At 45.4% G+C, this 108,548-nt stretch overlaps 1 protein-coding gene and 1 long non-coding RNA gene across 2 annotated transcripts; one reads left to right on the forward strand and one right to left on the reverse strand.

The window, feature by feature from the left end:
- Positions 1-1,501: 1,501 nt before the first annotated feature.
- PELI2 (pellino E3 ubiquitin protein ligase family member 2) lies at positions 1,502-78,726 on the forward strand. Its single transcript, XM_040558673.1, has 6 exons — positions 1,502-1,721; positions 26,214-26,343; positions 61,990-62,091; positions 68,273-68,470; positions 69,171-69,359; positions 72,492-78,726. The coding sequence occupies exons 1-6, from the start codon at positions 1,645-1,647 to the stop codon at positions 73,056-73,058; spliced, it is 1,263 nt and encodes a 420-aa protein (XP_040414607.1). The 5' UTR covers positions 1,502-1,644; the 3' UTR covers positions 73,059-78,726.
- On the reverse strand, positions 55,389-57,740 carry LOC121070888. Its single transcript, XR_005820277.1, has 3 exons — positions 57,516-57,740; positions 57,014-57,294; positions 55,389-56,018 (listed from the first exon to the last, which is right to left on the reverse strand). It is a non-coding gene; the product is annotated as an uncharacterized LOC121070888 (long non-coding RNA).
- Positions 78,727-108,548: the final 29,822 nt, after the last annotated feature.

A 108,548-nucleotide genomic window follows, 5' to 3' on the forward strand; every position in this document is an offset into this window, starting at 1 on the left:
CGGTGTATTTTCTTCATCCATCGTGTTGCGATAGCACTCACGAACATCTCTGTGCAAGGCTCTGTCCATTTTGGCCTCTTCTCCAAAGAGCGCACAACGTAAGAAAATGAGAAAGGAGGAAACAGGCAAAAACAAATCTTCAAGGTCCTTCCTCATCCTCTATCCCCATAGGGGATGGGGGGCAAAGGGGCAGCAGAAAATGCTGTAAATCCAGCCGGACAGTGGGACTTTGGGCTTACAGGAAGTCTGAAACTGTTTCGGAGCGCTCCTTGGAAGACAATTTCAGTTTGTTTATGCCGTGTGAAAGCAAAGCTAACACGAAGGTCTTGCGTTCGGGGGGAGAAAGGGAAGGACTTGAAGAGGATGCAGCCAGGAGGATTGTTTTTCACACTGTTTTCCAAGCTGTATTTGTTTTCTTTGACAGTGACTTACGGCCCGGCTTTCTTTTCTATTTTGTTAGGGCAATAAAGAAGATAAATCTGTAATAATTCAGCTCTCTGTCTTTAATAAAACCTTGTCTTCTTCGCACAGCCCCTGGGAAGATCTCCATCCTGCAGCCCTGCAAGATTGGCTGGATTTTTCCATTTCACCTCTTCACCAGAAATGGCAGAAAAATAGCATTACCAGGAAAATTAATAGCTAATTACAATTTCAGCCAGGGGAAAGCTCCCGGCAGGAGGAGCCGGGCTTGCTCCCCAGCCCATGGCTCTGGCCAGGGAAGATTTCCAACGAGGGCCACAAGCAGCATCGAGGCCGTTGAAATTACTTCTCGTTGTCCTCGAACGGGGTGCGGAGACCTCGATTTAGGGCCGGTGGGAATTCCCATCCTCCACAGGCATCGTTTTGGGGCTAATTTTGTGGGGTTTCTCCATGGCTGGGAACTGAAGGAAACTGAACGATGGCTGTGTGTGGGGACTGCTTGGTGAGCAGCGCAGGGTGGCGAGCCCTTGGGTGTCACTACAGAAAATTTAGGGTTTTTTTTTTTTTTTTTTTTTTTGCTCCCCGGTGCCTTTTTAGCCCAGTTTTGCGCTGCACAAGGCCTGGTGATGGCGCGACACGGGAGCACGGCCGGCCTGCTCGCCGAGGGACCTGAGGGCAGTGACGGGACGGCCTGAGGTGCCTGGGGCTGGGACCTATGGATCTGGTGATCTGGGGCTTTGGTTGTGAGGGATCCTGGCCCTGAGGGGATCAAGTCCCACGGGGGATCCTGGGATCACAGGGGATCTGCCCCCCCCCCCCCCAAGTGCGCGGCCCCTTTAAGAGCAGCCCCATCCCCTTTACTCTATGTTTACATAACACACAACGCCCGTACCACCACCACTCCCGGCTGGGGGGGGGGGAGGGACGGGACGGGACCAGCGTCTCCTTCAAACCCCGCCCCCTCAGCGGGCGGCGAACAGCCGGCAGCTTCGCCCCTCCCACTCACCCGCACTTGGTACGCCCCGCGGGCGCTCCTCCCGCTCCACCCCCCCTCACCCCCCCCCCCCCCTCCCCTCCCGGGGTGTAGTGGCCGTCGCCGGGCGGCCGCGGGCGCAGAGCGGGCTGGGACCGGCCCCGGCGGGAGGGGGAGCGCTGAGGAGGAGGAGGAGGAGGAGGAAGGGGAGGAAGGGGAGGAAGAAGGGGGCGAGACCTCGCGGCGCCCCCATGTTCTCCCCCAGCCAGGAGGAGCACTGCGCCCCCAACAAGGAGCCCGTCAAGTACGGGGAGCTGGTGGTGCTGGGGTGAGCTGCGGAGGGGGGGGGGCTGGGGGCTGGGGGCACCCCGTGCTTCTTCATCCCTCCCTCATCATCCTCGTCCTGCGGCCGCTTCACACCCCCCCCCCCCCCCCTTTCTCTTAATTATTTTTAAATTTTTTATTTATTTTGTCCCTTCTTCCCTTCGCCGGTCTCCGTGCGGGATGATTGGGGGGGGGGGGGGGGGTTGGTTTTGGGGTTGGGGGGGGGTGGGTTTTGGGTTCGGGGGGGGGGGGGTGTTTTTGGGGACGGGGGGAGATGTTTTTGGGGTCAGGGAAGATTGTTTTGGGGTCGGGGGAATGGAAACGCTAAGGTTTCCCGCCGGGCGCCCCGTGCGAAGCCTTGTTCAGCCTCCCCCAGGAGCCGTGCCGGAGCCGCTGGGAGGTCACGGAAAACCCTTATTTTTCGGTCGTTCGGGCTTTTTTTTTTGTTGTTGTTGTTGTGCTCGAGGGGTGCCCTCCCGAGCTGGGCTCGCCTCTGCAGGAGCGGCTGCTGGGATGGCAAGGAGCAGGCAGGAGCAGCAGCGGGGCTGGGAGGCGTGCGGCCAGCCCCGTGCCTTCGTCCCTTCGGGGATGCTGAACGCTCCTCGCGGGGATGTAGGTCAAGATACAGGTACCGGGGAACAACGTTCGGCTGCCGGCGAGAACATGGAACGCCTGGCACTCCAAAGGCTCGAATTTAAGTAACTTGATTGGGGAAGAACGTCTATATCAAACTAAATCCGATAAAGAAACGATCTCGCCGTTCTAATTGTGAAAATGGAGGGTACCCTCAGCTGGGCAACGCCGTCTCCAACAATAAAGTCACGGTATAACGTTGAATCTTTAATTGCATCGGAGCGCGTAGATTGGTGTTGTGCTGCAGAGGCTTTTTGTGCACAGCTGGAAGCGTTTTCCTTTCTGTTGCTTTACTATTTTTAGCCGCCGTTGAAAGTACAGAAGTATGAAATGTTTTGGCTCCCATCTCACCATAGCAAAGCGCGGCGTGCTTTTCTTCCTTTCATATGGAAGCGCATCGATCTCGGCTTATCGGTGCTGCCCAAGGTCTTGATCTTCGCTGCAGTGTGTTGAAACATGCCAATAAAATTTAAATAAGCTTCCTATCGCCGAGCGTAGTTGTTATTTGCCTATCAGCTGTTCCCTAAAGCTACCGAGGTTATATTGCCTGGGTATTACATGTACTAAAAAAAAAAAAAGAAAAAGCACACAAATCTTCTCATCCTTGTAGTAGGAAGCCTGCGAGCTGGCAGCTGAGTGCGCCTGTGGTCGGTCTGTCTGCGTAGCCTGCAATGGGACGCGGTAAGGCACCGGCTGGCATGGTGCACTGACGTGGTGCGCTTCGTGGAGGTGATGTAGGAAGAGGTGGACGTGATGGGGACAATCCAGGGAGTGCAGTAACTTCGGTAATTACACTTGGATTGGTGTGTTAAGGGCCGTTTCACACTTTCGGGGTTGATTGCCACGTTTCCAATCGGATGTTTTAAACGTGATCGGTAGCGCCGTAAATAAGACAAACTTGTTCTTTTTTTTTTTTTTTCTTTGGTGACTCAACATTTGTGGCTGGGAATTCTTGGAACAGCTTAAGCATCTGTTCTGTAGCATTTAAAAAAATATATATAAGTACCTGTTTTGTATTTCAAAATCTTTCAATCTGGAGTTCAGCGTAGATAAGACAGTATAAATCTGCTCTGCTCGTCAAAGTGAGACCGAGACCCATCAACTGCAAAAGCCTAGCATTGCAGCTCTTGTCGTAACTGCTTGATTTAAATTGATAGGATGACCTCACGGCTAATTTGACCCCCCCAAAAAGTTGTTTTGATACCTTGGAGTGTTTTTAAAAAAAAAAAAAAATGCATTGGTTGTGATGCTGATGAATTACTTCTGTCTTGAGCTGTAAGACCTTTACGCTGGGTGGGGGAAAATGACGATGAACAAAGAAATTGACCGACCTGGCAAACTGCTGAGAGCTCTGTTTTTAAGATGATAAAACTTCCCCTTCGTCTTCTGAACTTACTCTGCCTTTAATGTTAAAGTAGGATGCTTCGATGCTTGGCGTAAACATCAAGGGGAAGGTATCCCCTGGTGGGTCTCCCACCGCGACCACGTTGTCTCGTGGTGGTTGTGATCCTGTCTGTGTGTTGCAGAGGGTAAAGGCAAAGGTGTCTGCAGTTGGTCGCTGCAGCGAGTGTGCTTCTAATCATTTCTCCCAGGAGCCCGTTACGTGCTCTCTGTAAGTGCTGTGGCAGTTCGTGTTTGGTTAAGGTTTTGCTGAGGTTTACATAATCAATGCTGTCGCGGACAAACCCAGTTTATATAAATCAAGCCAGGCAGGTCAAGATGGCTGGTAAAGAAGAGATCATCTGGCTGTGTACATCTGCTCGTAGCATCATCTGTTCACAAAAGGCTGTGGATTTCTTGGTGAAGTAGAAACACTTGTAGTCTCTTTTCTTTTTTTCTTCTTTTTTTTTTTTTTTTAGAGCATTATTTGAAGTCCCTTTGAAGTAATATTCCATTACGTGTTTGTTGGGATGTGGGACTGGGGGATTTGGGAGGGAGACGCTGAGTGCGGGGTGTCGTGGTGTTAGGGGATTGTTTGGTGTGCCTGGTCAGGGACTCAGAACGGGTCAAGGTTCAGCTCTGGGCTGGACAAAACCAAGCAGCCCCCTCAAGGTGCCTGTCCTGAGGCCCATGGCAGTGGGGGCACGGCGTTCACCAGTGGGGTCTGTGGCTGCTGCTTGTAAGGTCTCTGCCTTTGGACTGTGTAAGCACATACCTTAGGCCGTGCGTGCACCTTTTGCAGGCTTCTCCGGTGTTTCATGGTGTTGGTGAGCAGCTGTGACCTCTCAGATGAGCGGTGTGGTTAGTGGTGTCAGCTGAATGAGGAGCACCAAACGCACGTCTTAGTGGCTGAGTTCTCTCTCAATGAAAGATTTGGGCCCTGACACTACATGAGCTGCGTTTGGTATCCTGCCACCGGTTCTAGGGGTTTCTGATAGGTATGTGCGTGTAGGTGTAATATTTCTTACTACCAAACACTCCTGTTGGCTATTCATTAGTGAGGAAGTGCAGCACGTTGAGGAAAACTTTCTTACAGACTTCGTGGATTTTGCAGTACCCAATCTTACTTTATCTTGCTAAACAAGAATAAGGGCTGCCGCTCAGTCTTGTTATGGTGGTCACTTTGAAATCCTTGTCAACATTTTACATATAACTTTTCCACAGGCAGCCATTACAGTAAATGAATGAGTGAACTTGTTAATTGTGTTGCCCAAAGAGCTGCTGTGAGTTGTTCTGCAGCTTTGTTTGGTGTGGACCATTGGATATCCTTGGACAAACAGACTGCAGCTCTGCTTCAGTTTAACCTTTTTCAAAAATGAAATTCTGATCTATGTTTACAGTGATAAATCGATCATAACCTTTGGGAAGTTGTTCTGATTGATGGACTGCTTCATACTTTGAGCAATTTAAACTTGAAACATGCCGTTGTGTTAATCTGAAGGGACCTTCATTTTTAGACTCCTCTTTCTCGCACAGCCTTTTTCTGACTGATCAGAGTTCCTCCTTAATCACTACCTTCTTGATGAGCTAAATAAAGTTCTTTTAAGTGTTTCCTACTTTCAAGTACATTTCCAGTTGTTAAATTATCTGTTTGGCTTTTCTTAGAACTCCTTTTGTTAATCTTCCCGACCTGCACAGCGAGAGAAGCTGCTGCAAGGTGCCAGCAATGCTGTCGGGTGCAGGAGCAGTGTGCTCTCTGCTCGTCCTTGGTGTCCGTTTCCTTCTGCTTACGGTGAAGGCAGAGGGAGGGCTGGTCCTGGCTGCGGTGCTGTGCTGGGGGCTTACGCTGCACTTGCAGCAAACTTGGGTTTGCTGCTGGATGCGAGCCCGAGGCTTTGTTTCGTGATTCTGCAATTTTCTTTGCAATGCTGTGTATATATATTAGTGGAACTGCTTAGGTACCCGGGGTTCTGCTTTTGAACCTTATTTTAACTTTTGAACCTTGTTTTTAAAATGTACTTCAGGCTTCATTTAAAGGACAGTATAGGAAAGACGGGTAGCCACCCGTTAAATGTGTTCAAGGTCATGATTCTCCCAGGGAATCATTTGCTTCAACAGTCATAGCTGGAAGGCTGCTGTTCTGGAGAAACTGATACATATATATATGTGTGTGTGTGTATTTGATATTGATGGTGGTTTCTTGGACACCTTTAAGCTTCTATTCTGTTAGATCTTAGGTGCTACATATTGAGAATGTGATCAGTGCCAGCTCAGAGCTTGTGGGTAGGTTAATCAAACACCAGAAATATTGTGTCTGAATAGAACATTAACTGCGGGGTAGGAAAAAATAGCAGGAGAGGTTATATCTGAGGAAAGATTGGTGGATTTTTTTCAATGAAAGCTTGTGTATGAAAGCTGGGTAGAGCAAAGGTTCTGCTTCATTTACACTAAGAAAGAAAACACATCCGAGTCGGTTCTCTGTGACTATCATATTCCTTGGAGTACTTCCGACTTTCTCAGACTTGTAGGAGTACAGATCTGTGTTCAGCTGTTGGCTGCATTCACAGCATCTTGATCCCGATGTAAAATTGGAGAGCAGGAATCTCAAACTCGGGAAGTTAAGATCTATGTAAGTTGAAGCAAATCAGAGCATCAAACATCTGTGAGTTTCATGCTTGTTGTGGAGGGAGGAAAAAAAAAAAAAGAGGAAACTGGGTGCATTTGGGAAGTTAAGCTGTAATCCCTCTGGCATGTACAGGCAGTAGGTCACATGCAGAAGACTATTTATTTTTTTTAAATACGGAAAACAGACTGTTTACTCCGAGTAAACAAGTATGATAAATGTAAGGCTTTGTTGCCTCTGACTGATGCACTTCCCGTGTAGAGCCAAATAACTGCTCCTTTCCCCCCTTGGCAGAACCAGGGGTTCATAGTTTCCATTTTCAACTGGAATTTATAAATGAGTAGATGCTATGAAAGTCCACTTGGCTCTACTTAAAAATGTGCCTATAAAACTAGGAATGACTTTCTAGGCTATTAAGATTTGTTTTTTGTTGCTGAAAGCAGCATCTTGTTGAAGCTATTTCATGCTCCATATTAACAGCAGGCTGTTCTTCAACTGTGATTACAAGGTTGCTTGAGAACAGATTTTTCCTAAGAAGTCAGGAACTTTTTATTATCCGGTTCAAACTAAATTATGGCTGTTTTATACTCATTTATTATCGAATTAATGCTGCCCTTTAACTTGCTTAATTCTTGTTCGTTAGTAGTGATAGCATACATCAGCTTGATGCTTTGGGAAGATGCAGCCTTCTTTCCCTGTACTCCAGGCTGCGTTAATGGAGCGTGGCACTGAGCCTGAGCGAACACGCCTTGCTGAAGGTAGGGTTTATCAGTGCAGAATGCCAGCAGAAAAAGTCTTACAGCTGTTTGCAAAACACCTGTAGGCAAAAAGATGTTAAGGTGGGCTGAACCAGCTCTTGCCTTGTGTCATTTTTTTTCTTTCTGGTGTTGCCACACATGTTTTTGGTTCTGAATTTGCCTCCTGTCTGTGACTAGTGTGGGTACAAAGCCTAGTCTTGTAAAGGAGACGCCTCTATCATGTTGTACAGTTGGCAGTACGGCCTCACATTTAGTAGGAGTGCTGCTGGTGTCACCTGGGGTTGTTTGGTTATTCTGCACTGTCCTACACGTGGCTCTCTTACTGGTCAGCAAGGCAAGGGAAATTGGGGGGGATTCAGTCTGAGTGCCCAGCTTCATGCAGAAGCTCTTGTTGGCTTCCAGGTGTACTTTGTGCTGTCCGATAACCCGAAATCTCATTTCCGTTGGGGATAATTTTTATTTTATCAAGAAATTTGCTTGGTGTTTGCTCTCGCTCCCTTCCGAGGTCAGCAGTGAAAAGCTCATGTGAGGTTTGTCCCAAGCCTAGACGTTGAGCAACAGGAAGAGGGATGCAAGTCTTTCCAGAAAGACTTGTAAGACAAAGCTACCCACTTTGGTTTTTTTAAACACTTAATTCAGTAAGTGGTGGTCTCATGCCGTTCACTTCTATCACCTGCATGTGCTAATGCTGCATTGGAGGGGTTCCTCTTTTTCTTTCAGCTGACTTATTTCCCTTTGGACAAGAAGCTGTTCAGAATTTTATACTTCCCTTTAAGTAGAGGCTAGGATATTCCATCAGTTCTTTCTCTCTAAAATCTCTACTAGTCCTGGGTTATTTCTGCTGAAGCTCCTTTTATTCTTTTAGCAGGGAAGAGTCTGGCCACTCTGAATTAGATGAAAGGTTGTTTCCATGCCTATGTAAATGTGGGCCGCTTGTACCAGGGCTCCTTTCTCCTGTTTACTGTTTAACAGGTCTTTGCTTTAGCGAGGTGTGAAACTCTTCTTTAGTTGGTAGCTACTTGTCAGTTCTTGCAGGGGAGCGACAATTCTCCTTTTATTAGTAAGATAAATATTATTTATTCTCATGTTTTAGACAGCTACTGGTAGAGCTTTACGCAGTTTATTACTGGGTCTGGAGATCATCATGTCCTTCAGATACTTTGTGGGGGACCAATTTGTAACTTCTCTGGCAAGCTGTAAGTAACTGGGATTAGACTTTTATAATCCTATTACTCAGTGGCCTGGGACAGGCCTCACTCCTCACACCAAGCAAGGGCAGGAGGGGCTTCCAGAGCCGCAGGTGAGGGTGCTGGGCAGGATGATAGCCGGAGCAGTGCTGTCCAGCTCTGGCACCCCGTCATATGTCCTCCCTGGGTGGTCAGATGTGCCCCGTGTGTGATATCCCGTATACGTTTAGCCTTGTAGTGTGGCCACAGGTGTGAGTACTCTCACTGGGTCTCTGTACTGTTGATGTCTGTATAATTGGCAAGTTTCTGGCTGTGTGATTTAGAAACAAAAAGACCAGCGGAGGGAAGGGTGGCAGGCACAAAGCTGTCTGTGGGGTTTTATTCATATCACAATGGGCACCATAGCTCAGGGGGTTCAGCAGGAAGAGTTGCCTATCTTTTGGGGGTTTGGCTAGCTCTTTCAAAATAAATGTCTTTCCTACAGCCCCTGCCACAAACAGCACTGGTTGACTAGAACTGATAACAGAGTGTAAGGTGCAAGGAAGTCTTTATAGGAAATCTTTGCATAGGAAAGCTTCAACAGCAGTAGTAGCAACATTCAGAGTCTTTGAACGCTTGATACCGAAGGGCTGGGTGGCCTGAGAATAAGGGGTTTTAGTACAGTTGGGTTATGAGTGGTGTGTCAACGAGGTGGCACTGGACTTGTATTGGCTGGGTGCAGCTTTTTTCTTTTTCTGATTAGTACAACTTCCGTGCCTAGTTATAGGGCCCTTCTGGGCAGGATGGGCAAGTATTGACTGTTTGCACATAAGGTTTGTTCAGTTCTTCCAGGGCTCGACTATAAAGTCCCGTGAGGTCAGCCAGAAGCGTGTGTGCTGCTGCTTTATAGGGTCAGTTATTAGGTCAGGATGAAGAAAGAACAATTCGCCTGAAAACTTTCCTGTTTCACAATAGAAGGGCTCTAAAGATGAAATAGATTATAAACAGTTGTGAAAGTGGGTACAGGCAACATCTACAATGCTTTATTTATTCATTTTTATTAAAAACAAAGTAGTTTTGAGCTGAGCTTGATTAGGCACGATGTGAAGATGCTGACTGTTGAGGACCTTTTGGGCATGCTTCTCTTGATAGCAGCTTGTTCCACTGGTAGGCAGGGAAACTGAGCAGGCCCTGTCTTGTGCTGCTGGAAGGGATTTATTTTTAGCTGATTTTTCCCTGTTTAATAATATCATCTTTAATATAGGGCTTAAGTACACTGTATATCCTGACCTAATACTCATCTGCTATATCTTATTGCTTATGTGAACTACAACATAGCTACATGTCTGACTGTAGCAGTTAATTGTGTTAAGTAGAGACAAAAGCAGTCATTTGCACAGTGAGACAAATCCCTAAAATGTCAGTTCATTGTGCTGCCTTCCCAAAGGAGTGGGGACAGGCAGGAAAACACAGATAGCTGACAGCGTGTTAAAAAGGAGAAGGCCTAAAAGCATTAGTCCTCTCCTTGAGTACTGTAATGCTAACTAATCCCTATTGCGAAATTCTCCTTTCCTCCTTGCATCTAATGAATTGAGGACAAAGGAGAAACATTGGCATCATCTTCCTCTGGTTGATAAACAACACTTTTTAGAAGGCAGTCATGTCCAAGTGTAATGATGTGGTTAGTAGGATTTCAGATTACTCCTCACCTTGAAATACATATGCTGTCTTCATTTTAGGATCTAGTAAGTTGATAAATTGTCATGAAAGAACTTTATTCTCCAAACTTGATGGCTTTAGTAATGCTTAAACAGGTAAGCTTCAAACTTACGAGGTATATCCTCGTAGGGCATATAAAATGTCGTGGACAAAGACAAAGTGATACTGACTGAAGACAATTAGTCACTGCATGAAAATAAACTAAAATTGAAGCATCTAAAAGCTTAAATCTCCTTTTGCATATTCCAAATTGGAGACCAAATGTGCAAACTCTCTAGCACGTGCCTTTAGGAAGAGTGAAAGAAATGTTTAGTCTAGACACAGAAGTTAATGGGCTGAAACTTTGATATAAGCACAGCTGTAGTTCTTCACATGGAGCAGCATGACTTTATTTTGATTGTTGCTGTCTGATCTAGTAACGGCGTGGTTGTAGTCTTTGGAACAGAAGTAGTGCGCGTGTGCTTCTTTCGTAGGAAAGACCGGACTGCTGAAAGATACCGAGAGTCATACAGTTCCCACACATCCTGTGGCAGGATTCTGCCCATCTCTATAGATCACCATGTATTTTAATGGAACATTAACTAATAAATCAAAATGTTCTTCCATTTGGCTGTTCTTCCAGCTCACCTTCCTCCTAGTCAGCACTTGACCTCTGAGAGCAGACAGCTGTGAAACCCAATACCTGGGTTCAAAAATCACTTTGGCTTTGGAGGGGAATATTTTGGAGCAGTTATGGTTCATTATCTTGTAGTAATTGTCCTCACCTTCCTGCTAACAGACATGTAAGACGTTGTTTGATTTACTTTCTGGATCTTAACGCTCGCTGGAATAGTTTCCTGGCGCATCAAGGAGTGAGTTGTGAATTTGCAAGTTTCGTGTGCGGCCTCTTGTCACGGCCTGTGGCCAGAGGAGGTTGCTGGGCCTTGCTGCGTGGCTGTCCCCGCTGGTAGAGCAGCGCTGGGGACAGGATTTGATCACGAGTGTTTGTTAATCCGATTCTGCCACAAGACTTCATTAAATGGGCTGTCAGTACCTCAGAGGCTTTTGGCAAAAAGTACCAGCAAATGAAACCAATTGATCTTAGGGCCAATCTATGAGGAGACAAGTGTTGGCTGATATGAGCAGCTGAGTGCATTCCTCCATCAGAGCTAAATCTGGAGACAGAAGTTTGGCAATAGCCAAACAGATTGGTTTTGCATGGCTTTCTTGCTCCTCTTTTGTCTTTAGCTGGTCTTCACCAGATTAACAAGAAGCCATTGACCAGGGTGAGACTTCCCTTAGGTAGGGTGTCTGGATGAAGCTGCTGGGGTACAGACTGCAAGCTGCTCTTTTGTGTGTGTGTTTTGTTTTTTTTTTTTTTTTTTAGGGATGTGTGCCGTGTTTGTCATCAACTCCAAAAGGATTTTTTTCAAGTAACTATTTTTGGTATTGAGCCCCTGCACCCATTAAAAGACTCTGACAGAGCTTTCCCAAAAGCACTCTAAATATGTTCCTTCTTTTCAGTCTGAGAGGTAATTAAGCCTTTCTTTGCTGTGTTTTCACAGTCTGCTTGCTGTCAGAGCAGAAGAGTCTTAACTTCTGATTTCTGTTTTATGCCTTACTTTCAATGTTTGAATACAAAATACTGTTGTTATATTGCTGGCTCAGCTTTGCCTTATCTCCTCGGTTGCACAATCACATTTCCAGCTGTAATGCAAGCATTAAAACTAGATATATAGCCTTGAAGTTGTGAGTTTACAGTGTGCAGAGGCGGGTGTAATATAGCAAATACCTTTCCATGTAAAGATTCAGGAAGACTACAAAATATAAAGTACAGTTCCTTCTGTAAGTAAAGCTAGGGTTCAAGCGATTAGCAGGGTCTATGTCAAGCCCAAGGTACCCTCCTAGTTTATTATGTGCGATGTGACTTTAAATTCAATGCAGGAATTGGCCACTGATCATATATTGTGACTTTGCACCTTAAACTTCTTGGAGAAAACTGGTTTATATTAAAGCTTTGCCTACTGGAAATCTCTCAGCATAGAGAGAACAACTGTAAAGCAATACTCTGTTAAAGAGTAAGCGGATCTTTCTATGGCAAAAATGATTTGTTCTTTCTCCTCTGGGCATTTTGTAGCCAGTGCAGGCAGGAAGGAAGGAACTGGATTTGGGGTTGGCTGGATTCCAGCTGCAGGCTCTATTCAGACCCCAGCCAGCGAGAATATGGGCTGATTTGTAAGTTTTGGGCAGGGATGGCAGTTTGAGAAGAAACAGCCGTCTCAGTTTTGTGAGCTGACGAAACTTGCTGTGAGTGTGTCAGGTGGTAAAAGCGTGATGCTTTGTGCTGCATGGAGTTAGCGAAATGCATTAAAGATCAGTTTGTCATGCGTAAGTCAAGGGAGCAAAGCAGTTGAGTGAAATGAATAAATGAGTGGTAGGCGCACATATGATGCTTTTTAATATCCAGAAAATAAGTGTATTCATTTGTAAAAGTAACAGCTTGTTCATTAGAACCAGATGTGCTAAGTGACTTTATGCTTTTCCCCCGAGCCCCTGTTGCCACCATTCTTACTTGTGCATGAAGTAGGAGGATTTGATGTAAGTGACTGGAAGTAGTCTCGTTTGCTTAAGTGAAGGTCATTTCCTACCTATATTCATGATTAACTTAATATAAAGAGTGGTATGGTTAGGGATAACATGAAAATCTAAACTTTCTTTTTTTTACTTCTCCTACTCCTAGGTGTTAAGTATGCTCTTGCCATTTTTTTGGAGAAAGGGGAGTTTTGGTTATGCACAGGCCTATTCACAGTGTGGCATCATAAAATACACTAGTCATAGCTGTTGTCAAAAAAAAAAAAAAGGTATAGCATGTTGCACTGTTGCACTTGACAGGATCGCTTTAGTTTTTAATTTTTCTGTTCTTTTTCTGTTTTTTGTTTGCTTTGGGGCTGGGGAGGGGGGAAAGTCCAGATGCTGACTTCAGATGTGCAGCTTGTTTTGGAATAAATTAAGCCTACATAAAGCGTAGAGAAATTCTGTGTAGGTGCCTATTTCAAACTGATCATCGTAACTGTTTGTAGCCTCTAGAACTGCTTAGGATTATTAAAGTGGTGTGAGACAGTGTTCAAGGCTCTGATGCCACAAAGGGCAGGCGTTGGGGTAGGGGCAGAACTGGGTAAGGAGCTTTAGGGTGATGACCCAAACAGATGGAGTCAGATGCGAGGGAGCTGCTGCTCCCCCTGCCTAGACAGCCCCGCTGCTAGAGGACTCCACACCGCAATCTGCCGGCACTGCTGGCTCCCTGTTACAGTCATTTTCCATCTGCCTCTGATGAACACTCAGTGTTCATCACTGGAAGAGGTAGTGGCAGGTGAGGCTGTAGTCTGTAACTGGAAATGAGGTATGTCATTGAACAGATATTATTCCAAAGCCTCCCAATGCTGTTTGGGCTCTAGTAAGGAGAGTCTGTAACGTAAATCAGCCCCCCACGTCCCCCTCCTTCGTTAGACATCAGGGATTCATGTGTCCATGTTTGCCTCGCTGCTCAGGAAGAAGTTCAATTGGAGCTGTCACCGTGGTAGACAAGGAATCCAACTGTAAGGCATGTTACCCAGAGGAAATCATGCTTTGCTGGCTCCTTGGCTTATGAAATTCCTTGTTTCTGACTGTTCTGTGTCACTGTCATTGCTTCACCTCTCCTCCTTGTAATATTTGTGGGATGTCAACCTTGAGTGAATGGGAACGAACGCAGGCATTTGTCGCTGCGGCTAACTGATGTGAAGAGGTCTGGGTGCCGAAGTGCTGTGATCCCTACAGGCAGCCTGGGCCACACCATGAGGTCTGTCCCAGGTGGCTCTGAAGGAAAAACTCAGCATAGAAGATATGTCTGTTGTGTTGTATATGAAAGTCAGCATAGTGCCTTCCGATGGAAAATGTCTGTGGTAGCAAGTGGGTTACTAGAAAAGCCTTAAATAAGTGTTCTCAATGAAATGCTCAGTGCAGAAGCAAGATCTTGTGGTGATACGTGCTTTTGTTTTGGATCAGCTCATCTCTGCTTTTTCAGTGGAAAATGATATACCTCAAGAAAAACTGAGTGTCTTTTTTTTCCTAGAAAATCAACCTTTTGGAGGCATTCTGAACACAGTCGGAAACTTTGGGAATTACAGATAATGTCCCGTGTAGCTCAGCAGCCTCATCCGTTTGCATCTTGTGTATGGGCTCAGTTCAGAGCCCAGGTTAGTATTCTGTTTCTCAGTTTAAACCTTAAATTTTCTGCAGGGCAAAAGTTGGACTTTCTAAGTGCTTGTAAAACCGGCCAAAAGTCCCAAAGGAGAAGTTTGTTTGGGATTTGTCCAAATACGAATGTTTCTCTATCAGACTTCAGGCTTGTTATGTTGTAATGGGTGGTTCCAGGAGATGGACTTGAAGTTTTACAGACTTAAGATACTAAAAGAGGCTGAGATGCATTTCTGTACATCTTCCCTGTCTTCTACTAACTCGCTTGGTGGTAAAGTGATGGCATCTCTCGCATAAGAGATTTCTACATAATGGAGGCAAACGCTGTAGCTCTTTCATATGTTTTTGATAGAGCTTTGGGAGGAAAGTAAAACAGTTGTGGGAGAACTTTACAGACAGTCTTAGAAGTATAATGTCAAAATTTTGACAGGGTAGTAAAGGAGTTTTTTTTTTTTTCTGTAATAAACATGCAATATGTTCAGGTGGGCAAGGCAAAAGAGGTAAAAACGTAGGTATCTGTCAAATGCTTACGTATGTACAAGTACATATAATCTATAGAGGTGTGTACATTTATTTATACATCCTCATGTGCTGGCAGGGCAGTGGGATGTGGCATCTCTTAACAACATATACTCCTCTGGTCAGTTGGAAACAGCAGCTCATGGCCCAGGTACCCTTATGGAGGTTGATTGCAGGTATAAAAATTGGTGAGGGCAAAAGGGAATCTCTTGAGCCAGCTGTAATCGGTTACTTGATTTCTGTATCCTTGCACTAGATCTCTTCAGAAATGCTTTGCTGGGGAGTCCACTTCCAACTGCAGTCTTGGGCTCATCAGCTTTGACTTCTCCAGCTGAATTTCCATTTGGCTTGCAAATGCTGCTTTAAGTCCTGTAATACTATTTGGGATTATAGCCTGTACTTTGGGAAACGCTGCTTTAAACAGATCCTTTGTGTTCTTGGTCTGGTTTGCTGTATAGTGCTCCCTTGCCTTTAAAATCAAAGAAATCTAGATAAAAAAAGAAAAACATATGGGGTGGCTTTTTTTAAAGCTGGTGAACAAAAATAGTAATAGTGTGCTGACTGTGTTTGTGGATGTTGGCTAAGGAAAAGATTTCCAAAGGAAGAAAAAGAGAGAACTATATGTGGTTTTAACTTGTTTTCTGTTCTACAAACCATTGTGCCACTTGTGTGCATTACTTCGTATCAGTTGGAATGTATAAATGCAGGTTTTCTGAAACTCCACTTTGTAGAGCCTAACCAGAAATAGGCAGGCTGGATTAGCGCTGCAAATAAACTTAGTGAAAATTGTGGTCCTCCAAGAAACTTAGCCGCTGCAGAGCCTACAGTGCGGCTTTAGGGTTTCGATGGTGGCATCTGGGTATAAACAGTTTAGCATAGTTGGCTTGTGACCGCCCCAGCACGTGTCTTGCTGCATCACTGACAGCAGCGTGCCTTCCCATCTGAAGACATGAGCACTACAAAGGCTCCTGTTTGAGCAGTCATTGACTGATCCGCAAGGAGCCGTGAGTGGGATTCTTCTGGAGATCAGAATCTGAGCTTCTAGAAATGAAAAACTTCAGGCGTACATCACTTATGTGACTTTGATTCATTCTCAGTAAGTGTATGCAAATACGTTGTGATTCCGAAATATTTATGGGGTTTGTCTTCTGAGATCAAGCGTCTGTAAAGGTTCGATGTTTATTTGATGTAACGTTTTGGGAAGTCCTCTTAAGGGAAGAAGAATCTCAAGAACTTTGCATTAAAGTGTAAGACTGAAAGACTTTGCAATTATAAAGCTATATGGAATCAGAATTGTTTTTTCTGATCAGCAGTAAGCATCTAACAGCCTTGCAAAGTCTTTTCCTGGCTAGAAGTGACTGATTAACTTTGTTATAGATTATGATAAAAAGCAAATGCCCAAGGATGCTGTGAATTAGTAAGCTGTCAGGGTATTTTAATTCTGAAGAAGATATATTGAAGTCTAGCTCTCTGCACTACTGCACTGTTAATTTCTGCTCTATTAAAACTTGGGGTGGAAAAAAAATAATCATAACTTCAGCTCTACAGCAATGTTTGCTTACCTCTGCTGAGGTTTTATCTTTATATCTACCTCATAAAATGCCTGTTCTTGGTTTGTATTGTTTGGAGAATACGAATTGGAAGTACAGACCTTTGGCAATAACACGGAATATTACATGCTGAACGTAACCATGGAACGAATCTCAGCTAAGTTGGCATGTCTGGTCCTACCGGGCGGTGGTGGAGAAGCCCTCTAAAACTTATCCCATTGGGAAACTTCCAGCCTGCGGATCTTGCTGGGTACTGGAAGGCAGAAAGGAAACCCCTTGTTTTTTCCCTTTACTTGCCTGCTCGGAGCAGGCCATGCAGTAGATTGCCTTGCCTTTGGCTGTGCCGCCCTGGCAGTCAGTGGTGATGCAGCACCGGCGATATTGAGGAAGCTGCTGTGTTATGAGAGGCTGTAACGTCTGCAGGTGCTACGCGGGAAGAAACCCAATTACTTATTTTCTAGTCCTGAGGCAAACATTTGGGGATCTGTTAAGCAGCTGGGATTGCACAGGGAGCCGTGCATGTGTAAGGCTGTCTTCCCTGGGAAAGTAAGAGGGATGTTGAAATGGATATGATTTGACATAAACGTTGCAGGTCAGGATACAGTAGCTGAGTGCTTCACTTTCTATTCAGTATGATGCCTCTGAGCTCACCTAGATTCACGAAATGGGTGTAAATTTTCCCTCTTCCTCTGTGCTAAATGATACTGGAATGAACCTGAAAAGATTCTTGTCATGCTTGAGTGTTTGAAAAAGCTGTAAGTAACAGACCCTGCAACTTCTTGTCTGCGGAATCACAAAAATATTACAGCTGCTTATGTTTGGGAGGATGAGCAAAAGTGATAGCTTTCTTATTTCAGTTATAAAATGTGAGCAGTCAAATAGTCCTTGATAGTGTTTTAAGGGGAGCATTTGGCAGTTTCGGAAATGAGTTGTCTGAGTTGTGCGTTTGGGTTAATGGCCCAAATGATGCTTTGCATCCCATGTAGCTTCTCCGTAGTGCTTAATGCAGTGAAGTTTCAGACATAACATGGTGTTATTCCTGTTCATTCCTCAGACTAAAATTTAGGCAGTTTGCTTTTGCACCTTCAAGTATGTATGAAGCACAGATGGGTTGGTGGGAACATGCTTGGTATGTCAGAGCAGGTATGTTTCGTCGTCTCTTGTCCCCCTGCATTACGTGAAGTCTTAATTTGTTTTAATTTTGCAACTTCCAGCCATTTTTGATCTGCTATTTAAGAAGAGACTGTAAATTGTTTCCAAGTAAAACTGTGTGTGGGTCCTAAGTCTGTGGTGTTTTGATTAAACAGACTTCCCCCTTCACTTCTTTTCATTTTCATCAAAACCCAGCTGTGCATTGTACTTTTCCTTTGAAAGGAATTTTCTGTTTATCTGATTTGTTTTGAATGTAGTGAAAGCTAGATCTCGCTTTATCATATCTATCTGTGTTTAGTTTAACAAAATGCTGTATCAAATAATTTCACTGGTATTTGGCTAGATTATAGATAACTCCCAGATGAATAGCGTTTTTTCTAGTATGAGAGGTTTGGGGTTGGAAAGAAGATTCGTTAAACATGGTGCTTTGCCCACCTTTTATACTCCTTTAGCTAGAAGAAAAAGCACGCTTTGAAATGAACTTGATTAGTTTATACCCTGTATTTTACCGTGCACTGGCATTGTTGGTTTTATGCAGTGGTGAATGGCTTTAGTTGACAGCTTTGGAGATGGGCTTAAAGCACTGAAGGAAATTGCCTCCTTGTTAAATGAGTGCTGGGGGGGAGCAGTAAAATGCTGGAAATAAGGATTGTTAAGGAAGTCATTATGTGAAAGAACTGATTCTCTTACCCTTTGCTTTCTAGAAAGAAAACCCCTTGCATTCTAATGCTCTTCTGGCATATTACTTATGTTGGAATTGGGATAATAGTGTCTTAAGTGGTTATAGAGTCTTGCTGTGGCTGTTTTTTTTCTTTTTTTCCTACTGAAGGTAGCTGCTCTTTTTCCCAGCCAGATGGCTGTGGATGACTGCTAAGAAATGTATGATGTAGGTGCAGCTATACTCGTTCCCGTCTCTGGCTGTAGTGTTTAACTGGGTTGCTTGGGTAGGTTTTCAGCTATTAAGTTGTTTGAAACAGTCAGGCTATTTGACTACTTTATTTGAAGCTCATCCTGAGGCTCTGGTAGTCTGCATCAGCATGTTCCTTCGGGCTTGTGAAGAGTATGAGCATTCATCAAACTCTTGTGCTGTTCGTATAGGTGTCTTGCAGAAGCCTATGCAGCATGTATCCTCCACCGCTGCTTCTTGAAATACGCATTTCCGTGTTGTCAATAATATGTGCAATTGAAGATCTTTTTTTTTAATAATCAAATTAATGTTACAATGCTAGTTGAAATTTCTACGGAAATATGTCTTTCAAAGCTGTGACAAAGGTCTGCTGTCGTTGGTTTCACAAGAGCGGGAAAAAAAACAAAATATTTTCCAGAAAAATTATCTGGGACAAGTAACAAACCACTTGTTAAGCAGAATTTGGTCAGAGTTTAAGAATTTTCTGAAGTAAGTTCCCCCTACTGCAGAAGAAATGTGAGATCACTTGCACAAATGTCAAAATTGTGGGTTTGATCAGATGTGGTCTTTATATGTTAAACGTAGCTGCTGTGATAAAACCTGACCCCTGTGCCCCTCATTTGGAGACTGGTTGCTTCTGCCACTTGGCTTCTGTGTTTGCCTGCTCTGTAGACTCCTTTCTGCATCAAGGAGGGGGAATATCAAAATGACAGGGGCTTGGGCAGTTTGAATGAAACTGAGTGTGTAGTGTGAATAAAGCAGATTAAAAGCAGCTCTTAAGAGATTAATATGGTATTTGTAAGCCAATAGTATCCTTTCTCTTTATATAGAGGTTGAAATTTTTATAGATCAGGTGTATATCTTCTCGGGTTGCCCATATTATGTAAGCTAAACAGGGAGAAGGGTTAGTCAGATGTATTTTCTCTAAATACTCTCCTCAAAAAGTAAAGACAACTTTTTGCTACAATGGCAGGGTTGTCCTGCTGCCTGTGGAGGGGATGTGTGGAGGAGTCGTGCTACAGCTGATCAACCAGCCTTATCTGAACCATAGTGTGCCAGCTCTTTTCATGACTTTGTGGGGTGGGGGAACTGGGAAGAGGCCACAGCAGCCAGGGATAGGTTCTTTCCCTCAGCCAGGAGCACAAACCAGAAGAACAACCAGTTCTGTTCCGGAATGCTAAAGGAGAAGCAAGGTCACCCTGGAGAACCCCTGCCACTTCCCACGTGGCTTCTTGTAGTGTTTTCGGTAGATAAGGTTCAGCTTAATCTGAATACCCTGGGAAGGAGGGAAGTAGGTTCTAGCATATCTGATGTGTTGCAGGTGGCTCTGAAAGCCTTTTTCACAGTGTGCATACCCGTTTAGCCATGTGTTCAGCTCATCCACACTTCTCTCTCTGATGAGAAAGAGGCTGGCTGCATTTGACCATAAAAGCACAATAAGGTTAGCGTAGAGCATTTAGTCAAGGTGGCTCCTAGGTTCTTAATGGTAGCAGGAGCAATGGCCCCTATCTTTTGGAGTATAGTAAAAACGCATTTGTAAGGGTCCATATCTATAGCAGACTTTTCAAGTAGTCTCAGTTTGACAAGTAAAAATATCCCCTCTACTCACTCGCCAGCCATGCCAACTCAGCCTTTGCTCTGACAGTCCACCTAATAATTACAGGGGTTATCAGGTCAGGCTGCATTTCACTGAACCACTGCAGCCTCTTCGGAGGCTCTAGGGCTGTACGGGTAGCACTGAGCTAGGCAGGCAGTCCTAAAACCTGGTGCTGAGGACAAGAGCCTTGTGGTGAGCACACAGGATTGATCGCTGTTCCAGAAGTACTGGAGAAGGGGATGCTTTCTAAGGTGTTTTATAGGGGTAGAATGACTTCCCAAATGCAAGTTACAAGAACGAATATTTGTCTCATGGGGGGGGGGGGAAATGCTGATTATAGCCACAACTAACTATTACAACTAACTATTCTGACATACCTTTCTCAGGAATAATCAAATTCACAGATGCAAAAACATTGCCTTAATTGGGGAAAGAGGTGAGACTATTTGGGACTTCAGAACTTGCTTGTATGGATTTTCTTGCTCTACAGGAAGGCTGCCTTATTAAGCTACTCTGCTGGTAGAGTGATCAGGAAGCATTTCTGCCTGTAGAGATGTCTAAGCCAGCAGAGCCTGAGGTGGAACTATGTGCCTTTCGTTCAGGACTTCCTCCGAGGTTGCTTAAACCTTGTGTTGGGTCCGTGGCTCTTGTTAATCAAAGGATGGAAGCCCTTGTCTTATCCATAGATTACTTGATGCTATAGTTAATAGTAACAAATTCAACTTAAAGCTACTTTAGTTAGTGCTGTAACTTCTTAGAAGCTTTTATTTGAGAGAGAAAAATCAGATGGGAATCGAGTCTTCCAGCACACGAGCCTGCTGTAAAATGGAAAAGAGAACAGGTTATTTAGGTTCCTTGGTGGATTTGGCAGGGAGAACAAGAAGCTTGCTTGGATCTCCCTTGTTGCATGTATGGGGGAGAGTTGTAACTCTGAAGACGTTGAAGTCCTAGGACACATCTGTTGAAGACACACAGAACACTGTTTGCAAGGTGGAGAGGGCTGGCTTTCCAGATTAACTGAAATGTTAACAGAAGTGTTGTAGATGGACTGGATCAAGTCCTCAAGTTGGGGATGGACTGGGTGACATCCTGCAGTTCTGTCTAGCTCCATCTTCTGCCATTCTGTGACCAGCAAGCAGGTGTATGCTTTCCCAAAGGTCCACGTGGTGAGAAGGGAAGGGTGCATCTCTGGAACACCAAAGAGAACCTTTTGGTCAGTCTAGGCTCCTTGAGCTACCTCTGCAGATTGGAAATAAGTAGACTTATTTTTGGGGGGTGTTGGCAATAGTACTCTCCTTCCCACCTCCCAGGAACTTCTGCGTTAGAGGGTTTTCTTGTAATCTGTGGCAGTCATCTGTGAAGCACTACAGTGTTTGTTAATCAAGAACCAGTCCTGCATTCACTGCCAAAACTTCAATCAATATTATTTTTAGAAGGAAAAAAGTAGAAAGTCCCAAACCATTCAAGTTACTATGCTGAAACAGTACAGTAGTTCTGTGTACAAAATGAATTGTTCGGTATGGTACAAAGGGGTGGTGTAAAGAATGAAATATCAACAGTTGAATTACCTAAAAGGAAATGTAAGTTCGTATATTTTGCTGTCGATATTCCATATATTGGAACTTTGTTTGCATTTTGTTATAAACTAGCATGTGGACTTTTTTTTTCCTTTTAATCTGTGTTCAAGAAAGTAAAAGTTGGATGCTTCAGCAGAAAAGGGCTTTCCAGTTGGTCAGGACTCTAGCCTACAGTTGTGAAAAGTCCTACAGTTGGATATTGGCAAGGTGAATGTATCTTTAGACTTACAGTGTTGTAGACATCATAACTCTAGGCTCACAGCACTGCCAAAGGAATCTTTCTGCTGCCCCTTGTGCTTTTTTTTCGCTTCAGTGGCCTCCCAGTGAACGGGGGAGCAAGGTATTGATGTGGTTTAAAACTAAATTTAAAGCATAAATCTGGTTTTATTTCCAATTCATGTGAACCAGGGAGGGAAGATGGGAACAAAATAGCAAATGAAGGGTGGAACTGCCGCTTTTGGCAGCGGTGTTGGCCCCCACGAGTTCAGTGATGGTTTAAAATAAAAGTGTAAGCCCAAACTGACTTTTTGCTCTGTGCTGAGCATCTACTGCTGTATGATACCAAACACGGCATCAGAATGTACTTAAAAGGAAAAATTCACTCAAGCCTGACTTCACAAGGAAAGCTGTTGCTAATACTCTTGCGGCTTTGTTGTTTACCGCAGCAAGGACGTGCTCTGGGTAGCATGTCAAGCTGTTCGAAGCTGAGGCTCTGAAATGGGATAGTTTGCCCCTAAAAATTTTGTGTGCACTGGAGCCCTTGGTGTTAGTGAGGAAAGCTAGGTGAAGTCGCTCCTGTTTGCTCAGTGGAAGTATTACCGGTGAAAATTACTACCTGACCTGTTTGTAGTCAGTCTCCTGGGAGGTAAGTTGCATAGGTATGAAGAAATGTTTAAGTTTTATCATAGTTTGTATTTTCCTAGCATTTTAAAACTTGGCTGCAAGCAGCAGCTTTTGTGTATGGTAGCTAATAGCTGTTCTCCCTCATCTTGGGGGTGACTTCCATGAGTTGAAATCAAACTTTTCTAGGTGCAGGTCAAGATTTCTAGAGCTCTTCCCCTGAATTACAGGGGTCTTGCCTAGTTCCTTTTAAAAGGAGAAGGGGGAAAAGAGAAAAGGAGAGTGCGGGGACCCAAGACACAATTTGTGGAATAAGCATCCCATGAGCATTTCCAAACTTGATGATCTTTGAAGTAGACCAGTAGGTTGCTACAAGGCTAGTGGAAAACAGGAACTTGCCGCAGTGCTTGGCCTGTGGGAGATAGCGTGTGCGGTCTTGCTCTCCGGAGAGCGGAGGGGAGGCCCTCGTGGCGTGTCCCGGCCCTGGGAAAAACGGGACGGGAGTTTGCATGTCATTGTATAGCAGAGTCCTCCCCAGTTTGATGTAAATCTGTAGGGAACTGGCTTTGTTAGTGGTGGTGCCCGCAGCCCGTGCCAGCACCACTCCCTTATTTGCAAGGAATAGGGCTATCAGCAGAGAGCTGTCCCACGAGGTTTCACAACGCCAGCTGTCCCGGGATTGAGGAGTGTTTGGACGAAGCATGGAGCTGTTCTTACACCTGCTGTGTGGGAGCAGCTGGAGGGCTTCAGGAGCACCCCTCAGACCCGTGAGGGAGCAGGATACCCTCTGTGCAGGTGGATTTCTCCCAGTACAAGTTTCCCTAGCTGGACACAGTGCTTGCTTTTTGGCTGCACGTGGACGCCGCCATGTCCCTCACGGCAGCTCAGCTCAGAAGGCTGACAAGCCTGGGCCAGCGGGGTGGGTGCACGCAGGCCCTGCTGCAGCTGGGGAGATCCCGTGGCCCTAAAACTGGCTCCTTTGTGACTCTTTCGTGGCTTTTTTGCCACTGGGGTTGTTCAGGAGGTGGCAGGGAAAGATGGGGCCCAAGCGCTGTGGGGAGGGCTGGGCCGTGGTGCACAGCTTGAGAAACGTGGCCTGGAAAAAATGAACTCGTCTGCTGGCTGTGAAGGGGGAAGAGGCAAATTCTGATGCTAATTTTTTCTCCTGGGAAATACACAGGTATGCCGGTAATTGTCCTATCTCCTTTTTAGCAGCGTCGGATCAAAATTAAACTTAGAAGTCTATAATTAAAGCATAACAAATAGTAAAAACTACTTGAGTCCTCCTGCCCTTTTCACAAAGGAAATTTAGAAATTGGCACAAAGAGAACCTTTGTGAAAAACTTGTCAGTGCTAATCAGGACGAGCGAATTAAACTTTCACTTTGCTTGCATTTCCTTCCTATTTGAAGTTTCCAAAAGGCCTTTTAACCTTGAGTGGCTTCTTTCTTTCCTTGTTTAAATTCCGCAAAAAAAAAAAAAAAAAAAAAAAAAAAAAACAAACCAGAAATGAAATCAAGTAGCCTTTCCAGTTATAACTGCTTTGTGTATATGAGGGGGAAAAAAAATAACCCTACCCTCCTGGTTTTAACTTTCATTGAAACTGCTTAAGTTTGGTGCTGTTAAATAGTTATGAGGACAAAAATGTTTAATTACAGAATATAAAGCTACTGATGGTGCTATTTATATACGATTTCTTCAGGAGTTATTGGTTTCTTGGGTTTTCAGGTACACATACTGGTAGGATGAATATTGTCTTTAACTCTCCTACAGTAAGAGTTTCTGGCGTGTTTGTGGTAATAGCGTCATTGAAAGACAGCACATGTATGTATCTGAAAAGATTCAATTTGCAGAATCAAATCACTCACGTCTTGAGGGCTTGTATTCGAGTTGCCTGTGGATCATGTTAATGTATTTTTCTATGAAGCGGTCTCTTTTGTGGTGAGAATCACCTGTGTTAACTGAGTGCGTGTGTAGGGTTAATAACAAGTTTTCTGATATGAATAGGCATGAAATAAGTAATTTACTCCTGGTGTTCTGCTGTGTGGGGGAATCTTTGTTAATATTCCAGATACAGTAATCTTCCCTGTGAAAATAAGAGTGGGAGAACAAGTTCAGCTGTAGCCCAGCTGAAAAACTCTTAACTTCTTGTTGAGTCATAGGATCATGTTTTTAAATATTTATTTAAACAAACCTCAAGTCTGGTTTTAAATGTTTTAGAATATTTAAGTCCTTATGTTCTAGAGCTTAAATTTGAGGCTGTAATCTCCAATCTGTTCTCATTTGTGCTCATGAACTTTCAGTGGTCCTGCAGCTCAGATCTCAGGTACTCAGATGTTGTTCAGGAGAAGTTTAAACTATTTTTCTGTGTGAGGCTGTAGCCTTCTGCAGGGCAGTGCTGCAGGGCTTCAGCAACGAGACTGCCTGGTTTCATCCGCTGTACTTTTCTTTTTGCAAAAAGATTCAAATCTCTAAGAACATTTTCTTGTTGAACAAACTAGGTAGGTATGCATGCAAAATGGTAATGATATGAAAAGTATAATTTTGGGCTACTGCATTGCTTTTTCCTAGTCAGCAGTTGTCAAAGAATTTCTCGTACAACCTGAGCAATGGGTGACTGTTGGCCTCCTGTGGGGCTACAAACAACTTGTTGTAATCTGAAAATAGTGTGGTGGATGTAGAGCTGAACTCCTTCAAAGTGCAACTTTAAACAGATGAGTTCTCCTAATTTTTTTTAACCTCTTTTGCTTTTCAGGGAGTCTGTCACCTTTAAATCTTCCTTTTCCTTTTCCTGTCCAGATTCTTTTCTTTGTTGTGATGTTAGCTTTTAATCTCAAAGGCTGTAGGAGAAGAATAAATGTTATCTAGTATAGAACAGACCTTCCCAGTAAGACTACTGAAATCTGGAAGCGGAATTGCAGCTGTAGTTCTTCAGGGAAAAGTCTGAAAACTCTGAAGATCAGGTATGACAGAGGCATCTGTGCTGTAAGTCCAAGCCCTGAGAGAGCTTCACAGATCAGTTGCAAGTTGTCAGGGATGTTACAGGTGAAGGTGCTATGATGAGAAACGTTTACCTTTCCTAGATCTTTGGGGAGGGGGAAATGTGATTTCCGTGCTTATGCACTGCAAAGAAACTTCGGTTGGTTCCTTCCCTGGGGAAGGAATTATCCCCTTGAGGCTTAATGCTTCTCTGAATAACTTGTCCGTCGGGGCTCTGTCCTGGGAGAGATGAAAGAACTGGTGAAGGCTACTGTGCTACACCTGATAAAGGCTGTTATTAACAAGTCCTCAAATAGTCACATGAATTAATAACACTCATGTCTTCCTTCGTTAATAATAAATGAAACCTTTATGATTAGATTTAAAAAAATCCTATGTGGCTAGACTAAAATTCCATTTCATTTAGTTTGAATTGCCCCTAAATTGTGTGGGTTTTTTCCTCCAATCACTCCTTTTCTTCCACTTGTCTTCTCTCCTCTTACGTGAGCTGTGGGGAAGGGAATGGTAGGGTAGAGCAGTTTTTCAAACTCCCCATGTCATGAAATTGCAGAAAAGATTTAGAACTTGTTCTTCCAAATTCCTTTAATTCTAGAGGTGAAGAACTATTTCTGTGGCTGAACAGCTCACTATCATTTGTAGTTGATGACCTTATTAGCGATGAGTAAAACTTCAACCATTGGCAGGAAAGGAATGTTGGAAGGCCCATAGTAATTTAGGAAGCAAAGCTTACTCTGGCTGTTACTTGTTTTATAACCACATCCTTGAAATTATCAGGATATTGTGACCAAATTACTGCTTTCCTTTTCTGTATTCTAAATTGATGATGTTTATTTAAATGACAAACTTTTTGTTTCATTCTAGGTATAATGGCTCCCTCCCTAATGGTGACAGAGGACGCAGGAAAAGCAGATTTGCCCTTTATAAGCGACCTAAGGCAAACGGAGTTAAGCCCAGCACTGTTCACGTGATTTCTACTCCTCAAGCATCCAAGGTATGCAGCAGTGAGACATATTTTATTTTTCTAGTGATCCTGGGTTGAGAACAACTCATGTATCATAGCTGCCTGATTTAGGTTGCTGTTGGTTCATTCCGTGGTGGTCAGATACTTGTTCTGATGAAGTCTGCACTGGATTTTCTTGGTAGAGATGTGTATCTTTAATCCAGTTACTTATTTAAAATAGTCCTTAACCTCAGGTATGAGTTAATCTGACCCTTCTGCCCTTGTTCAGAAAGCTGATGGATTTATCCGAATCATAGAATAGTCATGTGATGCAAACACAAGTAGTACTTATTTCTTTTTCACTGGAGTATAGGATTAGTGTGTGTTTCCTCTTCAGGAAGGTAACTCAAATAGTGTTTTTAAACAAAATACAAAAAACAAAACAACAACAAAAAATGAAACAAAAACTCAGTGGTCCCTATAGGCCGTTCATTTTTGTTGCTAATAATATTGTGTATATTTTCACCTGAGGCCTAGTGTAGGGAAAGAAGGAAAAGCATTACAGTAAATATATTAACATAGTAACTTATTAACATACAGAATTGTCTTGGTTAAAGTTCTGTTAGTAGAATGCGTTTCATGGTGCAAAAAGTCATCTTAACCTCTCTCAAACCATTTTTGCCAGAAGCAAAAAGTAAGTAGAGTTCTGGTCAAACCATAGGTCAGTCCTCTGGTGACCCTCACAAAAATGGATGGCTTATGCAAGGTATACATCACTTCCCCAAAATATGTACTGGGGAGAGGGACACCATACTCTGATCTCTTAAGTGTGCTCTCTAACGTGGTTAAGAGAAGAGTATTGTTTAATGCATAGTGTATGTTGTTTTCTTTCATAAGACATACCACGCATAGCGCCCACCCAAGCATGTCAAAATGTACCATATCAGGTTTTTTTCAAGACTTTACAGGGCTTGCATGGTGTAGATGAATATGTAGTCTTTCGGGTGTGTGTAAATATTTTTCAGCATTCATATTCTTAAAATAAAAGTATTGGTGAGTTAAATCTTCCTGATGAAATCAACTTTCGAAATAGGCCTGTATTATCTGTGTGTATGTTGGCAACCCTGGTTTGTTTCTTAAAATTTAATAAATTTAAAAAAACACGTTTCACATAGTTGATGGAAGTGTACACATACTTGCACTGGATAATCTTAAGCATTTGGACTTCAGATAGTATTTTGGCATTTGATTTTCAAAATATTTAAACACCTGACAGATACCACAAGGTATCTGGTTAATGTACATCTGCTGTGTTATTGTAGTGCAGATAAAATATGTGCTGTACAAATTAATGTCCTTATAAAGATAGCATAGGGCCTGAGACATTGAAGTGTTTCCTTCGAGGATCTGGATTCAGGTGGCTATGTCAGGTTGAATGTATTCTTTTGCACTTTATCTGAACCCTTATAAAAGAGCTTTTGTGTATTTATACTGTTGTCTGGGGCAAGGCTGGTGGGTGTGTGCCAGCACAGTGATGCAGTGGATTTCAGTTAGTGCTCTTTCAGATGCACAGAAATGACGTTTACATTTTAAAACACTTTTTCTTAGGCTTTTCTGACATCCTAGACACCAGAGTCTAAATCTGTTTTTCCAGGAATGGCTTCTGCACACAACTTCTGTAAATGATTCCAGAAATGCAGGGAATTACAGAATAGACAGTGAGATGCTTTGTTCTTGGAAAATAATGTGCAACTTGACCTTAAAAAAAAATCTTTGTTCTGCTCTCAATCTTTCAGTTTAATTCTTGTTTAGGGAAGAAGAAAAAACAGTGGGAACATGTACTGCACAGGATATTACAAGTTTCCTCCTTTACATGCTCCCTTGTAACTTTTCAGATATGAGTTCTCCGTTTTACTTTGCTTGTTTGTCACTGCGTGAACTGAATCTTTGAGTAGAAAGAAACACGTTATTCCTGGGCTACTGATACTTTTTTGGTGGTGGATGAAGCTCTGTCTCCATCTGTTTTGTCATTGCTGTGGCATGGATCCTTGAATGCTCTGCCTAGCTGGTTTTGTGCTAATTCTGTTAATGCAGCAGCTCAAGAACTGTTGACTGTCACCAATTTTAAGTTAGCATGTCAGCTTGAAAACTGCAATAGATCATAAGAGCGTACTTGTCATGTTCCGTTGTCCCTGCTATGCAGGTGTCAAGGACAGCTGGAATAGCAATGGTTTCAACAGTAAATTTAGCTGGGATAATTGCATATGAATCAGTGCCTTTTTGTTTTTTCCCCTGGAGTGCTTGTTTTTTGCCACTCTGCCTTCTGGAGGTGCTGAAAAAGATAATTTGGAGTTGTGTGGCCTTCTGAGGATTTCTGAAGATGTATGGATATATTCTGGGGGAAAGCAATATATTCTGGGACTTATTACATGGGGTGATAAGTCACAAGTTTTTTTTTCAGAGTACTGAAAACGTATGCATACGTATTTTCAATGTTACATACTTCAGAAACTATTTTATTAACTCTGTGCTTAGGCACCATTCAGGGAATTTTCTGGTGTCATTCTTTCCCAAAGCTCAGGCCATTTGTTGGATACAGGCTATTCCAGCAGGGCCAAAATTGGTTGTATTGCAAGAAAACTCTTAGGCTGTCTCCGGCTTGTGGTATATGACTGTATCAAAATCATCAAGTCACAAAACAGTGTATCCTCACTCTTCTTAAAACTTGAATGTAGAACAGGAGAGGCCATTACTTGCATTGGCTTGAATCTCCTGATGAAGAGGAAGTCTGTCACCAGGTAAGATCGTACGAGCCATGAAAACCTTCTGTGACTACTCAAATCTTAGGTGCGAGTTTGTCCATAGCTCATCATGGCATAGTTAGAATTGCTGGGTTTTATTGTCAAGCTTGTGAAAGCAACAGTGAATAAACTCAACCAAACAAAAAGCCTTTAATTTTGTTAAAAGTTTTTTTTTTTTATTTGGTTGAGTTTAACTGTTGCTTTCATATGTAATAGTTAAAGCCATGGAACTCAGATCTGGGTCTGCTGGTGTGTGATAGGGTTACAGGCTTTACTTAGGCAGAAATTTTCCAGTGACTGTGGAACTTCATGAAAAGTTACATCCCCCCTCACTATAATGACCTGGGAAGGATGAGATGTTAAAATAGAATTTTCTGGGTTTCTTGTGTTTTTTCTTTGTTTTGTGGGTGGGTGTTATTTTTCATCTGGGGTATATAAGTATGTATGTCTGGCAAGGAAAGAGGGGAAAGAGGTGTCTGGCTGAAAACAAAACCAGCTTAGAACAATGTTTGAGGACGGTATGTCTGTCTTACAGATCTTAAGTGGGTGACTAATACGCCCTGTCTAAATAAGACCCTGATCCCGTTTTCTGCCAAGCAGAGATGTGCATCTTCCCATACACATCCAATCTGTTGGTTCAGCGGGCTGTCAGGTTAATGCTTTCCCCCTGTGCAAGCAACTCTTTCCTCCTCATCACAGCCAACACGAGCTCCTTGTTGGCTGCTGCTACCTGCAGTTCTTCTCCTGGCACGGTGGGAGATGACTCCTCCAGTTCTGCCTGGGTACGGGCTGCTGGCACCGGGCACCAGCAGTGCGGTTACTGGCAATACCGAACACCCAAGTGATGTCATTGCCCACGACTAGTTATTTCTGCCTTTAGGTTTCTTTATGGGTTTCTAATGCTTTGGAACCGCTTTCATGGGTGTGTAGGTTAGAAAAATGAAGCGCTTCATGCGCTCGAGTTACTCAAAGTATGCCTTTTGGAGACATGAACTGTGCACGGGAGTTAAGTGGTTGACATTAGCCCTCCAGGTTTCCCTAGGATTACTCGGGAAGCATGAATGAATTCTATTGTAGCAGTATATAGGAATTAACTATAACTACAGTAGTAGCGTACTTGCTACGTGAGACCTTCCAGTGCATTTTACTCAATGGGCAGGAAAATATAACCAGCAAGTACCACAAGTACTCCTTTCTAACAATGGGTTGCTGTGTTTTGATACCCAAACTTTCTTGTTAGATATTAATGCTGACTTGATAGCAGATTGCAAATGTCCTTTGAATTGCTGCAGAGTACAAAATAAAAAATAAATCTACCTTTAATATCCTTTTTGTGGAGGTATGACTTGGTATTTTTTTGTCTGCCTTGGGATAAAAGTTTTCCTTTGGTAACCTGTGGTAGATAAAGACAATGTATTTTTCCCCTATGAAATTAGCGTTTCAAGCTGACTGGGAAAGATCTTTCTGACTTCAAGTCCAATTACCTGCCGAGCTGGCTTCTGCCTTGTGCTATCACAACAGCAGCTTGTATAGTCACTGGCTGGGTTCCTGCAGCTCACATCAAGTTTCATGCTGCTACTGGAAAAGAACAAAATGCAGCCATACGAGTAATTATCAGGTCAGGGGAGAGAGCTGCAGTGTGTGCTTTGAGTGACTGGAGAAAAGGAACGCGTTGGATTCTTGTGGTTAGTTATCTAATGCAGCTTATTGCTAGTGCTTTGATGTACTTTGTGAATTCTGAGCAAAAAGGCCCCTGATCCTTTTGGAGCTTGCAGCTTTTGGTGCTGCTTCGGGATGAGAGCTGTAAAGCTTGGCTGCTGTAAAGGGGGCACTATGTGTCAGTGGCTTGTCTCTTTCCTCTTGGGCTTATTTTTGGTGTAATCAATTCATGGAGCACTAACTTGTTCTGAAGTAACTTAATCACGTGTCTTGAAAGTCCAGAGTTGTGCAGAGGCAGTTTTTTCCTGGCTCATGTGCTTGAATAAGGGTTTCCTTAGTGTTGAGTGTCCTTTCCTACTAAATGAGCATCATCCTAGCATGTGCAGTCCCTACCCCTTTGCTCTGGAAAACAGTAGGGCATGGGTAAGCAGAAGAAAATGGTTAGACCCGTTTCATTAGTACGGTTTAATAAATAACGTACTTTGTTTGATGCTCTCCTTCCTAGGCTTTTGGGACCTATTGAACCGAATGCATGTCAAAGGTTTTGGAAAATCACTTTACAATGTTTCCTAACATAAACCAGATGCTTAGTGAAGGAAGGGGAATTAAAATTGCTGAGGACTACAATTACTTTTTTTATGACTTAACGTTGTTTTTGTTTTTCATGCTCTCCCTTCAGAGGGTAGACAAAAGATCAGAAAATGCTTTCCTTGTAAACTGTTTAAACTACATCTGCTATAAATCAAGAAGATTTAGAGGAGATTCTTCTTGAATTCGAGCGTCCTTTTGGAAGTGGAAGAAGGAAGTGCTGAAGGTGTGCTGTGCATTGTGTTTCCCCCCAGGCACTCCCATTTCATTTTCCACAGGGAGCCAGGCTGTATCCTGCCACAGCACAATCAGGTCACAGCTTCCCTTACCCCGTCAGAAATAACCCGGGGGAGTTCAGCCTCATGGAACAGGATAGCTGGGTGAGCTGGAGGCTGTGCATCCCAGGTGAGCTTAAAGCTGCAGTGGGAGATCAGATGCTGCAAACCGCTGCTGCCAGTCGGGGCAAGGTCTTCAGCTGCTCTAGCCACTGGAAAAGCTACCACTAGGATCTGTGCTTCTGGCAGCAGAGCCACTTATTTTACTGAAAGATGATAATTTCACTACTTTAGCTTCAGATAGCATGACTTGGTTGAAACTAACTTCTTCCAGTTTGAGTGGGTTCTGCAAGTCCGTCCACACCCCAGCACGTAAACACCCCTGTCCCCGATTCAGAGTGGAAAGTTTGGGCCATCTAGTGTAGTGGTGAAGCTGTCCTGTTACACGCTTCCTTTATTCGTGCTCTTAATTGCCTGGAATGGATCTGGTCTTAGAGGTGCATGGGCTAGTCTTAGCTTCTGAAAGGTTGAGAGAGAACCCGAGTCAGGGTTGTGATCAAATGAGTCTGTGTGGTGGTGTGCTGCTCCTTGAGCTTTCTGTAGGAGAGAACACATCATCGCACGTTGGCACTACAAAGCGAGAACCTCCCCGGAGTGCCACAGGCAGTGACAACCTGCTGTTGTGTTCTAGGGTTTGGTTTGGCTGTGCTGCAGCACGATTACGAACAACCTGGTGCCTGTATACAACTGCTAGCAGCATCTGGGACTGGGAGCATCTATACTACAGGAATTCCCAGCTTCTGTTTTGGAAACATGCTTCCTCACCTCTGTCGTGGGGGGACTTTACACAGACCTGAAGTGCGGCTTACACGTTAGGTTTGAACTGCAAAGCACCCGCAGGGAGAGAGACGGTTGGATTCTAGGCTGTGCAGAATGTGGATTTATGGCGTGCGTTACGCAGAGAGCCTGTCCTCGCCTGAGATGTGTACCGCAGAGCTAAGGCAGATGTTCTGGCGCTGTGAAGAAGCATACGGCCGTCTGCATACTGTTCTTGTATTACCATCTTTCAGGGAAATTGAAGGTTCCTGGAGCGTTTGTTGCTGATATGTGCATAGGTGGTTTCGTGTTCAGAAGAAGAAGCGGTGAAAAGAGGAGCACGCAGCCAATAATGGATGTGGTTTTTTTCTGGTAACCCAAACTGTGGTGTCTCAGGGAAATTGCCTTAAATGGGTAAAGCGCTGTATTTTGGAAAAATGAGGTAGCACGTACTCAGTCACAGCAGTACGGAGCAGCTGTCCTGGAGCAGAGGAGCTGGAACTGCATCAAACAGTAGATGAGACTCCTGTGTTTTAAGGGTTTGTTGAGAGGAGCAATTATTTGGAAAACACAGGAAGCGATTGAAGCCTCATGGGCCAACAGAAACTTTTCAAAGAAACAAAGCGCTGCTATTCCTGTTTTACAAATTAGAAAATAGTTATTTTCCAGAGTGCTTTGAGGTTTTGTTGATGGAAAGAACAAAATCCAAGTTTCTTTTTGGGGGGTGTCTTACAACATCTGTAAAAGGAGCAATTAATTTCATCTGTTCACTACAAGTGCTAGAGGGGTGACTGAATTTCGAGGCTATGAGATTCCTGTTTCTGCTGTTTGTAGGTCTCTGAGAAGTGTTTTTGCTTTATTTTAGATGTAGGACTGCCTCGTTTTGGGGTTCTGCAGTTTCGTTTCTACTCAACAACAAAGATGTCACAAAGATTTTTAGAAAATGGGGAGTACTTTATCAGGATGATCACTTTGGAAGGGATGTAGCCATAGCAAAGCTCTTACGATAATGCTTCATTCACTGAACCCTCCAAGCTCTTCAGTGTTAACAAAAATAATCAGTGTTTGGAGGTCATAGGAGCAACTCAGAATTCCTTAGAACTAAGGATTTACTTCCACAAGGTCACTGTCTTTTTTTGGATCATCCCATGAGGTGGCCTTCTGTAGAAACCAGCTTGTCCAGCCATTGGTTCCACACCATACCTCGTACTTACGTGACCTCTTCATGAGACTGTGTGTGTTGTGTACAGACTCGCCTTTAAATTCTGCATATGTCTCCTGTCCGTAGTGATTCTGCCAGTACTTCAGGAACTTCAGGACTCTGCAGATGCCTGCTGTGAGATAATGTGTGTGGTAATATATACTTTGGCCTTCTAATTCAGTAACAGCAGATGCCTATCGCTCTGACTCGAGGAAGCTAATTATAGGCCCAGCACTGCCAACTTGCTCGGTTCCGCAGTACTCAGTTTTCCTCCAACTATCTATCAGTGCGAGTTCTGAGTTCTCTCTCCTCCACCGAGCTCACCACAGTCAGGGAGTGATGGATGATCTCTCCTCAGCTTTTTGATATTGGCAAGCAAGGAGAGGTATCGCTCCCTGTCAAGCGGAGAAACTGGATTTGGTGCACTGAAGTCGGATTTACATTTCCTCCCCTAAAACTCTCACTCTGATTACTGGCCTGGCATTTCTCTGGCTGCTCGTGGAATGGGACCAGTGTCTTAGTGATCTGTCTTGGGCTGGACTTCTTCTGAGGTGCTGCTCTCTGCCTTGGATGTTAGCTCTGGGAACGAGATTTCCCTGGGAATTGTTCCTGTTTTCTAGGTTTAAGATACTGAGATGTTTTTCTTCCCCTTCTGCTCTCATCCAGGACAGGGAAAGAAGAAACAAACATAGCCTTGATTTACTTATTTTTGACGTGGCTCCCATGTGACCAAAGGTACTCTGGTTCCTCGGCTGCAGAATTGTTTCTCCTCTAAGACCTCTCAGCTGATGGGATGATTAGATGACAAAGCGTTCCCAGTTTGCAGTTTGAATAGCTCTTGTGTCTGAAACAGGAACACTCAGCTTCAGTTAAGGATGCCCTCAAGAGCAGGGGAATGTGAAAAGAACACTAAACTCCTCCTGGTGATAAAGACCAGGTTTTATGCGTGCTCTGCAGCAGGGCAAACTTCTGTTTTTATTGCCGGTTAATCTCAAATTCAGTTAAGTTTAACTGCGGAGATGCCTTCTTTTGTAGGTTCACACTTATGGGGATCAGGACTTCATGGGACCAGAACTTGCATGTTAACATCCCCGATGCTCACCTTGTTTCTGAACCTGCTGCAGCTTGCTTTACTCCATCTCTTTGAGGGATTCTCCATAGAAGCTGGTTTTGGGGTGGGGGTTACAGCATCTAGGGATAAGAGCTTCTGTCCCTTTCCCAAGACAGTGCTTTTCCTAAAAAGCTGCTGTTTCTCAGACTTATTTTCAGCTGAATCTAGAGTTTACTCCACCTTTTCCCTCCCTGTCCTCATAAGTTGCACGCATTCTTGAATGAGGTATGATGCTTTCTCATCGCCAAGAGTAAATTCGTAGGACCAGACACTCCCCATAAATATCCAAAGGTTTTGTGATATTGATTTGTGTGATATTCTCATAGCTGTATTAAGACCATTGTAGACTCTGTGCCTTCAGAATGGTTCAGCTCCCAGGATTGGCCTCAGTCACATGGTACCATTGTAATATAACATTTGCCAAAATACAGAATCCTAGAGTCATTTAGGCTGGCAAAGACCTTCAAGATCACCAAGTCTAACAGCCTACCTGACCAACCAAGTCCCATCACTAAGCCCTGTCCCCGCATCTCAGTGCCACGTCCCCACATCTATTCGGTGCCTCCAGGGATGGGGACTTCACCGCTACCCTGGGCAGCCTGTTCTTGTGCTTGACTGCTTTTTCCATGAAGAAATTCTTTCTGATGTCCAAGGCCACTGGCCTTCCTGACCATCTGGGCATGCTTCTGGCTCACGTTCAGTCCTAGATGTTCCTGTTTGTGTCTAGATGCAGCACCTGGTGAAGGCTGACCTTTAGTCCTTTGCTGAACCGTGGAGCCTGGGAGCCTTTTCCCCACAACCGGGTCTCCACCTCGTCTTGCTTGGAGTCTCACTGGATGGAGGGACGTAAGCTGATTGCGCAGATAAACACCCGACCTCTCTTTGAAGCTCTTCCCTTCGCAGCATTCTGTCTGTGCATCTGTTTAGCATGCAGCCTCCTTCAGAGTCCAGAATTCCAGAGGAGGTAATTAAGGAGATGATGTGGTTATGAAAAAGTGAGGGAAGGGTATAGTTTTCAGCTTGAGGTTTGAGAGTGGTGGCGAATGTTACTAAAGCAAAAGTTCTTTTATCCGTTGCACAAATGCCAATAAAGTGCACGAATGGTCAAAAAATCTTCAACAATAACGGTTGGATTTCTTTAGGTAGGATTTCTCTAGTGTTCACATTCGATGGTACTACTTCATATATCCAAACTTTAGTTTCTTAATTTTCTACCAGAGCAGGTTTGGAGGAAATGCTGAATAGGACAGTGAATGACTACAAACCCACAAAACTTGCAGGATGACTGAAATGAACTTGGGGTGGGCTTTGTGGGTTACTTTTGATGCTGGTCATCACAGTGAGTCTTTTGTCTGAATTTTATAATATTAAGACATACAGAAACGTTTTCCTCCTTTCCTCTGTGTTTTTGTATGCTAGCATTTAGTCTTCCACACCATTTTCTCGCTGCTTCAGCCCACCAAAGAATCCTCCAGTGCTGCGGGTCAGCAATAAGGCAGTGCCTTGGTGGTCCAGGTGGGAGGCAGGCAGGAACAAAGCTGACCTCACTTCAGCACGGGCAGCTGCTCTTATTTTGTTCCAAATGAAAAACTGGCTTTGGAAAGCTGGATTGCAAAACTAATAGCTCATAAAGTGTTCTTCCTAACTTCTCCCTCCCCCTCAAAGCTTTCTCGTATTCTTCTGTGGTGTTTAATCACAAAAATGACTCTGCTGCTGTTGTAGTGTAATAAAAGAAGCTGTAAGTCAAAATGTTGGCAATTTATTGCAGAGACTGCCCCTGTTCTCTTAAAATGTCACTCATACAATCTTGACTGTAACTGAGAAGGACCAGCTATGGTTTACTTGTTCAACAAAATATACTTTTGTTCTTCAACATAACATTTGAGTACCCTTGTACTAGAGTAGCACATAGTGCTAGAGCTGTGTGTATTACACACCTCGTGATGCATCTAAAAACACAGGACTCTTCCTGGGGAACTTCTTTTTTCTGGGAAATAAAAAAAGGATTTCAAAGAGGAAAAGCTGCATATCTGAATTCCCTTGGATGTTTACATTTACTAAAGATCTCAAGTAGATTGTGAAAAATCTGTCTCTTGAGTCACAGTAGCTCCATTCATTAACTTGAAATCTTTTTCCAGAAGTGTTTCTGTGAAATATCTGCGTAATGTGCAGATGTAGATGGTGCAATGTATGTTTAGCATAATTTTTTGTAAACTGCTTTTATGGCTTTTGCTGTAGAAATATTTTAGGGATTTGGAAAAAAAAAATGGAAGCGTTCCAATCATTTCTTAAATAATACTGCTTAAAAAAGAAAGCGTTCAAATCATTTTTTAAATAATACAGCTTTTTTGACAGAAAAGATTCGTGGCTTTAAATCAATGGAAATAAACTTGTTATTGTAAAATTTGGGTAGAGGGTTCTTTAACTTTAAACAGGAGTATATGCTCTTTGTTTGACCTACAGTAGCGTACTTTGTTCCAGCACTGGATGTCGGACAAAACCCCTTTACAATCTAACAGTTAAATCCTTTGGCAGAACACTTTTCTTCCTGTTTGCTGCAGGGCTTTAATTCCAGACGTTCAAGTTCAGAAGGCTTTTTCTCAAGGACTGGGCTTGAGGAACATCCCCAAATCCTGACAGATCAGGTTTGCTCCTCCCACGTGTACTTTGTAGCATCCAAGCTTAAATTCTAATCCATGGTGCTCTAGGATTGATAATCTCTCTTTTGGTATCTGCGTACTTCCTGCTGTCCTGTCTGCTTTCATTTCGGTTCGCCTTGTTTTGTGGCTCTGCTCACTGGATATAGACTCCTGGTGTGAAACACCGTCCAAGGCTTTGGAAATCAACATTTGTGCGATAGCGGTGGTAAAGCAGAGGCATTTCATCACTTAATCAAGTGATGAAACCTTTAGGAGAAATTTCCATTCCGTCACCTTTAGGAGGAGTTTCCCCTTTCTGCAGTCGCATCCTCTTCCAGATGAAGATTTTATTGCTAAGATGAAGAAGTAGGGCCCTGACTTTTCCCTGACAACACTCAGTTTTGTGTAGAAAATAGTTTGATTTAAACTTTAGGCATAATGGTGACCGTGTGTGCAGGTATGTATATATGAATACCAAATACTGATGACAAGGGAACACCATTCTATACCGTGACTGAGGCTTTTTCAGACTGTAGTAGCAACTTGTTTTATTTCGTGGCAGTGAAGGTAACCACGTGTAGCTTTAGAAGTACTCAAATGCGTGCTTTGAAAGGGGAGTGCAGAGACATCTTCCTAGGTCAAAGGTTTAGATGGCTTCAAACAAATCACTTAAAAAAAAAAAAAGAGGAATGTAACAAACAGTATATCTGCCTCAGGTAGGATTGCAGGCTATGCAAATACTGAGAAATGATAGTTCTGCCTCAACAAGCAGACATTACAGCTTTCACGACGCAGTAATCCTGCCTGTTTCAGCCTGGCGCACAGCGCGCAGCCCCGGTGTTGGTGGCAGAGCATTATTAGTGTATTAACTGATCTCTGATACCCAAGTATCTTGCTCCCAGCTGTAAGCATATCAGCCCTGCCTAGCACTGCTCTGAATAAGCCACTGTGTACTAGCTAAAGACAAAACACTGCAGCAGTGCTCAGAGGGAGGTACAACAGAGGTAGTCCAGCGCTTCGGCAGCCTACCTGTTTCAGCAGCTCCTGTTTAAGGTGGTGACTGGGGTGTTGAGGCCGCTGTGACTGGGGCTGTCTGATGCTCGTGCCTGTGTCAACACTTGCAGCACGTGGAGATGCCCAAGCCTGAGTTGGTGTTGCTGTCTCGGTGAAGGAGGCTCGGCCAAGCAGCATATGCTGTTTTACAGCAAGCTTTGCTCAAGGCTCCGCTGGCTCGGTAGCGGCTTTGGCATCAGGTACGTACGGAAGGTCGTTGCAATTCACCTGCTGTAATCTCAGGCTTAGCCACAACTGAAGGTGACTCCAGAAGGAACTCGAGCAAGTTTGGGTGCAGTGGCAGTCTGACATTCTGGGGAGCATTATGCAATCTGTTGTCCTTCAGTAGCTGTTCTGCCAAACAGTCGAGGAACATCTGCAGAGTCTTTTTTTTTTTTTTCCCCCCCACGTATTCCTGCCATGATTCAGGTTCTCCTTGTTCTGAACTCTAGGAAGTCTTCTGCAAGGAAATGTCACACCCAGAATTGTTTATTAAACATTCATAGCTCTGTTCACATTTAGGGCTGGCTTTATTAGCCGGATGTTCTGTCCTAAATACAGTGATTTACTGGCTTTCACTGCTCTTTCATTTGGCAATTTGTGAACTGAATTATTAGCGTGAGTGAAAGATGACAAATCACAGGTGCCTCGGCTCCCTCACTCTGTTCAGTGGTTCAAGATTTGCTTCAGTCTTGGGTTTCTCAGGCTCTGTTAACAGGAAGGAGAGAGCACTCAGTAATGTTTGCTACAGGTACATAATGTATCTTCCGTGTCACTTGTGTAACTTTTCAGGTTGTGCATCAATCTGTATTTGAAGGACAATGAAGATAAAAAGACTTTCTTTAAAATTAAAATTTCCTCATTTCAGTAGTAAGGATTTGCAGTCTCAATTCAGTTGCTGTCCAGAGTGTTCACTTTTATTTGATGTGATGGTTTGCTGCTTATGCACTTCCTTTTATCTTTGTTTTATTTATGCACTAGTCTAGATACCTCACTCATCTTGTTCCCACGGTACGTGACTAGTGCTGAAGGTAACTTGCAGCCAAGGCGTGGAAGCGAGTGATTTCCAGTTGTAACCCTTTCTCATGAAGCATCTCTGCATTTAAATCTGCTGCTTTAGTGCCAGCTGACCAGCCAGCGTGGTATCTGAGTGCTTTTTCCTGCAGACTAGTAGAAGACAGAGTGGAATGAGGTTATTCTTTGATGCTAGGCTAACATAATGTTGTCAACAGCAAACAATTGCATGCGGAGCAGAAAGACTGAAAGCCTACTGAATGTCTTGGCGTGGTCAGCGCTGTATTACTCTGATTTATGATTGTGCCTTGCTGACTGAGTATATACCGCACTTTTCACTGGGGGTGGGAAACCCTTACCTTTAAAAACAGGGTATGTGGTTATATTAAAGTGCTTTTGGCAGAAACTGAGATCGATACCTGTCTGGGGCTGGTTGTCTTGTCGTGAAGCATGCAGTTGGGTTGGTTGTGTGTGTAGACAGGGCGAAGGCTTGCTTTCTGATGTGGCGCTCTGTGCGAATCGCTGCGGAGTTGCTAGGCTGGGAGCTAGTTCCAAGGTGCCAGGATTTTTAAAGCATTCGAAATTTTGGGGGGTGGGGGGATATATTGCATTAAATACTTTAACAACTGGAATGCAGGGTCTGGTTGTAACAGTGTTAAAAGAATGCACTCTTATTTTTTTATGTCAAGATGACAATGTGGAAATAAGGTGAAAAAGAAGCTTGCAGTTTGTCATTTCCCCTTACACATAATCTGCTGTGCATCTTCTGAAAATAAATACAGTATGTAGGTAGTAATAAGCCCTTCTGCAGTTACTCTGCCTCCCAGCACACCTCCCCACTCCCATCCCCTGTCGACTGCTTGTCTCGTGGTCCTCTACTCGGTGCTCTTTTGTCATGGGTAAGGGATGCCAGGGGTCATGAGGTTTTGTCCTGGTTGGCCTATTGTAGTCATCAGTGAGGTGCCTTTGCTGAGCTTTTTAGAAAAATGCACTGAAAATTGTCTTTTTGGAGAGAAAAACGTCAAAACTCTACTTACAGGTTTTTAAAGAGATTTTTCCTTCTCATTTTGCATTCAATATTTAAAACATGCATGCGCTGCTTAGCTCTCGCTGCTGTTTTACTGCCTTGTTCTACTGGAGTACACGAGGTAAAAAAGCAGCCTGCTCAGGAAATGAGGCTGGCTGTGTCCCAGTTTTCAGCCGTACCGCTAACACTTGCACCGTGTCGATCCATCACTCCGTGGTGCTAGCAGTTGACTATTTATTTTCGTCTTGAGCTGGCAAAACTAGACGCTTGTTTTTGCTATAGCAGGTTTCTTCCGTCGTCTCTTACCACAGGCTGTGGCAATGTAGTAACAGAAAGAGAAGGGTGTGTGCTGGCAGAATGGTTGCATATAATATCGTGCATAGAAAAATACTTTAATCTAAACCGTAGCGATGCTTTTCTACTAATTGCTTTCCTACTCGTTTGTTTGCAACGACTGTGTGCATGCAAGCAGTTCTGAATGCTGCCAGTTGTGGCTTAAATCCTCAAAACCTTCCCAGAATTTCTAGATTTGAGCCTTCCTGAATAAACAGATCTCTGTAAAGCAAGAAGTTGCAGGGCTGAAGGTGATTTTATTGCGTTGCTGCTTCTTTGTGTTTCTTTGAAGGGTGAAGAAGGATCTTGGAGTCGTAAATATACTCCTGTAATCAGAGTATTAGTTACACCAGATTGTCTTCGTTTGACTATTTTGTAGTGAAAATCACTATGTGCTTTGCCTAAGATGCACCAAAGCAAGCATTAAAAATTACATGTTACAGTTGACTTCAAGCTCCTCTGCTGTCTTTGTTTTTCTTGGTACTGGGGCCTTTTGCTACTGAAGGGAAAAATGCAGGATACATGCTGTTCTTTCATAGCTATCATTTCCTCAAAACTATTATTTGGCTTGGAAGCCGGTCTGAGCAGAAAGTGTCAGTCATCTGCGTGTCTAGCGGCAGAACACTGGCTTGTGATCTCCTGGTGTCACAAATAAAATAAGTCTTTGCAGAGCTGGACGGGATTTCAGCTTGTTTTCCCTGTAGCATTTGCACTGGGAAAGCTTCATGGTAACAACCCAGCCTTTTTGCTCCAGGAGGCATGTCTGTCCTCCTGTTCTCACAACTCTAACACATTGTTCTTTTATGAATGCTTTTTCCATGAGTGCTGTGTAATTTTTGTTTGTATTTTATTTATTTATTTTTTAGTTAAAAAACAGTTGTGCATTAATTTGTGGAGGAAAAAAAAAGTCTGAACTTCCTAACAGAAGTTACTCAGGTTGATGTGCAGTGATACAAAGCTGCAATTATTGTTATCTTTGTATTCCCCTGGGGTGTCATTAAAGTGGCTCTTCTTCAGCTGCCTCTGTTTCCCAGCGCTGTGAAGTTCTGGATTTCAGCAGACAAAACAAATATTTTCCTGTGTAGTGTTTCACTCTTGCAGATTGAACATCTAACCAATCTTTTTTTTTCCTGTTCTTACAGCAACAGGAGAATCTGTGCAAGTTCTGGCAGACTTTCTAGTCTTCAAATCCACTTGTTTGATAGCGATACAGCAAAAGTCTCAACTGTGTTGCTGCATCAATTCATTGCTGCTATCAGCTAAAGGCAGGGACAATTGCATCTCTGAAATGGCTATAGACTGGTGTATTTCTGAAATTGCTTAATACAGTCTGACAGGTACTCAGTGCTTTAACCCTTGAAACCTTATGCTTCAGCAGTTTCATGATGGGATAGTGCCTCTTCAAGCAGACTCCTGAAGTTTTAGATTTGATAATCTGTTGCCCCGAGGGTAGGAATTTAATGCTTCAGATCTTGCAGGCAATTAGTTACACATCACAGTTGTGCGGTTGTTTTCAGGTAATGCGTTATCTTTTCATAATGCTTTGTAAACCTTCTTTCATTTGACAATTTTAGCTATCAAAATCAAAGTTTGAGTCTTAGAGCAAAATTTTAATAAAGATGCATTAGTTTATAGGCACCAAAACTAGCTGATGCTTGTGCTTTCCCCAGTGTAAGGATATGTCAGTTGGGCGTCTGACACTTTAAGACCCTTTAAACTGATTAAACTGCATATAATTCATACTAAAACTTCATTTATGACTTTAATGACTGCTCTTTTTTTTGCTTATGCATTTTCATGGGGCATAGTTCTCTTTTTCCCCAGTGTGTATGGTGGTATCTTTGTCAGCAGTTAAGAGCTGAGTACAAGTCAGGCAAACAAATATTTAATTCCTATATATGTTTGTAGCAATTTGGCAAAGGAATGTCTAATCTTTTCGAAAGAATTTACTGAAGTCATGATTTGCAACTTACAATGCTTTGCCTATGCCTGGAAAGTGAATGCTACCTATTGTTCAATATTTATTTTTAGAAATAGAGGTAATTAGACAAATATTTTGGATAGACTTCCCTTAAAGAGAACATGTTGTGGTGAGGATGTCAATATATGGATCTGGCACCATGCAAATCCCAGCTTGCTCAGACTCCTAGCAAGGAGGAGGAGGGGAAAGATGTACTGTGGGCAGTGGAAACTAAACACCCTGGTGTTGTACACTATATTCTTCCATTTCAGTGGAAGACAGGACTGTATGAAGGATGACCCTAACTTTATTGGCACCCGGGGTTGTCATCTGGGTTGAAGACAACTTAGAGCACCCAAAGGACGGTCCACGATAAGTGTGCTAAGTAGCATTTGTGAGAAACGCATTCAGCAGGTTCTAGTCCAGAGAAATTCCTTCCGTGCCTACAGAATAACGCAAGGAATCTCTGCAGATCATCACTGGAGAAGAAACTCTGTGGCATTTCTGTAATTTGCTGAGGATTTGCAGAAATGAAATGCTGATACAATAAGGAGCGCTTTCAGAAAGGACATGAAGTAGGAAGGAGAAATGTGGTTCTCTAAATTACTCTGCCATCCTGTTTGTTGAGGAAGGGGACAGGGGCACAGCATGAATGCCGTGATCTAGTTCCTCGTAGATTTTGATTAGTTGTGCCCCTTACGGTATCTTTCCCGTAGTCAAAGTAACGAGGCATTCTTTCAAGTTTATTAAGAACAGGCAAGAGCCTGGCTCTGTTTCCTTCCCAAAGGCAGGTGGGGATGATAAAGCTTGCCCAGCACCTCTTCAGTGTCTTTTCATCTCTGTTCACAAGCATGTGTTTGTATTTGGGGAAAAAAGCAGAATGTTGTGTCTGTATTCACAGGAGGCTTATAAAGTGAGTCTTAGTCTATTGAATACTAGGAAAAACACTTGTAACGGGGTGTATTTTCAGGAATCTGAAGTGGCCAAAGAGCGAGCCGGTGCTGGCTCGGTAAGTGATTGCAGTGGGGGAATTCCTGTAGAGTTTCAGTGGTCTGCTGGGAGCATGACAAGGTAACTGATGATTAGGGACCGTAGGTGCATTTGTTACGATGCCACGTACAGGATATGGTGTATTGTGGATGCAGCTCTGTGGGTAATGTGCTTTTGTCAATAATATGCTCATTTCTGCAGCTCCTCAGCACGCAAGCTTGTCTGGTTAACTGTACCGATACCCTCTTGCATGTAGTGGGGAGCAAGTTGTTGTGTTTCAGCTGCCTAACTGTGCTGTTACTATGGTAAATGCAAAGAAGGAATGTAAAGAAGCTTACTTGTTTTTAACTGAGAGGGATGAAATAACTGCTAGTGTCCCACAGTACCGTGTGATGCTGTGAAGTGCGGATTGTGCACAGAAATGGGAGGACAGTTGATTGATAACCTGTGTGTTGTATTTTCCTCGTTCTTTAAGATTTTTTTCCAATTATATTCTGGTATGAGAAATGAAGAAGAAATAGGAAGAAGCGCTGTGCGGTGTTAATATCTTAACCGTTATCAGCTGACTATTAATTCATTTAAATCCCAAGAAATTATTAAGGAAACTTAATTTCCTGAGCCAGTTGCTAATGGGATTCCATAGAGATAAGCAATTTGCTGCCTTAAATGGACCATATGAAATTGAAGGGCGGGGGGAACCTACCCTAGCTTCACAAAGCCAGTAGCAGCTCATCTGTCAGAAGAGCAAATAATAAAGGTGGCTGCGTAGAGAGCTCTAGGTGGGTTGGTGATGGAGGTTTTCAAAAAGAGAAAGGAAAAGCATGTTAGTTTTAATCCAACTATCAAAGCTAAATATTTAGAGGCTTTCAGTCAGGTCCCAATCTCTTGCTGTAGGGACTGTATCTTGGAAACTAGACTTTTCTACAATCGGTAAAAAGGGGTAAAACAGTTCCGGGATGAGATAAAAAGGCAAGTAGGGGTAAGGGAACGGTAGCATCGTATAGTCTGAGGCTGCTTAACAGAAGTCTGTGTGCAGTTCTGGTGTCAGCTCTTTGAAAACATTTCAGAAAACTGAAGAGGATGCAAACAGGAGTTGCAAAACTGATGTGAAGGCAGGAAGAGAGAGACTGACTTGTATGGCATCAAATGAAAACCGCTGGCCTAAACTAGCTGCTTTTGAAGTCGCTCACTGCATCTATGGAGAAACTGCCGCTTGCATGGCAGAAAGGGGCTCGCAGGTTTGCCTCTGAAGTGCAGCAGCTGCCTGGCACTTTGAGCGTGCTGCTGGCAGAACGCCGAAGCTCCCTGAAGCACATTCTGCTCTGCTCATCGGGGTGCTGAGCGCTGTTAGCATGCAGCCTGCAGCCACGAGCACATGGGATGCTGAAAGGCATCCTGCTCTGCCAGGAAGGTCGATAACGAGAGCTAGACGCTGAAGCCAACTCAAATGGGAAGCTTTTTAGCTAGGGAATAGCTAACTATTGGAACAAGCTAACAAGGAAGATGATTTATTCCATCTTGAAGTGATCAAATTGGCATGGATCAGTTTTGAGGAAGATTTTAGCCAAACAGTATGCTTATAAAACCACTACAAGAACAACTGGATGAAATTGGAAGATGTCTGGTATGGGGAAAATTGGACCTGGCTTTAAGATATATTTTATATATAAATTTTAAACTCTGAGTTAGTTAATATTGATTTCTCCAAAAGAGCCCTTAAGTGCTCCAAGGTATTTGATTGCTCTGAAGCAGATGTTTGCTGTTTTCTTCGAAGTCTATTTTTGGGGGGGAATAAGTCATACCACAGTAACTGTAGTGTGGTCTTCAGTGATGGAAGATGCTCCCGTGTGTTAAAGTAGGCGCTGTTAGCATTGTGTGAAGCTGGATGTGGAGGGTAAAGGATGCTGTAAAAACAAATTAAGGGTGGCTGTGAGTAAGTGCCAAAATTGAGGCTTTTTTTCGGGTGTAGAAAATGATAGTGCTGGGCTGGGGCTGAGGGGGAGTAATATCTGTGTGCACAATGTGGATGGAAAACCTGGGAAGCTTTAGTCTTGGAAGATTAAAGGAAGCTACTGGCTTTATAGCCCATATGTGATTTGTTGGTTCAGCTCTGCGGAGGCATCGTATTGCAGGGAAGGAGGTAAAAGCCTGTGCCTTCATGGATGTGGAGGAAGAGTCTCAGCTGTTGGGTTTTCTGTTTCTGGTGCTTCATTAGACAAAGCAGATGCAGTCTGTCCTTAACAAAGCAGAGATTTAAGAGATTATTTGCTGTTGTTGTAGAGGCTCAAGAACAAATTCCAATACCAAACCCCTCCTCAAACTGAAGCTTGCATTTAACCTGTGAAAGATTAAAAATTGGAACAGTACTGTATGTAGTGTAAAGTGGTTTATTATCTTCTATAAACTTCTGTCTATAGCATCTGCTATCACTTCAGATCCCTGTGCTGTCCATCCTAGCTGACTGAACTTAAAGCGAATCTCTTGAATGAAAATGATTTTCAATCAATTGCCATGTACAGAAACTAAGAGACCAGAATAAGATACTTTGGCAAAAAGATGTTCAAAATGACTTATTTGTTTATGAATATATTACATATATAAAAACAACTGAGGTTGACATATGAGGATAAATTAAGGTAGTTGGAAAAAAATTAGTTGTGGAATGAAATTATCACAGAGCTTAAGTATGGGAGAATCAGTATAGAAATTATTTTTATAAGGGGTCTGTTGGACAAGACATTCTGGGACAGTAAGTTAGTTGAAGTCATGTTGCAGATGGGGAGTACGTTCAGTTACAGAGACAAAGACTGACATCCTTCCTGAGGTGTTTATAGAAGAACTGAACAGGAGTTCCTGTAAGGTCTTCTGAAAGTAATTCTTTAAATAAAGCTAGCTACCTGTGTGATGATCTGTATATAAAAGAATTTTTGTGTTGGTGTTGCACTCCGTGTGGTCTCTGTTTTTCCAACAATACTGTGTTATTAAGTTCCTTTTTTTAAAGGATACGTGAATCTGTGCTAGCTTGTAGGGTGCTTGTTATGCAAACTGATAAGCTGTCTTCAGTTATAATTTTATTAAATGCAAATTTGGACGTGTCCTTCAGTTACTGACTTCGAAGAGATTATATTTTTCGTTGCATTTCCATTTACTATCTTTGCTTTAAAAAAACAGATTCTTAATTTTTCTCTGGCATTTGATCTGGATTGTCACTTTCATCTGTTGTCATTAATTAGTCATCTTGTCATCTTGCTGGGTTTTGTAGCTTTACGTCTGTACTTTGCGATAGAACCAGTTGGTTGCAGTGCAGATTTCCCATGTTAACTATTTTTAAATCACTTTTAGCTCAGCTAAGCGGTGGCTGTTCAATTTTTGCAAGTTCATCTTCACTGTCACATCTCTTCTGGTGGGGGAAAAAAAAAAAGCCTATTCATTAGTTTTCTGCTGTGTGCGTTAAATAACCTGATCTCTTACATGTAGATAATATTTGTTTCTAGGAGTCCCTGATAGCTGGTTCCTATTTCACCCCAAAACCTACCATTTGTACGTTGTGTCCTTGAAGATTCCTTTGGATGGCATCCAGATGTTCCAAATGTGTAATGGAATTTGGTCCAAGGCCGTGTGACTTCAGTGCTTTGTATTTTTATATGTTATATAATTAATGTATCACACGTGCAGCTTAGTTTTCCAAGTCACGCAGCCCATGTCAATAGATAATTGCTCAATAGCATACAGAGGGCAGAGAAGCCTGGAGGTGAAGGTGGGGCAGAGGAACGGGACAGTGCAAATACCAGATGCAGCACTTGGAATGCGTTTATGCAGCAGCTCTTCGGAAAGCGGTGATGGAGCTTTTTTGGCAGCGGGCTTGCAGAAGGGAAGGGATCTTTTGTTCTTATCTGCAGCAGACACTTAGTCATCGATCGGGTGATTCGGAACACTTTAATTTTTACGCTAGAGTCATCGACGCTCAGAAACTTTACGAATGTTGGTCCGTAGCTTACAGCACTTGAATTTGTATTCGTTTCGTGTGCCAAATGAACTTGAAAGCCTGTGTAACGCGAGCGGTCGAGGGGCAAAGTTTCAGACCCAGTTGTGCAGATGGAATAGGCTGCCCTTCATACCACTTGGTTTGTCAGAAGCGCATTACGTGGTAGGCAGCAGCTTGCTCAGCTCCCAGGGATTCAGACAGGTGAGGGCACTTCTGCACAAGCTGTTCCTTTGGCAGGAGATGGGCTGATGGGCTCCGAAGTGAGAGTGAGCAAGCGGTTATCTCCTCAGCTACGTGCAAAGTGCGTAGGCAGCGATGCTCTTCTCTTACCCTGCAGTCTCCTGCTCGTGTGGTGCCTGCAGGGGAGAGCCATGCCTGTCTTACCAGCGGGCAGGAGCAGTAGCCTTGGAGAAAAAGCTTCTGGAAGTTCAGAGCTGCGCCTGGACTGTGGTGTGGCGGACGTACCGTCAAGTGTCATAGGCTCCTCGTGCTGTGGAAGGCGGTAACGAGTGAAGTATTTGGGTGGGGTTTTGTTTCGATTTTGCTTTTTTTTTTTTAAGCAGCTACTAGTAAACTTGGAAAATTGTGGTTGGGACATGGTTTAACTTTGAAATGTGCCCAATGTTGCTACTAAAACTGTTTGACAGTAGCTTATAAATTCGAATCTGTGAATTCTTAAATGCAAGTCATAATCTTGAAGTCATTTATGTTCTTTACTTTGGGCAGTCTGAGAGTACTGAGTGCCAAATAGTCGATCGCAAGGCTCGGTGGGATTCAAAGCTCTACCAGGAGAGGAGCTGGACTGCGGTGGGGATTTTCAGACTTGTTCAAAGCTAGTTTAAACAACTGATTTAAGAAACTAAGTAGCTTAAACCACCAAACAAACAACAACAAAAAACCACCACGTGACTTAAATCAGTAAATACTGGGAGAAATGATTAACCTTTATCTAAGTTACTTGTACCCAGGCATTCTGGTGGGGGGGAAGAACTTGAAGTACCTTCTGCTGTATGTAGTTTCCCAGATCTGTATTCTCCATGTAAAAGCAGACTGCTTTATCCTTAGGAGCGATTGCTGTTCTAGAGCATTAATCATAACCATGCCTTATTTACAGAGGGGGGGCCTCTGAAGAGTGGTGTGTCACTTCAGTATTTCTTCTCAGCATTTGTTTCATGCAATATAGGATCCAAAATCCGGTATATCCAGCTGCTGTTTTCCACAGAAATGGAGAAGTATCCCATAATTTGGTTACTGTGACTTCAATCTTGTGTTGTACCTTCTATGTATTTAATTTTTTATTGCTTCCGAACCTAGAGGGTTTGAGATATCACTTTGACCCCGTGTTCAGATAACTTGAGCTTATCGCTGAACGTGCATCCGAGGAGATGTGTTAGCACAGGACAGGATTGTCTCACTGATTTCTGAGCGAGGCTGTGCGTGTGACTGGGGGAGGGATGCGCACGGGTCAAATCAGTGCTAAAATCACGTGTGAACTGCCCGGATTTTGAAGAGACGTTCTCTTATCTAATGTTACATGTTCGTATAAAGCAAGTTTTCTGTAAAGCTTGCTTTAAATTTTAATAAACTGACAAAGAGATAAGGGGTAACTTCTGGATGCGAGTGCATCCAGCACAGCCTACTAAACCCAAATGCCAGTGCTGCCTATTTTTAAAACGAATCTTTGTGGCTTCAGTTTTTAAGCTGGCGTAATGCATTTAAATTATAGGGCCATAGATTTCCCTTCCCCACCCCTATCTGAATCAATCTTACTGAAAAATGATAGGAAACTTGAATTTGAGAACACGATGGAAATAACAGGAACGGAGACCAATAGAGGCTACTAATCCTCTAATTACTTTCTGTGAACACTGGGAATTGGGCTGCAGAATATCCTTCAGTTCAATCTCGTGTAAGCTAAATTTATTCCTTCCCAAAGCTATAGAGGGAGGGATTTGCTGCCAGCTCAGACTAGTGCTGGGCTGCGGTGGTCTTTATCAGACAGAAGTGAAACAGATGTGGCCACTGTTAAATGTCCATCTTCGGGCTTGACTTCCCCTGGGCGCTGGTTGCCCTGTGCTCACCCTTTCACATCCTGAATTTTGAAGTTTACCCAAATGATGAGGTAGGTCCAGCGCTCTGCTCTGGTGGGGCTGAGGACGTGGTGTTTTTGTCACAGAGGTGGTCAGTGTTGGACTGGGAAAGTTTTTTGGCTCCGCTCTGATATCGAAGCTGTTTAATGGCAGACATTCCCCATATCTTGGCACAGGTACTTTCATTCTTGTAAGTTCTTTTGTACTTGCTTTTACTCTGTAGCTTACTGTTGATACTTGAATTTTTAGCTCATATTCCACACCGAAGTTGGTAAACAGGCAAAGGTGTTAAATAATTGCCTTTTGGTCGAACCTCCCTATATTAGTGTTGAATTTATTTTGTAAATCTGTTTAGCCTGGACTGTAAAAAATACCTGAAGTGACTGCTAGTGACAAAACACTTTGATAAATGAATCCTGAACTTGGTTGTTAGCAGCAGCTTGTAGTTGGGGTGGGTGACCAGGAATGGGATGCGTACCTCTCTCTCGCAGTGTCCTCTGCAGTTTACCAGATAGGAGATGGCATGGCACTGCCTCTTTGCATGAAGACAGGGGCTTTAATTATTTCCCTGCATAGCCTTTTCTTTAACACAGCCTGTGAATCAGGGCCAGACTTGTTGTCAGTTCTGCGCAGATCCAGAGACAGCACCAGAGGGGCTCGCAGCCAGTTATGTTTGGAAATGAGCTTGGCAACTGCACGAAGAGTGCAGCAAGCTCCTTGCTTCCTACTTGTTAGCGGGTTGATTTTTCAACTTCTGTGCAGCAGCATAAATCAGGATTGCATTTTTCACTCCTGTTTAGTGTGTTAACTTTATGGCTTAAATCACTCCAGTAGCTTAGTCAAACAGTTTAAACAAAAAAGCGTCGGTGTTTTTTTTAAATATACTGAGCCGCGTGTAAGGAATGTGAGTAAGTTCTGAACTTTACACAGGAAGGTGCTTGGGAATATGTATAACTGATAACTGCAAAGGTTAGAAGTACTTTTTTCTTACTGTAGGCTCATAAAGATTAAAAAAAAAAGTGGCACACAAGATGCATGCCATTAACTGGCATGCTGTTTCTTCAACTTGGATATTAGCATCTGAACGTACACCAAGAGCCTGCTGGTCAGACCGATCTTCATCCAAGTAGGAGACAGATCCTACAGGCGTACCCCTTCTCTACCTTCTGCTCCCAAAACGCCTTACAGCAAGGATGCAAGGTGCCAGGATGCTTTAAGGTGGGCTTAATTTGCTTTTCCTCTGAGGGATGCTATCAACAGTGTCTGTCCAGCTTGGTCAAGTACTAGTTGAATTATTCTGCAGGATTTTTTTTTGGTGGTAAGGAGAACGCTGAAGTCCAGTTTGTTGCAGTGACTTGTTGCACTTTCTGTAGGAACCTGGCTGATAGAAAAGAAGTGAATGCTTTTGGGTTTGTTCTGTCAAAGATTGCCTTCTCTTGGGACAATACTTGAGCTGTACTGTGAAGTCTAGAAAGCAACTTCTGTCCCTTATTGGGCTTTAAAAAATGTAACTGCTTTCTATAAGCACTAAATGGCTTTTTGGCAAGAGTAACTTCACATCTTTTTTTTCCCTCTTGAGGGATTTTTCTACAGCTGCTTAACAGGTCTGTTAAGGTAACTGTCTAGAGAGTCTTTGGCTGTCTTAATGTAGAATTGATTTGTGTCAGATTGAATTTATGGTTTCTGGAAGCTACAGAATGATATGCGGCTTCTCATCTTGTTATTATGTGCTCTCCTTTGGCAGGCTTAGATTGGTGCTCGTGGGTGCTTTGATTCACAGAAGCATTCACCGCTGATGCGCCGGGTGTACAAATCTTTCAGTCTGTGTATTGATAGAAACCCTTGAGGGGACTTTAACTATTTTTTCACGTGCTTTTAGTTAAGGATTCTGATTTGTGGCTATTTTGTGTGCTTGGCATAGCCAAATACGTAAGTAGTCAGGCATCTGCTGCTTTTGTTCGTGATGTATATAAATGAATTGGAGGCTGTTGGCACCAGAACGGCCGCTACGAATGCTGCTCCATCCTTCTCTAATTACTGACACTTCGGTGGGTGTATCGGCAGATTTGGGGGATGTGCTCCAGCTGCTGTGGCAAAATCATGTTTATGCCATCATGTTTTGATTTAGAGGCTTGTAGTCTTCCAGAAGAAATCCTACCCTTAGTGAACTAAGGCCAGGGGCTTGAGGGTCAGTATCCTCTTTGGGAGGCCACACACATCAGGGGAAATCTTAGTGGTCTTCAGCATGTGATCTTAGTTCAGCAAACAGCATATTCTGTATAGTTTTCAGTGTAGTAGGCTTCTATTCCACTTAGCCTTCTAGTATTTCTCCGCAAAGTGGCTGTGGCTGCATTTTCTGCTTTAGCAGAACTCCAGTCTCTTCAGCTTGTCTTGCTTTTGAGTGGGAAGGTTTCTTAGGCTTCCTTGCTATGATGAGAAGCAGCTCCGTTACACCGTGGTGGTGAACCTTATTTCTACTGAAGCCCTAGCAGTGTGACCAGGAACTGTGGCTCTTGGCGTAGCTCAGGTATTTCTCTTTCTTCGCTGTTTGTTGCAGATAGAGGACCTTAAATGTTCGTTGTAAAGTAAAAGGTCTTCTTCCAAAAGCAGTATGTTGACAGGAGTATGTCCCGACTCTTTGGTCCTGCTTTCCTGGGCTGTTTTGCTTTCTTTGCACAAATGGCTATAAAATATCCTGCGGAATCCACACATCGAATTCATGCCTGTATGCGTTTTTTAGACAGTGATATGACTGCGTGGTGGGTTGAAGTTGAAATGGGAACAGATGTCTTCCAAAAAGTAGTGTAACCATTCCCCCAAACTGGAAGGAAAATAAAAATGACTTCAACCTGTATTGACGGGTACATGCAAGTCTAACCTGTGATGCAGTGGGTGGATCTATATAGAATCATCTAGGTTGGGATAGACTTTCAAGATCGTCAGGTCTGGGACTCAAACTGACCTACTGAGTCCCATCACTGAGACGTGTCCCATATTCTCTGTAGTGAACAGTGAAGATAATGAAAAGAGAATACATGGTGGAATAAATGAGAAATTGTGCTATGACTATTTTTTTTAAGTATGAATAAATTACTGTTGGCTCTCAGTACATGATCTGCAAAATTTCCAGGAATATGCACGTCCTGGAAGCCTGAGACTTCCTGGATTTTTCAAAACCAGGTCAAGTCACATGAAATAGATGAAACTCAGTGCAGGGCAGTGGTAAATGTATGTCTTCTGGGCTTCCAGATCAGGTGTGATGTGCTCAGTGCAGGACTACAGTAGGCAGCTCTGGAGCAGTTGCAATGAAAAGCAGTGTGCAGGTAGTAATTTGCCCAAAGGAGCCTTCGGGAGTTTACAGTTATGCTGTGGGCGGTTGATGCATCTGACTCCGTCGTGGCTTATTGTGGCATGTGTCTGAGCTGTCTCCAGCTCTTGTCTGCTGAGGGAAGAAATGGAGCAAGCTGGCCAGGGTAAGAGAGCTTACAGGCTCCGTTTCAAAGATGCCTGAAAGGTCACTTGCAATGTGATGTTACTTAAAAGAAAATGGAAGGGGAAATTAAAAGTCTTTAAGGGTTAGAAAAATTAAAAGGTCAGACTGGGAGGAAAGTGATTGATGGGTTTTGTAGGTTGGGTGTTGATTCACAACCATCAAAAGTTTGTGACTCTCAAAACAGATCCCGAGGCACTATCTTGTATAGCTGTCCCTGCTAGTGTAAACCTGCACCTGCTTCAAGCTGCTTTTAATATGTTGAATTACAAAGCAGAACAACTTGGGTTGCTTTACCAGATCTGGTCAGGACTCCTAGGTGCCGAGGTAGGACGTGGGGCTGCAGTAATGATGGGTTTGGCCATCTTTCTTTCATCCCTGCAATTCAGGCAACAGCCTAGCTGTGCATTTCAAACGCCTGCTTCTGTCTGAGGAGCAGCCTGCCCTGGAGTAAGGGCACGCACAGAGGTGGTGTACTGTGTGTGGTCAGCTGTCTGCCAGCACCCACCCAGCCTCACAGTAGCTGATCCAGAAATACTCTTTTTTTTTTTGCCCCTCGCTTGTTGTGGTACCCAAACAGAGGATTTCGGGAATGGGGTATTCTGGTGCCTCCTCTGGAGAAAGGGCACCAGGCGCTGTATTAGCCAGCTGTGTAAAATATAAAATTTATACACAAGGGCAAATTCAGCAAATGGAAAAGGTAATTTAATGTATGCCTGTAGAGTCGAAAAATGATAAATCGCTTCAGTAGCAGCGCACAGCCTCGTGTGGAGCAGGTGGCTTGGATGTGCCCAAGAAATGAACGTGTCGTCCCTTCTACCCCGTTCCCCTCAGCACAAAAGGGTTCCGAAGAAATAAATGTGCATGTTTGAAAGCCATGAAACTGTAAATAAACTGGAGCATTTGCTGCGATTGTGTCTGCACAGGCCCTGAGCCTGTCTACCTTGAGTTTCAGAGGGCCTGCCTTGTGCTCAACAAATGGAGGAGAGGCGACTTGCGGGTCGGGTATGAGCTCAGGCGGTGCCACACGTGTAGGGTTTTAACAGATTTTCAACTACTAAAGAAACAGTTCATCTCATTACCTGTCACATGTGTATTTTTAACTTTTCCCCCCTCAGCTTTGAATATTTGTCACCGTTAGTACTGAGATCATTTAACAAACAAACAAAGCTATCCGAAACCGATAGGGGACTTGTGATATTTTCACACGCTCGTGGTTTTTGTTTGAAAAACACGAGCTTAGAAACAGAAGACCAGCATTGCTGTGCTCAGCTTACCACCTACTGAAGGCAAGTTTTCCCTGTAGGTAGTCACAACACCTGCGTGTGTTTGAAATATTAGTTGGCAATGAGTACTGAGAGCTGTGTACAGATCTCAGTCCATTTCTTTGTGGCGACATTAATTTTCCTTACCTGTGGTTACTGACTCTTGAGGGCTGCTTTTTAACCATTTCGGAATGAAATGAGAATATTGACAGCTGAAAGATTAGAGGTAAGAGGAGGTGTTAGCCTTGGTATCCAAAAATAATAAAAACAAAAGCATAGATGTTGCAGTTGTAGTGTAGATGCTTGCTGACAAGGGGAGGAAGGAAGCCCACTGAAGGATGGGCTTGCATGGTGCTGGGCAGGAAGCAGATGCAGGCTTGTTAAGCAGCTGGCCCGTGGCTCTGGTACCTCATTTCAGCCCCTCTTGTGGCACACAGAGCCCATAAAATTTCCATGATAATGTCTCTTATTTTCTTTGCAAAAGGCTGGAGGACAATATATATAAATAGCCGTATCAGTAGCTAGAGGTCAGCGTAAATTTTCAGTGTTGTTTAAATACGGCGCTGCAGAAGGAGTAATTCTGGATGATTACTGCGGGTTTTAAGTCGAGACGGAATAAAACTGCAACTAGTTTTTAGTTAATGTTGCATGGACTGAAAATTGTCGTAATTTGCTGGGAAACTTCTGAAGTGGCCACACTTCCCTGATGTGGGCAAAATGTGTCATAATCATGAGCTTTTGGTGTGTGTTTCGTGATAAGCTGATGTCTGCTGGCTCTGGCAGACAGGCAGTCCAGAAATCCAGTGGAAATGCGTTCTTCACTTTAGAAGGACTCCTTCCTCACTAGCTAAAGCTTCCTTTTGCTTTCAAGTTGCAAGAACTTTTGTCTGATGTCCCTGAGTGGTGTTCTTTTTTAGAAAAGAAACTGAAGGCCAGCAGCCAAGAAAGCAAGTATTTAACTCATGAAGGCACTGCTGCTGTCATTAATTTTGCACGCGTCAGTGTGGTGTCCGTCAGCTTGACTACCGACAAAGAAAACCAAAGTGTTCGCATAAATCACTTTATTGTCCTAATCCAACCTAATTAATGAAAGTAGGGTTCCTATTCTAATGGAGCAGCCCTTCCTGCGAGACATCTGCCTCTTTTCTTAATGGATTTAGCCTTCCCTTCTGCTGTAGTGGGGAAGAGTTGGTAACCGTAATAATGCTAAGTCTGTCTCATGGTTTTTGAGGAGCTGGTTAGGCACAAGTGAACTGTAAAGCTTAAATTTCCAAAAGCAGGGGATTTTTTGTCCTGGAAATACTGTCCGTAGACCAAAGAAAGCGGCGATGTTTCTGTTTCTGGAAGTGGCCTGGCCTGGACCTGCTCCCTATAAGCAGCAGAGAGAATTTCGAGATCTGCTCCTCCAGTTGATTCATCGACACGCTCCCTGCACAAAAGGTTTGATCTCAGTTAAATTAATGCAGTCACGCAGTGAGCTCCTGACCTGTTCTTGAACTGTGGGGCTGAAGGTGACTAAGGAAAATGAGCAACTTCATCAATGTCAGTGTGCCAGAAAGAGCTGCGGACACCAGCAGATGCTCCTAGATAGGGAACATCTGGCTGGTGGTGGGTGTGAAGTCCATGTATTTTTTTCCCCCCTCTAGGTGAGGTCTGTAGGTAAATGTAGAATCTCATACTAGTACAGTTTGGGGGCAAAAATACACCTGTACTTTGCAAGCCTTTCTTTGGGTTTGATCCTTACTCCAGAATGTTTGCTGTACTGCTTTGACCATCAATAAAAGTCACGTTTGTAGAATTTGTCTTCTGTAATGAATGTATTACAGTAATTCATTGCAGGATGCAAAACGGGCTTACAGAGCTCTCAGAGAACAGCCCATAGAAAAGGGATGGAAGGAAAATATGGGTTTCCTTGTCGTATTTTGAGAAATCTGACGTTGGAGCAGTTCACCTCTTGAAAAAGAACTCCACCTTAGGTCAGGATATTTTACAGACCCTTGTGGAAGGGGTGGCTTGCTACTCATTTACCTCCCTGTGTCTTGCTGGTCAGTAAAGGCATTTCTGGGGCTGTGTTGACACTGACCATTTCCTGTTGTGCAACAACAAATTAAACTTTATTTTCAGAGGTGCTGCCCTGTCTGCCTATTGCCGGGGCAGTGGCCGTGGGCGGTGTCTGTGGTTAGGAGAGAGGTGGCACTTGCAGTGCTGTCATGCTCCTGAGTAATGCTGTATATTTGCAGATGTGGTTGTGTGCATGGCCCCTGGTTAAATGGGCATACATCTGGTTTGCTAAAGGTTTTTTTTTAATGGTGCTTTCCATCCTTCTTCTGTATCTTTTGCTAGCAAAAAGAGTTCTAAGAAATGCTGTTGTCTTCTGTTTTTTTTTTTTTTAATGAAACTTTTGCGTGTTCTTACTCCCCTTACCTGCAAGGTGTTTGAATGTATTGGTAGAGGGCACTTTACTTTCTCACTTCTCAAAATAGTGGTGAAACTGATAGCAGGCACCTTTCTGGGGACACAGAGGGGGAGCGAAGGGTGTGGGTGGGCTGGGATGTTGTGGGCAGGCTGAGTTGCAGGGCTGCTGCTGTGAACGTGCTCTGCTTGATCTCTGCTCCGCTGTGCCCTGGCAGGTTTGTTAGCCATAGCCTTTAGCTGCTGCTTTGATAGTGAGTGCAGAGCGCTGTGAAGAGGTTTTTGCTCTCGAACTGGAGAGAAAGTGGCAAGAATGAAAAGTGAGTGTAAGGAAGCAAGGGGAAAAAAAGGCCAGGTATAACTGAAACCAGTGGGAAGGAAATACCCGAAAACTTGAAGAGCTGCTAGCAAAGCAGGGGTGGGAGGGGGGTGGTTGGTTGCGATTGTTCTCTTAAATTGAATTGCTTGGGTCATGTTAGTGTGAGGGTGGGGGAGTGGGGCTTCTCATATCTACCTCTCTTGGGTCTCTGATAATACATGGCACTTCTGATGTCCCTAAATCACTGGAATGCAAATCTCAGGGCAGTCGGAGCACTGCGTGGCCAGGCTAACTGCGGGGCTTCCTTGGAGCGATGGAGAGGAGAGGAGCCTTCCTCTTAAGGTAAACTGCCCCAACGTACAGTAAGGATTGGAGCTACTTCAGTGTCCTTCAACTGAAAGTCCTATGGAGGTGAACGGATTGCTGTGCAAACGTGAGCTCTGATCTGAAAAGATGCTTTTGGGAGTCTGTCCCTTTATGCCAAGCAGCGTACGGCACCCCAGTCATTTCCTTTTGCTTTCGTTTGGCAGTTGGACTTGCTGAAATCCCTCAGCCCCAGCGTGGACATGGAGCTGCTGGCAGTGGAATTATTCTGGAAAATCTCCCACTGCCATCATTTGCTCCCCCTCTTGCTCCATGGGTTTTATGTCAATTAGCCCCCACTCTGTTTCCTCCAAAGGGATTACTTGAATTCAGCAGCCTGAGACAGCTAACCATATCAAACAAATTGCTGTGTAGGCGGCTGAATTAATCTAGCCTGTATCTTCCCAACAGCATTCCTGCTGGACAGGAGGCAGCACATGCTATGGCCAGTCTGGAGCCACGTGTTTCTGATTTCTTTGGCGAGCTCAGGCTATATATGTTAGCAAGGTATTTTTTTTTCCATCAGTTGTTTCTTTTGGGAACTCGTTCAGGTTTTTTTCCTGTGTTCAGTTGCTGATTTCTGCTAAACTTGTAAGGACCTGAAAGATGTGAGAACTGCTCTCAAATTCAGGTGCTCTTGGCCCGCAGACTCAAAAGCTTGGTGGCCTTTTCGCAAGCTTTGAAAACGTGCACTATTGCTGTGGTGGGTCTTGGCGGCCACGAGCAGGAGGTGGGGAGGTCCAGGCAATGTTTGTGCCTGGTTTTTGTACTTCTGTGTGTTAATTCTGCCTGGAAGGTGGAAGTGGTGGTGTCCAGCCTGAATCTCTGAAGTCATCTGCTAGAACTTGTGATGCTACTGTACGTCTTGTGAGAGTCAGGACTTTTCAGAATTTACCAGAGCAATGCAATTAGTGACAGCTTCAAAGACTTGGGGAGTGAAAAATGAAATCCCCAAGTCTTTGACTCCGACTCAAAGACTTGGGGAGTAAAAAACCAAAAATAAAATAAATCCTACTGGCAGGAGTCAGTCTGGAAATCTGAATGCTGAAAGCAGTGAAAAACAAATCTCTCTAGTTTGGATGATAAAAACCAATGAGAATTACAAGGGGGTTGGGGCAATCAATCTCCAGGCTTTTTTGGGACTTGCAGTACTGTGGTTCTGTAGCTCTTCAAGGTGTCAAAATCCTTCATGATTTTGTCTGTGGCTCCATTTTACCTACAATATGGTTTTATTAAGATACTTGCCCTACACTTGTCATAGTTCACTGTACCAGTTGGTGGGATTTGTGTAGTTCCTGAAATGCTGTTACTTTTTTTTTTAGTTGAAAGTGGTCAATTGCTTTGAGACAATTAAGATAACAGTAAAATGTGTTTTGAATTGGAGCAGCTGTTTGTGAAAGGACACAAGTCGAAACATTTCTCATAAAACTCTTAGCTTTTTGGAAAATGATTATACAATTCCAGGAAACAAAATGTGGCCTTTCACGCTGCAAATAACTGAGTTTAAACAGTGGAAGGCAAAGAGAAGGGGAAATAAAATGAGGAAGAAAAGATGGGAGGGAAAAGAAAGTGCAGGTTATGCCCTACCTTCGTTTTTCAGAGTAGATATTGACCGTGGCCAACCTAGTGGGAATTATTAGCATATCTAAGCCCTAAGTTCTGTAGATGAGGACATGACCTTATTAAATGTATGTCTGGTGCTACTTACCTTCCCACTTGTTTTGTGGTTTTTTTGTTTTTTTTTTTTGTCAGACCTTAAACTGCTGTTTTGGGTCTGACCAAGGTTTCTATTTGATCCAATATCATCTGACAAGAGCAGAAGCTTAGGGCACACATCCGTGCCTGGAATTTTACCCATCTGCTGGTGGCCAGTGCTGTATGGACTGGCTAGAGTTTAAGTCGGGACCACCAGGTGAACAGGTTCCTGATGGACCTGTCCCCCACTATGCCCTCAGCTGCCGCCTAGTTTTTTTGTAAACAAATGGAAGTTTTGTCTGAAAACTACTACTTTCTGATATTTGAAATGGTTTCCTATAATGCGAATATCAGTTGATCATTACCAGGTCATAATTAAAATGCAAGGTATAGGGGTCTCTTATCACTTTTAGTCTTTCTCTTATACTCGAGGCACCTGAAAGCTGCTTGGGGCTTGAGATCCCATTGTTAGCTGTCAAACATGCGAAGAGGAAAAGCTCTTTATACATGGTTCAGTCCTGCAATTCAGTGTTTTGTCAGGCCACAAAGCGATAGTGACTTCATTTGTGTTGCATCTACAGATGTTGTTTTTGCAACATTCTGTGCATCAGTGTAATGGTTATTACAAAACAGACTATCCATTTAAGATGAGAAACTTATAATTCATGATCAGTGGGATACTCTAACAGATCCTGCTTACATCACTTTTTGGTGGTCATAATGACTGTTGAAATAAAATCAGTGAAACTAGACTGTATGGCTTGAAAACTCATCACCTCCTAGGTGTTAAAAGCTTGCAGACAGAAGTACTGGAAGGGACTAGGAGAGGTCATCTTACCCAATGCTTTGCCTCTGGGCATTATCACCTAAGCCTAAATCTTTAGCAGGTGCTGAAGCTGCGAAGAGCTTTCAGCAAGAGGAACATTGTAAAAGCTGTCTCTAATCTGTTGCTGCAAATACTCAGTTTACAAAAAAATCTGTCATTGTTTTTTCAGTATTTCATCAATATTTTTGCTTACCCTGACTAGGCTTTTAGTATGCAGTTAGATGGTTTTTAATACCCCTAAGACTGAGTAAAACTTTTTAATGATTTGTTTAACAGTTATCTGTAACATTAAGATCATTTAGACTTCTGTGAGAGATGACAGATGAGTAGAACATACTTAGTTGCTTAGTTGGACCTGGTGCTTAGGGACATGTTTTAGCGGGTGACATTGGTAGCAGGATGATGGTTGGACCAGATGATCTTGAAGGTCTTTTCCAACCTTACTTATTCTATGATTCTCCCATCCCTAGCTGTGAGCTGTGATTGTTGTAGATGAAGAGCAACAGGAAGGAATGAAGCTACTGAGAGAGAACCTCTTGTAGGTAATGACCCCTTTCAACAGAAAAGTGGAGAAAGCTTTAATTTACCTATTAAATCAGTACTTAAGTGTCTGCAAGTGTTTTCTGGGAAGTAACAGTCATTACCTTTCTTAATTGTGTGCAGTTATATGGACTTTATATTTACATTTATTTCCTTGTTAGCCAATAGACTTAGTTTCTTGGCATGTTCCACTCTGTCCTGAAGCTTTTATCAATGCATTTACATCGTACATTTAGTGCAATTACACTGACACTGCATAATCGTTTGAAGTATTAGTCTTTAAGCTTGAGAAACAATCACTAGTGCTGCAGAGATTTTGTGTGCGTCTCAGAGGTTCTGAAAAGATCATTCAGTCCCACCCTTTCTTATCTCTCTGCTGTGACAACTGTGCTCTTGTCCTTGAAAAAGGGTTCTTACTGTTTTTTTCAGAGTTGTGGGTGCTCCTTTGTGGGAGTGATGTCTGTTCTGTTCTTGGACTAGTTCTTGGACTGGTACATTCTTCTTATCTTTTTTTTCTGAAAAAGACAACCTAGAGATGTAAACCTGGGAAGGCTTGACAAGTAAAGAACTCAGTCTTAACCAAATTGAGCAGAATAACAGGAGCTGTCGTCTTGTTTTAAATCCTGAAATACTATTTAGTGTTTGCTACACTCATATCTGTAGATACATTCATATCTTTACTGTATTCGTATCTGTAGAGATCAGTTCCCTTTGGCAGACAGTAAGAAATCCTCTTTAGTGAGTGAGGAAAAATAGGTTGAAAGTGCATGTTCTTCATTACAATTGTTATAAAACAGCGACTATTTGGTGTAACCAGAAATCTTCTGAACTGTAATGACATCCTTACCTCTGAAATCCTGGCACTTTTAAATGGAAATCAATTGTATTGCTCACTTATTATAAAAAGAAAACACAGTGGAAGAACCACAAGACCTAGTCTGCAAAGGGGTTACAGGTTCCTTCGAGGCTTAGGAACTTAGTATAATTTCCGAGGTAAAACCTCGGAAATTTCTGAGGTTTGGAGTCGAAACTATGAAAATGGTAGGTACCAGGTACTTTAGAACTAGAAGCAAACAAGTGCAGCTTGGGATTTTCTGCTAAAACCAGAACAAAAAGTCCTACTGTATTTATTTACCAAGCCTTGTAATACAATGTTATGAACATAGGCAAAGGTGCTTATGAAGTAAAATAAATTTGATTATAATATTTATGTGGAAACTATAATAGATGTTTTTTGTTCAACAGGCTATCAGCTGTAAAGGCCAGCACAGTATCTCTTACACTTTATCCAGAAACCAGACGGTTGTGGTGGAATATACTCATGATAAAGACACAGACATGTTTCAGGTAAGACCAGTTCCTTTTTTTTTTAAAGCAACATGTGAAACCACAGTTCTGGATTATGTTCTTCCAGGTATTTTGTCTGTTCTGTGGAATTTTCGTGACCAAAGCCAGTTGCCTAATATGAGAGCCCTTTGAAATTTTACATTGTCTGTTCTCAAACCAGCGCCAGCACCTTCAGTATCCTTACTGCCTTACTCCTTTCACTGCTTTTTGCGTTTTCTACAAGGACAGTGTCACAATTGTATAAGTACTAGAAAAAAATGAGTAGTCTGAATTCATGAATAAGCACAAGAATGCACCTTTCCACCTACTCCCCACCCCAGCTTCCAGTTAATTGAGTAACTGGAGTAAAAAGGAAGTACATAAGGAGTAGAGCATGGGATAGGAAAGGGAAAGTAAAAGCAAAGGGAGGAAGGGTCATGTGGGAGCTCTGCATTGAAGGAGGCAAGCTGGTGATAGGATAATAAAACTGTTCCTGGAGGGTATGCAAATGTATCAAACGGTGTAGGGGACTGTGCTGGGTTTTCTCTAAGCTATCTTATATCCAACAGATATGTATTTCTGTTTCTCTGCATCATCTAGCGTTCTGGTAACCTAAGCTATTTTATTGTGTAATGCTTGCTTTTATACTTGATAAAAGACTTCAGAAATTCAGTAGAAAGTTAGACTTGAAGCTTGGGGGAAAACAGACATACACAACCTTTTCCACTCTAGACTAATCAGGTCTGTCTTGTCAGTGACCTCTGTAATTAGGGTATCTTATCATGGATTGTTATCCCTCCTTGTTGAGTCTTTCAAATTCAGAAGGGTCAGCAGTTGAGTGGTGTTGACAGAAGAGGAAATGACTCTGTCAAGATGAAAAGGTTCTTACTTAATGTGGCTTCTGTGCTTTTCTCTGTGTAAGACTTTCCCAGTGTGACTTAGGCATGATTAGGTCCAAATAGAGATTGAGAAGATACAGTTTAGTTCATGTGCTGCTGCATGAATGGATCATTAGAAAATGATTTCACGAATGAACTGAAATAGACTTTTGACTGGTGAAAAAGAAAGTGCAACCCATCCTTTTTGGGTTACTATCTGATATTTGTTTTCTCTCTGCAAGGTGTTTTTTGTGCTTTGAGTAGCTCCAGTGAAACTCTTTCTGTATGTCAGTAATTTTGAAATGCCATTTTTGATAGCTAGAATTTTTCTGCTGCTTTTATACACCAACATGAATAAAGAGGAGTTGCAAAACAGCTGCTTTCCTGGTTGTATTTTATTGAAGACTCGTGATCGTATAATAACGTAGTGGTAGTTACAGCTTTGGGTGCTGGAGGGATATCAAATAATGAGCTGGGGGGATTAGCTGTTACTAATGAAATCTAGCAGCATGAAGTGTGGAGATGCAGCACGTTATAAAGCAGTGCTGCACAGACTGCAGTTTGGGTGCCTCTTCTCTAAGGCAGTAGGTTACGGGTGCTAATCAAGGATACTTTGGACCTGTACCGGGATTTTTGGCTCAGAGGAATTGTCTAGTGAAGTGTAGAATAGCCTGGCTAACATGTCTTCCCCTGCTGCCCTTCAGGATCCCGATACTCAGAGCAGGACCTTGCAGAGTATGCAATGAGCCAGCTTGGTCTGTGCTGGGGTGGCCAGCACCGGAGCACACGTCTTCATAATGCTTTTCAAGCCCAGATCAGCTCTGGGATGCCTTGTGGAATGTCACACAAGCTTTCCTTTTGGCCCCTTTACTCACGCACTTCTGAGAGGCTGCCTATGGTTCAGGCCATTATCTGTCATACATCTGTAGTTAATGACTGGTTTGGCTTGTAACAGACCAGACTATCCCATCTTAATAACAATAAAACTTTTGGAGCTGAGTCTTGTTTGTAGAGCATCTCAGTCCTTCTGGTGACCCCTCAAATGGCTAGTGTGTCAGGGTCATGGCTTCTTTATTGTTAAAAATTTGTCTTTTCAGCATGGTTTGTTTCAGCTGTCTTGCTGTGTCATGCTGTGACTTGATCTCAGCTTCCCGTCGAGCTCTGTGTCCTGGTTGATGTTTCCCCTGTCTGTAGCTGTCTTCGGTGTGCTGCAGGCCTCAGCCTAGAGGGCCTGATGGCTGTGGAAATGGGAAAAGGAATAGTCTGATAGACTGCGGCAATATTTTGTTGCTGAAGCCATTCTCAGACAGCAGCCTGAAGAGGCTTCTGTTATTTAGGTGAGCCACTAGGCTTTAGTTTTTCTCAAGAATTGGATTCTGGGCAGTCTGAAAAGTTGCTCGAAGGCTGTCTCGTGCTGCCCTGTAGTACCTGGTGGCAAATTCCAATTGTCTGTATGGGTCCACAGGGTAAAACCTTACTGCTGATCAACCATTGCTTGCATAGACGGTCCTTGGAGCTTGCTGTTTTCTTCTCAAATGTGTTTTCCTGGCTTTTATAGAACCCCGGTAAGGACGTGGAAGCTGAAAAGGGAAGGATAATGCCAAGACCATCGGATTATCCTCAGCCACTGGTTACGTGTATTGTCTTGGGCAGATTGCTTAGCTTTTATCTGAGACTTTCCCCTCTGAAAATGGGGCAATAGCACTGCACAGCCTCACTGAGGTAACCACACTGAGGAATGTATGGAGGGTTGTGAATAACGCTGGCAGTGGGACCTGAAATAGGGAAAACAGAGGGAAGAGTTCTTGCTTTCTTTCTCTCCGTAGCCAGGGCACCACTTCTAACCCGTGAAGATTGAATCCATTCAGTTAGAGCTCATTTCTCTTTAAAGTGAGGGAGATTCGGTTCACAAAATCTGTCACCTCTTCTCTTCTTCCACTTTGAGATCCTGTAGTCAGTCCTTTCTCTGAAGGAAAACGTGAGAAGTGTTGGTGACCTGTATTCTGCAGTTCTTCAGAAACAAGCAGGAAAGCTTTGAAGACTACTAATGCAGAATTAGTTTCTCACGTTACGCTCTCCAAGCTTCTAACCAAGAAGAAACACGAGTAGATATTAGCAGAAGTGAGGCACATATGGAAAATGTGGAGAGACTATAGAAGGGGCAGTGAAAAAATCAGAAGAGCAGTGAAAATTGAAGAGCAGTGTCCAGGCTGTCAGACCATCCATTTTCTTGATACCTTCTGTAATGAAATGAAAATTAACATGTCTTTGCGCATGTAACTTACCAGTTCACAACTGGTTTCCTTTATGTATTTCTGTAGTGTATTTTGAGCACAAATGCTACTGTGGAGCTTTGTTAGTGATATCCATGTAAAGTTTGTTCGTTTGATAACAAGAAGGATGTGCGAATGTTTCATCTGCTGTCTCCCAAAGGCAAGATGTTCCTTTTGTAATCAGCATATTGGGAAAAAAAAAAAAGCAACTGCAACCCACACCATTTTCCTTAAGAGTTTAGTTACCATTCTGTTGGTGATGCATCAAGTTGGAGTAGAAACTGTTCCTTCGTGGTTTGTTTGGACAAGAATGGATTAATTTATACCTGTTAGTACTACTAAAAGGAACCACAGTGTGTATAGCCAGTACCCTAAATAACTACCAATATATACAGGAGCAGCTATATTGCATGTGAATATTGGATTTATTTGTGTTCTTTTAAAAAAAAAAAAAAAAAAGAAAAAGAAGAAAAAGAAAGAAACAGCGCCACAGAAAATGCATGGTCTGCTTCCCCCTATCATCAAAGTGAAGTTCTGTTGAGACTAAGAATCTACAGCAGTTACGTTATCTGCTGGCAGGTTGTCTGGTTTTTGCCTTGTCTCAGGAGCGGGGGGTTTAATAGCACTTCTTTGACTGACGGTAGACACTAGCAAATTGACTGACTGCCTGGCTTTTACAGCTCTTAACAATAACCTGTGGTGTAGACAACAGAAGCTGTCTGAGGCATCAGTTGGAAGATTCGTAGTGTGTTGTTGGAAGTAGCTGAGTGAAATAATACGGAGTATGGCAGAATTCAGAAGAAGAGTCCTGAAATGGAGCCTAAAAATTTGTAAAAAGAAAAGCATCCTGTGCAATAGAGAAAAATGGAAGAAAACTACGAAATATAATGAAGTCTATAATGAGTAGCTTTGAATAGTGGAAGGTGTGTAGTGACGGTACTCTGCCTGCAACATCAGATGAGATAAAATTGTTTTTCTGGTTGGTAAATGTTGATCAAATTTGTCATTTGTTTCTGAAGGCTTTCTTCTCTCATGATATTAAAATCCAAAATTCTGAGTTGATATGGAGCATGGAAAAAACTGCTGAAGTGTAGCGCAATACTACATGGACTGATCATTTAGAAGGTTCTTTCAAAAGACAAACACAAGTATTTAAAATATTTGGGGCTGTGTAGACATCTAACACAAATGAGATGTAAATTTTGAGCACCAAAATAATTTATTTCATTGTAATCTCAGATTTTTAAAAACAAAAAGCTTTCTATATAGATTTTAATATTTATATCTGAATATAATCAGATTTCATGGATTTCATTCAGATTGTTAGGATATGAGAGACTGGGAAACACTTGCTTTGTCATCCTTTAGAGAAGAACCTGTCTTATTTTCCCTTAACTACATCTAAAACCTTTGAGACTGATATGTTTGATAGACTGCAACAGGCGGAAACTTGTTATGAACAGAATGACTTCACATTCATTATTGTTTACCCTTTAAGAGAGCTTGCATGCAGGTTAGAGTCCAAAGTTACGAGTAAGCTGCTGGTCAGTGCTGACTCTTAGCAGGAGCTGCATTGGGTGGGATAGAGGAGCCTGGTGGTGGTAATATTGTAAGAGGAAAAGGAATAAAGCTTTATAATTTTTAGGTTGAACTTGTCAAGCTGCATAAATCAGAAATGTCCTGTATGAAGTAGTTTCTAAACTCTGTCTCTTGGGTATTCTGGTAGTCACTTTTTGATTAGACCTGGTTTGGTACTTCTGTGGTGGTTTTCAGTGGCAAGCTCATCACATTTTCTACTTCAAGAACTGTGATATGGAGGAAAGAACTGGATGTGTCGTGAATTTCAGCATGTGTTTAAGAGTAACACTGAAAAGTAGAACTGCAAGTATAGCAGAAGTACGGGAAAGATCCCTGTACTGTTGCTATCAGTTCAGTTGTGGGAAGGCTTACGTATTAAAAATATCACTTTCCTGAACGCCTGAATAATTTTTCTTCACTGTTTTAAACAGACATAATGAACTTAGTTTGCAGAGTTGTTGCTGTTCATGATGGAACCACATGTGAGGGGCTTTGAGGAGCAAGAAGCTAAGCTGAGTGCAACTTCTTGGGGGGCGTGATGTGATCATGTTTAGTGAGGAGGATATTTCGTACAAATGTGGATATTTCATATAATGTGGATCCTTGATAAGTAGTTCTATGTGAAAAATGTGCTTAATTCTGAATTTTCTGTTTAATAACAAGGTGTCTGTAAAAAAGAATATTTTTCCATTCTTTGTTCCTCAGCTCTACTTCCCCAGTTATGCTCAAATTTGGCGCAACGCTAATTTGCTTGTAGAAGTACTGACGCAGTCTCATTGTGTTTGGTTGGCAGTCTAATCCCACTGTCCCTTTTTGTAACAAATTTTTCTGTTCCAGATGCCTAGATGCTTCCAGTTTTTTAGAATTAAAATTCATAGGTGGCAAAATTTAAAAAGAAACGAGCAAACAAAAAAACACCTTTCTTTAGAAGAAATAAAACGCTGCAGATCAGTAGACAAGAATATTTCTTTAACTTTTTTATTCGTGCATATGCATGATTAGGAATAAGCTTAATCATATTGTGAGGTTTTACCTGAAAATTCTTCTGTTCTAGAACTACAAATTTTGAAAACATGAAGGTGGGTAGCTTTTTGTTACGATGTGTCAAAATAAACAAGTTCTGGGTTTAAAATAAAAATCCTTGATTTTCATGGCAAACTGACTTGAAACTAGACGTGAACAAAACTTGACATTTTCAAGCTAATTTTTTCTTAATTGAAAAAATTGGGCAAGCACGTGCATCAGTTGTCGTAATTGAACATTTGTGGTGCCAGTGGCATATTTGTACCTAGGACAAATGTGAAGAATACAGACTAGTCCCTAGTTGGATCTTGTCATCCAGAAATTCAGTAGACAATAGGTTCTTAATGGCATCAACCTTAACGTGACAAAATCCCTGATATAACTTGACCCTTAATGTCTGATACTTCTACAGCTCTTTCAAATTATCCAACATCTTTACTTTTTTTGCAGGTTGGCAGGTCAACAGAAAGCCCCATAGACTTTGTAGTAACAGATACTATTTCTGGAAGTCAAAATAATGATGAAACTCAGATTACACAAAGCACCATATCCCGTTTTGCGTGCAGGATTGTATGTGACAGGAGCCCGCCATATACAGCAAGGATTTTTGCAGCTGGATTTGACTCTTCCAAAAATATATTTCTTGGTGTAAGTACTGCTACTGATTATGCTACATGTGAGCAAACTCCATTTCTATTCTTTTATTTTCAAGCCCCAAAATTCTCTTGTATGAGTCCGTGACTTATCCTATCGTTCGTTTTTTATTACTGCGGCGTACCAGCCACAGCGTTAAGCAGAAGCTGCAGTTTTGTGTGCTAGATTTATTACCAGCATGGACTCTTGGTGATAATTACTAAAGTTCTACTTCAGTAGCCTTTATTAAAGGTTTTTTCTTTAGGTTTGTCTATTATATTCTTGATACTCATTGTGAGTAAGCTGCTATTGTAGTTTTTGGTGCTGAAGACCAAGGAACATACTGGCCACAATATGGAAACCAGTGCACACGTTGCAGTGGTGTTCCTTTGCAGTGGTCAGGGGTATTTACGCTACTGACCTTGGAGTAGACCTCAAGGTCAGGTTGAGGTTCAGGCCCCAAGTATCACCTGATGTGCAGAGTTCCTTCACTGAGTTGGAAATAATATTTAAGATCGTAACTGGAGATGCATGAGCAAAAGGTGTTGCTACTCTGACTGTGAAGGTTGTCTTAAAAATACTTTTTCTGTGAATCTGTGAGCTGCTGGCTGGTGAGGAAATGTTGCATTTTAGACACGACTAGCAAAACTTGGGGAAAGTTCAGTCTGTAAACTTTTAGACAAACTTTCTTTCCCGGTGTGGTTGTCACATGCAGGAAAAAGCAGCGAAATGGAAAAATCCTGATGGCCATATGGATGGATTAACAACTAATGGGGTGCTGGTCATGCATCCAAAAGGAGGGTTTACTGAGGAGTCTAAACCTGGAGTTTGGCGGGAGATCTCGGTCTGTGGTGACGTGTACACTCTGCGGGAAACCAGATCTGCTCAACAACGGGGGAAGCTGGTAAGTCGAAAGCATCTGGTAATTAAAACAGACCAAGGGCTCTGAAATCAATGAAGTATGCATATGCTACAGTACATTCTTGTTGCTGTTCTGTTTCTGCTCGTATAGAATGCTCTTTAGTTTTCTGCTAATGTCACTTTTCCAACTGAAATAGCATAGTGTAAAAGCTAAACAAACTTTGCTCTTGAATCCCCACCTCTTTAAAAATGTCCTTTTAGGATATGGGAAGATCTGTAAGTTAGTACTGCAAAAGGCATCTCCCTGTGCACGTAAAATCTTAATAGTGTGCTTGCATGCAAAACAACTTTGAATAGCGCAGCTTCTGTGTGATTTACCTGCTACTCAGAAGATCAGAGAAACCCTGCCTAGTGTGCTCCTATGTTACCCTATGGAGCAGGATGGCTTTGCCTTTACCAACAATAAGAAGTTTCATCTGTCAGAGACCTGAGCTATACATAACTGGATAGATGTTCCTGTGAAGGGATGTGTCCACTTTCCATAGAAGGTGGGAGCACAGCACTCTTGTTCTTTCCCCTTCCCAAGATCCGCAGAGTTTAGGAAGGAAAAATGCTATCTTTGTTGTTCTTCCTTTTTTTTTTACCTGCCCTTGAGGGGAAGGAAAAAAAAAAACAAACACCAACATGCAGAAGTAATCCAGTGAAATACACAGACTATCATATTCCCACTCAGGCAGATGAGCTTCCCCAGAAGTCCTTAGTTTCTGCCTAGGCTAAAGTATTGTCCCGACTGCAGACCTGGAAGATCCTTCGTGGTTTACACCCTCTGGTATTTTTTACGATTTGAGGTGAGACAAGGTTTTGAGAGCCTCCACAACAAACAAAGACGCCCCTTCTTTTTTGTAACTTCATCATTCAGCTGCTAGACTTCAAACAGTGACAGAGTAGCAGTGGAGAGGGATTTTTTTTATCCCTCTCTTCATGACCAAAGTTGTTTTTGTGCTGCATCCTTGAGTTCCCTTTAGCTTGGTAGTGTTAGAGTTATCCTACATGTTTGCACTGAACTGACTTTCCAGTTTTGCCACTTGCTTTGGTGAAAACTGACTGCTTATAAAGGGGTTAGGAAAATGGAGTTTGAATATTTTGTTCTGCTTTCAGTAGACAGCCTGCAGTACATAAATTGTTTTGCCATTATAATGGTGGGAGGCAAACGTTGCCTCAGGGACTGGGACAGATGATGTTGCAGTTGTGCCCTTTGTACGTGGTTAGCAAAACACCTTATTAGTGCTACTAAAAGAAGGCAATACGAAAACAAATAAATTCCCTTTCCTGCATCCAAAATGACTCGAATTCTCATTTAAATAAAAATTACATGGCACACTGGTATTGATGTGATCAGTATTCGTTGATTGGGTTCATAAAACCAAGTGCACCCTGTATAATGAATTGAACACATTGCGGATGAGAGCTTTTTTCTTTTCTGTCTGTGAAGGAATTATATGAGAAGTGCATCAAATCAAGGTTTCTCTCTACTTCGGTTGCTGAGGTTTTTTTTTCCTGCTGGTAGTACTTTATGGTGGTGACCTTTTATCTGTAGTCTGTATTGTACTGTCTAGGTGTTTTGTGCAAGGATGATCCACAGTTAATCTGTGAATTTAAACTGGATTAGAATGTAAATGCCAAAGCAGTTGTCATTCATGGAATTCCTAGGCTGACATGATGACTTAATGTGACCTATTTAATTTCCAGGGTATTTATTTTGCCTTAGTGGTATTTTCTATTAATTTTCGATGTATAAACCTGGGCAGTAGGTCTGTCTCTTTAAATTTCATTTAATACATTTTCATCACTACTTAACTGGGAGCAATAGCACAATTTGCCTATGTTTTCGACATTAAAATAAACTAGAGAATATTTCACTGAAATACAATATGTCTCTAACATAATCCCTTGAAAATGTATCATACGTACCTGCTTTTTTTCAGATGAAAGAAGCCTTCAGGCAGTGCACATTGGGGCTATATTTGCATGGAATACCTCACCGAATAAAGAGCTAACTAGTTTGGGGGTGGGGGGCTAATTGCTCAGAAGCTGAGGCTGTGTGGCTCTGGTTGTGGAATTTATTGCTTGAGATATTTGACTGGTAATTCACTCTGCTGTAGTGATATCTATGAAAGTGCCTGTGCACGTAGCTGGTATTGCATTTGTCATTTATCCATAACGTACCCGCGGAAGAGTGTTTCACTGTTGATGAGGTACGCTGGGGGAGTTCATGCTTCTGCAAAATGCTTTATGCTTGCCACAAGCCAAAAAATGGTATCTGAGGAGAGGACAGCTGGTCTGTCCTGGGTGTAGCTGGTTTTGGTCTAAAGATCTGCACGAGGAGCAGCCCTCTGCCAACACACATCAGCAAAGAATTTCAGGGGAGCTAGTTGGGTGCTCTGCTAAGACAGTCCTAAGGGAATGGCCGTTTTCCTCTTCAGTCCGCGGTGACTTACCTTAAACATGAGAGGCACACAAAGGATCAATCCTAGAGAGAGGAAAATGGCATGCTCAGAGGTGGGGGGTATTTGTAAAATCACGTTATGGTTTGGGTTGGCAGGGACCTTACAGCCCACCTAATTCCAGCCTCTGCCATGGACGCAACCCCAGGCTGCCCCCAGCCCCACTCAGCCTGGCCTTGGGCACTGCCAAGGATGGGGCAGCCACAGCTCCTCGGGGCAGCCTGCGCTAGGGCCTCATCACTGCCTTCATAGTAAAGAATTTCTTCCTCGCATCTAATCGAAACCTACCCTTTTTTGTTTTAAAACTATTACCCCCTGTCCTCTTATGAAGAACTCAGTGTAATGTAATATCTTCCCAAAGAATTACAGGAAGGAAAACTGTGCATAATAGCTAGTATTCCCACTGCATGTAACAGTTGTAAATTTACTACCTCATGTACAAGCACAGCATAAAAAAGACCCATGCTTATTATAAACTGAAATATAGGAAAAGAGATGAGATGAATTTAAAAAAAAAAAAAAATGGGGTTCCAGAAGGAAACAGTAAGGCAAAATTAGTTAGCATGCTAGGAAGAGTAACCATTTGAGAAAGAGGACGCGTTTACAGATCTAACTCTGTCTGTAAAAGAGGTATCTGAGATCCGACCATCATCTTTGTGTTCCACCTCTAGGTAGAAAATGAGACCAACGTCCTCCAAGATGGCTCCCTGATCGACCTGTGTGGAGCCACCCTTCTGTGGAGAACAGCAGATGGACTGTTTCACACTCCAACTCAGAAACACATTGAGGCTCTGCGACAGGAGATCAACGCTGCCAGGCCGCAGTGTCCCGTCGGGTTAAACACATTGGCGTTTCCCAGCATCAACCGTAAAGATGTGGTAGAGGAGAAGCAACCCTGGGCATACCTCAGCTGTGGTCATGTCCATGGCTATCACAACTGGGGACATCGCAGTGACACAGAAGCCAATGAGCGGGAATGTCCCATGTGCAGAACCATTGGCCCCTACGTGCCTCTCTGGCTCGGTTGTGAAGCAGGCTTTTATGTGGATGCTGGTCCTCCGACCCATGCTTTCACCCCGTGTGGACATGTGTGCTCTGAGAAATCTGCGAAATACTGGTCTCAAATCCCACTGCCTCATGGTACTCATGCATTTCATGCTGCCTGCCCTTTTTGTGCAACACAACTGTCTGGGGAACACAACTGCGTCAAGCTAATTTTTCAGGGTCCAATTGACTGATATCACTTTGCAATGACCACAATAACGTTTTCTTTAACAATTTACTGTGAAGATTTTGCCACTAACTCTAGATTTTACCTTTTTTTATAATGTTATTAATAGGGTGGTAGGGTGGGGCTGGGGAGCTGACAAGGAAATTGTGAGGGGCTGTGGTGGAATGGGATACATTGATACCTGGAATTTGACAGATATCAGTGGTGTTGCATGCTCAAAAGCAGCATATTCATGAAGTCTTCTTGGTCAAATTGTAGTATATTTGTAATCTTTTTATTAGCACCCTGGATCAGAAAAAGGTGTCTTAATGATTTTTTTAAGCTAAGATTTTTTAATGGAAAGGTTTTTTCTTCTAAACTTTGACAAGCCTTTAAAACCTATTTTTCAAATCTAGAAGGAACATACAGAATGTAACTCGTTAATTTGCAATATAAATTAACTTGAATAGTTTCTCAAGGAGCTAATACAGAATGTGTGGACAACCATAGGTGAATGTTCACTAGAGATAATTGGATATGTAAGAGAAAAATTAGCTGCCTAAATTGTAGAGTATAAATGCTATTAAAATATCTATTATGGTGTAACACAGCTGGCCAAAAAGGCATCAAGGATTACTTGAAACTGAGGAAATCCTGTTTGCATTGATTTCCTTTCAGTGTAATAGATATCCACTGTTCATTACGTATGGTATATGGCTGGTTTTCTTTCTTATTTTTTCCTCCCTGTTTAACCTGCATCTGGTGAAACTGCTTTACTTTTTTACATAAATAGGTCTGGTTTGTAAGCCGGTGTTCTGTATATGTGTAGTCTGGCCTTTTTATTTTTGCTTAACTTAGCTTGCCCTAACTGTTCCTTGCATGCCCAGAACCATTGGGTTAATTGAGATGTGGCGACCCTTTAAAAACTGCATTAATGGAGGGGTAGTGCTGCAGCAAGATGGAAGGTTTAGGTACAGTTTATACAGAGCTTATCTACATAGACCTGAATTCAGGAAAGCACTTAGTTAATGTTTGAATATAAGCCCGTGGATGGGACTGTTTAGTGCTTCAATGGATTGTGGTTATATGCTGTTATGTTTTGAAATAAAACAATTAAAAATAAGTTATTTAAGCTCACTTAGCCAAAATGCTGTGAGGAGAGCATCCTATCTAGTTCAAGTGAGTGTTTTGTTCACTTTTCAACTTGCTGCCATCTGTCACCTTTTTTGCAGATTGAGATGTGTTTGTATCCATTTTTTTCAAATGTTTGCAAATCAAACAGCATTCAAATGTAATCAAATATATGTATCAGGGTGGTGCATCTGAAGTGGATCACTTGAAATTCCTGACTTTTTAAGGGAGCTGATAAATGTTTACTATGGAGATAATTAAATCAGAATTTCATATGAGATGTACCCCGCCCACTGTTAGTTTCATTTCATACAGAATGATAACTCTTTGATTTGTGTTTTTTTTCTTTTGCCCTCTGTACTCTTGGTATCTGAGGTATCAATCTATCCAGGTTTAAAAAAAAAAAAAGGAGAAAATTATAACACCTAGATGAAATAGACCATTCAAGCTCAGTTCTGTTTAATCAACTATAGCTTTTTGCTATATTTGTGCCCTTTGTATAAATATATAATTTATATGATTTTAATATATTCTGTATATATATACTTGAATTGGCCTGTTCATATTTTGGTTGTAAAATTATTTTATAGTTAACCTTATAAACATTTTACAAATCCCTTGCCAATGGTGATGGGATATACTTTGTCTGCTGCTGTTTTTAGTGTAATTTTGCTGTATAAATGTTCAGCATTTTAATGATTTGAAAATAGCTTTACTTTTCTTTTTATTCTTTTGCTGCTGTAAAGAAACAGTTTTGTTCTGCAGCATTTTCTCTAAAAATCAAACTGTACAGTTTTGTCCCACTCGGTGATTGGAAATAGGACGAACCTTGTTAACCTAAAACTATATGCTTCTTTCTAGTGCCTTTTCAATGAGATCCTCTTGTGATTCCATACTCTGACTCCTTACTCCCACAAGCCAACCTTGTGGCTAATCTTCATCAAGAATGGCAGCCCAGCCAGGTGGGAAAGAAATGCCTTTGGGCCTTCAATTCCTTCTTATGGTTTCTGTCATAAATGTGAAGGTGCCTCTTCCCTGTTTATATTCAGCTCAAGTTCCTCAGGTTCCATATGCATACTGCAGCATTACTTCTGGTTAGCATATACCTCATCTGCGAGAGGCGCACTCACCTCCACCTTGTTCTTACTGGACTCTGAAATACTTAACCTTGTTTCTCACAAGAGATGCTATGAAAACACTTTCAGGAAATGTTTGTTCACTGTTGAATTAAGCCCTCAAGCTGTGCGTTACTGCTGGGGGCCAGAAGTCTTGAGCTTCCTGTATGGCAACTTCACCGGTCTGGGGTGGCAACTATTTTTACTGAGCTTTAGCTGATCAGGACATGCATGCGTAGTCTCCTTTTGAGCGTAAATGGGTGTAAACGTGCAGGTTTTGAGGCATCTCCATTATCCAGCTTCTTTACTTGCTTCCTTTGCTGTTGCAGATTAATTGCTTTGGGGCTTCATATAGCTGTACCCTGTGCAAAGTGAATTTATGATGCTAGAGGAATGCTCACTAGAAATGCCAGCACACCATTGGGTTGCGTTTTTTGGCTTGCATGATGTGGAAAACAGGCTAATGGTTTGTATCTGAGGGAAGTGTCCTTTGGAAAGACTGTGTTTAGGCAAGATTTTTGTTTCTTTTGTCGGCAATTCTGTGTAACAACAAATACTGTAGGAGGGAAAACTTGCCTCTTATCTGGGGAACAAATTTCCGCAGTTCCTTTGCATGAATTCAGGTACTTTGTCATTAACCAGTATTCAAATCTAGGGTGAGTCCCACAGAGCTGGATTTACTGGGAAGGCAGGAGAGTCTGTAGCATTATTTTTCTCAAACACTAGTGCCATGTATGCTGCTCTGACTAAATGACCATTTGGCTGCTTATCCCTTTTCTCCTTCCCTTGTCTCAATAACCACACACCTTCACTGATGTGGTAACTCAGCTGGAAAAAGTAATTTCTAGACAAATAAGACCAATTCTGTTCGGAACGACTCAATTTGAGAACCACACTCAAACTTTGTTTTGAAAGTTGATTTCATGATTTCAGTGTGATGATATTCCTTGTATACCATTTCAAGTGTTGGCAGTGTATTCTTTATGGATTTTTTTCACCTGTTAACTGTTGATTCTATTTAAATGCTTCAAAAACAGCTTTGACTGCATAACGTACAGCTAAAAGTATTTTTCTATCTTAAAAAAAAAAAAAGTCTGTCATATCCATGCATGCTGGAGCTGTAATGCTTTCCTTTTTCCTGGCAGCTTCTTGGTAGAGTGCTGAAGTCTCAATAAGCGGCTCAGTGGTAAGCGTTGTTCTTATTTGAATCGTGTTCCAAATAGCACAAAGGAGTTAGCATGATACTGCATTTTAATCAAGATTTTTTTTTTCCAAGTGTGGTCACTTTGTGCCTCGGGTACAGTAGTCGTACTGTACTGGCATAGTAATTAAAGGATCAGTTTTCTTCCTGAGGGTGGGAACGGGGCTCAAAAGAGATGCAAGTTGCTGTCAGCCTGGTTCCACGAGGGACAGACCGCCTTGAAGCAACGCCATGCCAGGAGCTTTCAGACCTGGCTCATGCTCTAAAAAGCACTCGCTTTTGTTGGAAGTCCCAGGATGAATTGGAAAAGCTGGAACCACAGGTGGTCCTCCCAGGAAAATGTTCCTTGAGGTTCTAAGGACAATTCATGGAGTTGAAGGGTTCTGCCTAGAGCCAGGGCAGGGAGCAGAGGTGCTGAGTGGGGGACTTCTCTGAATTGCTGAGAAACTGCAACAGTCTCTGAATAGAATTTGCTATTTTAGTCTGCACACCACCCAAAATAAACTGCTGTCTAGAACTGTGGTAACTCTCCTTTAGTGCTGTTGCCGAAGCCGATCACCTTTGCTGCTCTTTTTTTTCTTTTGCTGACCAGCTGTTGTTCTGGAAGTGGAAGCTTCTCCAAGACGGTCGTGTTTCTGTTCACAGACATTGTAGTCTTGACACTTTTGTGGGGTTAGAGAACTGTTGGTAGTGTTCTGGCCATCATCACTACTGATTTTCGTTTGAACGCATTTTTAATAGGTTAGAAAAACCGACCTGGCTTGACTCCTGCTCTTGATTAAAGGTGAGCTGCAAATATTCTTTTTTGAGACGGGCCATGCCTGTCTGTTCTTTGTCAAGGGTTGTTCTGTCATGGGTGATAAATGCTGTTTTCCCCGAGATTGTTGCTGACTTGCTGCATGGGGTGTGAAGTGACGGCTCCCGTGGAATCGATATGTAGAGCTGTTGATGTGAAGAGGTAGGAAGCAGAAGTCTGTCAGGCATTCGAGCTGAGCAGATGTGGACAGCCCGGCTTCTGTGGAGAGCTCTGGCCAAGGATCCTCCTCATTTGCTCAGTTTTCAGTCTCTCGTGAGTTCTTGGTTCCTCTCATTCTCTACTCATCCATGTAGTTGCAGGTAAACAAATAGAGCTTGAAAAGAAAACATGGAAGAAAATATTAAGAGATACCTTCAGGCTTGCTTCTGTTCAAGGAAAACAAAGTGAAGTTACAAATGTCTATCACGGGTTTTTCTCAGTATTTTTATTTTATAAGTACTCTTAACAAGTCTACACTTTGTGAGTTACAAGAAAAAACATAGAAGGTAAGGCTGGTTTGGTGGTTTGGGGAGGAGGGTAGTTTCTAGGATGAAAAGTCGCAGTGTGCAAACCAAGTCCCACCGACTGCAGCAAACACTTTGATATTGCAAGAACAGTAGAGCGAGCCTCGACAAGTAGTAAAGATACAGCTTTACTTTATGTTGATCAGCCTCTGTTTATTGGCAGCAGAACAAAAATAAGCTGCTTGGACAACCAAGCTACAGACAAAACTGGTGGCTGTCAATATTTCCTTCGACCGGGGCATATTTACGCTTTCCTGGGTGGACAAGCCAATCCTCAAGTCACCTTGAGGTCCCTTCTGTTTCTGTCATGGTGATAAGGGATGGGCATTGTTTTATTCTTGGATCGAATACGTGATGAAGAGTCCCTGGAAGGCTCCTTCTTCCTGGGACCCAACCATAGGAAAAGCCTCATCCACACAGTGAGCCCCGTACGATGGAGAAGTTATGTTTACCTTTGAACAGTGTTAGCAGCTGTTAAACTTCTGGGTATGTTTGTAACCTTGGTCTTTTATACACCACGTGAAATGGACTGAAATAATTTCTTTGCTGTTGTACCTGTGGAAGCACAAGCCATTTTACAGGAAAAAAAAAATAAAAAAAAAAAATTGTTCTCAGTATTGTCATCGACTCCTTCAGTTTCTTCACCTGCTGGCTGGTTGTCAGGGTTTGATTTTGATTTGCGAAAACAAATGAATAACTTAAAAAAAAGTTTCTCCTACTCTTTTATCCCATTTCTTCTATTCCTTGACAAAAACCTAAGCCTCTGAGGAGTCTTAAGTATTCAAGGTAGTGGAGTGTATTCAGGTGTGAGTGCCCTGAAATTTCAGTTAATTCACTTCCCTGATTTTTAAATTGAACTGTTTGTTTTCAATGCCAGCTGCCTTCTTGCGGTGTTAACATAATTGCTAAATAAAAACAATTTCCAGGAATAATATGCCTTGTGACTCTTGAAATTAATTTCCATAATGGTAATTCACTGTTTTGTTTATATCTGTATTTGTCCCTTTTGGTATGCAGTCCCTGTGAATACATAAGCTTTTTTTTATGAGCTAAAATAAATTGCTTTTTTGGTAAATGAGGAAAAAAACATCGGTATGAGCATAACAGGGAAATAAGGATTTCTGCAACTTTCTCTAAATGTGATGGTTTGCCAGTGGGCTCTCAGGCTTCCTTGTAATGGGAGGGCATGAAAGTTGGAGGCTTTAAGTCTACTCAGTTCATGTTATGCAAGACAGTAGGACCAAACATCTTCCTAAAGATACCATCTCCCTTGCTTTTTCTCCACTTTCTTATTATGCAGTTCAAGATGCTGAGGTCTCGTCACTCCCTGTAGCAAGGAGCGTGTATTCCTGCCTTTAAAACTTCACTTTGCAGCGACTGCGGCTTTTGCTGCTGTGAAATGATCTTTGTGAGGTGTCTGGAGCATTTGTGGTTACCGCCTTTCTCTCCCTTTCAAGGTATTGCTGCATGGATGCATATTTTTAGGAGGAACTTAAGAAATCTCTTTCATGTGAAAGTAAGGCAGACAGAAGTTTGACAGAGATGTCTGAGTTGTCTCAGCCTGATTCTTTTTTTCCTTTTAAAAATTTAACTCGGTGAAATCTCATGTCTGAATACAGGCTCAAGATGAGGAAACAACAGCAGGAAGGAGTTCATTAGAACCCCAATTACATCAGTGTTTAAAATTATATATAATTATGCAGTACGAACACAGTTTGTGGAATATTTGCCTTAGAACTCTGCAGAGGCAGGGCCTGGCCTTTGAACCAAGTGGAAATTTGCCACCTCTGATGAAGTGTCTTCCACAAGAGAAGGAGAAGGGAGGAAGGAAGGCCGAAGCTGGACACTGACTCCCTTCCTCCATGAGGGCTGTTGCTGCTCTTTCTGGAGAAGTGACCCAGCCTCTTGGTCTGGTTCATAAATCTCCATATAGAAACGGAGCTGTGCTGGCCATGGGGCAAGCTGAGCACATGAACCAGGCAAAGAAAGGGTCCTTCGGCTCTGCTGGCAGCCAAATCCTCTGCTATGCTGTGGTGATGGAGGCACCCTTGGGCCCAGCGATCTGAAGGTGTTTAGGGCCAGCTGTGGAGAGCTTAGGCCCATGTGCCTCAAACACTGTGACTAGTTGGGGCCCCTCAATCCAGGAAGGACAGGGAGTTGATCGAGAATGTGCAGAGAAGAGTGAGGAAGCTGGTGAAGAGGCTGGAAAATGAGTTATGAGGAGAAGTTGAGGGAACTGGGGCTGTTTGGAGAAAAGGAGGCTGAGGGGAGGCCTCCTCGCTCTCTACAGTTACCCGAAAGGAGGCTGCGGCGAGGGGGGTGTTGGTCTCTTTTCTCAGGTGATGGGATGTGAGAAAACGGCCTTGAGTTGTGCCAGAGGAGGTTTAGGCTGGACATCAGGAAGAATTTCTTCATGGAGAGGGTGGTCAAGCACCCAATGGGCTGCCCAGGAAGGTGGTGGAGTCCCTGTCCCTGGAGGTATTTAAGAGACTTGGGGACATGGCACTGAGGGACAAGTCTTAGTGCTGGGACTTGGTAGGTTGTGTTGATGGCTGGGCTTGGTGATCATGAAGGTTTTTTCCAGCCTGGATGGTTCTCTGATTCTCTGTGTTGAACCCTTGCTCTGATAGAGGGGCTTCAGCAGCAAGAGGCCCTTTGGACCTCATTAGGGAGGGATGTTTTCCCCTGTATCCTTCTGTGCCCTGCCAGGGGAAGGTGCAGCAGGCACTGCATGCTGCTGAAAGCCAGCAACACACAGCTGCACGGCCAGCTGGGTTAGCCATGAGAGGAGCCAGGCTCAGCCTCCAGGGCGATTTGGGATTTGGGCCAAACTGTCTGTCAAGCTAAGACCACAAATCCAGCTCAGCAGGCTGGTGAGAGCAATGAGCAGCATCTGGCTGACCTCAGGTCTGTGGTGTGTCCCCTCTGCTCTTTCTCTGCTTAAATAGGAAGAGAGGAGCCAGGGAAGGGACCACTTAAGTCCGTGCTGAAAGTTGTGCCAGCCCACGCAGCCCTCATAGGATAGGGCAGCTAATGCAGCATAGGCACCTAAAGCCTGATAATGCTAATAACTGAGTCCCAGGGAAAGCAGCAAAGCCTCAAGGACGGCAGGCTTTGGGCCTGGCTTTTCCCTGCTCTGACCTTGGGCAGGAGGCTTTTAATTTGCCATTCCCTATCTAAGGAATGGGAATCAGGACTGCCCAGCCCTGCCTTGCCTGGAGGTGTGAAACAATGATTTAAGCGCTTTCTGACGGAAAATAAAACTTAATTATTTTCATCTTGCAAGCAGCAGAAAACATATCTATATATACATCCTTTTGTATATCCTTATTTAATGTGCCTATTTCCTGGGAGCCTGCTGTTTTCAGGGGGGGGCACGGTCCCCAGGGGCAGGCTTCTCTCCCTTCCCACCAGGCCCCACCGGTGCCCTCAGGCCATACTCCCAGGGATCTGAGCGCATGTAATGGAGAGCGTCCAGACAGCCAAGAGCCTCGAGAGCCGGGAACGGCAAGTGTTACAGGCAGTCCCTGACCTGCAAGGCAGAAATCTTTCCTCCTTTGCACACGTGTGGGCCAGATGTCCTGCCTCGCCTGTGCTGCGAGACAGCAAGTGGCGAAGGTGGGAGACTACCTGAGGTGAGGCTGCCCACGGCAGATACAAAAAAGGCTTGGCCATGCCCAAAGCAGGGGACCTGATCCTGAGGAAGACGCAGGGAGCTGGATGAACTTGGCTGTGTTCCCACTGTCTGCGCGAGGTTCAATGCTGCCATCGTGGGACACCTGCATCCCCCCCCAGGGTGGCATCACTGCAGGCTGCCGGGACAGAACGTGCAGGCCAAGCATGGGATTTCCAGCACATGGAAGTGCAGGAGTATCCAAACCTTGTTGGTTGGTTTTATTTGGACAGAGTTTGCAGGCTGAAGAGGAAGAGGTTCATATTAAAATTTAAATAATTCATAGCCTGGCAGTTAAGAGGTGGTATCCATAGCCTCACTGGATGCCTATTGCAGTTGAGGCAGAGGAGCAGCTTGCTTTTCCTCATCCCCTCGTTTCCTCCTTCCCTCTTCCAGTTTCCAGGGAAGGTAGTTTTTTTTGTTGGTTGCTCACAAATGCAAAGCTCCCATTAGATTGTTTTAAGTACAAAAACCCTCTGAATCGGTTAAAGTTTCCCCCACTGAGAAAACTCAAGTTTGCTCTGAGTAAGTTCTGCAAACAAACATCGCTCTTCCTTCACTGTTTCTGAAGAGAAGTTTTGGGAATTTTCTGTTCCGTGGAAGTTCTTGGCATTTTAAACTCCTTCTAGAACAACCAAATGAATTAAAATACTGAGAGCATCTGTAGGATAGCATTTCCAGAGGGATTTAGATGTTCAAGTAAATGATTCCCCCTTGGCTCTGCTTGCTGGAATTACCATGTGTGCCAGCAAACACCAGAAATTTCCTCAAAAGCCCGAAGTCTTTTCAAGTGATTCACCACAACAAGCGGGCTGGGAGCAGAACCCAGACATTGTCTGCAGAGTTGAAAGACTTGGCATGTTTTGGATTCAAGGCCTGCAATTAATCAGTGCAGAGCCTGCTACAAACTAGGTCTCCGGCCCCTAATCTCAGCAAGCATAAATCCATGCCTGGGTGTGGATGCTGGTGAAGCTGCTGTCACAGTATCTCCCCCAGTCTGGCTTTTTTTTTTAAGGGAAATTTTTGGAAATGGGGGGATTTGGGCAGGACTTGGCAGCATGACTGCCTTTGGCCTGGAAGGAGGGAGCACCTTCAGTGTCACTAGGCGTAGGGCAGCCATGGTCCTGACCAAAAATAGGTGGTGCTGCCCTTCTGCACTGACGGTACCCTCGCACTGATGGGTTTTGCTAAGGAAAAAAAAAATAAATAAATAATTAAACCTTGGATTTGGGGTAAAAAATCTCCTATCAATGTGAAAGCAGAGCAGCTGATGGCTGCCGTAGCCCCAGTTTGGCTCTGGCACCCTGTGGGGCTGGGGTTTCCTGCAGTGTGCCAGGTAGCAGCCAGCGAGAGATTCCAGCTCTGGGTCCCTGGCTGCTCTTCCCAGAGGGACATGATGGAGCTGTGTGCTGCTGTATACCGGGGGCAGAGTCACAGAAAATCACAGAAAACATTGAGACTTCAGTGTGTTTTTTCTTTGTTTTTTTTTTTTTACTAAAATCATGTTTTGCTTCATTTTTGTTCCCCTTGACCTATGAATGCACACTGAGCTGCCTCCTGCTCTCCTTGTCAGCTGTCCTGAGCCTCTGCCTGGGAAAAAGCCAAAGCACCATCACCCCAAAGCAAGCGCTCCGTATATTTATGCTGATCTCCTGCTTTCCCCAAAATCAACCTGTGTGCTGTCTTTGTGGCTGAGTGGTTCTCCTCCTTTTCTTCTCATTCAGGTGCGCTGACAGATTCAAGCCCCTATCGCCCTCCTTCCTGTAAGCTTAAGAAGGGTGAGATCCTTATGAGCCTTTCTGCATGCTATTTTCTCTGGCCTTAAAACCATTTCTGTGCTCTTCCTTGCTTTTCTAATTCTCTACCCAGTCTGCACATGCTGTTTGCTGCTGTGGTCCTCCTTGGGGCACAGGCGTAGGACCCTCCCTGGATTACCCGCAGCGTGTTGCCGAGTTAGTAACCTGAGCACTATCTCATTAAGAACGAGAGCACATTTGTTTAATGCTTATTTCCTACAAAACCACCCAGTGGAACCAGTTGTTTTTGCATCTCTTTGTTCCCCATGAGCTGAATCCTGCAGAGATGCATATGATTTTCTGCCTGGGAGGGATGGGGGCAGCCCCGGTCAGCCCCCTCGTTGGGTCTGATCCTGGTCCCGCTCCAAGCCATCTTTCCATGCTTCTAGAGCTGCCTTGACGCACGTGATCAGTTGGGTATTTCCAGCACTGCACTGGCTGCTGCTCAGTTCCAGGTTTCTCTGCCCTTAGCCCCAGTAATAAATGCCTTTTTCCACCCAGTCTGTCATAACACGAACACTCTCCACCCAGCTGTTTGCTTTTACGCATTTTCTTCTGCATTTTCTGTGACCTGGCACAGGGAATTCCCAAGCCCCCAGCCCCAACGCCCCTCTGGCCCTGCTCCCCGCCAAGCAGCACCTCAGTTTTATTAACCGGATTATGCAAAGTGTTTTCCTGGGCGATGAGGGATCAAATAGATGCCTGGGATACCGCCCATCGTGGTGCAGGTTTGGGGAGCGCTGCAAAGGGTTGGGTGGGCACTGCTGTGCTCCCCGAGATGCTCACCAGGCTGCTGTGTGGGGCTGTGCTTAAATTCCCCCCACAGGAGCAGGAACCAGAGTGGTTTCTTGCCTCAGCAGGGGGCAGGATGCGGCCGTGGGATATGGGGCTTCACCTTGTCCCCGCATCCAGCGCCTGGCAGCAGCTCTGACTTATTTAGCCAGCCTAAAAATGCATTTTTCTGCGATTTTACCTGTTGACTTGTGGACAGATCCTGAGGCTGCAGAAGCCAAAACATCATCTGCTTTTCTAGCAAATCCCCATGCCAATCCACTGGAGCACTGAGGGACCCGACACAGCCCCATCACGGTCTCTGCCTCCGTGCTCAGAAGCAGACGGGACCTCGGACGTGGCTGCAGGTCCCCAGGGCTTCCCACCAGCCATGGTGCTATGGCCTTGTCCCAAATTTTCCACAGCTGCTTTGTTGTAAGGCTTAACAGCTGGAGCTGGGTGAACGTATCCGAATTGCCGCTGTTTCTCCTTTTTTAAAGCCCATCTGGTTTCAGGGAGAGACACAAACCTGAAAGCACATCAAAAGAAAGCCAAATATAGAACATTAAAAAAAATAAAATTCAGACAAATAATAGCAAAGAATGAGTGGATTTCTAACAATCTGCTGACTTTGAAGCCAGTCTCATGACTTAGGAACGTTGAGAGCTGCCGGTCCTGGGTGCAAGACCACAGAAGAAACATTGCTCGGCCACAGCATCCCCTTTGCTCAGAGGGAAAACCACCGCAGCACCCGAGCGCACCGACATCCCATCTGCAGACCCCCTTCGGCCTCTCAGAAGCGATACTCTGAGAGGTTTTACTCGCTGGATTTCCTGCCGTGCTGCTTGTGCTGGGGACGTGTCCCTGCTGCTGTAACTCGCAGGAGAGCATCGGCACGGCTGCGCCGACAGCACCGAGCTTTCCGCGGTTGTTCGGCTCCTGCAGAGCGCATCCCTGTGCAGGCATCCCTGCCTGGCACCAGCCAACACACTGAAAAAGGGTACCCACCCCAAAAAAAAAAAAAAAAAAAAACAGTTTTTTTTCCCAGTGATTTTGGCAGGAGGAAAAACTCAGCCTGACAAATGGCCATAGAAAGGCACAGCTCCAGGCGGTGCCGTGCTGAAGGTCCCGGGGTGCTGCGCGGGGGCCGCGTGCGCAAGGAAATAGTTGCAACAGTAAATAGAGCGATCAGCCATTTTTCCAGATGTACTTCGGGCTAGGAGGCCGAGAGGAAATTCCTAGCTGAATGCCTGTCTGTGGGATAATGCTGTTTCCATGGGCCTCCCTGCCAAGAATCACTTAATTATGAGTAATTAAAAAAAAAAAAAAAAAAAAAGGCTTTGATTTGGCTTAAAACTGCCGAGGGATGTGGGGACTAGAAAATGGAGTGAGGGAATAAACAGAAGTGAACCGAGTGACCTCCTGTGCGGGGGGGGAAGTGTCGGGTGCAGCAGGATTTGGGTGCTGCTCATGGGGGCAGTGACTGTGCTGCCACCCCATGGGGACGCCTCCCGGTGCCCTAAACACTTGCAGCTTCTCCTGGCCAGAAGGCTTGCCAAGTGTGCCGTCGCCTCCTTTATTCTCCCTGGCAGCCAACCCTCTCTTTTCTCCAAGGGTTTGGGGTTGGACCGAGGGCGCTGGCTCTCCAGCACGTGGAAACACGCCGCTTTCCCAGGAAAACGTGCCTGGATGGGGTGGGGATGGGGTTTCACATCCTCAGATGAGGTGAAAAATCGGAGCCCCAGAGTGTTGCGGTCAGAATGTACCAGGATTCTTTTAATTTTCCCCTTCCCTCCCAGGGATTTTGGTATGGGCTTTCTGAAACCCAACCCTTAAAGCAGCAAAATGATACCACCATGCAACATTATCCCTGAGAAAGTAGGGGTTTGGCTCAACCCTAATCTTATAGAAAATGGGGTGGGGTCAGTTTGGAGATCTCTGCCCCGGGGATGCGAGCCACCAGGAAAAAACTGTTTGATTTGAAAAGTTTCATTGAAAATGCCTTTTGCCAGCTGCTTGCCCCAGAGACAGAGACAGAGCCAACCTGGCACAAAAGGATTTTATTCCGAGGATACCTAAAACCCATCTCTTGCCATCACAGGGTAATGGGGCTGTTTGGGGTCTGGGCTGCCTTTCAGGGAGCGATGCCCTTGGGGCTGCCTGCTGCTGCCCACGGCACTCGGAGAGGATAAAAAGCATAAAAGGGGGATTTTCACGCAGAGCATCCGTGTTGTCCGTATTTCTAAATCTTGAAGACCCGCAGTGCTGATGGGATGAGGAGGGTATGGACTTTTAGGCGTACTTGTGAACCTTTTGACCCCTCTTGGGCTGTGTTTTCTAGGTGCTGGCGCTGATCTTGTGTTGGCCTGCTGAGCCGATGGCTTTGGAAACTCTCTGGGTTTTGTGGGAACAGGGGAGCGAGCTGGAAGCGGTGCAGGGAAGAGATTACTCTGAAGGAAATGGGTGGGGAGGATGAGATGGAGGGGGGGCGACCGTGCCTCATGTCCAGGTTATTATGGCCATGAGGGCAGTAAAACAGCCGGGATTACATGTCCGGGACCGCTCCCACCCAGCGGGCGATGAAGGCTGCCCATCCTCTTCTCAGCGCTGCAGGCGTGTGAGCGCCACCAGCTCCCAGCTTTGGCTTCGGGTGCCAGCAAAAAGAAAACATCATCAGTGCCCCGTCGTAACACAAAGTCCTTAAACTTTGGGTCACGCAGTGGGTCAGCCCTTAAAAGCAGCGGAGCTGCAGGTGGGTGTTTGGGTACCCCATAGGGAAGGTGTGTGATGATGCACTGAGCTACTCACGTTCCTGTTTAATTCACATTTGGGCACAGGTGGGGTGGCAGCAGCGGGGCTGGGAGCCTGCTGGGCTGGCTGGGTGGGCGCAGAGGTGCCCGTCTGCTACCCACGAGGTGCGGAGTGCCCCCAAATCCTGCCGGCCCTGGGGTGCAGCCAGAGCCCTGCTCTATCTGAACCAGCTGCCGAGGTGGAGAAAGCTGGGAAAGGTCTAAGGGGACCGGGATGGGAGGTGCTGGTCAAAGTTTGCTCCGTGCTGTTGTTAAAACAGAGCCGTGAGCACCATCTTGGGCACTGATTTATCAGCTTTTCCCCATCGTCTCCCCAGGATGACTGGGAATAACCTGGACTCCCTTGCTATAAAACCATTTCAAGCCTTTTGCAAAAGGCCTGAAGGTTTTAGACAACACTCTCCGCATGAACAAAGCTGCAGCAACCATCCCAAGCAGCCCTGGCTGTGATCTTCAGCTGCCTGGGAGAGAGCCACCGGCACCGACGCGGGCTGAATACCAAGGGATGCCCAATTTCCTGGTGCTGTGTTTCGGTGGGGTTTTGGTGCCCGGCACCCCAGGAGCTGCACCCCAACCCTGGATGAAGGCGCTTTCCCCTGTGTGGTGGGACAGGAGTGGGGGGCACCGGCTTTTCCTTTTGCACTCCCAAGGCAATTTCACAGCATCGGCAGCACCCTGGGGGCTGTAGTACAGGGGCTTAAACCTTTAAACCAAGAAGGTTTCCGCCCTAGTGTTTGCCTTTTGGCTTTCATCTCTTGTGCTCTTGATATCTTCAAGTCTTCTCTGGCTCGGACACTTCTTTTTTCCTCTCTCCTGCCCTTCACACAGCCATCAGCTTTCTGACGTGGGAGTTTTATTGGAATAAAAGTAGATTTTTATCTCCCCAGCCTGTTTATTAAACTCTCTCCCTTCTTTCACAGTTGGCTACCGCCCACCCGCCCAGACATTTGTCGATTCAAATCAGGTTTAATCAACTCGCAGTATCGGACACAGTAAAATTGGATTTCTGAAAGCCCAATAAAGTCGCGCCACTTCGCCGTGCTGCGGCTCGGGGAGCTCAGATTTCATCGCTTCGTGTCGGCAGCTGCGAGAAACAGCCCATAAGAAACTCATCTGCTGGGCTCCAGCAGGCTGCTAGAAATGGATGAAGCCTCTCCCGAAGAAATATTGACTATTAGTATTCCTATTAACACGCTGCTGTCAGAAGTGACCACCGGTAATAAATACGGCTGTATCTTTTCATCAGCCCGCCCGTTCATCACTGTCTGGGGGAGCTTCCCTTGCTGCTGGGCTCTCCCCCTGATGCTGCACAGAACCTGTCCCCCTTTGCCCCCCCGTCCTTCCCTAAAGGATCAGGCTGTTTTGTGCCATGACTTGGGATATTTTCCCTTTTTTAATTTTTTTTAATATTTTTTTTTATGCAGCAAACAGCAGGGCGAGGAGCCCCTGCAAAATGTTGGCTGAAGTTCTCACGGAGATGGGGAAGGGCAGGGCACAGCCCAGGCGAGTGCGATGCTCCTGCTGGCCAGTAATTAGATTTCTTTAGTTATAATAAGAGATACTGGCGGGCTTGGATTACCCTTGGGTCCAATTTTCTCTGCTCCCAGCAGAGAAAGGCAAGCAGCTTTCTTCGGTATCGGATGGAAGGCTCTGAGACACGGTGGGAGACAGCAGGTCCGTGTTGGACTCTTTGCCCAGCAGCTTTACCTGGCTGAGAGCAAATGCCAGCAAAATCCCTGTTCACAAACTAATTTTGAGGCAGGCGAGGGCCCCGTGTCCCGTGGAGTGCTGGCGAGGACGTGACTTCCCTCGCTCACCACGAGAGTGGCCACCAAGCAAAGCACACAATAGATAATTATGAAATTAACGCCGAAGGGAAGCCAATTCATGTATCAACAAGCCAGGGCGTCCAAAATGCCCCCAATACCCCTCCTGCCACCTGCACAATGAAAGAAACCTGAACACCCTGTACCAAGCAAAGCAGCTCTCCCCCAAGCATCCCGTACTGGAGATACTGGTGGCTGGGGACCGGGCCCCCTCGCTCCCCTGCCGTGGCTGGAGATGAAATCCCAGCAATTTCCAGGTGTCCCAGCCTGCCCGGCACAGCAAAAGGCTGCCCTGGAATAAATCAGCTGTGGCACGGAGGAGAAGTGATGCCAGCGGGGAGAGGGGCTGGGGGAGAGGAGGTGGACAAGACAGATGGCCGGGTGGGGACCCATGGAACGGGCTGGTGGGGATGGAGAGGGAAACGATGACAGGGACGCCGAGCCTGCTAAAAAAGCCAAAGCGCTGGGATTTTCCAGCAGGGAGCTCGGAGAAAATCAAAACACCAGAAAAAGGCACTGGGGGGGTGCTGGTGCTGGTCGCTGTTTGGATGTGGGGGGCTCTGCTGCTCTCCCCCACCGCAAAGAGGTCCCCACGGCCAAGCTCCACGGGTGTCTGAGCCCCTTAATTAGGCTTTGCCATCATGAACGAAGACGGATTCCCTCTCCAGAGCAAGCGTGGGCAAGCTCAGGAATATCTCCCATCGCCCAGACCGCAGCCATCGCATCCTCAGCCCCCGGTCATTAAAAGGAAATTCATTTCGCCGGGTGCTGAAGTAAGCAAACTCTCTGATTTCGGGTCTGTTATGACTGTTAACCAGCTAGATCTCACTTTAATAGCTTATTTAAAGCGCTGGGCCTCTGACAGCCCGTGTGATGGATGGAGCTGTCAGCGCCGGGTTCGTTTGGAGAGGAGAGGAACATCTCTTCAGCCCGAAGCTCCATAAATCAAAAGGATGAAAACCGCCGAGTGCATTTTTCTGGACAGGGGCGTCCTTCTCCCCGCAGAGTGTAGCAGGCACTGAATTGAGCAGGGATTTATCTGGCCCGAAACCCCTTCTGACAGGTGCTTTCGTGGCTCCAGCGGAGGACACAGGGCTGGGAGCAGCAAGAAGTGCTAGCTCCTTCCTGAGGCCACCGCAGGGACCTGGCCACACAGCCCCTCGAGAGCCACAACCCAAAGCTGCTGGGGGCTGGCAGCACCCCAAAACTGCCCCCAGCCCCCCGGGGACTCATCCTGCCCACAGGCTTTCCCTTTCCCTTTCCCTTTCCCTTTCCCTTTCCCTTTCCCTTTCCCTTTCCCTTTCCCTTTCCCTTTCCCTTTCCCTTTCCTTTCCTTTCCCTTTCCCTTTCCCTTTCCCTTTCCCTTTCCCTTTCCCTTCCCCTTCCCCTTCCCCTTCCCCTTCCCCTTCCCCTTCCCCTTCCCCTTCCCCTTCCCCTTTTTTCCTTTTCCTTTTCCTTTTCCTTTTCCTTTTCCTTTTCCTTTTCCTTTTCCTTTTCCTTTTCCTTTTCCTTTTCCTTTTCCCTTTCAACTCAAAGAATGAGCATTGTTTTCAAACGCACGCACCCAAGGATCTATCCCAGCCCCTTTTAGGTCAAACCCTGCCTTTTTAAACACTTCCCAAGGCAAAAGCCTGCCTTTAAAAACTCAGGTGAGCAGCGCACGCTGCCCCATGCCCGCCAGGCACCCAAGGTGCCGCTGAGCCCGGTGACACCCATCGGGGACACTCCGGTGGCTCCCCCCGCAGCCACCCCGGCTCAGCGATGGGCAGGGGACCCAGGAGCTTTGCTCCCCACCCAGCCCCGGTTCCTAATGCCAAGGCAGCGCTGCTGACGGCGCACAAACCCAGGTCCAGTTTCGCACCGCAGCCACCGCCGCGCTCCCGCAGCTCCTTTGGGCTCGCCGGTGGTCTCCGGGAGCCGAAGGGAGAGGGAAAGGTAGCGAGCCACGTAATTAGTTTTCGGTTCAGTGACGAATGTCACCTGCAAACAGGTAATCTCAGCCCACGCAGGCTTCCTCGTGGTGCTTCTCCTAATGAATGAATGTAGCTGGCTGCTCCTTTCCCTTTTAATATTAATACAAACGCGTGCGGCTGTTGCCGGAATAAATAGGGTGCCTGGCGGTGAGAGCAGACCTCTTAATTTTGGATGGGAAACTCACCGATATTCATCACCACTTGAGCTAAAACCACTGCCCTGTTCCTTGCATGGGCTCTCGGTGCCCAGCAGCCCACCGGCCCTCCCTGCCTCGGCTGCAAATTGGTAATTCAGCTCCCGGCACTAAGCCCGGAGAATCGCATTTGCCATCTCTGCGGCAGGACAATGGGAAGCAATTTCGCATGGGCGCGGGCAGGAGGGGCATTTGTACTTAAGTAATGGGATAGCGGAGTCGTGTAAAATCGTAATGGGGCGGTAATCTTGCCAGGCAGCAATCCCGTGCGTGGCTCCCCTGAATCCCAAGCAGCGCCCTGCCCTCATTTCAATGGGATTGAACGGGGCTGGAGGAGGAAGCTCTGCTCCTGTGCTTGCAGGTGCCACAAATTCATCATCCCCACGGTGAAAAGGCAGCAGCGCAGATATTTCGTCCCAAATGCAATTTCCACTTTTTGGAATAAAGCTGCCTGACCTCTGAGTCGACCCGACCTCCGCGCACGACCCGCCCGGCCTGAATTTGGGGACATGGGGGGGAAATAGCTGGGCTTTTTCTCCAGCGGTGCCCCTGGAGGTTACCAAGAAGTGGCTCTTCCTATCGCTGCTCTGGTGCTGGGTTTTGCACGCCCAGGCTGCAGCTCTTTGCAGACCCAGCCATCTGTGACTCGGGTCACGATTCGGCAGAGCTGGGGACACGGATGACCCTATTGCTATCATATCCGTGCACTATTTAAAAATAGAAACACCAATAACGATCCGTCTCTCTTGCAAGCCCGGAGGGGAGCGGCTTGATGAGCTTATTGATCTCACCGCTGTGCCCAGGAAGGGGTGGAGGAGGTGGGGATGCGCCGAGACAAACTGGGGAGCAGCCGGGATGTGAGACCCCTGGGTCCGTGGGTACTCAAATGGTGCCGGCATCTCCTGCTTTGTGCCCCCAAATGTCCCACAGCGTGTGGGCTTGGGGCTGGCGTTCAGCTGGTGCGGAGGGGATGAAGGAGAGGGAGGCTTTGGGGTGCTGTGGCTTCCCCACGACTGATAGCAGGGAGATGGGAAAATATGAACAGGGAGAAGGAAGAATGCTGCGAGAGCTCGCCACATGGGGCTGGGACATGCCAGCCTGCGGCGGGGTCCCCTGCAATGCCATCACCCTCCTGGCCCTGTCCCCGAGTCCCGTGGCCCCACAGGCCAAACTGGGGCTGTTCCCAGCTCGCTGCTGGTTTGTGTGACCATGGCAAAGCTGCTTTGTCTTCCTTCCCAAAATCCAGGCGGATCCCTTCTTCCCGAGCCAGATGTTGGTGGGAGCTGGTGATGCTGAGTTCCCCCAGTCTGACCCCAGCTTCCCTGTTCCCAGCTGGAAGAGGGGAATCGCTCTGCAGCCCGTGAGCTGAGCCAAACCCCAAATCCCTGCACACCTGACAGGAACAGAGGAAGGTGCTCGGGTCCCATCCAGGCATCGAGAAATCGATAAAGTGTCAGCGGTCAGTCCCTGCCCCAGGGTGACCGCCTGGATCAGACGCACCCCAAAGGGACCACGGCACCGGGCTGAGCCCTGGGTTTGGGGTTTGTGCCCCGCTGCCGAGCAGAGCGGGGCAGCAGCATTGCCACGTAGCTGCCAGAAGCGCGCAGCATAAAGCAAATATGTCTCCCGATGGATGGGGAGGGACCAGCGACGTTTTAAAAAAGTGATTTATGCTCTAATCGGTCTTGAAGCTTCGTTATTCCAAGCATTAGTGTGTCTGATCCAGTGGCCTTATTTGTTAATGCACTGAAAGCAGCAGCAGATGTGCTATTTTTCATCTGTGACCCGATCAGCTCGCTGATTCATCTACTTCCATTTTCATTTTCCTGTCGTTGATTTATTAATGATGTCTTACTTATCTGGAGCTCTTTCGGAGGGCTCCCATGGCACAACCCCCGGAGAGATGCCGGAGGAGTCCCCTCCCCACGTTCCCCCATTTTTAAACCACATTCATCCTGATCGCTCCAGATCTCAGCCGCTTTAATCATTCAGTAACTGCAACAACCTCTGCGGCTCGTGCAATTTGTGCGCCATTTGTCTGCTGCTGGAGCCGCCTCGCTCTTTTCTGTTGCAGGTGGGGAAGGAGATGGCCGGGGCTGTAGAAGGAGACGGTGTGGGGACGAGAGGGCCTGACCCTGCTCCAGCTGCCCAGAGGGGCCAGTTGTGATCTAAATCAGCTCCAGGGATAAATAATCACCCCCTGCTCTTCCTCTCTGCCCCGCCTGCTGCTCGAGCACGGGGATGCCCCAAGGTCTTTGCTCCAGCACCTGTCCAGGAGCTGCCCAGGATGGCGATGTCCAGGTTGTGTTACCTCTCTGCTTCGGTCCAGCCTGGGAAAACCCCCGGGGCAGGGCTCGTGCAAGCAGCTCAATTTCCCCCTGGCTTTGAGGAGAAGCCGGTAAGGAGTTCGGTCCAACCGTGGGGAGCTTACGTGGATTTTCTTGCACAAGCAAGCACCTGCTGCGCTGCCTACTTCACCTGGGCCGTGCTGGACCTGTGGGCAGTGGCTTAGGTTGTTCCTCCTCTTCTGAGAGGCGTCTTTATTCCCATGCGTCTCCCGAGCATGAGCCTGGGACAGATCGCTGGCTTGCCTTTGCTGCAGAAGGGGATTTTCTTCCTGCCGCTTCCCTGCTCGTGGATCCCTTGTGGGCGAGCCACCGAGCAGAGGGACAGCAGTGCCCTGGCAGAGGAGCTGTGGCTGTCCCAGCCCCGTGCTGTCCCCAGGGTCCCCTGGCCAGGCCAGGCTCTCGGCACCCAGCATCTACCGGCCTTTTGGCTCCCAAAACCTTTCCCTGCTTGCCATCGGGATTTGCCGAGCTGCTCAGAGAAACCCTGTGCCCCCAGATCCCTTCCTACTGCAAGGTGTCCTCTTGGTGAGTGACTACCCTAATACCTCGTAGCTTTCCAAAAACCAGGCAAAGAAACCAAATTTTGCACACAAACAAACACAGAAATGCACCCGCAGCTCAGCGGGTTTTTGTTCAGCATCACTTCTCGCATGAGACCCTACAAATCGCCCCTCGTTCCCGTCCATAATGCCTGGCAGTGCTGGCCCTGGGGACACCTCCCTGTGCTGCTGGGGCTGCCGTGGGGCTGGGGGTGCCCGTGCACCCCTCCTGGGTCCCAGATGTGCTGGTGGAGACCTCGCTGCTCCATCCCATCACTGCTTTGATTTCCAGCCTCATTAACTCCCTGGATCTTCACAGCATACTTGGCTCCTATGTGTTATCCTGGCCTTTACCCTCCCTTTATTTATTATTTTTTTAACTCTTTATATTTTCTTGCACGGGAAATAAAGTTTCCTGATTTTTCCCTGTGCTCCCTTCGCCTCACCTGATGAGTTTGCTGCGCTGATGCAGGATCAGAGCCGCCCGATGACAGCCAGCAGGTCTGCCTTGCGTTATTGGCACTATAGACAAGCCCTCGCTGCTTTTATAAATGTAAGTACCTTTCTGAATCAATAAATCAACATTAACACTGCTTTAGATTGGTACAACATGTCGAGGGAATTTGCTGGGTAATTCTTTTTCCTTCTGATTAATTCACTTTGTCCGCTCCAAGCCCAGCCGCTTCGGGGGCCGATCCTCATCTCAGCGCCTTGGATTTCCACCAGCTGAGCCAGAGCCTGGTGGATTTGTTCTCCCTGGGAAGGGACATGCCCAGCACCACGAGCACGGACAAAACTTCCCCAGCCCCTCCGGGAGCAGTGGTTTTGGTGCAGCTATTGTCTGCCGGAGCCACGAGCGCGCGCTTTGTAAGGCTGCACAGATCCGCATTGAAATGGAAGAAAGGAGCTCAGCGCTCTGGTCGGGGCTGTGAATAATGCTGGGTTTAAACGGCCTGAATCGAGTGTTTAGTGTAATACACCCCACCTGCTTCCCAGCCACAATTAGGGCTGCTGAGATCAAGCGACTCGCTTGGAAATGCCCCGAAGAGATGTTTGCACGTTGACGCAATCCATTACCCTATCTCCACGGGTTTTATTGTCACTATTTATTAAGGACACTGTAAATGTGCAAAGCTGCCTCATTCTGCAGGGCAGAGGCCTTTAATGGGCTCGGGGGAGACCAAAAGCCCAGACATCTGCGTGGGAAATCAGTGTCCCCCCTAAAGGGGTGAGACCCTCGGGACACGCTCCGTGGGGCTGAGTTACGCCCCGCGTAGGAAACTTTCCCCACGTCTTTTTTCCTAGAACATTTTGAAAACAAAGCCCTGGGGCACCTTGCTTCAGCTCATGTCTCCCCCACGGTCCCTTATGAGAGGGATTCAGCTCAGCCTCCCATCTCTTACAATTATCTGTCACATGCAGGTCGCAGCCTTGGGGCTTCAGCCTCTCGCTCCCTCCGAATGGGAGCTCTCTTGGCTTCCCCCGTATCTTCTTCTGCCTTCTTCCTCTATTTTCTTTCCCAGAATTTTTTTTTTTTTTTTTTTTTTTTACAGGGAATTTAGGTTGGAAATGCCTTTTTTATTTATTATTTAATTATTCCCCCCCAACCCCCGCCCCGCTTGCTCGCAGCATCCTAATGGCTCGGTGCGCAGATTTGGGAAGAGCCGGGCGTGGATGTGGCGGCTTGGGCTGCCCCCTCTTGGCGTTGCTGCTCGTTGCACAGAGCAAAACCAGCATTTCGAGGCAGCTCGCTGACGATGCCGGGTTACAAGTGCTGCTTTAAAGCTCTCCCCCTCTCTCCTCTCCTTACACCGTGCTCAGGTCCCCAGCTCGCTGGTTTAAGGTCACGGACCATATTGCGGCTGGGCGATGCGGCCGCATCTGTCCGCCAACTTCCTTAATGAACCTTTTCAATCTCCTTTTTGGCCCTCCGGTAGCTTGGACGCAGCCCTTGGGGGAGTAATTAAGGATTTTCACAACATTTGTGAATGTGACCTCCTGCCTCCCCCCCCCGTTCCGGTGTAAATCACTGCAGCGCACACGTGCTAAGTCACAAAATCCCCCTGAGCCACGGGGGCACGCTGCTCAATAGCGCTTGGCAAGTCCTGCGACTTGTTCTTGGCAGGCAGACTGCTGAATTTCATCAGCGAGATGGAGAAAGGTTACAGCCGAAGGTTACAGACAATCTCTCTTCTTCTTCTTTTTTTTTTTTTTTAATAAAAATTAAATTTGGGTAGTCTCGAGCTGTTTAACCCAGCCTCGCTTGTCGCTTGCTGGTTTTCCCCTTTGCAGGGTGCTCGCAGGAGGCATCCGGGTGCTGCCGTGTCATCCCCTGGGCTCTGGAGCAAAACCATCTGAGTGTGCAGCCCCAAAAATGCCTCGTTTTGCTGCAGCAAAGGCTCCTTCGAGAGCCACTTGTTCTCAAGCACCCCGCGGTGACCAGGGCTGGAAGCAGGACCGGTGCCTCCACCCTTCGCAGAAGTGGCACCAGGAAAAGACACTGCTGGGTAAAACCACTGTTGGGTAAAACAGCCCTTTGGTTTCCAGGCAGCCCTATCTTGGATGGGGGGTGGGGGGGCGAAGGACGCGGTGTTCTCTGTCCCCACGTTTGTCACACCGACCCGATGCAATATCTCGTGATTGCTAATTTCTCTGCTGTTTTTTCCTTCTCCGGGGCTCTTATCGGGGTTGGTAGATAAGACAATGCGAGACTGAGCAAGTGGATGTGTCGGGCAGAAAAATAAATACTGTGCCTTACAACTTCCCTCGCCCTTCCATAAATTCCTCTGCAGCTGCAGCATTAGCAAAGAAATCTTTTCCTCTCCTCAATTTTTATTTTTTTTTACTGCAATTTTCGTCGTCGCTCCTGAGACTTAACTCCCTGGCCAGCGGGTTTAAGGAAACGGCCCACCTCGCTGCCATCATGCTCTGGGCTGGAGCTGGAGCACGTCTGGCGTAAGGGCGTTGCTCTTCCTCCTGCAAATTGCCTTCCAAAAATCAAGATTTATGGCCAGGTATCGCAGCGCCCACCCCTTGCCCCTCACCACCCCAAACCGAACGCCGGCCACAATATGCACTACCCGAAGCCGCTTTCCCAAACACCCCAATATTCGCTGCCGACCCCAATGGTCTCTGCCCGGTAGGGATGACAGGAGCAAAACCCCCTGGCGTGCAGAAATCCCCGAAAAAGGGTCAGGAGGGGGCTGCTGCAGTGGGGGCCCCTCGCTGCCTGCGCGCTGCTGCCACCTAATGCCCAGAGCTGGGGGAAAGGGTGCTGAAAGGAAAAAAAAAAACCCTTTTCTCCAAGGAAATTTGTTTCTGCAGGTAAATAGGAATCCTGGCCCAAGTGTCAGCCCCCAGACACCCTTAGGGATAACGTCCCTAGAGCACCCAAGCAAGGCTGCAGGGTGGCCACAATGCCCCTAGGCTGGTGGTGAGTTTTTTTTTGGTGAGCACACCCAAAATCTGCAGGAAAAACTCACTCTTCCTGCAGGCACTGCTCCCCTCAGCCTCTTTCGGCCACAAAAGCCAAGGAATCGATTTCTCCCATAGCCAGGGCCGCAGCCTGGTGGGGAGGTGTGCGGAAAATGGGAATTTTTCCATCGGGTCACATCCTCTGGGGTCGCTGTCTCCATGTCCTCGCGGTGCTGCTGCCTGCAGTGGGTTTTTGTGTGGGTGCTCAGCAGCGGGCTCCTTGCTCTGGGTCACTTCTGCGTGGGGCTGCCTTTTTCGTGAGCTTTGGCACTCCCAGTTATCACACCCCAATGAGTGTCAGTGGGTAAAGGATTAAAAATGGGTCTTGGCCTGCTCAAAGAGTGAGTTCCAGGGCTGGGAAGAGGAGGCATGGGGCTGGTTGGCGAGACCCTCAAGGTGGTGGCTGTTTGATCTCCCCACGATCACCCAGGAGGTTTGATGACCTCGCCAGCAGTGATTTTAGGTTTTCTTCCCAGTCGTCTGTAAAGGATGGGGAGGGCAGGAGGCCTGCAAGGCTGAACACACGCAGCGTTTGGGGTCACGGCATTTGGGGTTGCCTCTGGCTTTTGGGAAGCTGCTGCTCAGCGCCAGGTGGAGCAGGGCAGAGGTGAGGGGTGCTGGGGTGCCTGAGGCCGAAGGCTTGTGCTCACAGGACCCAGATGTGAAGCTTCCTAATGACTGCACCAAAAATCAAAGCTTTATTTTATTTATTTACTGCAAGTGTGTTTAACTCCGTGCAGGTCCCCAGGGGTGCTCCTGGCCCTGCCGCCAGCCAGCACGGCCCCAGCTCGATGGCGAAGCTCATGCAGTCGGACTCAGGAGCAAAGTGCAGCCTCCAGGAATTGTGACAGGTAGGAAAAAAAAGCTTTTTTTCCTTTATTTTTCCTTTATCACTGGGAAGACCTCATCTGCACACACACCTCTGGTGGTCACAGGGCATCCAGCCACTGTCTCTGGTATTTCTTTTGCCATTCCTACATGCAAGGGGATTAGGTGGCAGCGGCTCTGCTGGCATTTGGGGTCTGAGTGCTTCTTTCAATTTAGCTTAACTGGGTGAGGAATTGACTTAAACTAGATTGATATAAGCCACTCTTAAAGGTTTAAGACCCGCCGTAAGAGGATGTGCTCATGGTTTTACACTGTATTAACCCAGGCATTTGAATAACAGCTCCAAGCTAGGTCTATACTTGGGTTTTACAGCAAATTATTGCAGTTCAGGCCTGCCTGTTTTTTGTTGTTGATGTTTTGTTTTTAATTAAATCAGCAAAAAATGCTGCTATGGATTCCCTTACACTGGTGGGAATTATCATACCGTGGGTTAACTTGGGGTGGTTTGCAGCTTTCCCCAGAGCGGGGACAAGGTGGAAGGCTGGCACACTGGGAGGGGAGAAAGTTTGTAAACCTGTAATGTACTTTTATTAGCAGTGAGAAAAGAGGAAACAAACTTTTGGAATAAAAGAAAATGAAACCACTGCCTCCTGTGGCCAGCAGCAGAGAAGGAGGGATGGCAGAGACGGCCCTGCTTGGGGGCACGTGGAGCAGCAGGTCCCAGGGCAAAGCTTTCCCGGTGGTTTCTCACTCTAAACCCCGTGCTCTCATCCAATATTTCCATTTTTATGGCACTCCCATCCCCGTGCCAGCCTCACCCTGCTCGCTGTGCCAGCCGGTGGGAGATGTTGGCCCCACGTCATGCCGGGCACCCGCTACGGCAGCGCTCAGCTGCAAAGCAGTGAGTTTTGGCTAATCCCTCTCCTAGCACGGTGTATCCCTAGCACGGATACGCCGCTGCTTCCTAATGGTATTAATAATTCTCCTTTTATTTCTCGCTCAAGCACTCTTGGAAGGCTCATCCAATTTAAGTCACAGCTTCTCTAGTTAGCGTGTGTCACCACGAGAGGGCAATAAATCATCTAATTACGATGACGGAGCCCGGTGTCCTTTCACAAAGCCACCCATGATGAACTTAAATGGATTTTAAACATTAATATAATAGCCATTTAGTAAAGAATGGGAAGGAAAAAGAACATTTTAAACAAGCCAGCAGGTTCCCCTGAATGTATTTGGGATGCGGGGCCTGGATTGGCCACGAAAATCATCCTGATGTGCAGGGGAAGGGAGCCCTGCCTCTCTGAGATGCTAATTCAGGTAAAAGCTCATTTTGAGGAGTGCAGACGTACTGACCCTAATGATTCAGAGCTATTTGGAGAGCTAATGGAGGGTTACTAATTTCAAAGCATATCAATCTCATAAATAGCCAAACAGGATGTTCCCTTACCTGCGCTTGTCCCGAGGGCTGGCTGGCATTGCCCAAAGCTGGCCCCTCCCAAGGGGGCTGTAAAATGGCCCAGCTCTTGTGGGCATTTTGTGGCTCCTGCTGGCAACCCCCCAAACTGGACCACTGACGGTGGTGTGGGCAGGTGGCTCCCTCCTCCTGCTGGGGCGACCTCGGCTGGTTGCTGGCCATGAGCTGCTTGAGGGTGAGGGTGGGAGATGTCCCCGAGTCACCTGGCTTTGGGGAAACCTCGTCATATCATCCATTTGTCTCTGATGGGAGTCCCATCCTCACTGTCCTCATGTCCCCAGTCTTCCCAGCTCCTAGGGAAAGGTCTGTTAGTGACAGAGATGTCTGGGGCTTTTCGAGATCTGCAATACCAGATGTCCCTGGGATGTTCTGGTGGTTTCACCTCTGCCATTTGCCTTCCCGTGTGTGTGATGGGATGAGACACTGAGCAGGTACATGCTATGGGGCAGGGAGAGACCAGAGCTTTTGTACAGGAATCCCAAATGACCTCGATGGACCACAGCTGGAAGCGAGCAGGATGGGGCTCCTCAACGGTATGGTTAGGGGGGGAAAACGGGACGCATAAAGTGCTAACCTGAAGGAGATGCCTCCTGGTGAAAGCAGAGCAAATTGCAGCCCGAGGCTGATATGGTACAAAAGATACACTTCATTTGGGGGTTTATTCCCATGTGAGCCCTGCCAGGAGTTGTCCAGCGCCGCGTGCCCCTGCCAGGCCCAAGGGGAAGCACCGTGTCCAGTCTGGGGCCTAAAAATGTTGTGAGTAACTTGGAGAGAGGCCGGCTAGGAGGAACAGAGGTCCTGGCACTGGCTTCATGGCCAGCAGGAACAAAGCAATGTTGGTGGGAGTAATATTCCCTCCACCCTGGTGCCAGGGCTGGGGAGGGCAGGGAAATGCTGCTGTCACCTCTGGAGGGCCCCTGCAGCCCTGCATGAGCCTGGGCCCTGTTGCTTTGTACCCCTTCAAGAACAAGGCTGGAGATTAACCTCAAACTGCACAAAAAAACAAGAAAGCCCACGTTGAACTGCCAGTGAGACCTACAGCACATGATGTAGAAGAGGAGAGGTGCTGTAGATATGCCACCTACAGATGGATGTCTGCTGTGAGCCCCGGTTATGGGGCCATGTACAGATCTGTCCTCTGTGCGTGTCTGGGTCATCAGGGAGGGCACCTGGGTCCTCCTGCGAGCAGTTTTCAGCCTCTTGCATTTGCACGAGCAGCGGGATGGAGGAGGCCAGTGTGGTTCGGACACGGTGTGGGAGCTGCACACCCTGGCCAGCTGTCTGCAGCAGTCCTGGGTTGGTGTTTCCCATGCTTTACCCCAGATATACGACCGCGAGGGCTGCGAGGTCCCAAACAGCACAAAATGGCCGAGGAGGACACGGCGACACCCAGAGCCCAACCAAGTTCTGTGCTGATTTTCACAACTAATAAAGATCCCTTATGACTGTGAGACTGAAAGGCCTCCGAGCTGATTAAATCTGCTTGATATTTAGGGTCCCCCCCCACCCCTCCGTTAAAGGACAGTCTCCCCCTTCAAAGTGAGCGACGGCCTAAAGTGTAATGCTGATTATTGCTGAGATTCTCACATCGATACGGGGCGGTGGAGGGGGGAAAGTAGGGGGGAGAAATAAAAATCCCTGTAGGGTAGTTTAAAGTCGGCGTGAGCAGTGTGTAATCTACCCAACAGGATTGATCCAGGTCGGGCATTAAAGGCTAAAATGGATTAAACAAAAGACATTCCCCTTGTAACAAGGAGGAAAAACTTCAAAGGTGGGATTTGTTCTCGTTATGACAAAGGCAGTGGATTTGCAGGGTGCCTGGGGGCACACCCCTCCGCGGTGGCTTACAATTTGCCGGAGTTGCTGGGAAGGAGCAGGACGAATGCACCGGGGTTTCGCCGCGCGCCGCTGGAGCCCTCCCCAGGGTAGGCACGTTGGGCTAAGAGGATCAGATTGGCACCGCTTTCTCTTGTTTTGTTTTGTTCGCTCTTTAAGGGTAAAAGAAGAAAGGGAATAAAAAAAAAAAAAAAAAGAGAAAGGGAAAAGAAAACAGCACAACGAAGTGGGGAGAAAGGGAGTGTCGGGGTGGCGATGGGGGAGACGTGGTGGGTGAGGGTGGGGGGAATGGGCCTGGATGGAGGGATGAGGGCTGAGACAGGGGGAACGGGGCTGGAATTGGCTCTTCAGAGCAAAGGAAGGCCAGGTTGTCCCAGGCAAGGGTGAACGATGGTGTAGGGGCTGGGAGGGGGCTGATCCTGCTTTAAATACCAGCCACCTTCCGTGCAGAGAGGCCTTCTTCCTCCCACTCCTTGCCAGGGGCTGCAGCATGGCGCAGGTCATCTCCATCCCATGGGGACATGGCTCCGGGCTGGCACGTCCCCAGCAGGGGGGGAAAGGGGGCTTTCAGGCAAACAAGTCTTGCCAGGCGTCCAGGTGAGCCTTACAGCCACTAGGATTTATGAGCACCGCACCCCGCCGAGGGGGATTAATGCTTTCTTCTTGCTTCTTGAACCCGCTCCAAAGCAAAGCCAGTTCTCCTTCGAGGCCCAGAAAAGCCCAGTGGCATCGAGGCGTGGTGGCAGCAGGGCATGGTAGCATCAAGGCGTGGTGGCAGCGAGCCCTGACCCCTGCGATACGGCTCCATTCTTCTTCCCCAGGTCCTCCCATCCCACCCAAACCTTTCCCAGCACCGTGTTTCCATAGAGCTGAAGCTGCACCTTCAGGGCTGGTGCCTCGAGGTGTGAAGCATCTCCTGCTGGCCTGGAGCAAGATCCTGGCTGGATCCTGGAAGATCTTCCAAGAGATACTGCACAGGAGCTGCACACTGGGGCATGGTGTCCCCCCTTGCTCTCCAATACCTCAGGTTGCTGATATCCAGACTGCAGCACAAACGAGGCTCTTTGCAGCCAGACTTGTGCCATTTTTAACTATTTTCTTGAGGGAGCAAGCCCTGGGGCTACTCTTGTGTCATTACAAGCAGGTTAAGTTGTCTGTCTGTCTGTCCAAGTTTTCCACACTGAAGCCAGGCCAACCCTGTTAGGAAGTGGATCCTCACTGTTGTGCAGCACGAGGCTATACTCTATTTCTATCTAATTACCCAGGTAATTGCAATTAGGCAATCAGGTCTAATTTGCTATCAAGAGGAGAGGTCTCCAGGTTTCCGCAGTGCAAAGCCTATTGCAATTAAATGTGACACACTCAATTATGGAACCGTGAAAACATCTTTTGGAAACTCCGTCTCCGTCCATGCACGTTCTGTATATTAACCCACAGACCTGCACTACAACTCATTTGCTCGTGGATGGAGAAGAAGAACTTCTTATCTTTCAACGCCCAGCGCTGATAACTACACTCATTATCATTCATGGGCCTTGGAGGTACATTGTGAGAGGCTCCAAACACCACGTGCCACGCCGGGGAGCCAGGAGCGAGCGGAGCTCCCTCTGCAGCACCTTCTGCTGGGGCTTGGCATCTCCTGATGAGACCTTCCCGGGACAGCCTCACATCAAAGCAAAGCCTTAGAGGCAGTCCCATGCGATGGTAAACCACTTATTTCTGTTTAAATGAGTTGTTCAGTGGTTCCCACCGCGGTGCATCCATCTCCATCCCATCCACTCCACTTTAGTGCTTTCCGAAGGCACTCGGACATGCGCTGACAGCCCCATGTGGCCGGGATACCTCTTGGTGGGTGCCAGCTTGGGCATCCGTCCCTGGCCAGGTGGGCAGAGATGGACACGGAGGGGGTGTCCCCACTGGGGTTGTGACCATGAGACGCCCAACACAGTGCCCCAGGCTGCTCTGTGCCTCAGTTTCCCCTCTCTAAAGTGGGGATGGCGTCATGCTGTCCTTCTCCTCCCTGTCTTTGAGCTGAATGGCAAGGACTGATACCCCACAGACCCTTACTGTGTTCCCATGTCTCATCTCTGTAGCACATTATATTTTTTAAAGTGTCTTAATGCTACACTAATGCCCTGGAAGCATTTTGCACCTTGTGGCAGGTGAGTGTTGTCAGCCTTATCAACCCCAAATGCATCCCAGGTGGTGCCTCGCCATTCCCAACCCACCTGGTGCATCAAAACCTTCTGTAAAACCTCCTCCACCTAACCCATACCTTGCCCAACCTCTTTTTTTTTTTTGCTTTATCTCAGCACCCAGCACCACACTGGGACCACCATGCTGCATCCTAGGGTCTGGCAACACCTCTGCAGCTCTCCCACCTCCTGCTCTCTCGGGTTACTCTGAAACCCCGCTGGGTTTTGCTTGGGTTTTAGCAAACACCCTCTCGCCTGGCTTTGTTTCTTTTCCACCTTCCCATTTTCTACTCCTTTGAAAGGGGCTCACGCTCCCCGCGAACTTGGCATGCGCGTGAAAAGAAAGCGTGAGTTTGGTGGCTCCGCAGGTGAGCTTTGGCACGGGAGGGACAGTATTCGCCTAGTTTTCCTCCACTGCTGCTGGAGCTCCGACTTGCACCAGGCTTTCCGTGCACTCAGCTGGCTCCTGCTTTAAAACGGGGGAGAAAAATATAAAAATTGGGCAAAGCGATGGAGGCGCAGGGCTCATGAGGAGTGGGGTGGTTGGGAAAGCACAGCGGTGTCGGTGCTAGAAGAGCAGCAAGAAGGGGGTGCTGGGCATCACGGGGCAGGGGCTGGGGGGATAATTCCCTGTGGCAGCAACGTGCCGTCTAAAGGAAACCCATTTGGGTTGCTTTTATGGGAACCGAGGTGGTATAACTCCATTCACTAGCAAATAACTTCAGTATTGCCAGTCACGTCACATTGTGGTTGTTTGGAAATAATTATATCCATATCACAGACAGTAAATAATAGATGTGCTTTCACTAACATTTTATTCATGTTCTGTTTTAATATGGCAAACTTAGAAGTAATTTAATCTCCCAGTAAATTGAACTGGTAGGGGGTTCTTCACACAGAAGATTGCAAGTTATTAATTCCAGGCAGTCTTCATCTTGTACAATTAGTCACTGTTTGCAGCTGGAAATGTTTTATTAATTTTCCATAGCAGTTGATTTTCCACAGTTTTCTCAGTTTAAATTAAGCAGTAAGAGCTGCTGTTTCTTCTTAAATAAATTTCCTTTCCACAAAAATACATGCCTCTGGCTATGTCAATTTTCCCATTTGATTAAAGTGCCAGCAGGCAATTAATAACTTAATGCATTTTAAAGTACTTTTGGAAAAGTAATTTGAATAGCCAAACTTGTATATTTGAATTGATTGTTGCAGAAGATTTAACACACGTTCTTAAATCACAGAACCTTGTAAAGGACAAATGAGGAGCTGCAGAAGAAGTAGGCGCCGTCCAGCGCTGTCTCCTAAATCCAGGGGGGTCCCCTAAGGCTGGGCCTTTTGGGGGATGTCTCCTTTGTCCTGAACATTTCCAGTCCCAGCAGGAGCTCCCACGGCACCGGGAACCCACCAGCTGCGGGGTCCCAGAGGGACCATTAGGGTTGTTCAGACCTAACTGCACTGCCCACACCCATGTCCATGCCCACGTCCGTGCTCACCCCCATGTCCACATCCACGCCCAGGACATCGTCAGTGCCACATTTTTTGAAGACCTTTGCCCACGTCTTCCCGCGGCCAGTGCAGCACCAATGCAGGGCTCAGCAGGACCAGCTCTGCACGGCCACCTCCTGCGCATCCAACCCTTCCCCGGCACAGAAACCAAAATTAAGGCTGGCAGGGACTTCAGAAAGCCACCTCACCCATGCCTGGCCTCCAGCTGGAATCAGCGATGTCTGAGCGAGATGGATATTCTTCTAACTGGCTCGTAAAGACCTCCTGCAAGACCCTGGGACAGACCCTTTGCTGTCCTTGGGACTGATGCCCCAGCTGGACCTGCCTTTGTGGCCATGGAGGTGGCTGTAGGGCTGGGTGCATTGCCCCGTGAAGCTTATGGGATTGCTGAGGTCATGGTGAGTGTCCAGGCCAGCAGGGGTTTGGTCTCTCACACCTTACACCGGGATCCAGAGAAGCACTAAAGCATCCCTACAATGTGACGGGGTGAACAACCCCCTCGAGTCAGTGGCATTATTCCTCTGCCTCCCTAAAACATGCACTTAGGGACTGGATGGAAATGCTAGATGGACTGTATTCAAAATGCTTCAGCCATTACCTTTATCTTCCTTTCAATCAATCTTGGAATTGGTCTGATATTTATTTATTACTTCTTTTAAGACTGATCAGAATCAGCAATTTTATCACACTTCTTTCGCAGAAGCCACCAAATGTTCTTTTTGCACCGCCCAGCTGCGGGCTGCTTCCCCACGAGAGACAGCCACGAGTTTCACCTGATGCCTCCATGGGCTGGAATGGGATTATTTTTCTCGGAGCTGAGCTGACTTTTCTGACAGTCTCAGTGCAGGCTCGGAATCAGGTGGAGGGGCTCGGAGGGAGAAGGAGCAGCGATCCGTGCTGTGGCTATCAGAGCTTCGCGTGTCTGAGAGCACGGCGTGCCCCAGCTGAGAACTTCAATTCACTTAGTGCACGGTGAAATGGCAGCTGCGTTGCATTGATAAAAAGTAATAATCGTGATGAAATAATAGGATTAATGCCAGCTGCTGCTATTTAGCCGAAAGGTCATTCCGACAGATGTAAGCTTTATCAGGAAGCATCAAAATATCAGATTAGTTTTGTGATTTTATTTAAGGAGAGGGTGCCAAGAAGAAGTGGGGAAGGTGAACATCCCTGGACTTCTCAGGGCTCTGGAATTGGGCTGGAAGCAGCTTCTGGTCTGCAAACACCGTGACTGGTGCCAAAAAATTTGAGGGGCTGCGTGGTCTGGGCTGACCACCATCCCCTGCCCGCCCAGGCTGGGGGTGGTTTCCACCTCCCGGGTGCAAGCGGAGCCCGGATGAAGCCAGCGTGTCCCAGTATGGTGAGGGAAGTGGCAGAAATTGCTCTGGTTTTGTTCTGCAAGCAAAAGGTGCTTTCCAGCGAAAGCAAAACGTGGCTCTTGCTTCGGCGTTGGCGGCTGGAGAGCCGGGGGGCTGCTCCCCCGCCGCTCCCGGATCAAACACAACCAGGGGCCGTGGGACGCCAGCCCGCCTCGAACAGCGAGAATCAATCCGAGGGAAACAGGCAAAATCCCCAAATCTCAAAATAATGAAAACAAAGCTATCCCGGTAATCAAATCTGCGAGAACCGCAAAGACAATGTAACTCGGATCTCAGCTGGCTCAAAGAAAGTGTCCATTACCGAGGGATTAGCGCGAGGGAAGTGCACAGCCAGTCAATAGGAAGTGAAAACAGGCTGCACAGCCGAGTAATAGCACAGCCCAGGCTGGGTTAGGAGGAAAGGGTGGGCGAATTATAATACGAGATACTCCAGAAATCTGCCAAATAGAAAAACAAGCGCTGCAGAGCCTGCCCCTGCTGCAGTGCCTGCCTTTTGAGAAACCTCGATGACTTGCAGCTCTCAAAGAAAAATTATCCCAGTCTTTCCCTGGGCACGTTCATCTGCCCGTGTCCCCTCGTGTGCCACACGTCACCATAATGCCTCAGTCACAGAGACATCCCTCTGGTTTTGGGGATTTCATAGTGCCTCACACAGCTGTGCCAGACCTTTGGGATCCCGCTAACACCAGCAGGCACTGATTGTGTTCTCCCCACTGCTGTTTTCCAGCCAGCCTGAACAGGTCCCAAACTGTTCTCTCCCTAAATTTCATTGCAAACTGATATCCTTTGAAAGGCATTGATGGATGGTGGAGTATTTCTTAAAAAGCAGGGCAGGATAAAGCCCTGTACCATTAAGGAATGTAGCACGTGGAGGTGGCCCATCCATGTGGAGCAACGTGCCTCCATTGCCGCTTGGAGATCACAGGGGTGCAGCTCCCCAGTGTCCAGGGCTGCCCAAAGCCCCGTGGGCTGCAGCAGGCACTGGGCACCCCTAAATCAGGAGGCACAAACCCCGCAGCACCGCGTGCTTCTCCAAGGAGAAGGCTCCTGGCTGTGGCGACTTGCAGCCTCTTGGTCAGGGGGAGCCCGGCTGCGTCAGAAATGGGGCCAGCCTCTAAATAGGGACTTAATCCGAGTTAAAATTAAATGGGCTTAATCTCAGCTTAATCTGAAATAATACCTCCGGCGTTTCGGAGGCGCCAGTGGTGTGTCTGCAGCGCCAACCCCGGGCCGTGGTGCTGGGCAAGCCGGAGGTGCGCGCAGCATCCCACTGGTCTTGCTCTCAGCCTGGCCACGAGCTTCAGCTCGGACACCTCTCAGTGCAAATCCACAGAAATTTGTGCAGTGTGGGAAATCCTGGCCTGCCAAGGAGGAGCCTTTTGGCAGAGAGAATCCAAACCCTCCAAATCCTGACACGGTGCCTGCTCCCCTCCTTTTTCACCTGTTCCCTCCATGCCTCTGGGGACAGGGCTCTGACCCTGAGGATGGGAGCTGAACCCTCACATTCCCCTGGGCTTGAGAAAGGAAGGAGCTGTGCAGCAATTTGTGCTTTCCTATCTCATATTTCTCCTCTATCGTTGCCAAAGCCCACCTTTAGAGTGCGCCACATCACAAACAACTGCCAGGACGATGGCCCAAACCCGCTGAAATCTCAGCACCCTTTGCCATTCATAGAGTCAGGTTGGAAAAGACCTCCAAGATATTTGGTCCAACACCCTATTACCACTGTCACCCACTAAACCATGTCCCCAAGCACCACGTCCAACCTTTCCTTGAACACCCCCAGGGACGGTGACTCCACCACCTCCCTGGGCAACCCGTCCCAACGCCCGATTGCTCTTTCTGAGAATAAAATTGTTTCCACAGCTGCCAGCAGATCCAGCCACAGGCCATCCCAGCTCCTCAGACACCCACCAGCATTTTTTCTTTGCATTCCTTTTCCTTTGGTGTTTGGTGTGCAAATGCTCGCTCCCTGGAAAATAACGTATATTGTCTCGAGGATTTATGTATTGGCAGCTGCTATTTATGAGACTCTACAGGCTCTGCTGGTAGCTTTGTATACCAGAGGTTTCATTTTAGTGTCATCAGCCACAGATTATGACTGCAAGGGGTGCCTGTCTTTAATCTCATTT

This window comes from Cygnus olor, chromosome 5 (assembly GCF_009769625.2).
Source record: "Cygnus olor isolate bCygOlo1 chromosome 5, bCygOlo1.pri.v2, whole genome shotgun sequence".
Lineage (NCBI taxonomy): Eukaryota > Metazoa > Chordata > Aves > Anseriformes > Anatidae > Cygnus > Cygnus olor.

Coding starts and splice junctions, on each gene's coding strand:
- PELI2 (XM_040558673.1), top strand. CDS start 1,645: ATGTTCTCCCCCAGCCAGGAGGAGCACTGCGCCCCCAACAAGGAGCCC. Junction 62,092..68,272: donor AAGACACAGACATGTTTCAG/GTAAGACCAGTT, acceptor CTTTTTTTGCAG/GTTGGCAGGTCAACAGAAAG. Junction 69,360..72,491: donor CTCAACAACGGGGGAAGCTG/GTAAGTCGAAAG, acceptor TTCCACCTCTAG/GTAGAAAATGAGACCAACGT.